Here is a 124,705-nt window from a genome sequence, read left to right as displayed (position 1 = left end):
ATATTTTTTCTTTGTTTGAAAATCATATCCAATATGCTACAAAATATATTGAGCAATAAATCATACTTTAGCCAATGAACTATCAGTGATTTCATAAAGTAAATGAAATATAATCAATGGACATAAGCTCTTTTAAAACATAGTCAATGAACATAAGCTCAGCCGTTTCAAAATCAGATGTACATTTGATAATCTTCTGAAAGTCAGGGAGTTTTGACTCTTGATGCATCTATTAGAACAACCTGAAATCAGTGACTATATGGATATGCAAACTTAAAATGTCATTAATACATAATAACGGGTCTTCTTTATCCTTCAATACCACATCGTTCGAGAATAAACCTCTTAATTAGAGTATAAGTGGGGAATCCGAAATTCGAACTTCGATATTTACATACCGCAATGTTCTTACTAACTAAGTTATGTTATTGGGGACCGTCAATACAACTCTTTAATTTTTCAATTTGGTAATTCTAAGACTCTAAGATATTACCAAGTCACCTCATGTCATATCAATAACCCAATTTATAAATCTAGCTACTTTAGAGTCCAATGTTTATAAAAAAATTATAGTCACTCATGAAACAACTTCTTTCTCATTCCACACGACTTTGTTCAAGGAAAAACCTAGTAGATAATGCATAAGTTCATCACAAATATTACTATATTTTTTGTTCTTGGTCGAAACTACAATCAATTAAGGTTCATCATATATTTTCCATCTTCAAAACAAGCATGTACATGTCTTTTAACTTCATACATCCTCATTTTGAAAACATAAAAGGTTTTAACACTAGTTATTCCATCATTTGAAACATACATTTTTCCCAAACTAAAATTTCAAATATATTTTTAAAAATGTATTTTTCTTTTTTACTCTGAACCGTCTCATTTTTTTAAAAAATAATAAAATAAAATATATTTCAGGTACCGATGAATTTCTTCAATTTCTCTACATGGTAACTTATTCGTGTGTTCGCATTTTTCTGTGGTAACCATTTTTTTCTCTTATCTTATACAACATCCCTATTTTTGGAACCAAAGAAATCGGCACACAATCAACAATCTATCGGAAGATCGTTGTATTTAAATCAAGTTACTTTAAGCTTTATTTGCGAGTTTTGAGAGGAAAGAAAGGAAATGCTAAGGAGGGGAAGGGAAGAAAAGGGAGGGAAGGGAGAAAGGAGGGAAAACCTTCCCCTTGTTTGGGAGTTAAAGAAACCAACAAGGAAAGGAGATGGAGGGCTTATGTTATGATTTTATTATTTTACCATTTTTCTCTTAAAATCAATACATTGTGTTATACTTTGTAATTTATCTTGTGTTAAACTTTGTGGAGTCTGAATGGACGACAAACTCTTCCTAAGAATTTTAACTGTTGCATGTTCAAGGCTGGATTCGAACATAGGACCTTAATTAAATTAGAAGATATTCGTGTCATCTCATCTAAGCACTCTTGAGTTTAGCCTAAACATTAGCTATGGCAGTTGGCACTACTTTTTCTTTTCTAAGTACAGTTGACACTATTGATATATTCAAATCAAGTCACTTTAGTGACCAAATTTTTTTTTCAAAAAAAAAAAATGTAATCAAAATAGGCTTAAGATGGTAGCTCATTAATTCAATTAATCTTTGGCCAAGTTATACGAGTTATCATATGTTCAAAGAACGTTTACCGTAATACTTATAAATCACTTACTAAAGAGATCTTCATATTGACAATAGAAGTTGAATTCATGACTTTATCAATAAGTAAACTTTTTTTTTTACCCAAAGAGAATAGTATATAATATAGAGTTGAATGGTTTACTACTCTACTTTACAAATAATTAATACACAATATAAAACAACATATTTGTTGTACAAGAGAATCAAGTGCATACCCCCTAAATAAACAAGCATAAAATAGCCTAACATCCTTCAAAAATTAAAAATTAAGCTATGGCGGTTGGCATTATATTTTTTTAAGGAACAGTTGGCATTATTTTTTATTTGTTTTGGCAAGTAGCCTAATGGTTAGAATTCACCTTTATCAAGGTGAATAAGTGGGATGTTCGGGTTTCGAATCTCCGCCCATGCATATAATAATACATGTTTCTGCCAACTGAGTTATACTCACGAGGACATTTTTATCAACAAAAATTGATATATCTTGTTCAAAATTCGAACCATAATATATAAATTTTTATTAACCCAAATATTCTTTATAAATAGGACTCAAGGGAGTAAATCTGAATAACGTGGTTGGTTATTTTTGAGATTTATCATATATCCATCTTTTGTTTGGTGAAGGGAATCATATATCCATCAATATCTTTTTTTTTTTTTTTAACGTGACTAATCGTTTATATTTTCCTAAAATAATAACACTTTGGTCAACGGTGATCGATGTTGCATGCTAGTTAATTTTTTTTCGCATATTATTGCTTTGCTAATAAACGAAGGACGGTTGTCTATTATTTTATTTTTTTGAAGAAGACGGTTGTCTATTATTTATTTGTGGCCATTTACTCAAATATAAAATTTGATCATTGGAATCCTTGTTTCTATATACAAAAATAATCCTATATGTGCCTATTAATTTATTGTAACCTATAAACTAAACCCAGTTGCTAGAGCAACGGTTTAGAATGAACTTTGTGAAATTTGACTTGTAATAATATATTGTCATTATTGATTTCACAACTAGGGTAACTATAAGACAAAGTTCCACATGTGTTGATACTTCATACTAGTCTTGATCTTGTAATTCATGCATTATATAACCATTTGTGCTAAGTTATGGCAATACATTCAATCAATATACTAGTCAGAATATAGAAGTAAATCATGAGTTAGAGAGACCATTGATTACCATGGAAATAGAATTACTTTCAAGAGAAACCATCAAACCTTCATCACCAACTCCTTCTTACCTCAAACTTTATCCACTTTCCTTCATAGACAACATTATTTTCCGTAACTATCTGCCATTACTTTACTTTTACAACCCAAACGGAAGTAGAGATCAAAATTCAAAAACATCACAACTTCGAAAATCCTTATCTCAACTTTTATCCAAATACTATCATTTTGCTGGTAGGATTAAAAATAAAATTACCATTGAATGTAATGATCAAGGTGTGTTATTTTTGGTCACAGAGGTAAAAAACAAACTATCAGAGATTCTTCAAAATCCCACTGAAAAATTGTTGAACCCTTTGTTTCCTGATGAATTACAATGGAAAGAAATGGATTGGAGTGCAACTTTTATAGCCATTCAAATAAATTGGTTCACATGTGGAGGAATGGTGATAAGTATTTGCATTAATCACAAAATTGCTGATGCTGCAACCATTTTCAACTTCATGAATGATTGGGCCATTATCAACCAAAAGTTTGAGGAAGATGAAAAAAGGTTATTAGTATCACCCTTGAGTTTACTTGATGCAGGAGCAACAATTTTTCCACAAAGGGATTTGCCTATCTTCCCAGAAATGGTATTAAAGAGAGAAAACAATGTGGAGTTTAAAAGGTTTGTTTTTCAACCTGAAATGATTAAGTATCTTAAGGCAATGGTAACTTCTAGTTCCATGCATTCTCCCACACGTGTACAAGTTGTAATTGCATGGATTTATATGCATGCAGTTTCAATAATGGGGTTAAATTTCCAGACGACATCGTTTAGCATGGTTGTGAATCTTCGCAAAAGAATGGATACTCCATTGTCTGAAAAAAGTGTCGGTAACATACTTTGGTTTTCGTCTATGATGACAAATAAGAAGGAAATGGAATTAGAGGAGTTGGTCTGCAAAATACAAGAAGGGTTATCTGAGTGTTGTGACGTTTATCCTAAAATGTTTAGTGAGATGGGGAAAAACAATTTGTTGATATCTGAGTGCTTGAAGCAAGCTACAGAGGTTCAATCCGAGAATAAAAATGTGTTTGGTTTTAGTAGTTGGTGTAGGTTTCCAATGTATGAAGCAGATTTTGGATGGGGAAAACCAATATGGATCACCACTACTGGTTGTTCTTCAAAGAATAATATTGCTCTAATGGATACAAAAGATGGAGATGGCATTGTAGCTGTTGTGAACATGGAAGAGAAATATATGGCTAAATTTGAACATGATTTTGAGCTTCTTCGATATGCCTCTCTTAATCCAAACAATGTTTGTATTGATGACTGTGTGCTCCGTTTTTGAGCTCTCTCAACTTCTTTAAATGCTGATCCATGTATGTAAAGTGTGTGTGTGAATTAAAGTTCTTCAATAAGCATCGAATTGCGAACGTGTTAAAAGTGATTTCAAATTAAAACATGCAAAGATTTATTCTTATTTCTTAATATTTCTTTTAGTGAAAGTTTGATCAAGATTGATACATGGTTCTTGAGACATTTGTTTCCAATATATTTTAGTCTAATAAATAATTTCGGTCAAGTCATTATATTTTTTGGTCTTTTAGATTTTAATTTATATTTCTCTTTAATTTGTTTTTACTTTCAATGTATTCATTTTTGTTATTTAATTTAATTTGGTTGCCTTTTTTTACGGACAAATTCAATGTGTCCATCAAAAGTAATAGCAAGGCCCCTGCGCCTGATTAGAAAATTACAATCCCTTGCAGTTGCAAGGAACACATGGTTACAAATGCAAAGACAAACAGCTAATGAATATATATTATATATGTATGTTAGAAACCAACTGTTGAATTTATTATCCCTCTTAATCCTTTCTCATTTCTCTTCTGAAGTAAAGAAATAACGAGTGACATTATATTGCAATCATCCTTAACTCGCTAAAAAAAGTGTTATTTCCGAAATTTGAGCTGCAAATGTTTTTATATATCTGGATCTAAAAATAGCCTCACTGGTAGGCATAATATATATAATTTAGATCCTAATATGCTTGCCATTAGTAGATGACAAATTAGCGTGTAGCAGAAACTAAGCTCAAGTATGCCCCAATCCCATCCCCATGTTTGCTCTAAACAGTAAAGGAAAAACAAATAAAAGAGACACTTATGAGCATTGATTTACGACAACAAAATCGTCATGGGGAAGCCTCCATGTCAGAAAATTATCAGCATGATTTTTCTCCAAAAACTAACTTTCCGCTACCTCAAATATTTGGAGAACTAGCTCAAACTAACATGTTTTAGCCTCGGAGGGATCATCATCTAATTTTTTTAATCCCCACCTCGAGTGTTTTAAGATTTATGTATCGTGTAGGAAGTTGGATGTATCCTAAAAGCTCGTATTTTGTATCCTCCGCAAACAATCTTTTCTTAAAGGTGAGTCTGCAAATATAGCTTTTATGAAATCTTCCACCTGCAATGAGATCAAAAAAAGATATGTAAGAAACATATGTGAGGAGAATGCATGTGAAGAAAAGGTTCATTAAGTACGGTTACAATATTTTTTAATCATGCATAACATTTTATCAGAATCATTGGTAATGTGGCTGGAAAAACAATGATTTAAAATCAGAAACCCTCAGTTATAAAGCCATAAAGAAATAAAGCCATTGATAACCAAATGATACCTCCGATATAGTAAAGCCACAACTGATCAACTCCTTATTCTCCCAAGATCCTGTAATGGATTTTAAAGGCATATCTAATAATTCTGCAGCAGAAGGATTAATGACAGGTTAATAGTCAATGTACAAGTAAATAATAATCCGGCCAACAGTGTCTACATAAAAATTGGGTAAATGATAAAACATGCCTGATAGTTTGCGGATTTTACGTAAAGATGGGATAAGATCTTCAAGAGACTCTGCAGGGAACTCACTCAAATTTGGATCACCAGTGACCAAGGACTCAAATAAAGATGATAGGTTTTCCAGCATTAAATAGATTAGTCTTTGTAGCTGGAAATAAGAGTGGAATGCATTAGTGGAAAGTCTTAACTAAAATGGTATTACAAGCATTAATTAGCTAACTTATTGTATAGACTTACCTGTAAAGTCTCTTCTGCAGCTATGTCATCTAGAAGAAGTATATCTCTTGCAATCCTAGAGAAAACTGACTCTAATACTGTACACATGCTCTTCTTGTAAGTTAAAGGAAGCAAAAGTGGCTCCCATATGATATGCACTTTTTCCAGACTGAAGACAACCTGATCAAGTAAATTTTAGCTTATGTCATTCGACAAACTAAAAGGGCGTCAACTACCATTCTGAGTTAGCCAATTGTAAGTTGTAACAAATTCCCCCACATTGTATCTTGCATTCAGAGAAGCAAAAAAAGGAGGAAATAGGAGATAAAGCAAACTATGGGACAACAAATGGTAATGCACACACATTATATTAATCATTAACAAGAAAATAACCTGATCAATGCTGAATTTAGCCGACTCAAATTCTTGCATCTGATGAGTATTCTGAAATCCATCAGCACTATCTATAGCCTATAAAACATGGGGGAATATGGAAATTACCAGGTCAGAAAGGCAAGTGTCAACCAAAACCAAGTCATATCCTACAGGTGCTGCATGCATTTTAACAAAGGCAGTACCTCCTTCAAGTTATAAATAACAAGGTGAACTTGTCTCTGCAATATATCTTCTGCCAAAAGCTGGAATCTTGGAGCCAAATCAGCAAACACAGCATGCTCCTTCATCGAACTTGGAAAATCTGTTCGATACTGAAGCAATGGCATCCAAATGCGTGAGACAAGGGGAAAAAATATAAAACAAACAAGGTTTATATTGAATATTTTCCTTGTAGAAAAATATAAGATTAAATACCCTGCTAAAGAAGATACCAGGTAGGGGAAAAAAACAGAATTTATACCTCAAATGCGAATCCAAGTATCTCTTGGGAAAGATAAAGACAGTCATTATGCATCAGAACAGCTACTTGATTGATGCCGCCAAGCTGCCTTTCTAGCTTCACAAGTCAAAAACAGAAGTAATTACTCTAAGTTGAAAGCATGTACATAGACAAGAATAAACACTCAAATACAGTGTTCACTTTGAGAATAACATCATGATAAGGATAATTTCTCATCTCATCCAGAGATCAGAAAAATTATAAAAAACAGCGACAGGACGTGAATCTAGAATAGATGTTGGTGATAAGCTTGTTTTACTTCATTATATATACCCCCTAAAGTCAATACCAGATTAAAGAAATACTAAAAAGGGTTTTCCAATATGTCACCGTCTTGCATGGACTAACCTTGACAGGGACTACTACTTCATAAAGAAGTATAGCATCTCTAGCAGCATGATAAAATTCCATAGCAACTCTTGTAGATGACAGGCAGATATCCTGCACAATTTATTTATCCATTTATAAAGATCAAATTCACTGTTAAGAAGAAGAAAAAAGGTATTGTATGTCTATTAGAATAACAGTAATATTTGTACATATGTCGGTTTAGTGGCCAATTATATGGTTAGTTGTACATATAGTTGGTAAATGTAATAAGTGACAACGTATTATGCTGACCCAGCACGTTCTGTTAACTGTTATAACAAAATCCACTTTAGCATCTGAACTGTTGATCCCTACATATGCAATCATGTATTTTACCAAATCAATCAATATATCATTTCGTTGTCAAACTCAATGTTGAGATCTCAGATTTTATCTACCCAAACACTTTTTCAGTTTCTTTCAAATCTAGCAAGGTCAATTAACCGAAAATATTTATGTGAATGTAAATTAAAATAATAGTATCAAGCGTATATTCAGGAAGCAAACAGTTACTCTTACAGTATTACTATTAGTGACATAAAAGAAGAGGAAACCCTAAACTTAGACAATGTAACTTCAATCAAGTAAAATCCTAAGCAAAGACAATGCAACTCCAATACCATACAACCAGACAATATCTCACACATTTATTTATTTTCACTTTCTCCTGAACTTCATAAGTAAGCCCAGCTTCCTTTCTACTATATTATTAACTATACTTCATTCAACCATATTTTTTTGTTTGAAAATCATATTCAATTTACTTATATTAAACACTCCTTCCAGAATGAAATATAAGCAAAAATGGATTATATTACGCATATTAAGAAATGTAGTTGAACACAATTAATATGTACAATCTCAATAAAAAAATTGAGTCAATTGTCTAAGTTACCCTCCATGACTAATACTAGATTGGTTCATTGAAAATACAAATAGTTAAATTAAATGAGGAGTACTCTAGAGATACTATCATTAAATCGGAGAGAAGTTGTTGATATTTGCTTATATTTCATTCCAAGAGTATTAAATAAATAATTCATATTTTAGCCAATGAGATAATCGGTCATATCATAAATTAAATAAGGGAAATGTTAACTAGTGCCCCCGGGGCAATGGTTAAAGACCTTAAATGGTAACTTTTTATGAAAGTTTGTGTAATCAGTGCATTGGAAATTGAAAACTTTGACATTTTAAAAAAATAATTACTTAATTTAGTATGCTTAAAGAGTGCCTCGAGGGCACTCCTTAATAAGACCCAATAAATAATATATATAGTAGATGGAAAGAATAGTGAGCTTGTCATGTGAGCTTACAGAAAATGACATCATATATATCATTAAAGAACCTAATCTCAAAATAACTATGTCCAGTATTCATATTTGAAAATGACATCATTACAGGAAATGTCATGTGAGCTTGTAAGGTGAATAATATGGTCCGAGCAGCAGTTTCATGGTAATGTAAAAACAGTATAAATCTCTAATTAAAGGAAATGTTAAATCCAAGTGTAATGATAGTTGGACCGCTATAATTAGAAGCAAGTCACTTAATCATTTTGCCCTTACAGGCCTCGTGCTTGAGGGGCTGTGGACTGTCACAATAAATTTAGCCCAATATTCCAGAGTCACATGAGAGACACGTGACAGCTTGAATGAAGATAGACGAACTGGCCACGTGCTCGGCACGTGGGCGAGCTGAGTATGTTAAAAGGGGATCTCGGTAAAGGGTCATTGGCAGTGGGTTTCAGCTACCCTTATCGGATGAAGAATCATGGTACACGTTGCACTTTGACTAAGTCCCCATAGGAAACACATGTTCTATTGACTAGGTCACAAAGGAGGGGGAGCTCGGATAAAGACAACCTGCCACGATTCCAGGAAAAGGGGGATCTGGCAGCCCACGTCCAAGGTTAATCCCAGAGCCATTGGCACTTCTTACAAGGTCAAAAGTTAGTATAATGAGTTGGATCAAAGTCAGGCTAAAAATCATCACATTCACAAATCACCAAAATTAAGACCTCTGCTTGGTATATCACCGGCAGTGTGTATAATGTTGTACTCACTGCAAGTACAATAGTATTTTTTTCATCATATTGGTGTCTACCATTCATGGATCATTGTCAATGACCGCTGCCTCAAGATTTCGATTTTACAAGTGTTATAACTAATATGTTAAAAAATGCTAATTCTTTCTTCTACTTTCCTTTGAATTTTTCAGTTATATAACAAGTAGAAATATTTAAAGTTAGGCCAAATTGAGAATTTCATCTATAGGAAAAAACTGGATTGCAATTGGGTGTTGTAAATATTCATTATTCTGGATGGTATACCTGCAGTGTTTGATGAATTAGTTCCATCAATTGCTTGGCTGCTTTGGATACCAAACACCTCTCTGATAAGAAAATCAAATCTACCACATGGCTAGATGACAGGATAGAAGTTCCGTCATTCTTCCAAATAGAACCATCCCTTGTATACTCCTGCAGAAAATTCTTCATCAACAACAACAAATACTAACAGCAACAGAAGAATTTTCCCAGTCTGAAAAGTGAAAACTCACTTGGGGAATGGAAAAGTCGCATTGCAGGAGCAGATTTCTAGCTATAGCCAAGATCTCAGTCTTTTTCTTAAATGCAAAGTGAACCTCGACATTTTCAGCAAAATTGCTCAGTCTGTTATCCTTGTCATCTGATGGCGAAATGAACATAAGCTCTTTTAAATCCGTTTCAAAATCAGATGTACATTTGATGATTTTCTGAAAGTCAGGTAGTTTTGATGCATCTGTTGGAACAACCTGAAATCAGACATCTTGAGTGACTATATGGATAGGCAATTTTAAAATACTTAGTTTCTTTCTGGTTTCTAGACAGAGTAACTAACCACCAAGTAATTCTCCTAGATTATAACATTGTCAGGGATTGACTAATCAAACAGGAACTTATTTTGTTGGTTGAGATTGAAGAATACATTTAAGCTTGCATATTATTAGTTACAGAAGCATTTAAATAAAATTCAACTGAAATCAATGAAACATCATTTTTGTGGTTACATATTCTTAGACTTGTTTCGAAGAACAAGATGTAATGCATGAACACGGCCTTTGTATAACCACGTTTGTTATAGCATAAAACTTCAAACAAACCTTTGAAAGAAAGCTTGATATTATTAGCTCTGATATCCTAGGCCATGTCAAACGTCCAAAACATCGGATCCAAGAACTGTTCTGGAAGCAAATACTTTTATAAATAAATTTGATAAAGAGCACAATCCCTGAATACAGAAGCTCCCCATCCAAATGCTCAAGCTTCAAAATGAAAATCAGATATTTAGGAACAAAATAGCAGCAAAATGACAATGATTCCTAGGTGACCTCAGAAAACCTCTCAACAATAAGAACTTATAATAATATCTAAGAGGATTTGACTACTTCAAATGCAACATTCACTTTGGAAGGTAAAGTACAGAGTAATAAACCCAATCAACGGTTGATATTGTAATAAAAATGCATGCATCTATACAACAAATAATGAAACTACTGTAATCTAACTATTAATTTTCAAATCAACATTCATAATTCTGCTCTTTTTATAGAAGCAAAAACCCTAAGAATAAGATCAATAACACATACAAGCAATAAAACCTTCCCTGGGAGTGGTCTGTGTCATAAAACAGTGAAGCATGACAAAATAAATTGATTACAAGACCCTAACACATTACATTCACCTTAATATCTGGTGATGGAACTATCTTCAGTACGGCTGAATCTTGATTTGATTCCTCGAGAAATGAAAGAGGTTGTCCACGATTAATGAAAGGAGTGATTACATACTTGATCATTAAATCAGCAACTTTAGCAAGCCCATACTCTAGAATACCAACCACCTAAAAAGTCAACAATTAGAAGAAATGCAAATAAATACATCTGAATTCACAATTTTCTAAATTTACAACATCACAGTTGTAAAATTGCGATAAACTAACTTACCTCCATTGCTTCCAAAACCATTTGCAACTGAATCCCACTCAAATTATGAACTTCCAATTGATACTTGACTTCTATTTGATTCAAGTCCCCATCAAATCGCACAGCTTTTTCCATAAACTTCACGAGGACCTCTTGAATCTACAAACCCAAATCGAATTCCTCTAAAAACAACCACAAACTCAATAAAAATCACAAATTGTCCCTTCATCATTTCTATGGCACAAATCATATGCATTGATTGTACTGTTACACATATTGGCGAAAATACAATTCAAGAATCATCGCTAAAGCAATTATGGCCAATTATTTGGAAAATACATCACGCCAGAATTTCAGGGGTTGAAGGTAGATTGATGGTTAAGGGGATTCCAGCCCTGCTGGTATTTTTTGCATACCCCCAGACTCATATTTCCTTATGTTACAATTACACATTAATAAAAATGTTTTGTTGATGATGTGTCATATGCTTTGAAGAGGAAGCATAGTGCTGCTGGCCCTACCTTGCACGAGTTCCCTACACAGTTGATTATCATATAACTACTACTTATTAAAATACTAAAGGAATGATTGTGCAGATAAGTTGGCTTGTTTTGGGGTTCAATCCAGTGTTCTCGATGGCGAATGGCGTTCAATTTCGGAGCACCGATATACTGCCATACTGGCCACTTTCTGATGCCATCCTATCGGATTATGGTGGAAATTCTCGCCGCATCGGCTGGTATTGGGTGTGGCAGAGAGCCCAAAAACCGCCACAGATATCCGCCATGGCGGATATTTGACAACACTGCTCAATTCAAGGGTTAAACTTAGCGGGATTCTATTCTTAGATTTATTAGGGAAGATTTCTATCGTGATTGGTAAGGTCATCTGAGCTACCAGTTCAAATATTCTTGGCGTGGGTTTTTGCTAGTCCCCCATGCTTGTTCTTGTTCTTTTTCTATTTTTTCAAATAAAACAGGTAGGCTGCAAATGGTTGGTAGTGATTGAGGTGCCTACTTAGTTGGCTGCTTCTTTTCACCGATACCAAGATGCTTTTTAAGAAAATACTTGGATGAATTCTGACCAAACAAAAGATTCAGAGATCGAAAGAACTCCCAGATCAACAGCAAAGTGAAAGTTCAGCCAACTACACATGATAAAGAAAGAACAGTATCCATGGGGGTATTAGCATTTTGTTTCCAAATAACTCAGTACTTAGCCTCTGTTTGAAGAGGAAACAGACTACAAAATGAAAAATAAAGTCCCAAGCTATTAATCTTTTCTTTGTTCATTGTACCTATTCATACACCAACCCTAAATGCAATTCCTTCCATTTCAAACAAATTCAAAATCTCCTTTAACCATTCCAGTGCATAATTCCAAATCCCAATCGCATAATTTTATTCAATACAAACAAAAAACTCTACAGACAAATTGTCACCAATACCAATTTCAGTTTCATCTATCACATTTAAATCATAAACGCTTCAATTCAATTCCTACATACATTGCAATGAAACTACAAACTAAATGCATTAAATCCTCTGTAGCACCGACACTTCTGATCAAAGGAGTGTCCAGTATCCGACATCAAAACACGTGATTACGTTCAATTATGTCATTTTCTTAAACTACTACCGGTGTCAACGTGCCTGGCAGTGCTTCATGGATTAAAAAAAAAAATAGTACCTCTTCAAAGCACTGAGACCATTCATTTCTCAACAACCCATACACCAACGGCTCTCGATCATCTTCCTCCCCAATTCTCAACGCAACCTTCAACTCCTTCAACCCTTCCGCAGCAACCTTCAACTTCCCACTCTTCAACTCTTTCTTCACACTCTCCAACCTCTCATTCAACCCTACAATCACTCCCACCAACCCTAACAACTCTCTTTTCACCTTCAACTCCTCACTCTTCCCCTTCATCTCCTCCACAACTTCCCTCACCTCCACATCCGCCGGTCGCTCTGATACCTGATAATGTTTTTAGTTGCAGAAATTATATGAGATATATTTTATACAAGTCTCATAATAAACTTACTTTTATTCATGATTTTGTAGAGTTTAATTAGTATGCTCTGTCAATGTATAGTTCTTTTACACATGCATCTAATAATGTGGTAATTAATGAATATGACAAGAACTCATGTGTCATTGTTTGATGTGGCAACACATCATTAGAATGTATGTGTAAAATAATTGGACACACAAACTATATTAATTAAATTCTTCCATATGCAGAGCTAAACTGATATGCGCCGACAGTGTAAACTTTTTTAAACATGCATCCAATCAAATCACTTCATGATGCCACATTTTTAGGTTAGTTGCTAAAATATCTCTACAAAACTCATTTGACATGTTTTTTTATTGTTGCATGTGTAAAATATTTTACACCATCAGTTCATAAAAATTAATCTCATATCTTTGAATCTAAATCCCTACAGAAATTTAGTGATGTTATTCTCAAACAATACCAGCCTTAGGACGGTGTCGAGGTCATCGGAAACTTTAACGGTCTGTGAAACGGCGTCGTTGCAGAGGGAGAAGAGATTTGCGAAATCATCGTGGTGAGAGGCGAGGTAGGATTGGACTTGGGATCGGATCTGGTGAGAATGGGAGTCGACGCGGTCGATGAGAAGGCGGAGATCGGGGGCGGAGAGAGGGGAGTTTTGGTCGGAGAGATCTTGTGCGGAGAGAAGATCGCGAACGTTGAGTGTGTTGAAGAGAGATTCCATGGAGCCACGGTGGAGAGAGTGATCGAGTGTGGTGGTTTTTGTTTGGACTTGATTATGGACTTTTTCAGTTTTTAGAACCCGACACTGATAAAAACTTCGACTTATGGATAAGTCATTCAATATACAATTTTTTTACATGATCATCATTCGTAAGCTCAGTTTGATGATCCTAGAATTTCAACTTATAGCTTATATAAATTTATGTGATAAAAAGAAGAAGATAACATTAATTTCTCACAAGCTTACAGTATTTTTTTCTTTTTTTGATACAAGCTTGTACAGTAGAAACTCTTTAATTTAATACTCAGTAAATTAATAAACTCTCTAAAATAATAAATTTGTCCGGTCCCGACTTGGGCCAATGTAAAAAATTGAAAAACTCAATAAAATAATAAGATAATAATTTTTCGGGAGATCCCTTTATAATTTTCGGTCCCAAGAAAATCATAAATTAATAATTCATAGAAACTGAAAAAAAAATATTAAGAATACATTGAACACATTTGTTCCTCTTGTTTACATTTACTGCACTTCAAAAGTCATTATTGATTTCCAATGCATATGAACACAGTAGTTACTAATTTACGTTGAGTTCCAAGGTTCGCTGCAACGTAATTCTAAGAGGCATAGACTAATTTGCCTTTTTGTTTGGTATGTACAGTATAATTACTTAAAAACTCTTTAAATTAATAATTATTAATTTATCGATAAATTAATAACTCTCTAAATTAATAAATTTCTCCGGTCCTGACATTATTAATTTATAGAGTTTTAACTGTAGTATGTTTTTTTCTCTCAATTTTACAATCGACTCTTACAATTAATCTTAAGTAAAATATATTAACTCTTGAGTATTGATGTGTTCTTTTTTGGATATAGTGCTTCTTTTTTGGATCGATAAAGTATAACAATAACGGATATAGTATAGCACTGATGGTGCCCTTTTTGGGATATATTGTGTACGTAATTAACTAATCATCACTCTCTTTATCGTCGATATTATTTATATTTATGTTGATGTGCTACAAGCCTATGACTGGTTTCTTTTGTTTGTTAATATATTTGCATGTTAAAAAAATGGCTATAATTATATTGTACATTTAATTATATAATTTTTTTATTAACGTATCACAGCCGTATCATAACTTGATTTTTGAAATTTTTCCGTATTGGCGTACCGGTATAGTATCGTATCCGTATCGTATCTCGTATCCGGGCTTCACAGCATATCAATAAACAAGTTTCATCACTAATTTTATCAAACAATACAAATTTTTTCGGTTAGTGTATTTGTTATAAATTATAAACTAGCTTATAAATGATTTGTTGCTAGTCTTTTTGGCAAGATCCAATTTATAGCTTACGTCTTATAAAAATTACTTTCTAACGAGCTTATGGTTTATTTTTACTAATGTAAACTTATTATTTTTTATTTTAATTTTACCCATCTAATCTTATTTGAAAAACAATAAATATTAATTAAATCTATCATTTTGATGTCATTTTAATTTTATAAGATAATAAAACCGTTAATTTTATAAAACTTTACAAATTTAATCAATTATCTTATACGCTATCAGCTATCTATCGTAAACTCTTCCACTCTTAACTAACTTATCAATTATACAGAATTTTTTTATCCTATTCCTAACCACTTTTTTTTATTCTCAAATTTTTTTTTTATCCTAACCACTTTTTCATAATTGAATATAACAATTTCTAAAGTCACATAAATAAATGAATGAACTCTTATTACAAAAAACCCCAATTTCTCACACCAAAACCCTAAAACCCTGCAAAACAAGACAACCTCGTCTTCTTCCAACGTTTGTTCCCAATGGGAACTCTTTCACTTTCTCTGCATAATCTCAACCCATTCTTTCTCTTCAACCCTAATTCCACACCCCAAAACCCCAATTTTTCTCACCAAAACCCCAATTTCTTGCACCAAAACCCATCTTCTTCCATTTCTTTCAAAAATTCAACCTTGAACTGTTCAAAATCCACCCAAATTCCCGCTCTTTCTCCACCAATTTACATCAAACGCGCCACGAAAATTGAAGCACAACGTGCTCTATTTGAATACCTTCACTACACACAAAACTACACTTTCTCAGATGCTGAATTCATCTCCAAAAACTCTCCACATTTCATCAATTTCCTCATCTCCAAAATCAACATCCCTGACGATGGCGACGTTTTTCGTGCTCTCAGCAGGTATCTTATGTATCATCCCATTAACGAATTTGAACCTTTTTTAGAGAGTTTAGGAATTAATCACACGGAATTGGAAAAATTTCTACCTAAAGGTTGTTATTTTCTTTGTGATGATAGTGTTTTAGTTGATAATTTTCATGTATTGTGTTATCATGGGGTTCCGAGGAATCGAATGGCGAAGATTTATACCGAAGCAAGAGAAATTTTTGGGTATGGAAATGGAGTTTTGGAAAAGAAATTTCAAGATTATGAAGATTTGGGTTTGTGTAAATCATCTCTTATCAAGCTTTTTGTTTGTTGTCCTTTGCTTTTGGTTGGTGATGTTGATTCTGAGTTTGTTGTTGTTCTTGATTGGTTGAAAAGAATTGGGATTGAGAGTAAATGGTTTGTGAGTTGTATGTCTAGTTCTAGCACTTATAGCTGGAAAAGAATGATTGAGACTTTAGAGTTTTTTCATCAAGTGGGTTATTCTGAGAAACATATGTATGATTTGTTCAAGGGGGATCCGAATTTGTTGTTGGAAGGTCTAGGGAGGAAGCTGTTCTTGTTTCTAGGTCGGTTTATTAAGTCGGGTGTTGACGTGAATGTTGTCTGTTCTTGTTTCATAGAGCATTCCGATATATTGTCGAGTAAGTGTGTGGAAAATTTGATGAGTGTTATTTCTTTTTTGTATAATATTCGAATGGAACAAGATGATATTGCACATGTTTTGTCTAACTACATGCATATCTTGAGCAAACATTCGATAAAAGGTTATAGAGCGGTTTGTAAGGAGTTAGGAGTTCCAAAAGCTGATTTATGCAGAATCATAAACGATGATCCATTGGAGCTTATTAGTTTGGCTTCTAAACAGAAACATAAGAGGAGTGGAGGGCAAACCTATTGTGACCCGCTTATTAAATTGGAGAAAACGGCTTTCTTGCTGAAACTAGGGTATATGGAAAACTCTGAGGAGATGGAAGAAGCAGTAAAATTGTTTCCAGGGAGAGGTGATCAGTTACAGGAGAGATTGGACTGCCTCGTAGAAGCTGGTTTGGATTGTAGCACTGCGATTAGAATGGTAAAGCGAGTTCCTAAGATTCTAATCCTGAAGAGAAATGTAATTCAAAAGAAGATTGATTTCTTAAAAAACACTTTAGGTTACCCAATAGAATGTCTTGTGAGATACCCAACATACTTTTTACAGGACGTGGACAGAATGAGTGCAAGAGTTTCAATGTATGAGTGGTTGAAGGAAAGGAATGCAGTAAGTCATGCTTTATCCTTGAGTACCATAGTTTCATATAATGAAAAACGGTTTGTAGAAGTCTTTGTGAATATGCATCCTGAAGGTCCAACAATCTGGCAACGTATAAAAAGTTTATCAAACAAAGATAAGAATTAACAGCTCCTTACATGATATCAAATTTTGTTGAGATGTATATACATACACGCCTTGCTAAACCCTGTACTTACTTTTTAAAGGTAAGAAATGCCTTTCAAAGAAATAAGCTGTCTTTGGTGCATGTTTAATTTCTGTTGTTGATATTGTCTCTATTATTATCTGTTCCAAATTCCATTGCTTCCCCTTGGTACATGCTGTCTTAGTTTTTCTTCTTTCAAACTCAGGAGAATAACTAGAAATGCTGTCTTATTGAAATGCTTCCAATAATCAGTAGTAATAGTCAATCCATTGTTATCCTTTATCTATTGAGTGGCTGTTTGATCTGTCGTATGTAAATCTGAGCTCGGATCAATTTAATATTGCACAGTTTTAGTCAAAGATCTGAGTTACTTTGAGTTGATTTTCATTTACATGTTTTTCTCCTAGGAGTTTGACAATATGATAGGTATTTGATTTAACACATAAATAACTTCAACTTATGGGAGAAACACAAAAAAAAAAAAAAAATCTTTTTCGGGTTAGACATCAAAATTTAGATTATATATGCTTAGGCGTCGTGGGGGAAGCGTAATCAAGAGTTTGCAGAAGGAAAGAGAGGTAATGGCTGTGGGTATAATTGGGAAGTGTTTGCTAGTTGAGTCCTTGGTGGTTCGGAAGGAAAGTTAGTATGGGTCGATTGAGTGTCACAGTTTTTGTTTGCAGATTGATCATGTTCAATCCATTTGTACACGAGGCAGGAGTGTAGCTGGTTGCTTGTCATTGCAGGTGCAGATATGCCATTGGATCATCTGTGCAGAAATTGCAGTTGCAGTGTCGACTTTTTTTTGAGTTCGAGGCAGGAGTGCAAGGTTCGTTCGTTGCAATTTCATAGGTGGGCTGAAGGAGAGGGTTTGTTAGAGGCTGGGAGGTTCAGAGAGGGTGGGTAGGAGCAAGTTTTGTTGCAGTACATAGGCAAGGACCGATGAAAGAAGTGCAGTTTGGGTACTAGTGCTAGGTTAGTAGGTTTCGTGCATTTTGTAGGAGGTATGTTAGTGTCGGATGGGGGAGTGTGGCTTGGGGCGTTTTGGAATGTCTATTTTGGCAATGGAGGCTGTAAGGATCAAAGGGGAAGACAGAGAGTCAAATTTGTTGGCAACTTTCTGTGAGGCTGGTTTTTACTTCAGAGTGGTTTGAGCTTCTGCCAGATGCAGGGCGTTTGTTTGTTGTAGTGGCCTTTTCATCAGATTTTTTCAATTAAGAGCAGATGTGTGGTTGGGGAATAGTATTAGTGCAGGCCGGTCTCAAAATGGCTCGGGTTGGTATCGTTTTGTCAGCAGTTTTTGCGGTTTGTCTGTTAATGCATTTCTGCTGTGTTTGTCAGGTGTGTTGCTTTCTGATGCTTGTTTGAAGCATAGTTCTGTGGTTCTGCTGGGTTTTCTCGGCTGTGGTGATTCATGCGGGTTTACTTGATTGGCGGAGCTTTCTATAGAGTTAGATTGGCTCAAAGTTATGAAGTGGTACATATCTTTTTTTATCTGTTTGCTAACTTTGGCATTTGTTTAGCACATCTTGTGCTTCCTCTTTTGGTAATAAAATCTTTTTGCCAGTTAAAAAAAAAAGATTATATACGTATGTAGAAAATGTATAGTAATATTTTCACCCTCCAAAACATGGCCTAGATCTCTATAAACTTGAACACAACATGTTGCTCATATAATAGAACAAATATTTGAAGACGAATACACAAAGGAAAACTTATATATTAGTCCAAACAAAATGACTTATATTCTAAATATCAGCACACTTTATCATAAAAGTGCTGTATTAACATTCTGACATATATAAATATATCTATACACACACATCGACATGCAACCACAGATAGAAAGCCTTTATGGTGAATGTGCAAAAGTGGTGAGATCACAATATATAAAATTCCACAAGTAGTAGTACTATTTATTTATTCTAAAAATTGAGCTAACACATGCTCCACCACATACTTTGCAACAATGTTATTTGTTTTCTCTGTGGGATGGAAAGAGTCCCAAAAGACAAACTTTGAAGCATCTGTGCAACTGAACATGCTGCCCCTGCTGCATGCATAACCCATCTCAAACATTCCAGTAGCACAACATGCCACTGAGGCTGATTCAAACCCTGTTAACAAAAGAAAAATATTTAAATTTATAATGTGCTTCATAATGGTAATTTATATAGAAAAATATTAAATTATATTATCTGTTGCAGTAACATACCATAGAGGTCAGGTTTTTTTATGATGTGCAACATAATGTAATAGGGATTTGAAAACACCAATTTCATATCAGGGAGCTCCTGATTGAGCTTAGTGGTAATATTCTTGAGCTTATCATTGAACTCAAGTGCTATGTTATTAAAGTTGGCAACACAACCATTCTGACCCATAAAATTTGTAGTTCTCTCCAATGGCAAACATCCCATGGGTGGTAACCCTCCCAGGGATATCTTTCTAGCACCAAGAGCATATAGATTCCTTATGAAATTCTCAGCTATTCCAGCAAGAAAAGTTTGGTACTGTTGAGGTGTGTATTGTGATGCCCTTCCTGGCATGGTATAGTAATTCTCTAGGAAATCGTTTGTTCCCATACTCATAAGGTGTACTGATTCGGATATGGTCTCTTTTGCTTTGGTTTCACCAAGATATGAACTTAGATTCTTTTGGTAGTCCTTGTAGTACTCTAATTGCTTCCATAATGGTATCACAGACTGCATCAAATTTCATATATTTTGCATTATTATATATGTTAAATCAGTATAAATCATAAGCTATTTTTTTTTAATCAAACATGTAAATCATTTCAGTTTTCTTATGAAAGACAGAGAAACAGAGAAGAAGCAAAGGAACCACACACATATACTTTTAAAATGCCATAATATTTTTATTTTATTAATTGTTTTAGAGTTTAATAAGTTCTTGGTCTCTAAAAATATAGTAAATTTGGATTTAGTTCCTAAAAACCCAGGATGTTTTCACCTTCGAAAAATTTTTCATTTTGTTTTTGGTCCCTAATGGACATAATTTTTGACATGTCCATGACATTTCTTGAACACAATATGGGCATACGGGGTTAGACATAAAAGATGAACACAACTTAGACACATTTTGAAGATACAAGGGTCGTAACCTTACATTAATATGAACATAAAGTAGGGACAAGAAATTAAAAAAATTTAGAGGGTGAAAACATCCCGTTTTATTTTTAAGAGACTGAAATCAAAATTCACTTTATGGATGAAAATTTTATTTAAGCCATTTATTTATTTTGAATTAACTATACATATATATTTTATACAAATTAATTAAAAGGAAATGGACTGACTAGTAAAATGAAAATTAAGAACGTATAGTAAGATCTAAGCTTTTTGCTATAGTAGAAACATGGTTGAATCCCAAATTAGTTTTCATAAATATTTAAAGACACCGGTGTGATGGATGAAATGTACTTTTATGTCTATTTTATACGTTTCCATATTTGTGGAAAATATAACTAAAAATAGTCTTTAATAAAGCGACACTTGAGATTGTTTGTGAAGTTCTTTTATAAAATAAAGTACAAGAAATAGTTTGACATTTTTTTAAAGATAAAACGTCCCTTCTCATCAATTTTTGTACAAAATTCGAGAATGTTACCATCATAATTTTATGACCAAATTTTTTAATTTTTAAAACTAAAAACTCAATAATTTTATGACCAATTAAAAACAAAACAATTTTTTTTAAACTCATTTGGTGATATTGAAAAATTAAAAATTTACGAACAAGATTAATGCCTAGAGAAACAATAACAAGAGTGATTATTGAAAAAGTAAGAACTTTTGTTTTCTTTTGATATCCCCTTTACATTTCTTGTTTTCAGTTTCACTTGGAAAAATTTCACATATCTTGTAAAGTAAAATTAAAATTTTCCAAAATCTTGCATGAAAAAAAAAAAGTGAAGTAAGTGGAAAATTTTAATTTTACATTACAAATAGAAAGTACAAAGTTTTTAGTATTTCCAAACAAAAAAAGTTCCTAAAACTAAACATGTATTGTATGCACTTGAACTCTCATATATCACTAGTTTGAGTATTAAGAGAAGATGGACTTACAAGTACATCTGAAGTTGCATTATCATAACCAGTAGCAGCAGAAGCAAAACTGACCCCAGTTGCAAAATCTGAAATATTATACTTGGGATCCAAGTAAGCAGGCACAAATTCTTTTATACCAAAAGATTCTGCTATGAAATCAGTTGGTATTCTCCCATTTGAGAATCTTCCGGTCGCTTTTCCGCCTTGAAAGTCACGTCCATACGGCTGAAAATTGCTCCGTGCAACCGTTGGAATGAAGTTGTTGTTCCCGGCATCAACGGAGGAGTCTCCGAACACGATTATTGCTGGAACCTTTGCACTTACCTTGTTCAAATGAAACAAAAAGAGGCACAAAATGTGAAAGGAGCATAATGCAAGTAGCTTTGATTGAAATTCCATGTTGTGTAAATTTTTGAGTGTACGTAAGTGAGTATGGAGTGTGTGTTAAAGAGGTGGACTTGTGAAGAAATAAATATTGGTTAGGAGTATACTTATTTATGGAAGTTTGATCTTTTGAAATTCGGGTGAATAAGTTGTTGGGAACCATAAATTGCATAGATAATACTAGCACAACTATTATTGATGGGACAAGAATTCAACAAACCGTTTTGCGGTGGGAATGGAAGTTTTCTCTTAGCCAAAGGTGACATTAGTTGATTTGAATTAGAGCACCCTTAACTTAATGTGCAATTCGGTTGCTTATTTGAATTTCATCATGTAATTAACACCAATTTTAAACCAACTTAGTTATGCTCTAATTCAAAAAATAGATGAAGCAACTTGTTTAAGACTCTCCTATACAATAAACATGTGAATTCAATTTAAGAGTTTGTTTAAGAGTTTCTAATTTAAGACACATAAAAGTGTAATTGGATACACATAAGGCGGGTTCTGGACAGATATAAGCGTAAATGTTACCCGCCCGTATACCCTTTTGAAATCGGAGTAAACTCAAACTCAATCCTACTTAATTCGAGTTTTCCTTGTTAAAGTTAGGGTGAGTTTGGTCGATTATCCACATGTACCATTTTTGTTATCATGTCTACTCTCAAACCCTAATGTGCAAAAGTATAACTCTAGGTCTTTTATATGTTATTCATAGGCCAATTGAGTTCGGTTCAACCATTATGATCTGCAAAGTGTATTAAAAATATATTCAAGAGAACAAAGTAGAATGTGGTAATTTTATTTCAATTGTATTAGTTTTGTTATATTTCTCTTCAAATTCTCTAGTAGAGTTTACCAAAAACAAAATTTATGTAGTTTCTCTCACTTTGGTAAGTGAGACTACATTTATTAATATCTTTCAAATTTGTAACGATGTTATCATTTGGATTGTTGATCCGGTTGGACCGAAGAAGATCACTTGTTGGATTCAGATCCGCCGTGTAGAGAGATTGAGCTTTTGTCGTGGGTTGCCTTGAGTCCTTCTCCATTGGAGGCGGTGGTGTGCCTACATGTGTCTTGACGTCCAAGTCAGTAAGAGGTTCAAGAGATAGAGTGCGACTTAAAATAGGGTAAGAAAGTGATACCTAACTAAATGTTAAACATGTGTATATATAGTGGATAAGTAAAGTTTTGGTTGTGGTTGCTTTTTTGACAAGGAATACTTCCAATTGACACATGGAAATTACTTTAAAGCCCCTGGCGGTAGTTAACTACCGCTGGGAAACACGCTGGTAGTTAACTACCGCTGAGTGCCAGCGGTTGTTAACAACCGCTGAAAAACACCTTTTTTCTGTCTTCTCCTCTTATTCTTGGTAGTGTGTCTTCTTCCTCACAAACACCTTTTTCTCTCTTCTCCTCTTCTGTCTTCTCCTCTTTCTGTCTTCTCCTCTTATTCTTGTTAACAACCAATCTTATTCTTGTTAACAGCAATGAAAGCAATGACAATTACACATAACAACTTATCAAAATAAATCCTAACTCCCCAATTTATTTCCTTCATAACCAAAATCAAAATAATTATCCTATACAATTTTATTTCTCTTCTTGTTTGTTGTCTTGGCTGATGCAAATTTTAGAAAATACAATGAAGCTTGTTGTGGTGGTTTTCCATATCCCAATTTGTTCTTGTTGTTTTGATGTTCCAGATCTCAACTTTGAGGAAGAAAAAATTGGTGAAGATGAATGATTTGTTTGAAGAACACAAATGAATGAATGAATTAATGAAGATGAATAGTTTGTTTCAGATTAAATTCTTTTATATTCATTTCTCTATTTTAATTCAAGAACATTTTTGAAAGAAAAATGAATTGAGAGCTGAAGATGTTACTTCCATCATGACATGATAAACAAATTGATGCAAAAATAAATTGTAATTGATTAATAGATAAACAAGTGATAACAGAAAATGGTTGGGATGGAAGGGAGAATAGAGATGGAAGGGATGAGAGAGAACAGAGATGGAAGAGAACATAAAATGAATTCAGCGGTAGTTAACTACCGCTGGGTCCTCAACGGTAGTTAACTACCGCCGGGTCCTCAACGGTAGTTAACTACCGCTGGGGGTATTAAGGTCATTTCCATGTGTCAATAGGAAACTTTCATTGTCAGAAAAGCAATTCTCTTGGTTGTCAAGCCTTCATCTGAACAGTTGTCCCTAAGGGACAAGTGCGACCATCTAAGTGGTCCTCTTGCATTGGATATGGACTAGATGGTCAAGATCTTCTAGTCCGGACGATTATCTAATGAAATGTAGGGCGTGCCCATCATGTCGCCTACTCCCGGGTCTTGGATAGGACCCAAGTCCAAATCAGATAGACCTTGACCTAGTTCAAAAACAATTGTGAATTTAACTATTAACGTTATAAAACTAGATATTTAATGTTAAATATAGTGTTTCTATATTTATGATTTTTTTTTTTCAAAAGCAAAAGGTAATGCATTAATAAACCACAACCAAGCACAAGAAAGTTTTTACTGCATAAGGAAAATTCTATGGTGAAGTCATGAGAATGACTTTTCTGGTGAAGTTAACACTTTAACATCAAAAGTTCAGTCCTCATAGTATCATCAATTCATCAGATTAACAAGACTACACTTAATCTAATTTTATCCTACCTTGTTTTAAGCGTAACACCCCACAAGGTGTAACACTTAAGACTATCACATAATATTATCAACTTTGTTTGCATGTTAAAGATTCCAACGATAAAATAGTACCTGTAAGTCCAAGATGTTGCAAGCATTAATTACTAGATGAATTACTTTTGATCATTAATCAGTAATCAACAATTTTAAAAATGAACTTAAAAATGAATCAAACATTAAGATCAAAATTAACTTTTTCAAAAAAGTCAGTTTCATGACTGCACCGTAGAAGCTCCCAAAACATTATTATATAATAATAACACTGAAAGTTTGTATAGCATGCATGAAAAGTTTGTTTCTGAGAGAAAAAGTTTTTGTATAATGATAAATATATTATCTTGTAATTAAAATATGATCCGACTTTTATTCTATATAGTTTTAGATGCATTTTTTTAAAATTCTATTGGATATATCAATTCGGCGAAACATCTAAATCATAATTCAATTGGTTCAGTCGGTTCAAACACACGTGAAACATCCTTATAGTTGAATTAGACGACTAATAAAAAGTGAATCTCCGGAACCAACTCACATAATTTTCTTTTCCATAAAAATAATAATCACTGTTCATTGGTGATACTAAATTACTAATAATCCAAATTAAGACCTAGAGAAATGACCCAAAGCAAGACGTAATAGTTAATTAATCGTAATATACAAAATGTTATCCAATTTAGAAGAGGAATTAATACAAGACGTTTACTGTATTGATCATTTATCGTGGTCCTATATAACTACAACATTAAGTATACAATGTTTAAATAATATCCATACGCAAAAAAGAATGTTTATCATCAAGAGAAAAAAAGAATGTTTATTATTTATTTTTTGGGTACAATTGAATGTTTAAATAATAACTGAATAATTTGTCGTGCATATATTATATGAAATATGTACTTTTCTTTTGAACTCCTTACGTGTAAAGCTTAAGATGACTCACCGTGAAAAGCCATGAATAAATTCGTGAGTAGCCACCTACTTCCATTGCATGAATGGACAAAGTCAAGCTTCTAGATTCACATTAATTCAAACCAAATTCGTACTACATTAATTAATTAGGAGCTGGATATATACATCATCTACAAAGATATAGTAGTATACTAGAGTGTATTGAGATTTTGAGTGCTCAATACAAAATTAATGTAGTTAGTTACCCACATGGAGAGGTTGGGAACTAGTACTACTAAGAAATTTGAGAGGAAAAAAATGTTAACTAAGTTTAATCAAAAAAAGGTTAACTAGTTAATTAATGTGTGTTTATGTACTATGTTTTGGACGTGCGGTTAGATGATATTTCTGAAAATGGAAGCAAACCTAACATAAACTGAGTCATACTGTAATTAAGAATGGTGTTAAGCCTAGTTTTAGGTGCTGATATATCATGAAATATAGACTATGAATTTTTCATATGCTAGCTTAAATGTATATTAATGCTTGCTGAAAAATACTAATCCTGCTAAATGCTTTCTATTTTCAACAAAATTAATAAAAAACGTCCATGTGAGTTTAACTCAGTTGGCAGAAACATTGTATAATATATGCAGGGTTGAAGTTCGAACCCGAGATACTCCACTTATTTACCTGAAAATTAATAGCACAACTCACATACTCAAAATACAAAAAGTGGAGAATTGCATATTTGGAATATTTAATTTTTGATGTTTATAACATTATGTATACTCGGTTTGAACTTTTTTTGGGCTATCGCATATTCAAAGCGCATCAGATACCAAATGTTAGTAATTACTTATGCCGAAATTCAAACTTTAATTCAACATATTGTGGGATTCCCTAAAACTAATAAATTTAATTATAAGAAATAAAATAAGTTATGTATATGAATTATATACAAATTAACTATATACATGTCTTTCAACTAAAATATATACTACAATTTTATTTTATTTTTTCGTCTGAACTTAGTTATTTTAACTTATATTTAATCTGGAGAGACTAAGTGGAATTTTCCACACCAACCAACTAATTAACTACCAGAAAGGATAGGATGAACTGGGTGAAAGAGAGGTGGCACGATGTATATTAATTGGGCAGTCATGCAGTTGCAACCGCCCAAAGAAGGGACAATATCCTTAGCTTATGGTCTAAACCAATGAAGCCATTAAATAATTGTATTGAATGAATGTTTTCTCAACCGAAATGGAGGTGATGTGATTTATGTCTACTACTGTTGCCCAATAAATTATGTGTCACACAAGGACCCAACAAGTTCGTGTGAAACACTACACAACCATATGATCTTTTCCTCAGTTTTTAACTTCTCTCCACGAGTATTTATTCCTCGGTATCAACTCTCATGCATATGGTTTAATTTTTACAAATTTTAGTAGGTGTTATTATAGATATTAAAAGAACCATATTAATATAGAATTGTTAATATAAAATTGTTCCGAACTGAATCGAAATGTTTCGAATCGAACTGAAATGTTTTGAACTGTACCGAACTGTTTCAGTTTCAAAATTGTTAGTAATGGTTCAATTTTTTTTTTTGGTTCGGTTCAATTCAGCGGTTTAGTTTGGTTTGTTGGTTTTTTTGCCCACCCCTAGTATTGTCTACCCTGTTAAAATAGAAGTATTTGATTTCTATTGTTGATGACTCGAGAACTAGTCTTATACCAAATTTAAGAATATAAGTTAAGTGAATATCTTGTAGCGTCTATTTAACGTCAAAGATCCTAATTACAATGTATTAGTATAAAAAATAGAAGTATTTGTAGATGAATTGAATTATAATCGGCTGAGGCATAATCATTTAATGCTGAACTAAATCTATGTATCTGCCTGCCAAGCCAAGCCTATATGAACTCTTAGGTTGCTATTAAAGTATAACATGCCTTTTTGGTCCACAACTTAGTTGTTTCGGTATATATGTGAATTTTAAAAGTTGATCAAGTTAAGAACGTGCATGAAGGTCTATTTCTTAAAAATATAAATATGGATTGGATAACATGGTCATCAATTGATATAGAAGTTTCGTAAAAAAGAAGAAGCTGATAAAGAAGTCAATAGCTCATAGGACCAAGTAATTTTTGGTTACGTTTGATTGAGTAGTTGATTACTTGTACTTTGTTGTTAGCTATGATCTTTATTTTTGGAATTAAAATTCTACTATTTACTATGTTAGTTTTATGTTGTAGGAGATGATAAAATCCCCAACCTCCTTATCACTCTATTCCTTAATTTACTTTTTTTTACCCTAACTATCAATCTAAACACATAGCTATGATCATATATATAAAAAGTGAGTGAGTAGATCGAAAACGTTTCAAAAAGAGTTGGCGTAGGACTTCTAGATAGTCTAATTTTAAAGGATTTTGTTAACGAATGTCTTAAGGACATTGTTTAAGGATAAATAATGTATGAGTATCATGAAATTGAGTTCCCGGTGAAGTGAATTCCTTAAAATTCTACCATGGGAGATGCTCAAAGGCACATGTTATCAATACCAACATTCATGCGTGCAAGACCCTTTTAATTAGGTGCATTTTTGGGAAAAAGTAATTAACACATCTTATAACTTGAAGAGGAACGTATAAAAATGGATGCGAAAATTTTATACGAGGAGTGGATATTTTAAGTAGACAAATAGATATCGGGATTAGGTTTTCCTAGTTAGATTTGCTTGTTGCTTTTTGATCTCCTATTTACTCTTTATTCAGAAAAACAACATTCAGGGTCTTTCAAAACACAAAAAAATGTAATTTGGGAGTTATTTTCCGAATGACTTGCACATTTGTGAGGGGTCAAAAAGGCACCGGTAGTTAGATTTTAAACTTCTTTTTTGAGATAGATTTATGTGTCAAAGCAAACTTTCATTGAGTTTGATTATACTTTGAAGATTTTCCTTTTTTCTTACCTTCATTTCATTCAATAAAAGAGTAAATGTTAGAGAAAATGTCGAAAAAAGGATGTTTGACAATGGGGCGAGGTGGGGATGTGTTTCACCTTTCCAATCCCCGTCATCGATTCCCATATACTTGCATGTTACTCCACCCATATTCAATGGAGATGAGAAATTGAATTTCATCCCCGTCCTCATACTCGCAGGGCTGCGGTGAATAATTTTTTTTTAAAGCAAAAAAAAGTATTTTTTTTCTGCCTCAAAGGCATGTTGTAATGTATAAGAGAGAAACCGAGGGTATGAAATGTGGAAGGAGAATAGAGAACTCAATTGAGTGTAGACACACACTGTCTGAATAAAATGATTTAGGATTTGTGTTATTATTTACTTCTTCCGGTCACATTTATAAGCAAAAAACAACTTTTTAGGTACATTGAATAATTAATGTATCTAACCTATAAATGTGACAGGATACATTAATTATTCAATGCATCTAAAAAGTCATTTTTTGCTTATAAATGTGATCGGAGAGAGTATATAAAAAGAGTAATAAAATTGTACCAAAAAAATAAAATAAAAAGAGTAATAAAGTAATTTTCAACATTTGTGGACTGGTTTGTGTATGAGTTCGAGGTGAGTACCTATATTCCTATCACTTATCCCGTACATGTGTTTTAAAATCAGAGAAAACCTAAACTTACGGATTTTACTGCATGCGTACACTTTTCATGTAGGCTGTGTTTGGTAACGCCGAGAAGATAGTTTATAGCTTGTTGAATTAGCTTATAAGCTTGTTGGATCAAAACATGACATGTTTGGTAACAAGCTTTTCTCACAAGCTTATAGCTTTTTATGAGAAGCTAATTCAAATAGCTTTTGAGCTTAAAGCTTGTAGGTTTTTATATTCTCTTCCAATTTTACCCTTATTAATTTAATTTTATTTATTTTTTAATAAAAAAACTACTCACATTTATATGTAACGACCCACTTTTTCTTTAAAAAAAAACGTAACTACCCACTTTTAATAAAAAAAAAATATAACCAATCATGTCAGTACACTGTACACGGGTACCATTTCTCATGTTGTATTTTTTTATTTTTATTTTGTTTGTTCCCTTTCTTATTACCTTGCTATTAATTCATATAATATAATTATAATTTTAAATAAAATATACAATAAATAGTAAAGCAAATGTTTAGTAAAAAAAAGTTCATTGAATTCATAAAACAAATTTATCATTTTGGAGATGAAAGTAATTTGAATATTTAAAAAGAAATAAATTAAGAAGAAAAAAATTGGTTGTATATAATTTAGGCTTAAATATGAATTTCGTCCCTGTAATATAGGCGTGTTTTGATTTTCGTCCCTGTAAAAAAAAAGTTTGAATTACGTCCCTGTAAAAAAAAATTTGTTTGAAAATGGTCCCTGGGCCCACTGTAGCGCTGATGTGGCATGACATTGGCCACGTGGCAGTTGCTGACTGTGCAACTTTTGCCACGTGGCACTGACGTGGCGTGCCACATAATATTAAATTTTAAAAAATATTTTAAAAATTCTGAAAAATGTTTTTAAAATTAAAAAATATGAAAATAATTTTAAAAATCATAAAAAATTACTGAAAAAATTCTGAAAATTATAAAAAATTTCCGAAAAATCTGAAAATAAATTTAAAAATCATAAAAAGATTTCAAAAATTTTAAAAATTTTAAAATTTATAATTTTTAATTTCGAAAACTTAAAAAAATTCGAACACTTGTGTGTCATGCCAGCAAAGTTGATCTATATATGATTATGATAACATTATACATATATGAATATGACAATTTTTACTTTAAAAGGCTTGTTATTTATTATTTTCCCCGCATATTCAGTTAATTAAACAAGTAGAAGGGGGTTATACGAAAAAAGTTCCCTGTCAGACTTCTGCTACATCTTTCTTGCCCCATTAGTCTTTCTTAATGTTGCGCCTTACCTCATGATTATTTAAAAAAAAATTGAAATTTTCGAAAATTTAAAAAAATTTCGGATTTTTCAGATTTTTAAATTTAAATTTTCGAAAAATTTTCGAAGAATGTGAAAAAAATTTCCGAAAAATTTAAAAAAATGTGAAACTTTTCGAAGAATGTTGTAGCTAAGAATTAATTTTTTTCGAAAAAATTTAAAAATTTTTAAAAATTAAAAATTCCGAAAAAATAAATTATAAATTTTCAAAATTTTTTAAAATTTTCATATAAATTTTTTCCGAAATATTAAAATAAATTTTTTCATAATTTTTTTTCTGAAATATTAAAATAAATTTTTTTTAGGAAATTTTTTCTGAAATTATGAAATATATTTTCTGATTTTTTTCTGAAATTTTTCGAAAAAACTGAATATAATATATTAATTTCAGAATATATATTATATTTTTCTGAAATTATGTTTTTCAAAAAAAATTTAATATATAATTTTCAAATAAAAAAATCTATTTTTCAAAAATTTTTTTATGATTTTTAAATTTATTTTCAGATTTTTGGGAAATTTTTTATAATTTTCAGATTTTTTATGATTTTTAAATTTATTTTGGGATTTTTCGGAAATTTTTTATTATTTTTAGATTTTTTTTGGAAATTTTTTTATGATTTTTAAATTTATTTTCAGATTTTTTAAATTTAAATAAATAATTTTCAGAATTTTATTTTTATTTTTTATTTTGTAATTATGTGGCACGTCACGTGGCAAAAGTTGCACAGTCAGCAACTGCCACGTGGCCAAACCCTTGCCAACTCAGCTGAACAGTGGGCCCAGGGACCATTTTCAAACAATTTTTTTTTACAGGGACGTAATTCAAACTTTTTTTTTTACAGGGACGAAAATCAAAACACGCCTATATTACAGGAACGAAATTCATATTTAAGCCTATAATTTATAAAAAGCAAATAAATAAACATGTTCTTTTATGTCATTTTATATATATCAGTCACTTCAACAACTAATTTTACCAAACACATTATTTTTAATAAGTGAGTTTTTCAGCTATAAACTACCAGCTTTCAGTCATCAGCTATCAGTTAACTTTTCAAATATCAGATAGCTTATAGCTTGTTTTTACCAAACAGAGCCCTAATGAATAATATATATCTAAAGTTATTTAAACTATAAAAACTGAAATTAACACATTTTTTTTTTAGGGAGAAATTAACACATTTTGTCTACAGAACAATCAATGATTGGTCTCCAAAAAAAACTACTACCTATTCTGCACACACAAAAAGTGGAATTGCAACTACAAGTCTGCTATAGTTTATTACCAGGGGCGGAGCTACCTTGCAGCCAGGGGATGCAAGTGAACCCCCTCAACTCTTGAAATTTATACCAATTTCCCTATGTTTTGTTATTTTGAACCCCGTCACAATTCTATCTTACACCTTATTGGCTCATGCACAAACTCTATCTCTTCTCTCAAATATCAATAATAAGTTAAATGAAGTCATTGTGACACTGCATGCTAGGTGTCCAACCTGTAAAGCTTGACTCAACACATGTTTTATATTGTTATGAAAATAGTATACATAAAATCACATGCAATTCTTTGTTTCATAGATTTATCTTACGACCTGGTTCTTTCTAGTGTTTAATGTTATGGCTCCTATGGAAATGAGGACGAAGAAATATTGAGTTCGGTCAAATGATAAGTAAAGTTTGATAAAGAATTGTTTCATTCAAAAATCGAATTTAGGTTTTTCCAAGTTATTTTCTCTTAAGTGATGCTCATCAATCATTTGAGACCAATCAATTTGTTTGTTATGGGTCAGTTCTATACATGAATATATATTTATAGCATTTGAATTGTATTAGGATGTTTAGTATGGTATTTACAAATTATAATTGATATAAGATTTTATAACAGACCGTTATCCTCTCACTCTAAATTTTCTTTTTTAAAGAAAAAGATTATATAACAAAAAAATGTAAAGTATTTAAAGTTTTTAAATATATATTAAAATTTATAATTCTAATATCACCGTCTCTAAATATATGACTCTTAATATTTTTCTTTATCCTTTTTTTATAATCCACATTTTAAATTTTCAACCGCATTAATTATTTTTTGTCGTCTCAATATCAAACACATGTTGAACCTCCTGACTCGGGGTCCTGGCAACACCACTGTTTATTACTGTCAATTGCAGCGCCATCATAAGTATAACTCAAGTCCATAATGCATGAAAAATGTATCAATAAATTAATTACTCCATCACATGGAACTGTAGTTTTGATGAAATGCTATTACACAACCATCATCAAAGTATGGAATTGCATTTGTTTGGCCATAATGAGTGTATTAAGCACTCCTAATTTGATATATGTTAACCAGAACTATATGACATGTTTCTATTGATTAATTTGAATTTATTTTTATACATAAATACTTATGAGATTGTTTGCGAGAGTTATGAAAACAAATTATGATATATCTATTAGTTATTTTCATAAGCTCTTTAAAACAACTTGTATAGACAGCTAGCTTGCAGTTTATACAAAAACAATTTGACTTTATTTTATTTTTTTTATTATAGAAATATCATTACATAAAAACAATACATAGTAAAGGAAATGAATGGATCACCCAAAAACTTCTAGAAGTTTAGGTGTTAAATAATTTGAGATAATGCGATTTGTCTTCTCAGTAGGATGAAATGCATCCCAAAACATATATTTGCTTGCATCTTTGCATGTCATTGGATTCATTTTATTGCATAAGTAGCTCATCTCAATTGTTCCGGTGGAACAACATGCCTTCTCTACCTCCTCAATTCCTACAAATTATATACTCCATATTATCAATGTCATGATTTTTATGAGTTTTTGTACTAATTTATAACAAATGAGCAATGATAGGTAGACACCCTTAATGTGTACACCCCTTTGTACCACTCTGAAAAATTTCAGTTAACCAAATATATGGTATGTGTGACCGCATTTTTTTGGTTGCCTGACCACTAGTTTTCTAGAATTTATTTGGTTAACTAAGTGGAAAAATAGTGGTCACGCGCATTTTAGTTACGTGACCACATTTTTCAGCTTCTAAATAGTGGTCACACAACTGAAAAAATGTTTGTTCTAAAAAAACAACTGAGAAAATGTGGTCACACAGACCATATATTTAGTTAACTAAAAATTTTCAAAGTGATACGAAGGAATGTACAAATTAAGAGTGTCTACCCATCTTTATTCTTTACAAATAAAGAAAACATACCATAAAAGGAAGGTCTTGTAATGATATCATTGAAAAGATCATATACATTTGCTGACAAGGCCTTCAATTGTGGGAGATCTTTATTTAGCTTTGATATCATATTCTCCAATTTGACATTAAATTCCAAAGCCACTATATTGTATTTTTCATAGCAACGATGAAAGCCACCAAAAATATTTATAGCCCTCTCTAATGGGAGACACCCCATAGGAATAAGACCAGTTATGGATAATTTCCTAGCACCAAGTGAGTATAATTGCCTAATGAAATTCTCAGCAATACCAATTAGATAATCTTGATATTCTGATATGGTGTAACGGAATCTTAGTGTTGTGAAACCATAGTAGTTTCCAAGGAAATCATTGGTTCCTAAACTTATTATGTACAATGATTCACTAATGATTTCATTTGCTTTCTCTTCACCTACATGGGTTTTCAATTTGCCTTGATATTCTTTGTAGAATTGTACTTCTTTCCATATTGGTATCACATTCTGTGAGATGTTGTTAACCATGTAATTAGTTTGTTTCATGTTATGAATTTGTATACATGATCATCGATCGAATAATATTACTTTTTTTAGAAGTTAAATTAGCCCATCCAAAACCTGAGATGTCGAGGAGGAGTACACTCCCAGGTCCCAAGCCAATACCACCAGGCCAACCCAAGTGGGTTTCGAATAATATTACTTAACTATTACTGCAAGTAATTTTATCACATTCATTTCAAAACCATTCTCCAGAAATTGCCATATTTTGAAAGACTAAAAAATATACTTCAACACAATTGGTTTGAAAAAAAAAAATAAACACTTACTAGTAAATCAGAAGTTGAATTATCATATCCAGTTCCAGCAGAGGCAAAGCAAACACCAGTGACAAAATCATCAATGGTATAAGCAGGATCCAAATATGCTGGTATAAGACTCTTAATACCAAAAGCCTCGGAAATGAAATCTGGTGGAATACGGCCGTTTGAAAACCGTCCGGTGGGGCGGCCACCATCGATGTCACGGCCGTAAGGTCTAAAATTGCTCTTTAGAAATGTTGATATCATATTGTTGTTTCCAGAATCCACTGAGGAGTCACCAAACACAATTACTGCTGGTACATAATTTCCATTCTTGCAAGTCACCATGATAATTTGAGTTATCAATATTAGCCATAAGATGCATATGTGCCCCATAATAATACGATTATGTAATTATTTGTTTTAATTTTTTTGGAGAAGTATTATATATGTACGGGATCGGCCCAATAATCTTTAAAAGTAAATGAGACCTAAAGCGAAATTCAATATATATGGTCTTTTTTGTCTACATGTGAGACCTTTTTGGTTAAAAAAATCTAATGAAATTTTTTTTTTGTTGGTAGGCCTAAAGCGAGGGCTATGATATCCCCATCTTTAGACTAACTATGAGTTTTTTTTTTTTATGATCATCAGTATGTATATGGCTTTTAACGTTTCTGAGTATACACATACAAATATTTTATTTTCTTGACAATGGTTTCATGGCCCTTGACCAATTTTTTAAGGTGAAATATGTTATTAAATATTAGTTTAAAGGACATACATAAATTAATTTTAAACTATATGTGAGAGATGCATGTTTTTCTATGTTATATCATCAATTTTAAAATATAGTTATAGAAGTAGAACGATCTGAACTCCAAAGATTTGAATTAGTGTTAAAAAGACAAATCTTAAATCAATGTTCTGTATTCAAATCCTACAATAATGACCTCCTGATTAGGAGGCTTAGGATGTGGCTCCGCAACAATCTCCGTTGGATGGCTCATCACTGGATGAGAGACACGGTAGAACCAAGATGCGTACCACAATCTAGTCCGACACGGATCCCTTGCCACCCAACCTCGATCAGCCAACTGTATGACATTGATCATATAATCTTTGAAGGTCTGGACTATCTCCTCTGGGTCAAGAGGTTCCACGTCCGTAGGAGGCCTCAAAATGTTCTGCACACGCCCGTACTACCTCATCACCCGCTCAGACAAGTGACAACACTTTGTCGTAGAGCTGGCCATAATCTAATCGGAGTACCAAAATATATCATGAAAAGGTATGACGTCCCAGTGATCATCGTACACGCTTCACATGACATCCTCCATCGACATCCGATCTAGGAGGCCTCAGTAGTAGTGACTCGTGGAAGCATGACCCCTTGTTGAAACAAAGAGGTTGTCAAAACTACCACATTGTACTCAAACTTACTCTAATCAACGTTAACAATTCAATTTCTAACTAATTTCATCATTAACATGCAAAAAATCTAACAATTTCATCAACCATAAAAACCTACCATTTTCACAACTTTTATCAAAAAATCAAACATTTAAAAAAAAAACAATGCAAAAGGATCATAAACACCTACTTGTAATTGAAGTAGAAGTTGAAGTTGATTTGGTTTGAGTTTGATGAAATTCGTACTTGGAGGGAGAAAATTCGAACTTGGAAGTTGATTTGGAATACAATGGCAGAAGATAGTCCAGGGTACCGAGCGAGAGTTGACTCATGAGTTAACTTACGTTGGTACCGAGCCAGAGTTAACTCATGCTAGGGTTAATTATGAAAATCCAAGGTGAGAATGAGCAATTTTAAAAGGGAGAAGAGTAAAATTCCAAACAATTTGGGTCAATTTATTTTTTCATCCGTGTCTAGGCATATCAATATAAGACAACGAAGGGTTTCAAAAGTTCTTTTTTAACTGTTTTGAAAGGTTTTTTTTTAATGTGTTTTACGTTTTTTAGATTAAATAATCTGGAATTTGTTGGGCGCGCGAAAAACAAATTCGATGAAAAATAAATGGTCTTAATGTAAAGGTCATGCTAACATAATGCCAATTTGATTCAAGCTCTTGGAAATGTTTTTAGCAAACAAAATTGTAAAATAAGAAAAGAATTCGGAAATTTTATCATCTTCTCAATTCTTTTTTGAAATGTGGGCGACTGTGAGAGAAAAGGGAATTTAGAGAGTGAGGGAAAAATTGGGGAAACACCATTGTTGAGAGAAAAGAGCGAGAGGAAATTGAATGCTAAAAGCCACCCAACCATGCATATTAGTGGTAGCAAACTCAAGCACATGCTTATGTTATTAAATACAAAGATCAAATGTAGTCTAAAACTAGATGGTTCACAATTAAGTTGTTTGGTTGTAACAACAATTTAATCATAATATAGATGTCGACCAAATATATATTAACTCAAAGGGAATGGATGGATCATCTAAAAGCTGCAAAAAGTTTAGGGATCAAATAATTTGAAGCTATGCGGTTTGTCTTCTCGGTAGGATGAAAGGCATCCCAAAACACATATTTGCTTGCATCTTTGCATGTTAGTGGATTCTTCTCACTGCATAGGTAGCTCATCTCAAATGTACCGGTGGAACAACATGCCTTCTCTACCTCCTCAAATCCTGTAAAAATATATATTGTCCATTATATAACTTACAATTTAGAGCAACAAGAAAAGTTATATAAAATTACTTTTGGTTTGACAATTAAAAGCTTACTTGAATCGCCATTGGCAAATAATATAGACCGATACATGAAAATTGTTTGAAACTCTAAGGATGACAAACATCAACTGCCAAAAGTAGAAGTACACGCACAACCCTCCTTGTTGTAACATAGCAAGAGAAAATAAATATGGGTGCCTCAAAACTCAACTCATATTTATTTATTTTTATTTGTCAAACCGGTATTGATTAGGTAACTGGCTAGGCTGTGAGATAAATAAGGGTTGAGAACTTTTATTTTGAAAGGCAGTGTTAGACGATGTTCACGTTTTGACCAAATTTTAGATATCAATCCACCACGGATAGGGGTGGAAATGGGCTAGGCCGGGCCTGACTTTGTAAGGCCTAAGCCTGGCCTACTTCAAAAATGCTAGGCTTGAGACTGGCCTATTACCCGTCATAGGCTCATTTTCGAGGCCTGGCCTAGCCTTTTTAAAGGCCTGATGAAGCCTGGAAGCCTATTTAAAAGCCTATTTTATGCTAAGGCCTGACAACACATGTAAGCCTACTCCTATATAGGGCAAAACTTATTAAGGCCTAAAGCACACAAATATGTTTGCTACTAAATAATGAATTCTTACGAAAGTCTAATCACACCAATATATCAGCTACTAAATAACCAATCATATGAAGGCTTGTGTTTATGAGAAAAAAAAACTTCAAAAATATCAATAATGGAAGATATATTATATATGAAAAGCTTATTAGGCCGACCCGATGGGCTTAATAGGCTTTTTCGCAAGCCTTAGCCTGACATGTTTAATTAAATAGGCCTTATAAAAAGCTTGAGCCTGGCCTTGTTAATAAACGAGCTGAGCCTTAAATAGGCTAGGCCGTAGGCCCCTTTCGGACGGCCTGGCCTATTCCCACCCCTAACCACGGACCACCTATCAAGGTGGTCCATTAAGGCGGTCCACCGTAACACTTACTTAATAGCTACTAAACTTTTTTTTTTGACCTGGCTAGTAACCACTTTTTATCATGAGAAAGTAGTTACAAGTTAGAGCATCTTATATGACTATTTTTTAATTAAAAATCCATTTTGGGGTTAATACGCTTCAACTGAATAGTCTCCACAATGTCATGTCATACATACGCTACTCATACATATTTTACTCAAATAGTAAACGATTATGCAACAATATATTAAGCAACTCACACTTTCATTATAAGAATAGAACTAAGAACATTCTTTTTTCAACTTTCTTTTGAACACCCACTCTTTTATTGAGTGAAATCAATGTAGGTTTCACACTTTGAAAATAGATCCTACGTAATATTGTATAACCCACATAATATTAGTTTGAGTGTTGAAAAGAGTGTTTCAAACACTCTTATTCATTATAATATGTTTAAAAATATATTAACCCCCACCTCATAATATATTGGTTGTTGGAGGTTGAGGAAAGGAAACAAATTTTCATCCCATTACCATCATATCTTAATTAAGATATTTCAACAAGTCATGTGCAACACACTTTACCACCTCTTACTCTTAAGGAAATTTAAGGTACAAAGTTCATCATGTTATAGAACTCTCTATAATTCCAAATTGGAGATGCTCTTAGGATTAGGATGCATGCTAAAAGAGTGTTCACCTCATTTTTTTTTCTTTTATTTCTTCTTCTTATAAATGATTAGGATGCTAATAGTTCTTAGATTTTGAACCTTATTCAACTTGAAAAATTTGATGTGATATATGAGTTTTGATATATGTAGCATAAAATTGACTTAGAAGTGAAATTTTTGTTCAATTTATAGTCAATGCTTAGGCAAATTAATCACATACTAGCTAGGCTCTCAATAATAGTAGAAATAATCACACTTTGTATGCATAAACACTTGAGCTTGTCTGCTAGATAGGCGGCCTTGATCAATTTAATTCTATTGATGTCCAAAACTAAAAGCATACCTAATAAAACTTCAGTAGGGTACAACATTTATAAACGTTCCTTGCTGGCCACGTTTATAAATTTCAGCAAGTAGCTCTGAAGCACAGTAAATACAAACAGATCTTTTTCATGTTGATATTCACTGTATTTCAAAGTATGCTAAATCTTTTATTTAAGTCGAATAGTTAATTCATGTCAGAGCAAAACTTCATGTTACATTTATCAACAACTATATATAATCACAAAATAAGATATTTTATAAAGTACTTTGTACTTCATTTTGTAGTTTGTAATACATGTTAAACCTCAAAATATAAAATATATAACACTTGTTTGGATTGAATTATTAAGGTTTACTTACTCACATAAACACTTGTGAGATTGTTTGGGAGAGTTTATGAAAACAATTGCTCTATTTATTTATTTTTAGAATAAGTATTTTCATGTTATTTTCATAAACTCTCCAACATGGTTTATAAATTATAATATTTTTTAGAATAAATATTTTCATGTTATTTTCATCAATTTGACTTTATTTTTTTTAGAAATAACTTTGTACATACACACTTACGGTACATAACAAACGTTTATATTATAAACACTTTAAACTGTTACCAAATAGGATCATATTCTTTATCAGTTTTCAAAAATGTGATAAATCCTAGAAATAAAGCATAAGAGGTCAGCACCAAAAAATAAAAAATAAGAGGACCAACTACAGAGCCAGGGGCTGGTAGTTTTCATGGACCACCATCTTAAGTTTAGGGCAAACCTACCTCGTGAAAAGGACGATAATTTGAAAACCACATGAATTGACAAATCAAAGGACATAAAAAATAACACTCTTATGAATATTATTATGAGTGGATGTTCATTCCCTAACATTTTTTATTTATATGATTCTCACTAGTGGGTCGATATTCATTTATTTATTTTCAAGTAGTTTACTTGTTAGAATTTGACCTCTTAGATGAATAAAAGGGGAATACATGGCTCGAACTTCGACCGATACTTATTAATGTTCTGATCAACTAAGTTATTCATACTAGGACACAATAAGTAGATACTTATTACTAGTGTGGATTTTATTGTGATTGTCCATTTAAGAATATCGCAAAATTATTTTATTTATTTTTTACAAATTAGTGCTCAATTTTTAAAAAAATCATAAAAGTTGTCTGACTAAGTTTAAGAATAATTTTTTATTACTCTATTAAAAAAACAAAGGAAAATCAAATGAAGCATTTTAATTGTTTAAAATGTAACCTTTTTAGAATTATTATTTTTTAGTCTAGAACCCTTTTTGAATTTTATATTACACAGTATAAGAATATCAAGAAATTTGAAATAAAAAAGATGTAAAAAGTAAATATTCAGCAAGTTAAATTTTCTACAGTTTATTTTTGTAAAAAAAGAACGTTTATTTTGGAACATGACCATATGGCCAAAATCAAATTATGTGAAATTTACTCTTGCACACAAATGGGCTTTAAATCAAAGGTCCTACCCCTGATCTACTGGATATCATCTCTGCCGGAATTTCAGGCACTATATGATTAGCTGTGCTACATTGATTGTGCAATTAAATTGGATATGTTTGGTACCATAAGGATGTTGGACGTGTAAAATTGATTTTGAATATTGTACTAAAAGAAAATTGATTATGAATACTATCGCGTATAATTGATCATTTTGTCTTTAAAATTGATTCTACTTGAAGATAAGATTTTGATTCTAGAATTGATTTTAATTTAGTTCAACTTACTTTTACATAATTGTATCCAAGTGTATGTGAATGAAAATTTTTTCGTTTGGGAGGAAACATATACATATCCATGGATGGACTAACATTTGATAAGGAGATTGTTGGTATATATTAAGTGTGAATAAGAGTCTTATGTTAAAAGAAAAAGTGGATGTTGAACAACATAGAAGTGACATGACCAGTATACTTAATACATTTTGGATGAAAATATGGTATCAATTTCACTTATGTAGTTGTTTAAAACCATGTGTGATGACCCCATCCCCATGACCCAACAAGATGAACATCAATTTTATTTTATTTTTGAACCTATGTGTGTGTTTGTATATTTTGTGTTATAGTCATAGCCAGCGAAAGAGAAGTGAAACACATAAAATACCATAATAAGATGAATCACATAAGATATATAGATATGTTGTGCGAACAAATAAAGAAAACTTACCATAGAAGGAAGGTCTTGTAATGATATCATTGACAATCTCATAGGCATTTGCCGACAAAGCCTTCAATTGTGGCAGCTCCTTATTTAGCTTTGATATCATATTCTCCAACTTGGCATTAAATTGCAAAGCCACTCTATTGTATTTTTCATTGCAAGCATGGTCACCAAAAATATTTATAGCCCTTTCTAATGGGAGACAACCCATAGGAATAAGACCAGTTATGGATAATTTCCTAGCACCAAGTGAGTGTAATTTCCTAACGAAATCCTCTGCAATATCCACTAGAAAATTTTGATATTGTGATACGGTGAAATGAAGTCGTCTTGTTGGGAAAATATAGTAGTTTTCAAGGAAATCATTTGTTCCTAAGCTTATTAGGTATAATGCCTCACTTATGATTTCATTTGCCTTCTTTTTACCAACATGGGCTCTCAATTTTTCTTGGTATTCTTTGAAGAACTCTATTTCCTTCCATAGTGGTATCACATTCTGTGAAAAGTTGACATCCAATGTTAATTAATTAATTAGTTTATTATGAAAATAAAATAAGTCACCACTTTAGCAACAACCATCCACAAATTCCTTCAAAAATAAAAAACCATCCACAATTAAAATAAAAGAGAAATATTTTTTTTTAATTATATTATATTTGAAACAAAAAAATATTAACTTACGCTAATTTTAATATGTTGGCATTGAAAAGGAAATTGTCATATCACATACTTCGATGGTTAGAAATCAGCACATATTACACACACACACACACACACACACACACACACACACACACACACACACACATATATATATATATATATATATAATACTTTTCTATAACTTTGTCTCTCTCAACACACTACACATGGTATCACCTTGTCATGTCTAAAGGTGGCACTCCATTAGTTGTCATGAATAACGTCTTAAATTTCCTTCTTAGTTAAACAACCTTGCTTGTCCGTACGTTTCAATGAGTGAATTCTCATCACATATATGATAGAAAGATATTAAAAAATTGGTAGATAGACAGGTAGAGAAACATTAGGAGATAGGTGGATTGCCCAAAAAAAAGGAAACGGAGTAGATGGTCAAATTTGAGAGTGAAAGGAACTTGACAAAGGAACCATATTGGATATTTTATTGAGTTTCAAAATCAAAATGCTAATGATTGGTTTTGGTGGGTTTATTTTCATGGGTGGTTATGGTGTACCGTCTATATGCGGCACCATTTGTATTTTGTTTCGTTCATACCTTGCGTCTTGCAGGGATGACGTTTAATAATATTTGCTGATTCAAAAAAAAATACTAATAATTGTGTCAAACCAAATAGGACATAATATTATGAAACCAAATTTATCTTGTAAAAAAAAAAAAAAAATATACTACTACCTATGTCCTCTTTTTTTTACAATTACTACCCATGTGCTAAAAAATAGGACATATTTATATCCTTTCTTGTACTTTCTATAGGCTCCCTTTATTTATATTTTTAACTACATAAGTTATTTCGTTACAAACATATCTCTAATTAAGTTATATATTTTCATGCAATTTGTAATAAATATCATGAGTAAAACATAAATCTTTATAAGGATAAACTTGTAAAACAATGTCAATTGACAATTAATTTGATATTGTTATCAACTTTTTTTTTTAGTTTTCCATTAATTTGTGTTTGGGCTCTAATAATTCCTTGAATACAGGTAATGACTGATGACAATGTGAAATTTGATTTAAGGGTAGTATTAAATCGAAAATGGACACATTGTACCGGAAAAAAAAAAACAAAAATAGAGAGAACACAACAGAACACAAATAAAGAACTTACTAGTACATCGGAAGTTGCATTATCATATCCAGTTCCAGCAGAAGCAAAGCAAACACCAGTGACAAAATCATCAATGGTATAAGCAGGATCCAAGTATGCCGGTATATTTCGCTTAACGCCGAAAGCCTCAGCAATAAAGTCCGGTGGAGTACGACCGTTACAAAACCGTCCGGTGGGGCGGCCACCTTCGAAGTCACGGCCGTAAGGTTTAAAATTACTCTTGAGAAGTGTAGCTATCTTATTATTGTTTCCAGAATCCACAGAAGAATCACCAAATACAATTACTGCTGGTACATGATTTCTAGTCTTGCAAGTCACAATGATAATTTGGGTTATCAATATTAACCATGCTATGCATATGCATATATGCCTCATGATAATAATGAAGTAATAATAGTATGTACTTTATTTATTTTAACTCTTTTGGAGAAGCTATTCTGGCTTACACAGAAGGTTTAATATATGTATATATAGTAGTTGTTCAAGGTTAGATAAATGTGATTAATGCGCAAGGAAAGTTTGGTTGGGAGTTTTTAATGATCAGTTTGTATGTGGATTTTATCGTTTCTAGGTATGACTATAAACATTTAATTTCTTGTCAATGTCTCATCTCCCTTCACCATTTTTTAAGGTATGAAATGTTATGAAATATTGGTAAATTAGTTATGAATATTCTCACTATAAGAGGACATACTTTTTACATTGAATCTTTTCTCTCACATTCTTAAGCACTTAGCTATTAGACTGAGCTCTAATGTCAATTCAACATGTTGAAAAACACACGAGAGTTTGAATTGGGTTTTCAAAATCTTTTCTTTTTAGAAAATTTAGTTTCATATGTCACTTTTTAAAAATGATATTTGTCTTAAAAACACCTTTGAAAAAGACAAACGTAAGTTTTAAATAAAAGAATTGAGGGAAAGATAACATAAAAAATTTATATTGGTTCATTATCTAACTAATAGGTAGCTCAGTCCCTTTCATCCGAAGCATTTTCACTAATGGTCCAACTAAACAAAGACCCAATAGTTAACTATAAGGGTTGAAAATGAGTCGAATCGAATCGAACCTAACTCAACTCAATTCAACTTGATAAAATTTGATTCGGCTTAAAACTTGACTTGAGTTTGAGACGAACATTTTTTTAAGCTCGAACTCAACTTAATTAAATTTCATAAACAATTCGGTATGATTCCTTACCTCGAATCACATAATTTTAGAATCAAAAGTTTCATAAACAATTCGGTAGCATATGCTCATAAAAATGGACTTAAAGATCCATTCTTTAGACATTTAAAGTTAATTGTATGATTGATACTTACGAGATCATAACTTATAAACACTAGTTTGGTTATGAGACCATGTCTTATAAACTCTATTTTGGGAATCAATAATCTTGTATGTTGAGATATTGATTTGAATCAAGCCAACACATTACTATATATAAGTCTTCCCCTTAATCTATCTTTGGTTTTAGGTTAGCAACCTAATATTTCTCATCTAAATGGATTTTGAATGTGTTGTGTATATCACAATTGCTCCAATATAATGCACTAAGATAAATCTTGAAAGAATATTGGGAAAATATATTTGATATGAATCTTCATCTCTCATTAATTGTTATGAGCCACTTGTTTACAGCCCAGTAGGCTGATTATCAATTGATGAATTAGTTTTCCTAATATTAGAGGGAGATAATAAGTAGCTGAAAATGTGAACCTGAAGTTCATATAAATCATTTGAAAGAAAATATTATTGTCTCGTCTTGATCCTCAAGATATAACTCATTTGCAAAGGTAAATAAATCAGATGTCAGATGCTAATGCTCCAAACGAAATAGATGTCCATGTCGAATAATTTAATATTGCAAATGAGTCTCAATCGTGCCTAGAGCATGATAGATCGATCATTCCAAATATAAAAAGTCTTGAATAAGAAAAGGAACTTAAAGGAAAGATAACCCAACAAGGATATAGAAACTCCAAAAGAGTTTACTGACATAATTGATTTTTCAGTTCCAGAAGAACTAATCAGGTACCTGGAACTTACTAAATATTGATAAATTATATCATGAATGAAAGATCTCAATGGAATGAGATGGAACCGAAATGAAGTCAACGTTGACATATTTTTGCATATAATATAGCGCTACATGTGATAAGTAATAATGAGGATCATGGGTTAACGTCTATTAAACTTATAAATAATGAAAATATTTACAAATGAAAAGAGACAATTCTAGTGAAATCAAACTCGCTTCACAAAGCATACTTTGTTTAAACTTGTAGTCCGCGCACTTGAAGGTGCGAAGTTAAATGGATATGTATGATTTTTCGCGTGAAAAGGGAATTAGATTGGTAAAATACATATATAGAGAGTTTGATATGTTCACCTAAAGTGAATTGGTAAATGTCTACCATTTATTTTTAAGAGACATATATTCTTTAAAGTCCTATTCACCTGAAGTGAATTCAAGAACTTTTTCATACTTGCTTAAGTTCAGTAGCACATGAAAGACTCAAATTATATGAAAGATGTGTTACAATTTATTTATATGACTCACTTGATAGTGTTATATGAAACTCCCTGAAGGATTTTATTTGTGTAAGACATACTATCAAAATTATTATGAAGATGACATCATTTGTCCATTTTAAGGATTTGGAAATGAATTTGTTATAATCGATTTTATGATAATGGTATTAAATATTATTAAAAATCATGGAGAGATTCTAAAATTTGTTATATAAATGTTGATATGGACAAATCTAATTGATTGTGTACTAGAATGATTGTGATGTCACTTGATGTGAGTAAAGATCATGCCCTCAAGAAAGCTACGAACAACTTGAATTGGTTAAGTGAGCACACTAATGTATTTTGCTTATTATATGTTTGTGGTATTTTATTTTTGTCAATATTAGTAAATACAAATTTTGTAGCAAAGTCAAGCATACAATTTGTAGCTTAGAGAAAAACAATATCACCAATAGTTTGAAAATGCTAACACCACATTAAGGAAGTGGAAAATGCTCTTTATTTAGGATTATGATTTTACACATACAAGAAATTTGCGGTTCTCTAATTTTAAAAGGAGGTTCTTTCAACAACTCAATATGAAGATATCTCAAGAGCCGCTAATTTGAAGAAGAGTATGGAGATAAATCATATCTTTCTACAAAGTCGCCGCCAAGCAAAGATTTTGAGTAACTGGTATAAAAGATTATTTAAACTTCTTCGTCTCATGTATAATTATCTTTATGAGGGAGAGACAAAAATGTGTTTTGCACTCTTTTTTCCTTAACCATTGTTTTCTCCTACTCGGTTTTCCTGGTAAGGTTTTTAATGAGGTGGATTATGACACAGAAGGATGTTGTACTCTTTTTCCTTCACTAGAACTTTATTCCATTGAGTTTTTCTCTAGTAAGGTTTTAATAAGGCATATCTTCGATGGACATCCAAGGGAAGTGTTATGAATATTATAAGTGGATGTCCAAAAACCCTTGTGCTTATCTCTTAAGTGACATCATATTATTTATCTTCTAAGTCACACCTATTTGTACTTATCCCTTAAGTATTTAACTCTTAAGTCATATAATTGTACTTCTCTATAAATAGGGATCACATGTAACAGAATTGTAGATCACAAGAGAATAATAGAATCATCTTTCTTCTCTCTTTTCTCTCTGCTTCTCTTTTATTCTTGTTCTTATTCTAATAGTTTCATAACATGTATAAAGTTTATGTTAGTTTGTTGCAATTATTTTTAATTTATAGGTGACATTTTCTAGCGACCCAATAACTGGTTCTATCCGATTTAATCCAATTTAAGATCTTTAGAAATTAATTTATTTTAAAGTTCGGGTTATCCACAAAGTCAAACAACTTAATTTGATTCAGTCAGTTTAACTAGTGACTCAATGGTTGACTTAATACCTTGTTGAGTTGATGATCGAATCAGATTTTAATACATTTATTACTATTATTATGTTTATTTATTTTTTTGGTTTTAATCTTTTATATTTTAATACAAATTTTAGTATTTTCATAATGACTTAGAGGAATAAGAGACTTCAAAGGAATGCCTCAGTCAATATTGAAACACTTGATGATCATTCTACTTGCGTGGAAGATTCACACCACTATTTTTTTTTTTTTTGAAGAAGTTAAATTAGCCCACCCAAATTGACACCGATGAGAATCGAACCTGAAACCTCGAGGAAGAGCACACTCTCAGGTCCCAAGTCAATATCATTAGGCCAACCCAAGTGGGTTTCACACCACCATTCTTAACTAGTGAGAAGGTAAACTTATTTCACAACAATCTTGCCAATACGACCATCCAACCTATTTCAAGTAATATTGGTATTTGTTCCTTTACTTAAAAAGTATTTAAAAATTTAAATTTTCATTCTTTACTTTATGACTACATATCAATTGCAAATCTTGATTTATATTGATGTTATTATAGATGGAATAAATTTGGATGAGGATGATGATGCTCAACACAATAATGCTGAAAACATGGATCATAGTAACGATGTTTTTTATGGAGAAACTTCAGGGGCATATGCTGAGTTCTTTGATGGAGAAAGAGAGCCGGAAATTCAAACAACATTAACTAAATAGACCATGTTCTAGTGTTGATTTGAGTTTGTGTGGCAATTAGAATTTATCTGGATTTACTAATGAGTTATATTTTGACTATGATTTTAGATTTGAATTTGAGGTATGAAATCAAGTTAGTTTGTTGGATTGTTTTTCATTTTGTAGATGTCATATTTTAGTGACCAAGTCACATATCCTATCCAATTTATTCGGTTTACAATTCATACAAATTTAATCTACATACTCAATTATCTAATAGTGTCATCCAATTTAATTTGATTCAGTCGTGTAATTCAATAAATAACCCAATGCTCTAACCATTGAGATCCAATACTTGTGTTGAATTACACGACTGAATCAAATTAAATTTAGTTATTATACTAAATAAACAGTCGTGTAATTCAATGTATTTTGCATGATCGAGTTGGGTTTTATAACCTTGTTTTCTATAAATGGATAACATGGGAATGGATCCCCGGTTATTGTTGGTTCAAGAGATTAAGCATTAATAGTTTTTAACTCCTTAAATATTATTTTTTTAAGCAAAAAATGGGGTGCAGAGGGGATTCCCGCCGCAACACTCAAATCATATAAAAAAAGTACAAAATAGGAGGGATATAAACCAAAATCCTCAAGAAAGATAGATAAAAACATCAAATCTTTAGTTGTAAATTTTTGGGAGCACCTACCCTACACCTGGTAGCATAATTCCCGTGTTTAACTTCAGCCTGGAGCTTTTGCCTGTTCTTCTTTTTCCTCAGAACCACTAGTTGAAATTGATGGTTATCATTTGCTTCATTCAATTTATGATTATGATTCGTGCTAGCCCATGTTCCATAAGCACTATTAAGCTATAGTAACAAATAGCTAACATAAAACAGAGACATCAATCCTAATCCTAATAAATTGAAATCTACTTATTTGTAAGGGAGACGAGAAACTAGTTCCAGAAGCCATGCAAGCAAACACATCCACGTAGACAATGTGACAGCCTGATAAATTTCGGATTTTTGACATTTTAAAAAAAAAAATCATTAATTTTAAGATGTATTAATTCTAAACTATTTTTATATATGTATGCCATTATAAATGCATTTATATAGTGTGTACAAATATTTAATGCCATTTATATTTGATAAGACTTTTAAAATAAAATATTCAACGAGTCTTATAAGTCTTGATAATTTTTATTTTTCTTCTTATAATACAACTCACTATTTATAAATTGAAATGGAGAATAGGATGACGGAGGCAAGGAATAAACCATCAATTTAGTTATTATACTATCACGTTCTCACTAATTTTGTCCAAAAACTAAACAAATATCCTAAGTAGTCCCCTAAACTATATAAAATATACACATTTAGCCCTTAAAGTTTATAAAAACTGGTCAATTTAGATGCCCTAACATCTTAATAGCAGATATTAATTAAATTGATAAATTTCATATACTTTTTGGACTCAATTAGAGAGAGTGATGGTTTTTTTTTTTTTTTTGGTTACAAGACTCAATTAGAGAGTGATGGTTTCAAGACTAAGTTGATGGTTTATTTAATTCTTCTCTATCTGTATTTTTTTAGTGTATAAATGAATCATTGTTGTCATCAATAAACATGTGCTTTATACACTTAAAAATACCAAAACATCTAATTTACTGTAAAAAAAAAAAAAAAGAAACCTCTAATTCATTTTGAGAGGGACTAAGGGAAGAGAATTCATACTCAATTTTTGAATGCAACTTGAATCGAAGTTAATTAATTATTCCTAACTCTATGTCTATAAACCACATGCATAATTTAGGGACTAGATTGTGAAATCAAACAACCCGCATTCAAGACCTATAATGAGATGAGATGCAATACACATGTGTGTGCATACATGTGCCCTCTAATAATATAGGACTTCTTACTTTCCCCTTTAAAATTGATGTTTTGAACTGGGACGAATTGAATTAGGTATAGAAAATTAACATAGCAAAATATGAAAAGTTATCACTCTTTTTTTTTTTTATATAAAATTTGGGGGAGGAGAAATTATTATTAAAAACAACGGTATTATTAACCATTTTACTTTTGGTTGAGATTTGACATTTGTAGTTACAAAGTCAAGTTTTTACATCAAACTGTATTTTACGATTACAAAATTATCTTAAAACATTATAGGAAATAAGCCCTTGCTTGAGCCAACTCAAAATATCCAGGTTAGACAAAAACTCAACAAAGGTTAGGCCAAAAGCTTGCCAAAGGTAAGTTGGGGATGATCGGTCAAGAGATGGTGGCGGCATTTGCCCCTTGCTGTTTCAAGAGCCAAGAAAAATCAGCCTTAGTTCTTGCAACTCTTTCAATTACAAGTGAAATCTATTGTTATATTTCCTTATACAAATTCAATTCATTTTTATTTTTTTCAGATTTATTTTTCTATCTTTAATTTTGAAATAAGACAGCAATGACAATGATGTATATATGATTATCAATCAAATGCTAACTGTCCGACTGCTATGTTCATTCATTTATAAAGGGGTACAAATTATGACATTTGTGATTATTGTTGTTATACTTATACCAATTATTGCGTTGTTGCTTTACTAGATGTCTAGATGTAACAATAATGAGACCAATATTAGAGACTCATTAAGATGCTATAACTTCATAAATTAATTTTAGATAACGACTGAGTTTGGACAAACTGTAGAGACTAGAGAGTGATTCTAGTGATTGAATTTAGATGTCATATGTTTTTGTTTTGTTAGGGTAATTTCTACGACCAACCGTGGAGATTGATTTCTTGAGAATTTAAAACACATTAATTTAATAGTATTCTCTTATAGATGGTGGATTTCTATACGTATGAACCGTTAATATTGAATAAATTAGTTCAGAAGTTCTAGTTCAATTGACAAAAATACCAAAATTGTAAGGTTGAATGTTGTGACCTAAGTTCAAATTCTGACCTCCATATGTAAGTTTCAATATTTAATTTGTCTATCTATCAAAAAAAATATTGAATAAGCTATTATTAAAAGAAAGATAGGATGCATGGCCATATGGAATAAAGACGTAGTCATAAGACTAAATTTAAAGCATTTAGGAACACTTATATAAAGTTTTTTTTTTTAAAAAAAAGGTAAAATGAGAATACTCAATTTCTTTTTTCTTTTTATTGAAGTGTTTAAAGCATTTATGTGTGTAAACCAAAGTAATTTATATTTGTATTTATGATCAACTAAAAACTATCCAACCATATATTTAAGGAACCCAAATTTCTTACCACGCAGACCACACTATTTTTTGTTTGGGTCATGTTAACTTGTGCCCTTAAGGCACATGTTAAGCAACCTAAATAGAGCAATTTTGCATTGGAAAACACAATATAACAACTTTTAAGAAGTTGAATGCACGCCTTTTGATATGTGTATTTCTATAATGAGTATCTTAACATATGCCTTGAGGGCACAAGTTAACTTTAGCCTTTTTATTTACCTACTAGTTAGTTTTTATATCAAATTTCTCGCACACAACACAATACATTAAATATTTTCTGTAAAAAAACACAATACATTAAATATGTCAAAATGCATTAAAAAAACATAATTACTAATTCAAATAGACTACTACTACCCACACACATTATATAATAATTTGAAAGTGACCTCCTTCGTTTGAATTTGAACTCGGAACCTATAATTTTTTTTAAATTTTTTTAGCTAAAACAAATTAAGTTACCAACCTCAGTCTTGCACATTTAATATACTCATCACAAAAAGTTATCGATCATAATAAAATTTTGCCAAAGAGAAACTAATTATAAATTTTAATTTCTGGCAGGACACCTACTATATGTTAGTCAAAAGAGTAACAAGTGGCACCCTTCTACATGATTTGAATTCTTTTAGGATCCAATTTTTCTGCACTCGAGTAATTTTTACTAGAGTTGCAAATAACTAGTTATAGTTATCATTACACGTGTAACTAAAAATAGCCAATTTTCACATCTTAGTCCTTAACCAAATTCCTACATTATAGTCAAAATCTTATATACACATAATTTCTTTTAATTATTATTACAAGTGATATTACCTTAAGACTAGTTCTAATTAGTCTAACAAGCAAACACGTTCCTAACCATAACTTTAATTTCTCTAAAAATAGTAAACAAAACACTCTTTAAATTCTCAACATTCACTCTTCTAACAAGCTAGCATATTCTCTAACATTAATTCACAACAAAAGTAGTGAAAAACAAAAAGTAGCAAATAGCAATATCAATATGGCAATGAATGCAAAGACAATGATTGTGTTTGGTTTTGGAATGCTTCTTGTAACATTTTGGTGCATGAAAGTAACTGAAGCACATGAAGAAGCACCTGCAGGATGTAACAGCAAACATTCAGATGCAGGTGAAGAATGCGTAGATGAAGATGATTCTCTTGGATTGTATTCTGATGTTGATGACACTTTTAGATCTGCAAAGAAACATATTAAAGCTCATATTCATGAAGGAATGGTTGGTGATCATGATGATTCTCCTGATGTTGCACACAACAATGTTAATGTTTTGGGACATTGATTTGTTTGGATGATGATGTTTGAAGATTCAAGAGAGGTTTTTATCTGCAAGTGATGAGTTGGGTTTAGTTAGAATAATCAGTTGCATTTAGTTGCAAATCTTAGATTTCCATTTTTGTTATGTTTTTTTGTTTTGTTTTTTGTTTCCCATCTTTATTGTTATGCAGAATTCATTTTAATTTAGTTAAATTCCATTTATTTTTGTCTAAGAAGTTTATATATTCACCAAAAAAAGTTGTGATCATAACAAGTATGGTTAATTACATATGTTTTCCCAACTTTATAAGTATACATTCATATACTTTGAATTTCTCACAAAAACATATAATTTTGTGTCTTATAATTAATAAGACCTATCAAACATGTATCATATCTGGATAAGATTTGAGTCTTTCTTATTTGGTAGTGATTTGAAAAGCATGTTATAAAGGTAATTTAAATCGTTACGGAATATATGATCCGGGTATATGTCGGGAACTATCCAACACGAATTGGTATCAGATGCATATCGGACACCGGTACTCATCCATTTTAAAGAATATATGTATGCATTGAGTAAAGTATGATCTGCAGAAAATAATTAGTGGAGCAAGACATACTAATAAATTTTGTTAAATGGAAAATTATCACTTCTTCTCTTATATACAATTCAGTTGGTCTGTTCATGATCTTGTGTCATAGTTTAACTTGGCTAAGAATATTATTTATTACTTCAGCTGGGTAGGGTTTGTCCCAAATAGAGCTCCATGGCCAATCTTTTCAGCTGGTTTGTTTGATTTATGCGATGTTATTTCTAATAATCTTACTTTCACTTAATACTTTAATTTTAGATCCAAACAAATTGATAGAATTGGATCTGCTCACCTTCTTTTGTTTGAGGAAAATGTTGTGTACACCCTATTGTGATGTATACATCATGAGATAAAAAGAAATAAAAAATAAAAACGTGATAAATGTAATAGATTGATAATGTGATAGGATGAGAAATAAAGATGAAATATGATATGGAATGGATGTAGGAAAATTATAGTGTTTAAATATCAATGTTGTTTATTTGACTTCAAGCATTTTAGTAATAAACTATTCAATTTCGGTTCATTAAATTAATAGCTAATCAAATACTTTCATTTTGCAAAGAAAGTAAATTAAAGCAAATTAAAACTATTTATGTTTCATTCAGTGGTGGAGCTAGACTAAAAAACTCGAGTGAGCCACTCTAATAAACTATAGCATATAAAATTAAATACGCATATTATATTGTGTAATAAACACAAAATTGATCGTCAAACAATTAAACTACATATCTTAAAAGAAGAGTGCTATACATAGCGAGCAATTGTCTCACGACTGCATAGCGAATTCAGTTCAACCAATAAAAATTTTTGCTGGCCGGAATAAAGGGGGGTGGGGTAAATGGTTAGCCAATCAAAACACTTGAAAGTCGTAATCCATGGGCTCGGGAAGATTTCGCTTGATTTTTTTTTCGCTCAATATATCATTTTCCATCAGGATGATTTTGCTTGATTTTTTCCGCTCAATATATCATTTTCCATCTTAAAATAATGCTAAGCTCACCGAGTGATTTGTAATAATTAACAATAGGCAAAAAAATTCTTGTATTTTCAGAAAATTGATGTTGCAAGTGAGTAAGTTGTTAAATGCAAGATGATTATACGATATTAACTGTTAGATATTTTAGGTTCCTTCAATATAATCTGTCAAAAAAAAAGGTTCCTTCAATATAAGACTATTATTAATTGAATATTCAGGGTTGATTGTAACCCACCTATGTCCATGAGAAGATCCACCCTAGTATTCATTCATAAATTTAATTAAATAAAATTTACTACTAAAACTGATTTATTTCTCTTTCTTGCCCTTCATTTTGTAAAATAAAGCTATTTTAAATACTAAAGTTGTTGCCCTTCATTTTTTAGAATAAAGCTCTTTTAAATATAAATAAAGTAATAAAAAAAACAATTATTTGTCCAACCGATAAGGAGTTGATTATCTTAACCAGATTATCTGACTAAATATAAACAAAGAGTACTTTGAGAAGTGTAAAAAAAAAAATCCTTGAAATTATGAGTTCTTTTCCTCATCAAGCATTACACATATTTTTAAAAGTTAAGATCTGACCAAGTCAAGATTAAAAAACGTTGACATCTTTTGGTCGTTTAATAAAGTACATTGATTAGTCATTTTCGAGGGATAGAAGTTGTACTTTTTCCTCTATTGTACCAAAAAATTACTCCATAAGGCTAAAAATTCAATCAAAATCGAATTGAATAATTGATCAGTGAAACTTTTTATCCTAATCAATGTACTTGATTCAAAAAAATAATGATCAGTATTTTTTTTTTTTTGGTGGAATTTACCTTGTGTGCTACTGTGGAAAATAATGATCAGTATGCAAATAGAGGAGTAATTTTTTAATTTACCATACAAACTTCATTATATCTCTTTTTAACATCATTAAAGGTGTGTTTGGAACAAGAGAGATTGCTGCGAGAGAAATAGCTGAGAGAGAAATAAGGGAGAGAGAGACCATTTCTCATGTTTGGGACAGCAGAGAAGTAGCAAAGAGAGACCAAATTCCTATGGGGACCCACACTTTTTCTAGTTCTCTCCCAGATGCGAAGAAATGTGATGGAGGAAGCAATGTTCCATTTCTACCCTTTAAAATTGATATTGTATTTCACAAAATAGAACATAGATCTAAGCTAAAGTAAAGATCCATGGAGGTTTTTACAAGCACGCAGGAAAGAACATAATGACGTTATCTAGAGAAATCAATTGTTGCTGGATTTTTTGGGGTGAAATTTGTGAGTGAGAGTAGATCTATTGTCTATTAGATGGATGAAACAAAAGCTTTCTTTTTGGTGGCAATGGTTGATGATGAGATTTTAGGAAAGGAAAAGGGATTGAGTTGAGAGTGGGACGGTGGGTGACTGAGATTTGAGGAGAGGTGGTTTTTTTTCCTTTCTTCCCTGTACGATGATGTAAGGCAATGTTTTAATGAAATAAAAAAATAGTTAGCTGATTGATATAAAACTAGAATTATAGACAAGTTAATTCATTAATTAATAGTTAAAGCTATTATTTTAAATCATTTAAATTAGTAATTAGTGAGATTAATTTAGTTAACTAAATCAAGTATTAAGTAATTTAATGAATTATTTATTTTATTTAAGTTTTTTTTTGGTAGTGCATTTATTTTATTTAAGCTAAACAGGATTAACTTAATTTTAGTCTATTCTTAAAAAATAGCAGGGGCATTATTGTACTTTTAGACATAATCAACACTTCTCTCTCTTCTATTTCTCTCTTCTTTCTCTTATATCAAACAACACATCAAATCTACTCTATTTCTCATCTATTTCTCTCTTTTCACACTCTCTCACCTTTTTCTATCTTCTCATTTTCTTCACACAACCAAACACACCCTGAACTTGGGAGATAATGTCACTACCAAAATAAATAAAAAAAATAAACACATTTTTTTCTTCTAAAACTTTGACAAGGGAATCAATTCTGAAGAAGTGTCCAGAAAAAACTCATATGGTCAGCCGACGCACTTCTCCACCACCGCAGAAATCAATGTTTTAAAACAAACGCTTAAAATGTGGCAGTCGCTTGCCGCGGCCAAATTTCGCAAAAGAAATAAACGATCTAAATTTGTATACTTTTATAATAGAATTTGTAGCATAAAAGAACTGGATAATGTTTAGTGCACAATGCCACTAAAACATGCTGTACTCAATACTACAACCATAGTGATTGATAACTAAGAAAATATTTGAAATGAAAATGAGAAAAAAGAACTATAGAATTGACAAGTTCCACTTATGATTATAGCACCTTGACATGAAACATGGCAAACTTGGTGTACCTTAACACAGCCAAAAATCGTCAAGTAGCTTAATCACACATAGGTGCTGCTGCTGGTCAGAGAATCAAGATCCATCCATCTGAATATCGGTAACATTAGGATTAGATGGATTTGTATTAAAAGGACTACTTCCAGTGACATTCTGACCGGCTCCGAATGTGAAATTGGTTGGAGCTATGTCGGAGGGTGCTCGAGAGAAAATTGAAGGAGTTGTAGTGCAGCCGAAGGCAGGAAGTGGAGCTATATCATTTGTCTTTGGGAAGCCAAAGCTAAGATGTGGCCCTTCTGCAGGTGAGAAAACAACAGGCAGCTGCAGACTGCTTCCCACTGATCCAAATAGCTTTTTTTCGTACTCCTGTAGTTGCTGGTGGGCACCTACATTAATAAAATATGGATGGATTCAGAAAGATGGAGTTTAATAATCACAGCTAAAACACAAATTTTAACTGGTTTGGCTCGTCTAAAGTGAGGGTAATGTTAATTGACAAATCATAGATGTGCTGAAGAAATATTAATCCTTGATGATTTTTACTACACACTTTAAAGGAATCAAACCCTTTCAACAACTAGGCCAGTAAAAATCTGTAATCAACTAACACCGAAATCTGACGAGTTAACTTGAGATCTGAAGCAAAACTGAAAACAGTGAAACAAACATACCTTCAGACAATTCAACCGCAGGTCTACGTTCCTTTACCCACTGATAACTCTGTGGTAGTCTCCATCCTCTAGACTTCATCAGGTAGCCAATCACGACAGCTGGGGACCTACCAGAGATATATACATGTAACTCAGAGAGAACTATAATATATACATGTAACTCTAATATTGCCACTGCATCCCAATTTGCAAGACTGGTGTCAACTATAATAATTATTCTTTTAATGTTGTTTGCACCATCACTAACTAATTCAATCTAATTAGTGTCAAATGTCACTGCCATGCTTACAGTTATATATATTGGAGCAATATCTTACCTACTCTTTCCTGACATGCAATGAACCAGAACACGCTCCTTATCCCTCTCACATTGCTCTGCAAAATAATAATGCAGCGTTGGTTTTGATTTCATTATCATGTGTAAATAGAAGAAACATGTTGGACAAAAATTAGAGAAGTCAACAATGAAATAATTAATTTAATTAGTACTTTTAATTAGCGAAGTCAGTGAAAGAACAGTGTAGAAAAGAGACACTTAGTTTCTAAATCATGAACAAGAAAATCGTGAACGATAAGATACATTATTAAAGATCAATGCTATCAATTATGGATGACGGTAGCCTAAAATCTGCCAAAACAATGTCTCGTATGGCTGCAATTGTAGCTAAATAAAATTGAAAGCATATAAAAAAACTAATGAAGATACTAACTGATGTTTCAGCAGCATGTCTTATTTAAAAATTGTAAAACAACTACAAGTTATAAAAGCACTTTTAGCATTGATCAAGACATGTAAATTTTGAGCAGAGAAGAAGGAACATACCCAGAAACTGGTTTGCTTCCTCAAACTGGAAACTTTTGTCATCTGGGAGGCAGTGATAGGTAAATGAGTTCTTGTAGAGATTTTGACAAGAAGGGACAGTCTGCACAAACAGGAAATGCAAAGGTATATCAAAATAAACACTCAAGAAAATGCAAAGGTATATCAAAATAAACACTCAAGAAGTTTGTATGAGCAGATTCCAAGTACAATTTCCAAGGAACAAAAGAAATAAGGCGGCCATTATCATTCAAATTCCACAAAGAACAATAATGTTAGAGCTTTTCAAACACAGAGTTTCTATAACATGCAGAGTGGAAAGAACACCACACCAAAACGCCATTATAGAATTTAACTTATTTGTTCTATTTTTTATACCACCACCCATCCAAAATAACTCTCTTCCCACAAACAAACACAGACAGAAATTAAGTTATAAGTTCCATTTCTTTTTTCACTCAAAATACCTAAACCAGTCCAGCCACTTCAGTGTTGTCAATCGCAGAACACAAAAAAATAGAGGTTTGTTTAAATTTTGCTAAGCTAGATTGCGATAGCGCTGTTATAGCCATTAGTTAATAATAAATTGTCCTAAATAGTATATTGTGGAACAAAAGCGACTGTTCAAATTCAGCTGCACAGTAAGGCCGCTATTTGACAACACAGAAATCGATTCACCAAAGATACAATATCAATCCCATTTGTACTTGATCCTTGTATATACATTTAGTAGGCCAAATTAACCTCACAATGTGCCTTTTGTGAGAAAAATTAGTTTACAAGATCCCTAGCATAGGAGATAATATGACTGACAAAATCCACATTGTAGGACCTCACTCCGAACAAATTTGTGTCAATTAGAGGTTTGATATGATCAATGTGGTCAAATAGCGGCCTTTTGTTGCTAAATAGCGTCTATAGCAGAATTTAATCAAACCCTATTTCGCAAACAATTTAATACAGAATGTTGTCAAGTAGCGGCTATAGCATAATTTGATTAAACTCTATTTTCCGCAATCCACGGTTAACAACATTAAATATAGCAGAATTTGATCAAACTCGATTTTCCGGGATCCACCGTTGACAACACTAAATTTAAAACAATCCACAACAATCCAAATGCATAAACGCAATCTCACCACATTAGACCAATCAAGAAACCCATAAATTCACTACAAAATATCAAAAAACATGCTAGCAGAATTTGATCGAACTATATTTTCCACTACCGACAATTCACGACACTAAATCTAAAACAATGCACAACAATCCAAATACACACACAATCCCACCACATTACACCAATCAAAAACCCATAATTTCATAAAAAAAAATCAAAAATCAAAAATCAAAAAACAAACATCATCATCATAAAAAGGCCATTGAATAAACACAATCTGAATTATCAATTCAATCATTCAAAGAAATATAATATAAAAAACCAAAACAAAACACTCCTTAGTGTAGCGGAATTTACAACAACAACCAAGCCTTATCCCACTAAGTGAGATCGGCTATATGGATCATGTTACGTCATAATGTCTATTACAAACCATATTTGGTTGCAACTCATTATGTAGCGGAATTTGAACAAATTAATATTTTCAAATAGCAATTATGGCACGGTGGCATAGCAAAATTTGATAAAACCATATTTTCCATGATGCATAATTGACAACCCTAAATCTAAAACAATACACAACAAACCAAATGCACAAACACAATCACACCACATTAAACCAATCAACACACGCATGATTTCACAACTAAACATCAAAAAACAATCATAAACATCACAAAAAAGCAATCATTAAATAAACAGAATCTAAATCATCAATCCAATCAATCAAAGAAACATAAATATAAAAACCATCATCCTTACATTGAGAATACGTGAAATCCCTTGAGTTTTGAGAAGCTCAGACCGTGAAGCATTATCATAGCTTCCCAAGTAAAGAAACTCCGGCAAGATCACAGAAGGAAAAGCACTAACTTGCAACGAAGTTTTCTCCGATCCAATCGGAACACTATGACCACAAATCCCACACACTTCACCTTCTTCAACTTTGTGATAGTGCCCACATACCCCACAAGGGTTTTCCCTCTCTCTTTTCCTCATTATCAAACCGACCCAGATCAAGAAACAACGATTTTGAATCAAATCAACGCTAAAAATAAAATCTTTTCACGATTTAAGAACGACCCAGATGAAAAAAAATTAGATTTTTAGAAGATTAAAGTAAAGGGTTTTGAAGAGGATCAAGAAAGAGGTTTGTTTTGTTGTTTTACGAGGTAGTGAGAAATAAGGTTTGTGTCGTCAATCGTCAATGAAATTATAATTGATTGATTGATTGTGATTGTAATTTATAGAGATAGAGATAAAGATGAATGAAAGAAGTGAAAAAACGGTGAAACCTAGTTTTTTGGGTTTTTTGTTATTGTGAGTAAAAAAAAGATTGAATATTTGAAGGGATTGAAGATTCTAGGTTATGCACGTGAGAGGTGAATGAGTGAATGATCTATGGTTTTTTATATTCCTAGATCTAGTGTTGTACTTTGTACCAAAACTAGTGTAACACTCAATGTGCTTTTAAATTTGAAACAAATAAAGTTTGATATCATTTTAATTTAAAGTTTAAATCAAATCTAATATAATTCTTAAGTCAAATCAATTTTGATTAATTTTATTTTTATTTCGTGGAAATTACACATGAATATTTATGGTATTGGAGACATTACGTTGTGTCGTTAAATTTTTTTAGATGACAAAATTAATCATCGTAAACACAATATTCATGGACTTTGAGACATTTTGTTATGCACGACCTTTTGAATTCTATGTAGAGGGTCAACAACCTTTGGTTTTAGGAAGTTAAAAGTGTCAAATGCAATGTTATAAAAATATGTTGATCGTTAGAACATGCTTGCTCATGTTTGACCAATTTGTTTGACACGGCTATGAGGGTTGTTTATCCCACCATAAAAGCTCATGTTCCTAATTCCACAAGTGGTGAAACACTAGTAAAATGTTGACATAAGTGTCGATCTTCTATCAATACATGATAGAATTTTATTCGCATTTTAAGTTTAATGTTCATTATGATAAAGATAGATTGTGGTCTTTATTCAAGAAAGCAAACACATGTTAGTAGACAATAAAGTAAGGTCATCATATGGGTTTTCCTCATTTGTTAAAGCACGTGCTTAGGTAATTTGGACAATGATTATTTATTTATTTATTTATTTGGTGGATGGAAAAACTAATGAACAAGGTCTGGCGACATACTCTCGAGCGATTAGAATATGCTAAAAGACTAATATGGGCTAAATCAAAAACTTGCCAAACAGAATGACCTCTCAGAGCCAAAACGCATCCATACAAGTGTTAGTTTCACGATAAATATGTGACACAAATATTCCATCCAAAAAGATGAAGAGAAATGGCCTCATTAGCAAAAGACCTAAGACCGGAAGAAGTGGATCTTTTTTGAATCATACAGACAATGTGACTGAAATCAATTTCTAACATAATATTCTCAACTAATTTGAGCTAAGGGATAAAGATTAGAGGTCCTGTATGTTGGAACAAAATGTGTTTAACAATGAACCTTAAAGAGTTTTGATGATAACAAGGTATTAAAAATTGTAAATTGGACTAGCTAATATTTGTTCAAGTGTACAGGACCATAACTATAAAGTTACATCATCATTGGTTCTGAATGAGCAAATAAAGAGCAAAGGAAACAACAAAAATTTGAAGCTTGGACGCTCCTGAAGGCAACTTGTTACTGAAGAGAAAAAGCGCTCCTGAAGTTAAGTCGCTTCTGAAGTAAGGATAGTGCTCCTGAAGACAAGAAGTCCAGAAGTCATATCATCAGAAGCTGCATCATCAGAAGCTGCAGAAGTCATATCATCAGAAGCTGCCTCATCAGAAGCTATTTCACCAGAAGCTGAATCTCAACTGGATTTGCAAAAGATTCAAGAATTGAAGAATTATCAATGCAAAAGCTGTCTATTGGATTCGAAAACACAAACAAAGGATTAGTGGAATTTTGCAACGGTCATTTCAAAGGTGTTTGAAGGCTTGTGCTTGCAATTTGGACGAAAGCGTTGACATTGTACTTTGTACGAATTGTACAACCACGTTCTCCACTACTCTGTTTTGTGTCCACGCTACAAGACAAGAAAACAGCTCCAGAATACGGTTACGCCTGCATAGATGTTTCCTTGGATAAGGAATGGATTTCAAATTTGTTCTTCATAGGACAACAACCAAATCAAGCAAAAGATCATTGGTGAAAGATCAAGCTTCAACAACGACTCTTTGGTGTGCTGGCAATTTCACAACGTCTCTTTCACACCTCTATATAAAGGAGTGAAGACCTAGAGATTTGGTAATGCATGAACGCTGAACGAAAGACTCATAACATTTTTACAAGTATCAAACCTCTGCTGAAATTGTTCTGCATTCACTTAGAATTTCTTTGTCTTATAGTCATATCTTAGAAATTCTTAAGTCCATTGAGTTTGTATCTGATTTGTATTGTGAGCACCTCTGATTGTATATCAAGTGTTCAACCTTAAACAATTTTCTGTGTAATTTTGTTTAGTTAGGAAGTCTCTTGCTTGTGTGCTTGAGCAAAGGAAGTCTCTTGCTTGTGTGCTTGAGCAAAGGAAGTCTCTTGCTTGTGTGCTTGAGCAATTGTAATCAGATATTACTCTTAGTGAAATCTCCTTGGAAGTGCAAGGGGGACTGGACTACTTCCGGATTGTGGAAGGAACCAGTATAATTGCTTTGTGTCGTTCTTCTTCTCTCTCTCTGTTTTTTCCGCTGCATTTAGATTCTGATCATCACTTCAGAAACTGTCTCACTTAGCTTCTGATCAGTGTATTCAGTTGTTTAGGAGAAACGAAGAATTTTTCAAAACACAATTCAACCCCCCCTTCTTGTGTTTTTTCACCTTCAATTGGTATCTAGAGCCTTGGTCTGTTGTGTAACACTTAACCGTGCAACAGTCAAAGATCTGAGAAAAACATGACTACTCCTCCTCCTAATGGTTCTGGTTCTAGTGATACTAGCTATAAAAATGTCTCACATGATTATAGTGATAGTAAGAAAACCAGTGTTGGAAAAGTTCCAAAGTTCAATGGAGATGCTGAAGAGTTCTCTTGGTGGAAGACCAATTTTTACAGTTACATCATGAGCCTAGATGAAGAATTATGGGATATTCTGGAAGATGGTGTTGGTGATTTAGTCCTTGATGAAGAAGGAGCTGCTGTGGATAGAAAGAAACATACTCCAGAACTGAGGAAACTCTACAAGAAGCATCATATTATCAGAGGAGCTCTTGTCACTGCCATACCCAAAGCGGAGTACATGAAAATGAGTGACAAATCCACTGCTAAAGCTATGTTTGCTTCTCTCTGTTCAAATTATGAAGGGAGCAAGAAGGTCAAAGAAGCAAAGGCTCTTCTGCTTGTACATCAGTATGAGTTATTCAAGATGAAAGATGATGAAACTATTGAGGAGATGTACTCAAGGTTTCAAACCTTAGTTTCTGGGCTACATATTCTAAAGAAGAGCTATGTTGCTTCTGATCATGTAAGCAAGATTCTCAGAAGCTTACCTGCCAGATGGAGACCGAAGGTGACTGCCATTAAGGAAGCTAAAGATTTAAACACTTTAAGTGTCGAAGATCTTGTTAGTTCTCTCAAAGTTCATGAGTTAAGTCTTAATGAACATGAGTCTACTAAGAAGAGTAAATCAATAGCTCTTCCATCCAAAGGCAAGTCATCAAAAGCTCTCAGAGTGGTTGAATCTGAAGAGGAAGAACAGTCAAGTTCAGATTCTGAATCAGATGCTGCTGAAATGGCCATGCTCTCAAACAGACTTCAATATCTGGCCAAGAAGAACAGAAAGTTTCTCGCCAAAAGGGGTAACTCCAGAAGCTCAAGGAAAGAAGATCAGAAGGGATGCTTCAACTGTAAGAAGCCTGGACACTTCATTGCTGAATGCCCTGATCTTCAAAGAGAAAAGTCAAAGGACAAATCAAAGAGGTCTACATTCAAACCAAGCAAATTCAAGAAGCAGATTAAGCAGAGTTTAATGGCAACCTGGGATGATTTGGGTAGTGAATCTGGATCTGATAAAGAGGAAGCTGATGAAGATGCAAAGGTAGCTGTTGGGTTGGTAGCAACAGCAACTTCAGAAGCTGGATCAGATTCAGACTCAGAAGATGAAAACGAGGTATATTCCAAAATTCCCAGAGATGAACTTGTTGAGTCACTTAAAGAACTTCTTACACATTTTGAAGTAAGAACCAATGAGTTGAAGGATTTAAAAGAAAAATATGCTGATTTGGTACAACAGCAAAAATCAACTTTATTGGATCTGAAAGCTTCTGAACAAGGACTTAGGGGTTTTGACTTCATGTGTAAAACATATGTAGATCAGCTCAGGTTCTTATGTCAGAAGCTACAAGAAAAGTGTAATGAAAAACCTTTAAGTAATCATGAAATTGCTCTTGAAGATTTCATTATATCTGGCATTGACAGAAGCAGAGTAGCTTCTATGATTTATAGCATTTACAAGAACAATGGCAGAGGAATTGGTTTTCCAGAGGTGAAACTTGAGAAAACCAATCTAAAGTCTTGTTGTGAATGCATCAAGGAAGGTCTGAAAACATTCTTTGTACCAGAAGGGGCTGAGTTGGAAACTGTTGTTCAATCAGAACCTGAAGCTTCTAGTTCTAAGGCTAAGGTTATTTCAAAGCCAAAGAACTCTAAGTCAAAGGCTATGATCAAATCTGATTCCAAGACTTCAAAGGTGAGGATCCTGAAAAGATCAGAACCTATTCCTCAGAGTCTGGTGAAACCAAAATCTGGGGTTCTGAAGTCTAAGTTTCAGAAGAAGACAGTTACTGCTTCTGAAGTACCAAAACCTAAGGTGATGATTAATCAGAAGCAACCCAACTCACAGCACAAGGTACAAGAAGTGAAGAGTAAAGCCTTAAGTACTAACCTTCCAGGACCCATAGAACAATGGGTACCTAAAACTAAAAATGTCAATGATGCAGGTATGTCTAAGAGCAGTGCCAAAGCAAAGATCATGGTACCTAGACAGCGGTTGCTCAAGACACATGACAGGAGACAAGTCCATGTTCCTCAGCCTAACAATGAAAGAGGGAGGAAATGTGAAATTTGGAGGCAACCAGTCATGCAAGATCATAGGTACAGGAACTATTGGTAATTCCTCTACCTCAATTAATAATGTATGGTTGGTAGATGGTCTTGAACATAACCTTTTGAGCATTAGTCAATTTTGTGATAATGGTTATGATGTGCTTTTTGAAAAATCCAACTGTACAGTAATCAACAAGGAAGACAAATCCATTGTGTTCAAGGGAAAGAGAGTTGACAATGTCTATAAAATCAATTTTTCTGAACTGGCTGATCAGAAGGTGATTTGCCTACTATCAGTGAATGATAAGAAATGGATGTGGCACAGAAGGTTGGGACATGCTAACTGGAGGTTAATCTCTAAGCTTAGTAAGTTACAACTTGTGAAAGAGCTACCAGACATTGACTATCATTCAGATGCACTCTGTGGTGCATGTCAGAGAGGGAAAATTGTGAAATCATCTTTTAAAACCAAAGACATTGTTTCAACCTCAAGACCTTTAGAATTACTCCATATTGATTTATTTGGACCAGTGAGTACTGCATGCTTATATGGAAGTAGATATGGATTAGTCATTGTTGATGATTACAGCAGATGGGCTTGGGTGAAATTCATAAAGAGTAAAGATGTTGCGTGTGATGTATTCAGTAGCTTCTGCACTCAAATTCAATCTGAAAAAGAATCAAAAATTTTGAAAATCAGAAGTGATCATGGTGGAGAATTTGAAAATGAGCCATTTGAAGCTTTTTGTGAAAAACATGGAATTTTCCATGAATTCTCTTCTCCTAGAACACCACAACAAAATGGGGTTGTAGAGAGAAAGAATAGAACATTACAAGAAATGGCCAGAACCATGATTCATGAAAACAATTTACCAAAACATTTTTGGGCAGAAGCAGTGAATACAACATGCTATGTTCAAAACAGGATCTATATTAGACCTATTTTGGAGAAAACAGCATATGAACTCTTTAAAGGAAGAAAACCCAATATCTCTTACTTTCATCAATTTGGATGTACATGTTACATTCTGAACAACAAGCTCTACCTAAAGAAATTTGATGCCAATGCCCAAAGAGGAATCTTTTTAGGTTACTCTGAAAGGTCAAAGGCATACAGAGTGTATAATTCAGAAACACTTTGTGTTGAAGAATCTATGCACGTTAAATTTGATGACAAGGAGCTTGAAGTTAAAACTTCAAAGCAAGGTGGAAGTTCGGCAGAGATACAGGTTCCTGAAGCTACTCCAGAACCTGATCAGATAGCTGAATCTGAAGATAGTCCAGAAGCTGAACCCACATCAGAAGCGCAAGATGAAACAGCTTCTGATGAGCACAAGATGGCTCACATCAAGAAGATCCTCCCAGAAACACTTTCAAACACAAGTCTTCACATCCTGAGGAGCTAATCATTGGAAACAAAGATAGTCCAAGAAGAACAAGATCACATTTCAGACAAGAAGAGTCAATGATTGGACTAATCTCAATGATTGAACCTACAACAGTTGATGAAGCACTTTCAGATGATGGATGGATCCTAGCTATGCAAGAAGAGTTGAATCAATTTCAAAGAAATGATGTGTGGGATCTGGTACCCAAACCTCAGCACAAGAACATTATTGGAACAAAATGGGTATTCAGAAACAAGCTGAATGAGCAAGGTGAAGTAACAAGAAACAAAGCCAGGCTTGTTGCACAAGGGTATAGTCAACAAGAAGGCATTGATTACACTGAAACGTTTGCTCCAGTTGCAAGGTTGGAAGCAATCAGGTTACTTCTTTCCTATGCAGTTAATCATGGCATAATATTATATCAAATGGATGTCAAGAGTGCATTTCTAAATGGTGTCATAGAAGAAGAAGTGTATGTCAAACAACCTCCTGGATTTGAGGATATTAAATATCCTGACCATGTTTTTAAACTGAAGAAATCACTATATGGCTTGAAACAAGCTCCCAGAGCTTGGTATGATAGACTAAGTAATTTCTTAATCAAAAATGATTTTAAAAGAGGACAGGTTGATACTACACTCTTCAGAAGGACCCTTGAGAAAGATATTCTTGTTGTGCAAATATATGTTGATGATATAATATTTGGTTCTACTAATGCATCTCTTTGCAAGGAATTTTCTGAGTTAATTCAGGATGAATTTGAAATGAGCATGATGGGAGAGCTGAAGTTCTTCTTGGGCATTCAAATCAATCAATGCAAAGATGGAGTCTATGTTCATCAATCAAAGTACACAAAGGAGCTTCTGAAGAAGTTCAAACTTGAAGATTGTAAAGTGATGAACACTCCAATGCACCCTACGTGCAACTTAAGCAAAGAAGATGAAGGAGCTAAAGTAGATCAGAAGCTGTATAGAGGTATGATTGGTTCTTTGTTATACCTCACTGCATCTAGGCCAGATATTTTATTCAGTGTATGCTTGTGTGCAAGATTCCAATCAGATCCTAGAGAATCTCATATGACTGCTGTCAAGAGAATCTTCAGGTATTTGAAGGGAATAACTAATCTTGGACTCGTTTATAGGAAATCCTTAGATTATAAGCTAATTGGATTCTGTGATGCTGATTATGCTGGTGATAGGATTGAAAGAAAGTCAACCAGTGGCAACTGTCAATTTCTGGGTGATAATCTTATATCCTGGGCTAGCAAAAGACAAACAACTATTGCTATGTCTACAGCAGAAGCAGAATACATTTCAGCTGCAAGTTGTTGTACACAACTACTTTGGATGAAACATCAGTTGGAAGATTATCAGATAACTGCTAACAGTATTCCCATTTATTGTGATAATACTGCTGCTATTTGTTTGTCTAAAAATCCAATTTTGCATTCAAGAGCTAAGCACATTGAAATCAAACACCATTTTATCAGAGATTATGTTCAAAAAGGAATTTTAGATATACAATTCATTGATACTGAAAATCAATGGGCTGATATATTTACTAAGCCTTTAACTGTTGAAAGATTTGATTTTATAAAGAAAAATTTGAACATGCACTTTGTATCTGATTAAATGCTTGCTTGATCCTGAATAGGGTTTTAGGTTCTGAAGTTAGTTCAGAAGCGGTAGTCCATCAGAAGCTCTTTATTGAGGTTCTGAGGAAAACTCGCTTCTGATGATGACGTCAGCATCTGAAGTCCAGAAGCTGGATTTGTTGCTTCTGAATAGTTGAATTAGTGGAAACGTTGGAAGTTACCTTTTAAAAAGTAACTTCTGGCCCACTAACTTGGTAGTTACTCTGTGAACTTCTTACGTGGCCTGTATGTGTTGGTGTATAACTAAAAGGGCAATGATGATTTAATAGCTTTGAAAGTACTTTTCACGCGCCCCCAATTTTGTCATTAATGTTATGTTTGTTTGTCTCTTTTGAATTGCAATCGTTTTACTTTTAACACTTTGACAATTCACACACTACTCACTCACAACAAACACATTTGCTCTCAAACCTCTTGCGAAGTAAGCGCATTCTCTCAACCTTAGAACCCTAAAAAGTTTCAGAATCTACATCAAACAAGCAAAGCGTATCAGAATCTGGGTCCATCTACAAAGAAACGACTATGGATATTCCATGGAAATCCTTAATCGTCCAAGTAGAATCGCCAATGGACTTCACTTCACTCAAGAAGTACGAAGTGGACATGGAAGGCTATGTAGAAACTCAGAAACTGTCTGGATACTTCAACATGCTAAATGGGCCAACGTATGTGAACTTGGTCAAAGATTTCTGGTTAAGGGCTGAAATCGTCAATAGAAAGCCTGTGAAGACAGCAGATAAACCAGCTGGGTCGAAGAAAGGAAAGAAGGAGATTGAGTTGAATCCCACTTCCTTCAGTAGCCTTGAGATAAGGTCTGAAGTGATGGGTATTCCCGTAATCATCACAGAGGAGATAATTGCTAAAGCTTGTAGAATGGATGCAAAAGGAAGATTTCAAGAAATAGTTAAAAAGGATGATGTCCTGCTGCAAAACTACTACAACACTCTTCTGGGTGGTAACAAAGATGCTAAGCCTTCTGAAATGGAGATTCACAACAGAATGTTGGTGAAATTCAGTAACGATTGCTTCTTTCAAAGAGCAGGTGGGTCTGATCAACCCAACAACCAACAGAAGCTAGCAATCTATTTCATGACCAATCTGGAAAAGATAAACTTCCCAAGATATGTATTGGATCATCTCTGCTGGGCTATTAATGAAGGCACAGTCAAAGGAAGGAAACAAGTGCCCTATGGAAGATTGCTCTCTGAGATCTTTTATCAAGGGAGAGTGCTGGATTTATTGAGAAGAACAAGGGATGCTTCTGATAAATGCTTCGAAGTTTCTACTGCAGAAAAGACTATCAGTAGCAAGACTTTGCATTCAATGCACTTTTTCAAGACAGCTCCTAAAGATGAAAAGTGGTTGGAGATGACCACAGAAGAATCTGAGATTATCAGGGACTTTCCTTCCTTAGTTAAGGAAAGTAATCCTGAACACTTAGCTAGATTAGTAGCTGAGTACGTCTTGGAGGATGATGCAAGTTCTCAGGAGGAAGCTGCTCTTGCTAAAGGGAAAGGCAAGAAGGCCAAGGCAGTTGCTGTGTCAGAAGCTGCTGTTTCTGATGCACCTAAAGGGAAGAGGGCCAGAACTAGTTCAGAATCTGATGCTGCTCCTACTAAAGGAAAGAGGGCCAGAACTAGTACTGAGTCAGAAGCTGCTATTGCTAAATCTGAAAAGCAAAAAGTTGCTAAGTCTGAAGCTAAACCTGTTTCTATCAAGGATAAAGGAAAGATGCAGAAGGTTGGTGCTGCTTCTATTCCTCAGAAAAGAAGAAAAGGTAAGGCAGATTTAGTAATCACTGAAGAGCAGCTGCAAGAAGCTCTTGAAGAAATAGAGAAAGAAGAGGCTGATCCCAAGCTAAAGAAGAAGAAGGCTCCCCTTCAACTTGTGAGTCCTATGGTTGAGATGACTCCAATAAGGAAAAGGATGGCAGATGAATGTGCTTCTGATCTTATATCAGATAAAAAGGAACTAAAAGCACAATACATTCATCAAAGAGATGAAAAGCTCAAGGCTCTGGGTATGGAAGATTGTGATAGGTACTTCAAAGAGAAATTGGCTGAAGTAAGAGCCATTGCTGGTAAGTCTACTGAAGACAACGAGGAAGAAGAAATGATGATTATGATGGAGGATGCTCCAGAAGATGGAACTTCAGAAGTAGTTCCTCAAGCTGCTGGTCCACAGAAGATCACTTCTGAAGCTGACCCTGCAGTTGAGGTAATCCAGATTCCAGTCACCTCTACCCCCATTTCACCCCTTTCACCACAAGCAACTGAGCAAGAAGAAGACACTTCTGTCTTAGACAATCTTGCTCTCCACTACTCAGGTGAGTTACCTATAGACAAATCTACCTCAGAAAAAGCCTCTGAAACAACTCCAGAAGCAGCTGCTTCTGAAAATGTTGTTTCAGAAAACCCCCATCAACACACACCTGAACCACATAAACCCACAACACCCCCACAATCACCAATAGCTACCATTGACCCCCAACTCAACACTCAAACATCAACTTCACCACAACAACCACCAACTGAAATTGAACACTCCCCAGAACCAACTCCTATGGATGTTGACATCTCTCAAGTCAATGTTCAAGCCTCAACCTCTACCACACACATTGCTTCTGACCAGCCTTCATCTTCAAACATACAAACACACTTTACCATTCCAGTTCCTAACCCTGTTCAAGATTTGGAAATCAGTGATTCTGATCTTGAAACCCTTGAACAACCACCCACAAACATCCTGGAATCTGGATATATTAATTCTGAGCTTCTGACAATCCTTAGTCAATTGCATAATCTGGTGGATCAAAGAAGGACAATTGATCTCACAAGTGCATATGAAGACTCCTGGGCATCTCTTCAGAACCGGGCAGCTGAGCTTATTGAAGATATCAAGGCTAAATGCATCAGAGTCAAGCAGGCTTCAGTCAGAAGGCTAATGGAGCATTTGAATCAGAGTCTCAGAGTAAGAAGTTCTACACTGCTCCTGGCAAACCAGCCTTTCTTCTTAGAAACAGATTACTTAACCAGAGAAGCAAGGTTGTGTAAGCTTCTGAAGAAACAAATGGCACAGCAGCAACAAGAAGCTAGAGAAAGGGAACAAGCTCTTCTCCAGAGGCAACAACAGCTTGAAGAACTGTTGCAAAAGAAAATTGAAGAAATGGAGGAGATGAAGAAACAACAACAAACCAATCCTTAGTTGCACACCTTTGTGTTATTTTTGTTTGTTGTTTGTTTTCAAATTCTTAGTCCTTGCTTCTGAAACCATCTTGTTTTATTTTTATGCTTCTGAATGCTTACTGCTTCTGACTGCTTAGCTGCTTCTGATAATTGGATATTCATGTTCATATATTTTGGTCTGTTTTATTTAATTAATTTCTTGTATACTCTCTTTTGTTTGAGTTTTTCTCAAATCTTTTTGTCTTTTATGTTTTTTTATCTTTTTTTGATAATGACAAAAGGGGGAGTATATGTGACAAGTATTTAAAGGCTCTGAGCCCCATTAATGACATTTGAAATTTTTGAAAAACTTCTATCATTTTTTTTACCTTATTGGTATAAGCTATGAACGAACGAAGAAGTATCAAAATTCAAGTAAAATTAATTGAACCATTCTTCTTATCTATAAGTTAATTCTTTCAATGATTCATTTTTTTTTAAAAGCTCTGATAATTTTTTTTTGTGCGAAAAATGAATTTAATTAACCTGGATAGAAATTAGGGGGAGCTTACAAACCTCACCTTAAAGACTATCAGACTCAGGGGGAGTTTGAGCTTACAAACCTCAGACTCTGAGCTTACAAACCTCAGAACCCCAAAGTCAACTTGTTAATTAGATTAACAACAATTGATCAATTTTAAATACTTTTGTTTGTCATCATCAAAAAGGGGGAGATTGTTGGAACAAAATGTGTTTAACAATGAACCTTAAAGAGTTTTGATGATAACAAGGTATTAAAAATTGTAAATTGGACTAGCTAATATTTGTTCAAGTGTACAGGACCATAACTATAAAGTTACATCATCATTGGTTCTGAATGAGCAAATAAAGAGCAAAGGAAACAACAAAAATTTGAAGCTTGGACGCTCCTGAAGGCAACTTGTTACTGAAGAGAAAAAGCGCTCCTGAAGTTAAGTCGCTTCTGAAGTAAGGATAGTGCTCCTGAAGACAAGAAGTCCAGAAGTCATATCATCAGAAGCTGCATCATCAGAAGCTGCAGAAGTCATATCATCAGAAGCTGCATCATCAGAAGCTGCCTCATCAGAAGCTATTTCACCAGAAGCTGAATCTCAACTGGATTTGCAAAAGATTCAAGAATTGAAGAATTATCAATGCAAAAGCTGTCTATTGGATTCGAAAACACAAACAAAGGATTAGTGGAATTTTGCAACGGTCATTTCAAAGGTGTTTGAAGGCTTGTGCTTGCAATTTGGACGAAAGCGTTGACATTGTACTTTGTACGAATTGTACAACCACGTTCTCCACTACTCTGTTTTGTGTCCACGCTACAAGAAAAGAAAACAGCTCCAGAATACGGTTACGCCTGCATAGATGTTTCCTTGGATAAGGAATGGATTTCAAATTTGTTCTTCATAGGACAACAACCAAATCAAGCAAAAGATCATTGGTGAAAGATCAAGCTTCAACAACGACTCTTTGGTGTGCTGGCAATTTCACAACGTCTCTTTCACACCTCTATATAAAGGAGTGAAGACCTAGAGATTTGGTAATGCATGAACGCTGAACGAAAGACTCATAACATTTTTACAAGTACCAAACCTCTGCTGAAATTGTTCTGCATTCACTTAGAATTTCTTTGTCTTATAGTCATATCTTAGAAATTCTTAAGTCCATTGAGTCTGTATCTGATTTGTATTGTGAGCACCTCTGATTGTATATCAAGTGTTCAACCTTAAACAATTTTCTGTGTAATTTTGTTTAGTTAGGAAGTCTCTTGCTTGTGTGCTTGAGCAAAGGAAGTCTCTTGCTTGTGTGCTTGAGCAAAGGAAGTCTCTTGCTTGTGTGCTTGAGCAATTGTAATCAGATATTACTCTTAGTGAAATCTCCTTGGAAGTGCAAGGGGGACTGAACTACTTCCGGATTGTGGAAGGAACCAGTATAATTGCTTTGTGTCGTTCTTCTTCTCTCTCTCTGTTTTTTCCGCTGCATTTAGATTCTGATCATCACTTCAGAAGCTGTCTCACTTAGCTTCTGATCAGTGTATTCAGTTGTTTAGGAGAAACGAAGAATTTTTCAAAACACAATTCAACCCCCCTTTCTTGTGTTTTTCTCACCTTCACTGTATTTAAACCCGAGGCGAAGGAGAAACAAATTAATCACTATTAACATTTACCATTAAAAAAAATCTCTAACATAATGTTTAATTTAGCTACAAATAATATCTTGAGGAATATAACCTATTTAGATATTAGCAAATGTTGTGGATCGAGCACACCACCTTATAACAATATGCTAATATCTCTCAAAGCGGTAACACCCAACAGCATGCTCCTCCGGGCCTGCAAGCAGGGAGCACGATTCCATTGTCTTCCTCCTCAGGTGCAGCAGTTGGTGCACATTGACAGCGACCACAACAAGGTAGAATGAAATGCAATATAGATGCTTCTTTTTCACATGTTTAGAATTGTACATGTATTGGTATGTGTGTGCATGATGATGGAGCTTTTGTGCTGGCCAAAACTATGAGCCTATCAACCTTATGTCCCATCTCTATGGGGGAAGCTTTGGGGTTGTTCTACGGGCTAGAGTGGTTAAGCGACATGCATATGGATAATGTCAAGCGACAGGCAGATGGATAATGTCGATTTCATGGTGGACTCCAAAACAAAAAATGATGCTTTTCACTCCAACTTGTTCGATGTTTCAGAGTTCGAACATATTACTACAGAGTGCAAAAGGCTTTTTAATTCCAAGTTTACAAACTCTCGGGTCAAATTCAACATGCAACAAGCAAATGAAGTAGTTCATGCTCTAGCAAGAGTGGCTGCATTATCAGCTAGTCGCATTATTTATTTTAATATACCCCATTGTATTAACGATATTATTATAAATGAAATGATATAAACATCTTTTCTTAAAAATAAAATAAAAAAACCTATTTAGGTCTAAATCATTGTTTTGGACCAAATTCATCTAAATTTAGATAACATCTCTAGCGCTGAACTAATTGTAATTACATTACAGTTACAATTCACTAGTTTACAAGAAACAATGAAATTAGTAACATTCTTTTTCATAAACTGGTTACATTCTTTCTCTAGGTGCTCATTGAACACGGATAATGGTGCAACTTGTGTCGACTTTGAAAACCTATGTGTACTGTGATTTGAAGCCTTCTGTAAGTGGAACCACTTTTGCTGAAGTCTTAGACTGCAATTCTGATGCAGCTTGACGAATATCCTGCAGTTAAAGTGCTTATTTTATTCACTGATTTGTTAAAAAAGCACTTAACATCATTGCAAAATGCAAAATTAGTGTGGTGCTACTAGAGGTTAATGGTTATGCCCAATGTCAATCGTGGAACGAAAAAAAATAACAATTTGTTCAAATTCTGCTATACTATGGTGTTATAATAGCAATTTGTTCAAAATAGTGCATTGCGGAACAATAACAATTTGTTCAAAATCCATTGCGCAATAGCAATACAGCTTCCCTATAGCCGCTGTTTGACAACATTGGTTATGCCCCCGCCAAGAGTTTTACATCTAAATAGTATCATGCACATATGACCCATTTGAGGGATGCAAGTCTATAGAATTACTATTGAAAGAAAACTATAACAGTACCTCTATATTGTATCTTGATGAAAAATGAGTCAGCAGAACTGTTTTGTTGCGAATCCACTGAGCATTTTCAATGAGCTACATAATTAAACATGTTTACAACATCAGGAAGCGTGAAATTGTTAGAGTGTGCATGAAGTTCTAGGTTTTTTATCTTGAAATGGCATGAGATCAATTCATACACAGTATGTCATAATCATAATAACGATAATCAGCTATATACTTAGTTACTATAATGTAAAAACTTTAGGTGGCAACAAAAAGCTGTTGATAATAAGATATAGCTTTAAATTGAATATAGACACTTGAGTAAAACGAGGAAGGGCGTGCATGAGAGAGGCAAAAGTTCATCCTCGTGCGCCTTGATTTTGTCTACAAAGTTGCCATAAAATAATGAAAGACGTCATGTTACCTCAGATATATGGGTATGACCATGTTGGCGTGCATGCTCTACTGTGGTTGAATCATCTAGGAAAGTTGCCTGTTATAATAGTTTCAACAATTGAATCAATCAAACAATGATAGAAATAGAGAGGAATAGGGAGGAAGTAAGAAATCATGGTCATAACATTTTAGTCACACGACAACAACTCCAACAACGTCAACTGGTATACATGAGCTGCTTAAAAGACAAGTCTCCAACTTGAGAGAAAATGTTAAATTATAAATATGTTTAATTTGTCAAATGAGAAAAACTTGAAGGCTGTTTTCTATAACTTCTTACATTGTGATATATTTTAAGATGTTTCCCCATACTTGATTTCTTAACATCTATTTCTATGGATTTCAGGTGATCATGTTGCGACTCTAAGTACGCTAAACTCAGTCAATATTGTAACAATTCTATTAAAAGATGTGTTGTACCTCGGTTATAAGAACTTTTGCTCTCAATGCATCGGCATTAAGTGGGTCAAGCATAAAATCTGATGTTGTATCCCCAGTGAAGGCTACCTCAGGAGATAATATAGTGTCTGTAATCTAGAAACAAGAGTTCATTAAAAATAAAGATAACAAATTCAAATCAGAATTGAGTTTGCGATATTACAGACCTGAACACCTGACTTTTTTAGTTTCTCAATTTGTTTCCCGTTCAGGTGACTGTATTGTTTCCTCAGCTTTTTCCTGATTGAGTAGACTATATAACCCTGCAAAACATAACCAGGTTTGCATTATGATTCATGTAGCCAAGAGATCTGCAAAGCACTATGTTGTTGTCAATGGCAGAAGGCCAAAAATCCGCTGTATAACACACACCCAGTCTATGGCGCTGGTATGGTGGGCATCTCTTCACAAATTGCCAATGGTGGTTATAAATTAGAAATATCTGCCGCAGCACCCATTTGACAACATATCCATTGTCACATACATGGCTCAAAGTTTTAACATTACACATACATCCAAAGTTTTACCATTTCTCATGCATCCAAATCCCAAACGGAAAAGATAGGTTTTAGGAGGTCACTAACTCTCTTTATTTTTGTCATATATATTTTAAAAAATTCAAAAATATATCAGATTATATAAGTAAAGAGTACAGAAAAGTATACCAAATACACAACTTAAATTTAAAAGAAAAACAAAAAACAAGCATATGTTTCATGGCCAAAACACGAGGATGAAATTTCTTAACAAAATTTCTGACTGAAAGTATCTAGCATCACAAGAAAATACTAAAGATGAAAATACAATTGTAGCCCAAAACCGCTAATTTGGGCCATGAACTTTGTTTGAAAATGTTTTTGCACGAGAAGGTATGTTCAAATATTGATACCTGGCTTGGTATAACATGTTGTGTTCTGAATGGTCGAACAACAAGGTCATTCCGTATTTCATATGTCTCCCCTGAAATGAAAATTGACAAATCATTTCCTCAAAGATAACCCCTGACCACCAAAGAAAGACAACTGACACATACCGACATCCAAAGCAACCAATTCACAATTTAGTTCAACTTGGCCCAATGTCTTGTGAACGTCAAGCAGTTTCTCAACATCGTCTTTGATGCAAGGAGGTACAAATACTGTGGGAGGCTTCAAATTATATAAACCACGACTTCCTATATACATTGGCAGCCCTCCCTAAATCATTCAAAATCATCACGAGCTTATATTAAATTTACACTCATCAGTCATACAAAGAGACATAGAATGCTAAAACTCACGGAAAAAAAAAGTACTAAGATGGCAAACAACATTTACAACAATACACTGAGATTAAGAATTTGAAAACTGAAAAGAAAGGCCAGCATTAGATTATCTGAGTTGTACTTGATATGATAAGCTATCAATGTTGAATCTTTTTACAACTACAAAATATAGTAGAAATAGTTACTTTCTTTACCAAGATCGATAAGAATCTATTATGAATTTGACATTTCAATCAATAAAAATAGAGAAATCTGCTGCTATAGAGTTCTCGCTGTAGCAGGATTCATACACTGTGGGTCTACTATAGGCCTTTCCACACGAATTTTCATCAATAATCAACATAGAGACAGTTTGGATAAACTTCCCTAGAAAAACTTCTGAAACTAAGTGTTAAAAGAATTATCCAATAAATGATAACTACAAAATTTCTTGCATAAGTTGAAGTTAGCTTCTACACCTTAATTTCTTCAGAACCTCTAACATCTACGCATATTTCAACAAGATGTACTACATATAAGCTACATTTCCCTCCTTTATTCATCTAAGTCAAAATTAGCTTCAATGACTTAAGTTTTTCACTCTTATTATTTAATCTAAAACTTAAGATTTGTATCCAAGTCTTAGTTTTTTTCACTCTCAGTATGTTTTTGATAAAGCATGGCATATGCAACTAACCTTTTCCCCTAATATTAACACAATTATAATAAAGTTAACTTCTCTATCATAATCTTTTGAGAAGCTATCTCACTTAAATATATTCAGATAGCATGCTATCACAGAGAATCCTGGTCAAATGCAACTGAGGATGCAGCACTTGACGTCGCATTGCAGTTTCAACAACATAAAAAATTGTTCTCACTGACCTTTATTTAAAATCCTACTAGTACATGTTATATTTAAAAATTGTCAATTACAAAATACAAATCCCAGAAAGAAAAAAATAGTTTTTTTTTCATATTCCTCTATGCTACAATGCTATAACACTCCTATAGCCGCTATTTGACAACACTTTGTACTAATTCACATATCAAGGAACAATAGTAGTATATTAATTAAAATCCTGCTACCCTATTTGACAATACTGAATACCCCCTCCAGTCTCAAATATAAGCAAAATTATTTTTCTAGATTCATATAATAACTAATATGCATGGTTTATAACATAGACTAGATACAACAATTATTCAACGAGTCTGGACAAAAAACACAAACACTCGTCAGATTAGCTGTGTCTCAATGTCCGACACTCGTACAACACTAGATAACTCAAATTAGTCAAAAATATAATCACAAATGAAAACATTATTGGTAGTTACAAAAAGTTGGGAAATTAAACTTACAATGTGATCAAGATGAGCATGAGTAATAAAAACAAAATTCTGATGAATAGCTCTAGTGGGACATCTTCCAATATCAAAAGCACATTTAAACTCAGGAATAATAATACAAGTCTCATGTCCGCCAATTGAAACTCCTTCAATTGAATATCCTTCCAAGTCCAAACCTTTACGTTGAACCTGTGATTTTGCAACACGGTACTGTTCTTCATAATCGATTGCTTTGCTTATTTCCGATAAATAACCTGATCCTTTAATGGAATTGGTGATGTGGGTTGGGATGGAAAGTTGTTGTTTTGGAGAGGGAATTGTGTGGTGAAATGGGAAAATTTGTGGGGGTTTGAAGGTGGGGTTTGTGAGAGGGATTTGCATTTGTGTGGTGAAATGGCGAGGTGGAAGAGTTGCCATGGATTTGAGAGGATGAAGGAAAGGGTTTAGAGTGGGTTTTGCGAACTGTCCTGAGACAGTGATGAATGATGATGGTTGTGTTGTGTTGTGGGGGAAGATAAGGTTAACTCTAGTCCAACGTAGTTTTGTCTTGTCTTTTTAAATTGTTTTTTTAAACAAAATATTTCTTTTTTAATGAAATAATGTTTTTGACTCTAAAAATATTTATGACATTATGGCTGTAAATTATTTTTTTTTTAAATAAGAAGGTAACACATGAAAACGTTCATTTTGCTAATCAATTAGCATATGAAAAGTGTTCATGGCAACCCATGGGACACGACTTTCATGGTCTCCTGATTTAGTTTTGAAGGTTTGTTCAAGATCACTTTCTTCTGTCAGACTTGCAGAGGATAAATTTGGTACAATTAAGCTGAATATCAATTATATTAGTACCATTTGACAGTTTTTTGTTTTTAAGAAAGTATTATTTGACAGTGTTGTAACAACAAATGTGAGCATTTGAAAGACATGTTCATCCAAATAAAGTGTGTGTACTTTACAACAAGTTGAGTGTTGTGATGATTGCGCAATATTTGTGCAATGGAAGCTTCCTCCTAAGAAATGGGTAAAACTCAACTATAGTGGAACTAGCAAACTAGACATGAAGAATGCTAATTGTGGAGGCTATTATGTGATCCTGATGGTTGATGGGTTAAGGGGGTATTCACCGTATAAGTGATCTGTCCACTGAAGATTGATCTGTTGCGGTGGATGTTGATCCTTCGGTGGTCTTCATGGCGAAGGAGGCTTGTGTCTGCAAGCACGTTAGCACTATGACGATCAAGTCAGCATGAGAATGAAGTGAATATGTGCAAAATGAGGTAAAAATGAATCATACCTTAGGGTGACACTATGTCGCCCTTGTATAGACGTGTACGAGAATAACCGTCTCCGTAAAATGTGGCACCTCTGCAAGAGGCGGTTAGAGATTGCCTCAACGGCTTAGATGGGCTGAGGCATGCTCCAGTGCGGTGTTCCACATGGAGTTGAACCTGCTCCATCACCGTTGTGTGCTAGTCTTATTTAGGCTTTGTAGCCGATTCAAAACAGTAAGTGTGATGTCATTCATGTAAAAATGTGGGGAATGTTGCTGGTATTGATGACGACTAAGCTTGTGTTTGGATTCACATCCATTTTTACAATAATAACAAGAAGCTACAAAGTGTAGTTCGCACCTTTGCAATTGCCTCAACGTGGAAAATCAAATTCATTTTAAGGTAAACTCATTTTAGACTTTAGAGAAATCAAATTATAAAAATGTTTAATGCACTTGTTTAAGTTTTTAAAGAAAGAAACCAATATCCAAACCAAAGTTTTTTTTAGACAATAACCACAGTCTAGTTTTTTTTTTATTTTTTTTTATTTTTTAGTATCTTGAATATTGAATGTAAACCAAAATTTAAACCAATTCAGATGTGCGACTAAGGTATATTGTTCATGACTAAACTCTCCAATTACATGAGAATTCATGGCAGCAAGTAATTGTATTAATGCCTGTATTTTATACATCTAGATCTAGGCATGATGGTTGCCCCTCATTCCCTAAAAAAATTAACAAATAACAGAAAATAGCACAAGGAGACATATCATCTTGATTTCTTTCTTTTTTTTGGTCAAGATATGATCTTGATTTCTATCTTCAAATATTTACAAATGCATCAAAAAACACATTTTATCTACTCAATGAGATTGTAAGAAATGCTTGTTTGAATCTGCAAATGATACATCACTACAAACTGCGACTCTTGACGATGACAAGATTATCTCTGCGTCTTGTAAGGTGAAACCGTGGATAATGGGCAAGGGTAAACCTTTACTTAGATGTGCATTTGCATATGGCAAGAAGACTGTTTCAATAATTGTCCACATAACTGGCTGCAGGAAAAAAAGAATAAAACACCCTTCATCAATGAGACATCTTAAAATTAATAAGTTTATTCACAATAGTCATGTTTGGATAAAAAACTTATTTAAACGTTTGTAACATAAGTACTTATCATATAAGTGTTTATATATAAGCTATTTCTATAACAAAAGATATTAAAAAATCAAACTGTTCTCATATAAGCTATAATCTGATTCCATAATCTATCTTAAAGAGCTTATTGAAATAAGTTTAAAACAGCTCCTGGACATGTCATAAGATGTTTCCATAAAATCTCTCAATCACACAAGTGCTTATGTTGGTAGATAAGCTCAAATAAGCCAATTCAAACATACCATATGTGTCTTAGGATTCAACAACTATCCACTGAAAGCATAAAGAAGTTTTACACAGAAATTCACATATCTCACCGTATTGAGATTTAAACACAGGTTATAAGAAGTAACATTAAAACGTGAACTTATGATGATTTATGATTGGACGACTTAATATTTTTTTACATATTATTATACTCTATGTGTTACATGTAACAACATAAACCTACCTGAATAAGGAACATTCGCAGATTGCCAATGTTGCTCCATTTCAATGACATTCCAAAGTCACCCAATCTGATGGTACCTACGAGGTTATTTCCATTTATTTTGACCAAACCCGAAGCTTGAATCATCTGAGGAAACAGGATGGAATATAGCAATAGTGATTAATGTAAAAGATGAACAAGAAATGACAATTTATCATAAGGTGTACAGAGATGGGAATAAAGATATGATACAATGAATTTTGCAGACTTTGCATTTTGAATAAACATATAGTGTTTGGATAAAATATATTCCATGTAGAAAAACATGAAATCAAAGTAAACTTATATAATGATGACATAAAATATATTCCATGTAGAAAAACATGAAATCAAAGTAAACTTATATAATGATGACATGTTAGTAAGTCTTTTGAATAACAATTAGAAGCACTAAATTCAAAAACTAACTAATCATATAATCTTTAAACCCAGTCTTCTTGAGCAAGTCTTGTCAACCGCCAGAGAATAGCGGTTTGTGCTATCTCCGCTATTATAGCCACTAATTCACAACATTTTGTACTAAATAGCATACTGTAAAACAATAGCAATTTGTTTGAATTCTGGTAGGTTATAACGCTATAGCCGCTATTTGACAACACTGTCTTGAATCAAGCTTCATCTCGCATCCACCACACTAGCCCATATAATTAATCATAATTAAAATAGCATTAACGTATAGTAACACCAAAGTAATATATTCAGAGAATCAGAATGGTGAAGGAAAAAACATACACATAGATTATGGCAAAAAGTGAAGTTCATTAAATATCAAAGATCCTACCAATGAGATGCATGCTACTGGTATTACTTTATCTTCTTCTAAAACATCAATTGTTAAATCTGCAAATATTTCAACACCAGCTTTCTGATCTGAAATCTCCACAACTGGAGGAGAAGACAAAGATATATTCAAGTTCATTTCATGATTTGGGTATTTCCTGTACAACTGAGGAATAATAAATCTCCATCCTGCAGTGTTCAATAGAGATTGATCTGGTATTTTGTCCACAATCCAATGCATAAATTTTGCCTGAACATCGAAACAATTTCTCATTTAACACTAATACAATCCAATGACATAGTAAATAAAATTATGCTGAGAAAATTCATGCTTTATGACATGTTTTAAAATCTGAACCAGACATCAAACAGACAAGAGCTCTGGATCATGGTTCAGTTCAGTTTTTGACACTGTTTAAGATCATGACCAAACATCAAAACTTACATCATAATACAAGGATGATGCAGAGTTGAAAACAGCCTCGTCTAAAGAGATGGCTAGCATTTTCGATGAATTTGTGCATAAAATTGGAAGTTTTGAGTTCTTGTGGCAGAGGTTAGGAATAGGTAGGGAATCATTTCTTTTTATAAATAACCCATTCGTTTCAAACCCAATCGACGACTCACTCAGTAAAACATTATTGACAAAAGTTACATTCAATGAAGAGTGATCATTGACCGGAACCTCCTTCGGAAGACTTTTCAAATATGAGTCGAGCCTTGTAATGCCTTCTCCAAGATTCTTGGTGATAGCATTTTCTACTGCTGATCCAATATTCCCTTCAAAAGCATCAAGAATCCTGTTAGATATGAATCAAAACTAAATGTCACAACACCGTAAAATTGTTTTCTGCCACGTAAAAGTGACACATGAAATATGAAATGAGCTAGAATCTGATATGGTTATTGCTGCCATACCCTTGATAAAGCCAAGATGCACCACCATCCAATTTTATTGAAATATCTTTAACAGAAGAACCACAGTCCTTAAGTTTGAGATCCAAATATCCTTCCTGGTTCTCCAATCCCAATTTAAGTTCAACTTCCATGCCTTCAACCTTTCCAAAATCAGCACTTATCAAATTCCCTTTTCATTACATTTTTATGAAGAAAATGAAGAAATATTGAAACAAAATTAATATTAACAAGAAACATGTATCGTTAGTCTCAGCCATCTATAAGTTACATTATCCATATTTAGTGCAGCAATACAATTTATCATTAAATAAGTTGACATTGGTAGGGATCCAGATTCCCGGTATCTAAAAAAACATGCAGATACACACATCAGTTAATCTCGGCCATTGATTGATATTGCTCGGCTCACTTTACACGTTTACCAAATCATCTTTAAATCGTCTTCATCACTGATTTAAGATCGGACGGCCAATATCAATAAATGTGTCACATATTTACTGCTTATTACATGTCCATAAGCACTTTTCAATTTATCTCCACGAGTTCTGTATGATAGCTTATGAAACCAGCTTATAGCTTATACAAAAACAGTTCGACCCTGCTTATCTTTTGTTAAAAAGATAGCTTATACATAGGCACTTATATGATAACACTTACAATTATACTATAATAAGCACTTAATTAAGTTTATTCTCTCAAGGCCTAAACCACAATCATAAATAGATTATATTTCTATTCGCAACACAAATTTTCTACATATCTAAACACCATTCTACACATATACATACAAATCCAAAATAAAAAACACAAAAACAAAGGATCATTTTTTTCATACCTGAACTTGTGCTGAACCTTGATCAGAAACCTTAACAGGACCAAACCAAATACTACTATACTCATAAGACCAATCCAAACTCAAATTACAACTAACCCCAGAAGCAACAATCTCAATTCCACTCTCACCAGGCTTAACAATAGAAGAATCAACATCAATTTCATATATTGTGATATTAGAAAGCACAAAGTAAACACTACCCAACATTGGAATTCTTGTACCCTTTTCAATATTGGGTAATTGGAGTGAAACTATGGAAGAAATTGCGTTTTGAATGAGTATGTTTTTCACGAAATTAAGGCCGTTTTGGGTGATTAATAGGGATATGAAAGCTTGGTTTTTGGGTTGAGGTTGAGATTGTGATTGCGTGGGAATGAAGGAAGAGGTGAATAGTAGGAGAAGGAAGAAGAAAGGTTGCATTTTGATTTGTGGGTTGTGGAAATTGAGGTTGTTGGTTGTTCATTTGGTTGCAAAGACAACAACGTAGGGAAGTTGTACGAGGAAACTTGCCAAATACTCGGAACATTCGAAGATGGTGATGTAAAAAGTCCAAATTGCCCATCCTTCTCTATGTCAATTGTCACCATTTGCTTTTACTTAGATTACAAGGCAAAAGGTTGAAAATTTATGGAGGATTATGATTATCCTAACTAGTGCAGTGCATATGGGGTAAAAATTCAAAATAAATAAATAAATTTGTATTAAAAATAACATTTTGTTCTAAAGAGGTTGACTGTACATATTTCAAAATTATTTTATTATGTTTGGTTATTTAACAAGTGTCATTGTCCTTAGGACTCTTGTTACAAAACCTATGTTTAATATCACAATGAGTTTTTCGGCATCTCTTTGAGTCGTCGTGATTTCCATAATGCCACACTTGGTAGATTTAGTAAATTATGATTGTAGCTTTAAGTTTTTCGGCATCGCTTTGAGTCGTCGTGATTTCCATAATGCCACACTTTGTAGATTTAGTAAATTATGATTGTAGCTTTAACAAAACACAGTGATTCTAACAAGATAATTTTTAGTCACATCTCAAAATATTTTAGTTACACTTAATTTTAATTAAAATTTATTGATAATATCGAATTGTTGTTGTTCATGTACCTTAATTTTATGTATCCTTTGTCCATAATATGAGTTCGCCTAAGCTACATAAATTCAGTCTACATACAAAGAAATGTAAACTCGGTTTATATAGGTTATGTAAACTCGCTTAAGCTAACGTTATGTATCCTTTAGGCTGTGTAATGGTTTGAATCTTTTAAGCAATTTGAGGTGCTCAAAGTTTCAAATGACATAAGAAGCTTTCTTTTATCCTCTATAAGCTAGCTTTTTTTTCCTTTCTAGTTCATTAATTCCTAAGGAAATCGAAGGAATCTATTGGGAAGAAGAAATTTTGGCGAAGATTGTTGAAGGATCTCATAGGATTGAAGATTTAAATGATTAAGATGTCGAGTTCATGTATTTCAGACTTAGATCAAGTTCGAGGTGATCTTGTTGCAAGTAGTTTAGGGTCTTGGTGATCTTTTGTGTTAAATAATCTCAAGCTTTGTTAGTTACTTGTAATCAAACCTTTTAGCACACTGTGCAAACATTCAATCACAGTGGAAGACCGTAGTTATTCAATCAATGAACTAAGTTTTGTGATTTGAATTTATAGTAATTTTTTGCTTAAGTTTTAGGTTTGATTTAGGAATGTTTGAGGTTTGTAATCGGGTAATTTATATTTGATCGTCTAACATTAAATCAATTGTGAATCTCTTGTTCAAAATTGATTTTATTGTGTACATTGTTTTAGTTCGGTAATCTTAGTATTCTTCTTAATCATATTTCCAATAGTCATATCAATTTGCAAAAGTATTTTTGAAAAACTGTTTCCATGCGCAATTTTTTTAGAGGGAATCTATTCACCCTCTTTAGGCGTTATTTGCAAGTTCGGAGAGGAATGGAAGGAAATGCTTGAAAAAAAGTAAGGAGTAAGTGGAAGAAATAGATGACATTGGAAGGAGGGGCTTTGGGGGACTTATTTTTCTTCAAAATATAAAACCCTCCTCATTTGGGGAACTAAAAAATTGTATTGGAGGAGGGTTTTAGAGGGTTTGAGAGGGTTTATATGAATTCTTCAAATTTAATATATGCTGTTATAATATTCTTAAACTTAAAAATATATTAATCATTAATATTAATTTATCACTCTCTAAAAAAAATACTCCTTCAAAAAATGTGAAAGATTTCTCAAATTTCCTCTATATTTCTCTCCCCCCAAAGCCTTTAGTTCACCTCCCCTCCAAACTCGTAAACAAAGCCTTTAGATTCATATCACTATTTCATATCGAACAACACCTTTGATTTCTCAATAACAAAAAGTACATGACTAAAAGTGTAGTTTCTCACAAGTGTTTGCAAAAATTCAATTTTCATGTTACTGGAGTTTCATTCTCCTCAAGATTTGGTGTGGTCTTTGTCGGGATAGTGTTGTTAATCATTCATCTTTGGTAGGCGACCTAAGCTCTATAGGTGATGCTTCAGGAGAAATGAAATAGTTTATTAGTCTATTCTAAGCAAAGTTTGATATTGATATTCAGCATTATCTCTCACTTATGCAGCTAATTGTGAATATATTCTTATTATGGCTGAAGAAAAAAAATAGTATTTGAAAAGTAAATTATTAGAACAACCATCTCGTTCCAAAGCACGTAATATTATGTACTTACAAATAGAATAATGGAATTACAATCTACAAGAAAATCCAACCATTATAATTACATCTTAATATTAGACACACAAGTTGAACTTATTTGACATATTAATGTAAGAACTTTGAAGTCACTCATTACTAGAAGCTCTGAGGGTGCTAAATGTCATTTTTGCTCTGCTTCCCACTCAATACTAGTAGACACACATAATTAGTTGACTTATTTGGTAGATTAATTACAAAAGTCGAGAAATCACTCATTAGAAGTTTTGAGATTGCTTATTGTCATTTGACTCATTTCTGTCTTGCTTACATCTTGCTTTGGTTTTTGCTTGGTTGAGCCATCTTTCATGCTTACCTGCAACAACATAAAAATGATATTTATAATATGGTAGTGGTTGACATATACTAGCACATGGACTTTGATTTTGTGCAATAACTACGTCATTCGGTTTCTCATCTCAACCGTCTGATTTCAAATCAACAATCGAATTACTTTAAAACTAATTTTGTTATGGTATAATTTGAGTCGTATGATCTTGTAATGATGACCGATATCATTTAATGTGTCAAACTACGTAGAGTTCTAATTATAGGTGATCCGGGTCCATAACATCAAGATTTTTTATGTCTTCACATCAATATTAGAGATCACGAGACAACCAAAACCACAATCGTGGTTTAAAACCTTGTTTATGATATACTATGAAGCATGAACACAAATATCAACGCTTAACAAGACACTAACACAATAATTTAAGAAAATTAAAGTGATTGAATATGTGTTGGTGGCACATGTAGTTACATTCACGTGGTCACGTTTGACATTACCATATGTACTAAACACGTTTTCAATCTAAAGTATCGTGTTTTATAGATGATACATAACTTAAATAGTTAGACTATGATCTATTTAAAAGTAATTGAGGGAGCAATTTTCAATTCCACAAACATATATAATGTACTATGTTTAAGCCTTGACTTAGATGATTTATGAAACTAATAAAGAAATTCTAACCTTTGGATGTTCATCATGAAATTGATAACTTGGCACAGTTTTCCTCCTAGACACAGTTCTCCTAGCTTTAAAATTAGTCTTCATTGTTGGTGATTTGAAGCTGCTAACTTTATCTTCTTGTGAAATTACTGAATAGTTATCAAAATGAAGTGGCACTTCATTTGATCCACAACTCTCTTTTTCTTCACCACCAGAAGCATCTAAAAATCTTGTCTTTATAGTGAGTTTGTGATGATCAGTGTTGAAATTTTCATACTGCTTCATCGCATGGCTTTCGACTGATGAAGTGTCTTGAAGCCGAGTTGCCATCCACCTTTCGAGCCAACTCCAGCTCATATTTTGTTCCATGTTGTTATGTTTTGCTAGTTTTCTCTTTGAACATATTCGCAGCTGCAACAACGAGGATTAGTATTTTACAACCGTTCTCGAGGGAATTTGAATTCCATCCCTTGAATTTACTATGTCAAACTCTTACGACTAAGTTAACACCTCATGAACCGTTTTAGAGACTAAATCAATGATTCGCTTTATTATTTTGTGTATTGAAATAGTTTTTGCTGTTTACCTGTTGTGAGAAAGCATAAGCCAGTGCTCTTTCTCTCCTTGTTGCTGCTTCCATTCTGTCTTGCATCCTCATTTTTGAAACATTGCTACTCAAAGTGCTGTCATCCCAATCATCCTGAAAAATTTCAATGTTATTAGATATCAAATTACCTTATGTCACACTCCCTCCGTCATATATTATACTTCGTCCAAGTTTTGACACATAAATTAAGAAATATAATTAATATGTACATCGTCTATATTGTATAATTTCTCGAACGACTCTACAATAATTTTAAACTTCCAACATCATCATCACACTTGAATTTTAAAACACTGCTGGCAGAACCAAGCATCTTCTTTACATATTTTAAACCACTCTTCTATTATTTTCTGATAAAATGTTAACCACTCTCTTATTTAATAATAATATATAAAGTTTAAAGTATGTTCTGGAAAATGCCTTAACTGATAATTCTTTCTGATTGCTTTGTCATTGTCTTTTGAATTTATTCACTTGAGCATATTCCAAGTTTTATTTTATAATAATTTTCTCTTTAATCAAAATCATGTTCTAGTTCAGAAAGTAACAATGTGTTATGTTATACCTTTTGCTTTATTGCTCTAGTTCTATTCCTGTGCTGAAAACTGTTGTAAATGCTCATTTTTTCTCCTTTAAATGAGAAAACTTCAGTGGAATTCCCTGTTTGTACTTCAACTGATGTAGCCATAGATTTTCTATCTGGACTTTCTGTTACTATATTGAGCTTTTCTTCACCATTTTCTGAGCTTATGATCTCTTCATTTTTACACCTCAACTGAAATATTTAGCATGTATATGCTAGTTATGTAAATAAGCAACAAATACTATTTTTTTATGCATGGCTTAAATATACTATGAATCACATGAATGTAAAGACATCTTTTATTTTCTAAAATTTTCTAGCTAGTAGCTATTGACATTTTTGCAACTTAATATTGAAAAAGATTGAAGGATGGAAATGGAAAAAATAAAGGGGAAGAGTAAAAATTGACATTGTTTTGCTTAAATTGTCATTTTTGTGTATTCTTTATTCAATTTTTACTCATACCACACACACATTGATCTCCATAAAAAGGTTTTAAACTGTGGTCGCGCCGTGATATTACAAAAAATTATGGTCAAACACTGTTGACAACTTGACATGGCACGACTTCAACTATAATCACAAAGCAGTTGCGTAAACATAAGAAACCCTGATGTCGCAGTTATAATCTTTTTAAAGAATTTAATTGATGCACAACAATGTGAAGATTTTTTACATTGTCAATCAATCATAACCATTGGATCTTTAAAAATATTTGACTTCAATCATATTTACCATAAAAGTCATATAAATGATAGTAATTTGTGATGGATTGACAATGTAAAATGTTTTAAGGTGCATGGTCAAAATTAATCTATTTTTGAAACCTTTTGGCATCACAAGCAAACTTTCAAGGTAAACTCATGGAAATTTGAACCAACTTTTTCTTGGAATGAGGTATATCTTTTGATGTGAATAATCCAATTGAAGTAATCAATTAATAATTAGTGAACTAACCTTGAAACTTCTATATGCTGATTGAATAATAATAGCTGCTGCTTCTTCATTCAATGATTTGGAGTTTGAATTTGGTCTATTGTCTATTACATTCTCAACAGTTTCTTCACTCTTGGTTTCTCCTTTATCACTCAACAAATCTTCTTGTATGGACTGTGTAACAGTGACATCTGAGCTCTTAAATGAAGCTGAATCTTCTTCTGCAAGGACTGAATTGAACTCATTGCCACACAAGTATGATTTAACTGATATCCATCTTCTATTTTCGGATGAATTTCGTCTCATTATCTGCTAGCATGAGATAATTCAAAACTTGTTTAGAATTCTTGAACTCTACACAATTAACAAAGAATGAGAACATAATTGGAACTATTAAGTTTAGCAAACAACGACCGCAATTTTAGCTATAACATCAAAATATCTCATGTCTCAGTGACCTCAACGCTAATGCTTTGAGGTTACGTCTGTCACATTTGACTGCGATTCTCAGCAAAATCAAAGACTGTTGCGATTTAAGACAAATGCTTCTTGTAGAGAAGAAGCAAAGAGAGAAGCAATACAAATTGAGGACTTACTTTTCTTTCATGAGAACCAACATGATTTCTTGAGAAGACATTTCTTACCAACCCAACAGTGAAACCCATCAAAGCTTAACAATTTCAAAAGAGAAAAAAGTTTCACAATGACATTGCCCTCAACTATATAATATATATGTCAATGCACGTATGATATAATGGTTGTTATATTTTTAGAATTGGATAAAGTATAAAAGTCAAGTAACATTCTTACTTGAACTAACAATAATTGACATTAAAATAAAGTTAGTTGTTTTAAAAATTACACTAAACTAATTACTTTATGTCTCCACGAGGTGTCAGCTAAGCGGTAAAAATTGAATCTTGTAACCTCGAGGAACGAAGTTTAAATCCCATTCAAGACGATTGTAAATTGATCAATTGTGTCACTTTTTTTTTGTCAGTCTAATGACTAAAAATTCACCTTTTTAAAGCGAATAAGTGGGGTTCCTGGGTTCGAACCTCGACCCCTGCATATATTATGCAATGTTCATACCATCTGAGTTAAGCTCACTGGGACGTGTCACTTTAATTAAGAAACATTTTTCTTACCCAATTTTTTAAAAATGAACTTTACTTTATACTAAAAATAAAATTAATCACATGTGCTCACAAGAAATAAGTATTGATCATGATCTGTATGCAGGGGAGTGCAAAGCTGGAATGGTACCACTTAATCAGAAAATAATAGAAAGAAAAAAGGGAATGGATTTGAGTGCTATGTTTTTATTGCTTTTGCATCATATAAATACTTTTTGCACATGGTTTGTAGTGGATAGGCTTTCATAAAGTTTGCTTGTTATTAGGGTTATGTCTATTCCTTTTTAGTTACTATGTCTTTTCTCAGTGTGGTATCTTTTTCTATTTTCTTATGCTACTTTAGTTTGATCTCAATAGCTTTGGGGACAGGTAAGGAAGCTATAAAAAAAATTATAAGGATTCTTCATTATCAATTTTCAAATGCTTTTGCAGGTTGTGTATTTTATCTTTCATTATTATTTGAGATGAATTTATATAAAGTGTTAAGGTACAATGTGTAAAACGCTCATGAGTGAAGTGAAGAACTTGTTGGTATTTTTCCATAAAAAATTTCACTCGCCAGGTTTATTTTTTCATGTGGTGGGGCGTTTGATATGTGGGACTGCGTGTTCGAAGATGCAACTTCCCACTTTTTATCATATAATGTGTGTGACTTTTGCCGCTAAATCTTTTTGAACAAAAAAAAGTGGATAAATAAATGCTCGAAATTATAAGCATCAATCAAAAGAATATCTCATTTTTTAAAATTAGCAATTATATCACCGAAATTGTAAAATGTCATTTGAAAGGATCCTTGAAGCTCAATAAAATGACTAATCGTTCATTAGAATTCAAGTTCGATTTTTAAGTTGAACAGATTTTTTGTCAGACTTAACTTACCTTGCGGTCAAACTCAGGATTACTAGGCTTCGTTCTTTTAGAAATTGAAGAGTTAAAAAAAAAAAAATGATCCCTTCATAACTTCTTCCATTGGATGTTATAGTGTATTAGTGTGGTGCCATAATTAAACATGTCACATTGCACATTTATCCCACATCAATGCTAGTTCACTAGACAAGAATTTGTATATGAAATTTAAACTACCCCAAGGATAAATTGGTTGCTAACGGTTAAAATGAGATAATATTATTTGTCTCTAATATATGCAGAGATCGGAGTTTGAACATCACCAACGTATTCACCTTAAAAGTGAATTATATCCATCAAACTACTTAAAAAAATATATTAATTTGATCTATATTAAGCGACGCTTTACAATTTCGATGATGCATTTGCAAATTCGTAAAAAAGAAAAACTATTTTATGCTTACAATTTCAATAACCAATTTGCATACACAATTTCTTAAAAAAGATATGTGTCCCTTCAACATACCTAATTTTTTAGTTATAATTTTTTATTTGAAATCGTCTGCATAATAATAACTCACCTTTTTAGTTTGCATCTAAGTGGCACAAATATATATTATAGAAAATAAACCTCTTCATGCTCTCGATTCAGGTTCTTCAAATATTTGGATCCTGGATAAACATCTACTTTAGTTCTTGAATGTGTGAGATATTGTCACTATAATCTATGCCACGTATCAAAATTATTTGTCCTTTTACATATACCAAAGAACCAATAAATTTTATTACTTTTGAAACAATTATTATCTTTTACCTATAATATCCTTAATAAATTATTATCTCGTTTGGGCCTTTGGCCCTCTTTTGTACCAAAAAAAATAAAATAAATTATTATCTCGTTTATCCATTTCATCTCTGCAATAAATACTTAAGAGTATTGATAAAACAATAATATATGTTGCATTGAAATTTGATATTGATAAGTAAATAGAAACTTTTCTATAAAAGCTACAAATAATAAGGAAAAGAGGGACTAGGACATAGTTATTACATTGTCATTGGCCTTCCTGTGCATCGGTAAAATGAGATCCATTGGGCCTCAATCACATGGGAAGTGAAAATTGCTCTTTAGACACCTATGGTTTGCGCACATGAATCTCAAGAATATGAATTTCATCATTTGGAGGGTTTGTTTTGTTCCAAGTACACATATGTTGTTTGCAGTTTTGTTTGTGCAATTTCTTGATTTGGATTAAGGTTGTTTAGTTGCTGGTTTACGCAATGAATGGTTTTCGAGAGTTGTAAACTTGTAATTCCTAACTCCAAAGTAGTTAACTACAATAACAAACAATATATAATCATGGAAGTATAGTTAACTAACAATCACGACAAATCTTGTATTTACACACTTAAATATAGGTCTATTCTTGGGAAGACAATTAACTATTATTTAGAAGCAAACAATAGTTAATTGTCGTTGGAGTATTTTCATCAGTTCGAGGTGCCTATGATGCCTAAAGAGCAATTTTCAATGGAAGTTAACACCAAAACGTACAATTGCCTCAACGCGGAGAGGTAAGCCTTCTTTTCATGCATTATCTTTGATTTGATTTTTTAGATTAACCTCAATATTTATCGATCACTCATCAAAATTACATTGCTAGTTTAAATTTAGTCGAGGATTGTAGAAAACAATTATTTTCTTGAGGTTAACGTAATTGTTTTATCTTTTGAAAAAGGAAAATTTGGTTGTTAAGAAGAGTGAAAGGACTTAAACTTAATTACGAAATAATTTGATTAATTGGTTTCATAATATTTATCCACTATATTTCTCAAAGGTTATGATCAACATTTTCTTGTTTGTGAAAACATTCGTGAACTTTTTTTAATCGTGAGAAATACCATTTCTCACCATGTTTTCCTCAAATGCTGACATAACCTTTTGGAAATATTAAGAGAAAGTAGTTTTAGATTTTTAGAAATAACATTAAGAACTACAATTTCTATAAACTCAAACTTTATCCAATGATTGTTATCATTTTTCTTCAAAAATTAAGAACTACAATTTTTATTAAATTTATCAAATATCTTAGTTACTTTTCTACAGTTGCCATTGTCTGAAAATCTTTCTTACCTCAATTGGCAATCATGCTCTAATTTAACCTTTCAATGGCTCAATACATAATGACTCATTATCATTGCAATCAGCTAGCCAAACATTATATTTTGTGTTTGTTTTGCCGTGCAATTTATGTTATCTTTTTTATGGTACAACATATTATTTTTAATCAAGCTATTTTTGTTATTGGAGTAAAAAAAGCTCTTTTGTTCTTCTTATATTTTATCTTGTCCCATGATAATTATAATAAATAGCTACCAATTGTATTCATATTTCACAAGAAACTCTTAATTATAGCTAGGATGAAAATCAAGATGTTTATGTCTTCGTGCTTTTGTGCACTGTTTCTTATCTCCGTTGTTGCAATTGAGCTTTCTAAAAATGAGAAACAATGTATGTGTGTCTATAATTATATCTATGTCAAGTATGCACAATTGCTTTCTTCTTTTAAATTTAACAAAAACAATTGTTTATTAATTTGCAGTTGGTGAAGCAAGAGAATCAAAGACAAACATCAGGGTAGATGGAGATGGCAATATACGTTGGTCAGGCGGAAGAGCAACATGGCGAAGCAGCAGTGGAAATAAAAACGAGGGTCACAATTCTATCCCAAACTATCATGGCAATGGAAAAGCGGCCAACGATGAAAATCGGGGCAGCGGTGGAAGCGGGGATAGCGGTGGAAATAGAAATTTGGGATGCATGTCAAACGTACATGGGGGAAAACTATAAGAAAATGCAGTGTGTTCTTAAAATAGCCTAAAAATGAATCCTCACCTTTTACATGAAGTTATTGTTTGGAATGATTATTAGTATTAGTTAGGTTAGTAAGTTGGCTAGAAAGTAGTAGAAAGTTAACAAGTTTGTTAGTATAATAAACTATATAAACATGATCATTTATTGTGTAATTTACAACATACTCTCTTCTTTAAATTCAGAATGTCGTTAATGAAGGATAATTTTGTAAAATCACTCATAATTTATCTTCTTATTTCATCCAAATACATCGTACACTTTTGTGCTAATTCCTATTCATGTAATGATCTCTTCGTAGCATAAAAACCCATAGCAAATTAAGAAACTTAAATTATTTAAATTTAAACATTAAAAGGTTGATCATGGTAACACATTATATTTTCATTGGATAGAGCAACTACTAGGGTATGGATCATGATCAACTATGTAATACAAGGGACAAGGTGGAGGATAATTTTTCTCACAGTTACAAACAACCGATAAATTTTCTGTTGAATTTGTGGTTTCTTCAACATCTTTTTGTTCCTCTTTAGCTTCATCACCTTCATTGCTAGCAGAAACGTTTGCATCTTCAACACTTAAAAGCTTAGCATAACAAAATTTCTTTCTCAACTTTTTAGTCAAACAAACACAATCTATTTGATAATCTCCAATTACTACTACTTGGTCTCTGCTTTCTCCTTCTAATGACACTGAAACCACGCCTATAGGATCATACATAACAATGTAACTATTGTGTTAATTTAAAATTTATTTTGAAATGAAGATATAAAGAATATTAAATATATTTCAAAAAATAAAAAAAATTACTTAAAAATATGACACTCTATCTTTAGTTTAATTGATATGCACGTTAAATTATTTTATTTTATTTTGAAATGTGAATATTATTTTTTTCTATAATATGAAGTTACAAATAAAATTGATTATTGGAAGTGAATGTTACATGTACCTTGAAAGGCTGCAGCAATTGTCAAAGCTTTGCTTCTAAATTTGTCACTCTCCATTTGCATCTGGATAACTATTTTCTGTGGCAATTAATTGAAGATATTATTATTGAAAGACAATGTATAGATATACAATATATGTAAATGCTACTAATTATTAAATCATATAGTTCTCACCTTCATATCAGCACTGGTCACCTACGTTTTAAATTTTTCTATGCTTTGAAGTTAAGGTGCAATTCATATGAACATTGAGTGCTATAATACATATATAAATACCAATGTAAATCAACTAATAAGTGATTTTTTTTTTTGCGAGCTATCAAAAAAATAAGTGATTGTCTATATTATATTTGTTGACCAAGGTAAACATCTTGCGCGTATGCACACAAATGGTTGGTTTTGGAATTTCAAATTTCACTTTTTTTCTTTCTCTTATTCCATTTTTACACTAATGGTGGGAAATTAGGTGTTGTTTATAGTGTTAAAATATTGTGTGTTTGGTAGGAAATACACTGTTTTCCTTATATGTCCCATTCCCGGTAATTGTTTGGTAATAGAAGCATTTTGTCCCGTAAGAATATCCTAAATAGGGGTTTCATTGTGAGTTTCAAACACCATGCAACCGTTATAGAATTTTTGTTATCATCTAAGCACATCTTTCTTGAATAATTTCTCATGAGTACATAGGTATATTTGATTTTTCAATTTTAGATCAAAACTAATCATGTTATGAATGTAATGTCATGGAACGGAAATAAGGTCAATGTTGCCAATATTTTTGAATATAGTATAACGCTTTGTGGTAAGTAACAATGAAGAACATGATCTGAAGTTTGATAATGATATATCTACTTATATATGTAAGAAAGGAAATGTCCATTGAATTTACCAATTTGCCCCTATGAGGGGCATTTTGGTAATTCAATTATTGGAGGGTTTTTTTTTTTTTTAAGGTTTGACCTATGAATTTCCATTTTTGCCCCTAACCAATTTTTTTAATTATTTTCTTATTTTTATATTTTTAATAACATTTAATTATTTTCCAATTTTTATATTTTTAACTATTTTTTCAGTTTTTCCTCCCAAATTCAATTGCTTCTACATTACCGTCGTGGGAGATTAAGGTATCGTTTGACCCGACTTTTTTTCAAACTTCTCTACATTTTTAAGGAGAAGTTAGGCCGAATACAATATCAATTAAGTACTTACTAAAAAAAGTACTTTTTTTGAACGCATAAAATTGAATGGAATGAGCTTTGACCAAAAGCTGTTGAATGTTACTTTAAAAAACTACTTCTCGACAATTTATTTCACAAGCACCTCTTTTCAACTCACGCCGGAAACTTTTTCTTTATTTTTTAATATTATATTTCAATATGTTTTTTTCTTCCATTTAACTTTATTTTTTTTAACCGTTCCATTAATTTTTTAAGGAGATTCCATTTAATTTTATTACCTTTTTTCAAAGGAATTTTATTATCTTTTTATCACTTATATATTTAATTTCAATATCGTTTAATCATCACAATGTCACAAATATTTTTATTCACGCTGTCATTTAATGATCCCAAATATTTTTATCTCCTTTCTTCAACCTCGCGAATATATACACACATTAACGTTTAGAGTAATATTTTATGTCCGTCTGTCTTTTTTTTGTTACGCTAATGCATATAATTTTTTTAGTGTTGCTTGGTTGAGTGCTACCTCACCAATTTTTTTAAATATTTTAAAATTTTTATATTTTTAAAAACTTTTAACTATTTTACAATTTTTTTATTTTTAACTATTTAAAACTAAGTTGATGGTTCATGGTTTTTAAGGTTTATATTTTGACATATTACAATGATTCACAATTATCCGTCATTTTACCATCTATCCTTTCAATGTAATCTTCCAGACTGAATATTACTAAGCATATGTGAAGAGACTGAATATTGCTCTGTTGATATTACTTTTTTGACGTCAAAGAGATTTTTTATTTTTTAATGGTCAAAATATTGATAACAAGTTCCTACACAAGACGCTAAAGAGTTTAATGTGTTTCTTTCGTTCATTTTGTGTCATATAAATATTGGTGTTAATCCCTTTTTGGTAACTCTATGACAGTAGCGCTCACTTTTATAATTTTAACTATTATGTAATTTATGATGTTTTCCTGCTCTTGATAAAGCTTTCATAAATATTTTGATAAAGTTTCTTAATTTTTGTGCAATATTCATTAATTTGTTCATTTTTCCTTCGGAACAATTTTTTTACAAAATACGTTACTGAACCCCATGCCTTAAACCATGCATCACAAATATTTGGATTATGCGAACTTCATTCTCAAATTTACTAAGAATGGTAATATTCCGTAATTTGAACATCTCTCCTTTAAAACAAGTTTTTAAAAGTGCGTATAATTCACATGAAAGGACTCGATACTAAATTGCAGTTAATATCTGCGTTTGCTGTAGATCATGTGAAATGATTTATATACGTTGAAACTGAAAGGCAAAATGATATAAATCAAGTAGAGAGGCATTCAACTATCTGTCTGATTCAGAAGTTTGTTCACCTGAAAGGAATGGATACTAAATTACAGTTACTATCTACCTTTGTTGTAGATCATGTGAAATGATTTATATACGTGGTACTAAATTGCATTTAATATCTGCCTTTGCTAGGGGTGGCAAAAATACCCATGCCCACGGGTACCCGTGGGTAAAATCCGTCACGGGTATGGAGCGGGTAGCTAAACTGGTATCCACGGGTATAATAAACGGGTATTTGACTACCCATTATTATCTGGACACAGACACGGATTGGATTGTATCCATACCTATGGGTACCCATACCCGATAATAAATTAAGTAAATTACTAATATATCTTTATATATCATATCTTATTACTTAAAGTTGGTACCTTATTGAAGAAAATTTTACCCCCCGCCTAAAAATCCTCAATAATAACCTATTTTTATTTTAATTTTTTTTAATTCATCTTATTAAGTTCACCGTTTCCACTTCATTCACATCATAAAACATATAGATTATATAAGAATCATGAATTTTCTATGAATTATGTATGATTTATGAAATTTTGAGTGGATTATGTATGGATGTTTAAAAGTTGAAGTTTTTTGGTAATTAAAAAAAGTTATTATTTGTACCAAAAAATAAATAAATTCAAAACTCCATGGGTACCCATGGATACCTCAATACCCACGGGTACCCGTATAGTGAGTACCCACGAGGATACGGGGCGGGCACGGGTATCATACTTATCCAACGGGGCGGGGACGGGTATCATATTATCCGTACCCATGAGTATCCATTGACATCCCTAGCCTTTGCTGTAGATAATGTGAAAAGATTTATATACGTTGAAGCTAAAAACACAAAATGATATAAATTAGGTAGAGAGGCTTTCAGCTATCTATCTGATGCAGAAGTTTGTTCGCCTGAAAGAACTAGATACTAAATTGCAGTTAATATCTGTCTTTGCTGTAGATCATGTGAAATGATTTATATATGTTGAAGCTGAAAGTCAAAATGATATAAATCAGGCAGCTTTGGTAATAGGGTTTTCATTGGTTTATAGATAGATATCAATTATTACTGGAAAAGTGTTTCTACAGCTGACAAAATATGTTTTCATTTGTTACTTGTGATCAAACCATTTTAAAGATTTAATTTTGTAATCCGTAATGTAAGAGTACTCTAAATATTGTATTATGGTTTATAATTATCTGTCATTTCACAATCTATCCTTCCAATATAATATTTTGTCAAATACGTTACTGAACCCCCGTGCGAAGCACGGGTTTGTAACTAGTTATAGACATGAAAAAATTGGCAAATAGAATAAGTATTTGAAGCAAACTTAAACTTGCTTTGTAAAGCAAAAAAAATTTGGGCATGTATTATGTACATCTGACAATATCAATATATATATATATATATATATATATATATATATATATATATATATATATATATAATTTATAAAAGGTTAGTTACATATTGGCCACAAAAAATGGTGTTACATTATATATCACAGAAAATACGTCGATGTAATATTGACCAAAAAAAGGATGAACACCGACAAAAAAATGTCATATTTCATCTAATAATTGAATCATCTTCATCTTCCGCAATAACTTCAAATTCTACATTTGCTTCTTTAGGAGTGTCACACAAAATTGGATTGACTCGGTTTTATTCTTTTTTGGGTGATGACGGTTTGTCTCCTTTTTCAATTTTCATGAGGTCTCGAAACCAAGTGCGTTGATCCAAAAATTCAAATTTCCATGACGATGTCTCTTCCCTCTTGCGTAGCTTCCACTCCGTAGATGCTGGAGGTAGTGGACAGCCGTCTTTCCAAAAAAAAAATGATTTGGGATTATTCAAGACACATGATATGGCTTTTGGGGTTAATCGAAGGCCAACCACTAATTGGGAAAAAGTCTCCAAAATTCCAATTTCATGATTAGTTAACTCCACCACAACCCTATTGTAATAAGTTGCAATGATGTGACTCATATTCGACAATGTCAACCATTTATCTGGAGGTGCAATACCACTACTATTTTTAGGAGGATGCAACTCATTCAAGATACAGTTATAACATTCCTAACTCTCATATATCCGCATATAGTCGTTCATATAATATTTCACCTCTCGAATAAGTGTTTTGTGAACCATAACATGACTTTCTTTAATGAAACACATGTACTCAGCTATAGCCCTAAACCCACAATTCACACCACCTTTAACATCCACAATTTTCTTAATAAATGGTCTCATGAATTTTGACATATAATGAATAGGACTCGAGGGATCATAAGGAGTTGGAACCCGAGTAGACGTTGGAACCGAGGAACGTGAAGAGTTGTCAATACGAGCACCTTTTCTTTTAGGTAATGATGACTTTGTTGGTAATGATTAACTATCCGAAAATTGGGAATCAACACGCTCCCACAAAGATGGGATCCAACTAGTCGATGCCTCATTTGGTTTAGATTTGACTTTTTTCTTGGCTCCTTTGGTTGGTACCTTTCTTGGAGGTGGAGACAACATTGTGGCCTCAGAAAGTGCTAACAGTCGGGAAATTGTTAAACAGCTTAACCAATTGGAGATGAGCCCAAAATATTTCTTGAATAGTTTCACTATCACTTTTTGTTCTTGTGAAATAAACATATTTGTACTCTTTCAACTTTGACACTAGATATTGCATCTCCGTCTTGTCACCTCTGATTTCTTTGTTGAATTTATGACATTCATTGTATACTTATTTTATATTTGTCATGCACTCTTGTCTTTTTCCCATAAAATTCGTCAAAATATTTTTTGGTTGCACAAAACTCTTTGTCAAGTCACGTACAATCTTTTTGTCATCTTTCATTAATCTTCCCGCAAGAAGGTGTCCTTCTAAATATGGCAAAATCTCATGGTTGTGAATTCCATTAAGAATAGCCAACTTCCAAGCATTTAATTCTTTACTAACATATCCACGCACCTTGAACAAACACCCATATTTTCTTGATCCCGTTGGTTCATGCTTCAATTTTTTCTTCGGTACCTTGTGATCGCCACTCCTTTCACAAACCAACTCCAACATTGGATTCCTTATTGCACTAGACATTTTTATGACAGTTGTAAATCCATCCCTATTTTCTTGTCGGCGTATCCAACCAAGAAATTAATCTTTATCTTTCCATGTATCTTGGCTTGAAAAGAATTGAGCCATGTCTACTTCATTGACACCAAGTTCGGACACACCGGAATTAACATGTAAAGCCTCAACTTTCACGGAAGCTTCGTCCACATTTGGTTTCACATCAACCGAAGCTTCAACCTTAGACGGTTTGATCTCGACGGAATGGCTTAAATATGCAAACCGTCCCTGTAATTTGGGTGAGTTTTGATTTTCGGCCCTGTAAAAAAAAAAATTAAAAACATCCCTGTAAAAAAAAAATTTGTTTTAAAAAGGTCCCTGGCCCCACTTTTTTGCTGACATGGGATGGTTTTGGCCACGTGGCAGTTGCTGACTGTGCAACTTTTGCCACGTGGCACTGACGTGACAGTCCACGTCATTAAAAAATTTAATTTTTTTTTAAATTTCTAAAAATCATTTTCAAAAATTTAAAAAAACTGAAAATAAATTTTAAAAATCATAAAAAATTCCAATTTTTTTTTTAAAATGAAGAAAAAATCGGAAAATACTTTTTCGAAAAAATTTAATATATCATTTTCAAATTAAAAAAATTAATTTTCGAAAATTTAATTTTCACTTTTTTTCAAAATTTTTAATTTTAACAGTTTTTTCCAAAAAAAATTCCAGATTTTTTTTTCGAATTTTTATATGATTTTAAAATTTATTTTCAGATTTTTTTAATTTAAAAAAGAATTTTCGAAATTTTGGAAAAAATAATTTTTTTAATATATATATTCAGATTTTTTAAACGCATCATGATTTGTTATGAAAATATATAATCAGTCTATTTTCACATAATTTTAAAAAATATATAATTAGATTTTTTTGGAATTAATATTATGATTTTAAAAAAAAAATCAGTTTTTTAATAATTTTCGAAATTATATATTATGATTTTAAAAAAATTATATAATTTTCCATTTTTTTCATATTTCAAAAAATTATATTTTTTAAAATTATAGAATCGGAAATTTTTTTAAAATATTTTTAGGAATTTTTTTTTTAAAATTATTTTCAGATTTTTTAATTTAAAAAAACAATTTCCAGAATTTTAAAAATATTTTTTAAAATTTAATATTATATGGCAAGCCACGTCAGCGCCACGTGGCAAAAGTTGCACAGTCAGCAACTGCCACGTGGCCAAAACCATGCCACTTCAACGTTTGGGTGGGGCCAGGGACCTTTTTAAAACAAAAAAAAAAAATTACAGGGATGTTTTTAAATTTTTTTTTTACAGGGACGAAAATCAAAACTCGCCCAAATTACAGGGACGGTTTGCATATTTAAGCCCGACGGAATAATCGAAAAAACTAGGTTTGTCTCAACCGGATCATCATCCGGATTCTCAACCATAACTATAAATAATCAACATATGATTGCAAAAACATTTAATTAATATCTATCTAATCTAAAAAGAAAAGAAAAAAATGAAGGAAAAAAATAGGCAATGGCTAATCAAATTTTCAAAATTTGAAGGCCACATCGATAGCTAACTACTGTTCTACCAGCAGTAGTTAACTACATCTGAATTCTAATCGCAAAGAACTAAAAATATGGTAGAGATATGAACAACGGGTTAAAAGATGCATTAGATGTTTCTTGACGTCAAATGTTTGTAGAAACCTTTTAACAATCCTTCTCTGATGATTTGAAACAAAGATTTGGGGGAGAAAAAATGTTTCGGTTTTTTTTTTAATGTATGATGATGGAAGGGGAAGGATGAATAGGAGGTAGGGGTTTGGATCTGTACTGAAATTAGGGAAATATCGCAACGGTAGTTAACTACTGCTGGAATTTATCGAAACGGTAGTTAACTACCGCCAATATTTTTTCAAGGTATTTAAGTATTTTTCATGTGTTTTTAAGAAAAAACATATGTTAGAAAAGTAATTTAAAGAAAAAAAGTCTTTTGGGCCTTTAGAACCCAATCAAATGATCCAAATTAATTTTTATGTAACATTCATTTTTTTAGCACCTTCTTTTCCTACCCTATTGAGTTTCTTGTGCGGCTTATGTAGTTTGAATTACAAAATCCAAACAACATAAACACCTTATAATTTCCTTCAAAACACGTTGAAATATTCCAAATTTTAAAATTTGAACCGAGCGCGTGAGAAACTCATAGAGTGAGAAAAGTAACTCCCTTATTTTTATCTTTTTTTTTTGGTACAACTCCCTTATTTTTATCTAATTAAACCTTATACTAGCATTTACAAGAAAAATTTGTCACATAATAATTGTCATTTTTAATATTTATGTAACATTTATTATTTTTATATAATTAAATCTTTTAACTAAAATTATATGTATCACTCTCAGTTTTGATTTTACACATTTTATTTATGATAATGAGAACCAACCAATAGTTAATGAAGTTTTTTTGTTTGAATGAATCGAGTATCCTTTGACACAACTCTGAAAATTAATTTCTCGAACTTTGCTGGATTTAATTTAAATGAGCGACAAAATTTCCTAAGAGATTTACGATGTGTGTTCCCAAACTCTTAGCCATGCATAGGCCATACAAATCTTAAGAATACTTGATCGATCATTTTGATCCCACAAGATTTAAGGATTTTTTTTGTACGGATGCTCTTGCACATGGAGAATAACTTCTGTATACAAAAAAAAACTTCATTATTTAATAAGGAAAATGATTCATAAACACCCTTTTCTCATACCACTTTGTACACGCCCTTATGTGGCAGGGTATTTTAGTAATTTCGCAAACCCTTTTTTCCAATCCTTTCACTCTCTCCAATCCTCCTCTGCAAAAACACACCCTAACACTTTAACAGATCTCTCTCACTTCTCTCTATCTCATCACCACATCATCCACACTCCTTCACCACACCACTGCAGCCGCCGCCTCATCCTTGTCCTTAGCCCCACCCCTCCCTTTGATGGCCGGCCGTTGGTGCTCCTCTCTTTCTCGTCAGCCGCCACCACCACGACCTTCATCACCGGTCACCACCATAACGGTGACCCAGAACCAGAAAAGGAGAGACGCCGGCAAGAAAGCTTGGAGGAAGAGAAACGCCGGTGAAATGAGGAAGACAACGGTGGTGGTGGTCGGAGATGGAGGAGGAGGATGATTGGTGGTCAGTGGTGGGGGTTGTCGTCGCCAGTTCGGTGGTCTGGGTTGAAGGTGGTGGTCGGAGATGGAGAGTATGAAGAGAAGGTGAGGGAAGGACAAAGTCACATAGAAGAGAGAGAACTGAGACTGGATTGAAACTCAATTTTTTTTTTTTAAGTTGCCACTTTGCAGGAATATTTTATAATTTTTTTTACATGTTGGAAGGTGTATAAAGATGTTGGATATCATTGGAAAATTCCAAAGTGCTTTCGTGCCGGGACGTTTAATTACTGATAATGCCTTACTAGCTTTTGAATCTTTTCATTATATGAGAAAAAAAAAAGGCAAGAAGGGTTGTGTGGCGTTAAAGCTAGATATGTCAAAAACATATGATCGTATCGAGTGGAATTTTTTGATCGAGGTGCTTCAGTCTATGGGTTTTTCTCAGAAATGGCAGAACTTGATTTTCAATTGTATTTCCACTGTTTCTTTCTCTGTTTTGTTGAATGGAAGTCCTTGTCAGAAGTTTTATCCTCAACGAGGCCTCTGTCAAGGGGACCTTTTATCTCCTTACCTATTTATCTTATGTGCTGAGGTTTTTTCTGGGCTTCTAATTAAGGCACAAGCATAAAAAGGCCTTCATGGAATTCAAATTACTAGAGGAGCGCCAAAAATTAATCATTTATTTTTTGCAGATGATAGCCTCATTTTCTGTAAGGATTCTTTTGAAGATTCTCAGACCATTCAGGAAATTCTTAATACTTACCAATCTGCTTCTGGTCAACTTATTAATTTGGACAAATCTGAAATCTCTTTTAGCTGAAATGTACCTGATGATCGTAAAATCTTGTTCCAAGGTTGGATGCAAATTAAGGCTGTTGAATGTCATTCAAAGTATCTAGGGCTGCCTGCTTTTGTTGGTAGGTCTAAGAAACAAGTTTTCAATTTTGTCTAAGATAGGGTGTGGAAGAAGCTAAAAGGTTGGAAAGAAAAATTTCTATCAACTGCTGGGAGAGAAGTTTTGATCAAATCAGTGTTTCAAGCTATTCCTACGTATGTGATGAATTGTTTTCTACTTCCGATGGGTTTATGTGAGCATATTGAAAGTATGATTAGTAAGTTCTGGTGGGGTAGCAAACAAGGTGAGCGTAAAATTCATTGGATTAAATGGGAGACATTATGTAAAGAAAAAAGGAAAGGTGGAATAGGTTTTCAAACATTTCATGAGTTTAACCTTGCAATGTTGTCCAAACAAGGTTGGGGTATTATGCACAACGACGACTTATTGATCTCGCAATTTTTGAAAGCAAGGTATTTCCCTATAAGCAATTTCTTGAAAGCTTCAACTGGTTACTGTCCAAGTTATACATGGAGAAGTATTTTGCAAGCACGAATGGATGTTATTGAGAAAGCTGGTATTTGGAGAGTAGGAGATGGTCGTCTAATTAATGTATGGGAGGATAATTTGCTTCCTTATCAAAATGGGCACAAGATTTGGTCTCCTAAACCCCCTAATTGTGATATTATGTTTGTCTCAGATCTCATTCACCATGACATTCGATGTTGAAATGTTCCTTTAATTAATGAAATTTTTCTCCCTTTTGAGGCTCAACAAATTCTTCAATTGCGAATTTCTTTTTCTCAATTGCAAGATAAATTTGTGTGGGGTGTTTCACGGTCAGCTACTTTTTCTGTGAAGAGTGCATACCATTTCTTAAAGGCAAGGCGTGAAGCAGATGACTCACATAGCTCAATGCAGGATAATAATCACCAAGTGTGGAAAAAATTATGGAAAATAAAAAGTATTCCAAGACACATCCACTTTTCTTGTAGGATTTTACATGAAAAACTACCAGTAAAAAATGATCTTTTTAAAAAAGGAATAAGTAGTGATCCATTGTGTGTTCTTTGTGGGGAACATAATGAGACAATTTCACACCTCTTTATGGAGTGTCATTGGTTAAAGCAAATATGGTTTGCTTCCTCTTTAGGTGTGGTATTTAATTCGCATGATTCCAGGTACGTTCCTTTTCATAAATGGTTGGAGGAAAATTTTATTGATGTCGATGAGGATATTGATAGACGTTTGGCAAGTGCACCAAATACTATCGAAGTAGTAAAAATATCGATCCCACAAGGACTGTGTTAATCTCAATTCAGCAATAAGGTAAAATATTTAGGATGCGTAAAAGTTATTTTTGGTTTGCCACTAGGCAGTAGATTTGATTGCATAAAATTAAATAACATAAAATAAAGATTTGGTTAGAAAATAATAGAGAGATGAGGTCAGGTCTTTCGAATCATCTATGTTCCCCTAATTGGTATACTGCACCTATTCTTATGACAGATTTCCTAGTCCCACGATAGTTAACAAAATAGTCCTAATCAATCCCTTGAGTTAGGACCCTCTTCTCAAACTACAGCCCCTAATCCCTTAGGTGGTCTAATAATCTTTGAAGGTTTAAAGCACGTTAACCTAATATCACTAATAAACGATTATCCATTCCTAGACTAACCAAGTTTACTAGAACAATTCAATAGGTCTAAGTCGAAAGCTATGGTCAGTAGTCATTCGTTCTCACAAAATCATGTTTATATTTGATCAGGATATAAAAAGCATTAAGAACAATTGAATTGAATAAAGACTAAATAATTATTCACAATAAATAGAGTTTCACAGCATCATGTATCAATTAGGGTTACAAAGAATCATCTCAGACCTAATCTCTAAGAGCTTTAGCTACTCATAATTGAGTTTACAAATAGCATAATCAATGAAAGAATTAAAACATACATAAACTGGTAAAGAGTGGAGGAAATTGCCCCGTTCTTCAGTCTTCAGGTCTGCAAATGGCACTTTCTCTCTCCAGAATTCGTAACCCTTGTTTTTGGAATAGACTTCAGCTTAAATAGGCACAGAAATTCGCCTAAAATCGTGTCACGTTTTAAGTAAATCGTGACACGTTTTTACAAACAGCTGAAGAAATCGTGTCACGTTTTTGCAATCGTGACACGTTTTACCCCAACGCCGAGAGCATGTTTTTTTGGTATGGTAAAATCGTGTCACGTTTTGGCAAATCGTGACACGTTTTTGGCGTTTTTCCAGCATCTTCAATTTTTCCTCTTTTTCGCACTTTATCATGCTCAAAATAACTATGAACGCCAATATTCTTCAGAAAATTACTTTCTTCAAAATCTTCAACTTTTCATGCTTTTCTTGCTTTTCTTGTTGCTTAATCTTGCTTGTGAACTCCAAAATATGATGAAAATGACACTAAAAATAGCGAATAATTGACTGTCATCACAGCCCCAAACTTGAACCATTCCTTGTCCTCAAGGAATCTACTTGCAATATTGACAATTGACAGTAAAATAACAATTACCTGATCAAGCGATAGTACCCAAAAGTTCAACACCTTACTAGCTAAAGATGAGCTAGTTTGACTTGTACGCATCCACCAATTCACAACTCCACGCAAAAATATGAAAGGGTTCACACACAGTTGACATGCAATCTATATATTACCATACGCTTGAAAAGTTTCTAAACGTCAATCAAAATCCATGTCAATGCACACTTTGAGGTCTTTAAGGGTTATAACGGGGCTTAGGTGAAGGTGGGATAATATTTGGATAAGTAGGCTACACAAAATTTGAGTTAGGCATTCCTACAGAAGTTAAGCACAAAATTAAATTCATCATTCATTCACCTTATGGAACAACAATTGTTGCAAAGGTACTAGAGAACACTTGTAACTATTGGGACAATCGAGTTTAAATTTACTCGGATTTTCAATGTTTTGTCCCTTTTTTCATTCTATTCTTTTCTTCCTTTTTTTTTTGATACACCATTTTTGTGTGTATTTTTCATGATAATGTTCTTTGTTCTCTAGTACCCCCAGCCCCAAACTTAATTGGTTGCAAATTCCAATAGCAACCCCAAACTTAATTATTTAACAACATTCTACAATGCCTAACTCAGAAAAGCAATATGGGACAAGTCCTAAAAGTCTCTAAGCTTGTAATGTAGTTTGTCACCGAACAAAAAGTTCTAATCCTACCGGCTCAAATTGGTTAAGAAAAGGATAGAATATAACAATTAAAATCAGGGTAGGCTTCAAAAGGCTCACAGGACCAAGCACTTTTGCCTCAGTGTGCTAATGACAAAGATCAATCAACAATAGAGAAAAATCGCAAGTTCTAGAAATGTAAATGCATGGAACACTCTATATAAGTAAATTGGAAAAATAAAATTTGGCCATGAATCCTTACAGTTTAGATATCTGGGAGTTGTGACTACCTATCTTTAACGCCGTACACTTCGCCTTTGAAACACAAGTCACTCCTCCTTTTGAACTTTTGGAATACCACTTGAACAAATATTTGTTACTAAACTGTAAAAAGTCAATAAAACAAGCAAACTCGTCAATAATAAACAAGTTCAAGAACAATTACATCAACGGGGGGCATAACCGAGTTAAACCAAAATGAAAATTAAAGACAAATTGTTTGACTCAACAATAGAAATAAAATACTGAAAACAAAAACATAATAAAAAAGGATGGGTTGCCTCCCACAAAGCGCTTTCTTTTACGTCATTGAGCTTGACGCTTCAACCATTGTTAGGGTGGCAAATATGATAGAAAGAATATATCATCTTTCTTCTTCCTCTTGTTTGGTAGGAATTCCATGAATTTGTAGCAAAGAAGTAGATGCTCCCATGCTCTCACCGTTAAACCTTTGGAATTTAAGCTCTCCCACCGTAGAGAAGGATGTGCATCCATCTGCACACGAGTGATTTCCTTAACCTCCGTTGGTCCAGACTTTGGGAAAATATCAACACTCATTACTTTGGGTTTTTCTTCCACCACAACCTTGTGACACTCACTCTTCATCTGAACCAATTTCCTATGAGACTCATGTGCTTTCTCAACAAGATCACCACACTTAAGATCAAACTTCTCAAATGAAACTTGATTTGACACCAAGAAATCATCTAAAATATTCAGAAGTTGAGTATTGTAATCGATGTTGATCACCTCTTTCTTCCCTTCACCATCACTACCTGGTTGATTCGCCTCATAATGACCACAACTCGAGATTTTGTTGTCCAAAATTTTGATCTTAAAAGATAACATATATTTTTCATACTGCAACTTAGCAATCTCTTCTGTGTCATAGAGGAGTACCCTGTCTATCATAGCTGCAAAACTTGGATAAACTTTTCAGTAGCACAGTACAATGAGAAGAAAACAAAGAGCATAATATTTTATTTTTTATTTTTTTAATATATATATACAAAAATATAAAAGACAGAAATCCTAAATAATAACGTAATTACCAAATTGAAATGACTCAACAGTCCCCGGCAACGGCGCCAAAACCTTGATAGACGTTTGGCAAGTGCACCAAATACTATCGAAGTAGTAAAAATATCGATCCCACGAGGACTGTGTTAATCTCAATTCAGCAATAAGGTAAAATATTTAGGATGCGTAAAAGTTATTTTTGGTTTGCCACTAGGAAGTAGATTTGATTGCATAAAATTAAATAACATAAAATAAAGATTTGGTTAGAAAATAATAGAGAGATGAGGTCAGGTCTTTCGAATCATCTATGTTCCCCTAATTGGTATACTGCACCTATTCTTATGACTGATTTCCTAGTCCCACGATAGTTAACAAAATAGTCCTAATCAATCCCTTGAGTTAGGACCCTCTTCTCAAACTACAGCCCCTAATCCCTTAGGTGGTCTAATAATCTTTGAAGGTTTAAAGCACGTTAACCTAATATCACTAATAAACGATTATCCATTCCTAGACTAACCATGTTTACTAGAACAATTCAATAGGTCTAAGTCGAAAGCTATGGTCAGTAGTCATTCGTTCTCACAAAATCATGTTTATATTTGATCAGGATATAAAAAGCATTAAGAACAATTGAATTGAATAAAGACTAAATAATTATTCACAATAAATAGAGTTTCACAGCATCATGTATCAATTAGGGTTACAAAGAATCATCTCAGACCTAATCTCTAAGAGATTTAGCTACTCATAATTGAGTTTACAAATAGCATAATCAATGAAAGAATTAAAACATACATAAACTGGTAAAGAGTGGAGGAAATCGCCCCGTTCTTCAGTCTCCAGGTCTGCAAATCGCACTTTCTCTCTCCAGAATTCGTAACCCTTGTTTTTGGAATAGACTTCAGCTTAAATAGGCACAGAAATTCGCCTAAAATCGTGTCACGTTTTAAGTAAATCGTGACACGTTTTTACAAACAGCTGAAGAAATCGTGTCACGTTTTTGCAATCGTGACACGTTTTACCCCAACGCCGAGAGCATGTTTTTCTGGTCTGGTAAAATCGTGTCACGTTTTGGCAAATCGTGACACGTTTTTGGCGTTTTTCCAGCATCTTCAATTTTTCCTCTTTTTCGCACTTTATCATGCTCAAAATAACTATGAACTCCAATATTCTTCAGAAAATTAATTTCTTCAAAATCTTCAACTTTTCATGCTTTTCTTGCTGCTTAATCTTGCTTGTGAACTCCAAAATGTGATGAAAATGACACTAAAAATAGCGAATAATTGACTGTCATCAGATATTATAGTCCATGTTTTGGCCTTGTGTTATGAGATATGGTGTGCTAGAAATAAGAAATGTTTTGAGGGGACTGAGGGTGATGTGGCTGTCTCTATTCAAAAGGCACAAAGATCTATTGGAAATTTTAAGAGCGCTAGTACGGTGTTGGTGGAGACACTAAGTGGAGGTCCAATTTTGCCAATATCTGATGTTCATTGGACACCTCCTTTTAGTGGTTTCTATAAGCTTAATGTTCATGCAGCAGGTCCAGTAAAGGGTGATAAGTGGGGTATTGGTGTTGTGGTGAGAGATGATGAAGGTATTGTCGTTGGTGCTAGTTCCTCGCAAGTCTTTTCATTACCAGATTCAGAGGTTGCAGAAGTTTTAGCTATGCGGAAGGGTCTGGAATTTACAAAAGACATGTCTTTTCTTAATCTTATAGCAGAATCAGATGCTTCTAATGTGGTTTTAGCGTTGAATGCTCACCAACAATCTCCCAACTATGTTGGCTCTATTATTCGAGATTGTATTAGTTTTAAGGGTAGTTTTCGTAGTTTAAATTTTTTGCATTTTAGGCGTGAAGCCAACCAAGCTGCTCATTATTTAGCTAAATATGCTCTTAAGAATTCAGATTGCATATGGATCGAAGAAACTCCGCCTTATATTTCTGCAGTCTTGACATTTGATTTGTTGCCAGACTTTCATTAATGAAATTGTCTTTAACAAAAAAAAGATGGTTTGCCACCTAAGGTGGTCCATCTATAACCACTCATTTAATAAATGGTTACTCTTTTTCTTTCATTTATAATTTCTTTCTAATTTATGTGAAATGGTTTTTTTTAAAGATATGTGAAATAATTTATTGTAATTGTTTTTGTGTGATGGCGATACTAAGTTATTTATGGGGAGACATAAAACAGTGAGTCAGTTCTAGTTGCCTTCATTGACTGATTTAGATGGACCATGACATGTGTACTTAGGCTCTGGTAGCTTCCGTCCTCGAGTCATTACAATTTATTCATTGCCAACTTTGCCCCTTATGCATACTTTCTTCTTTTTTTTTTTTGAAAGAACACTTTCTTTGATCTTTGGTTCTTTATACATATGTATTCATTTGAGAAATGATATTTTGACAACCACTTTTTGACAATTTTTAGACAACTTTCTCTCTCATACTCATATGATGTTGTTATTCTCTCTCTTCCTTTTTCTCTCTCCATTGTTTTTGACCAATAAGAAGTGAGAAAAACAAGGTTGTCAACAAAGTTGTCATCAAATGGATGTCAAAATATCATTACTCTATTCATTTTACTCAAAATCTATCCTTAAATATAAATCTATTTTTATATTACTAGATATTTTATAGCTTCTTTTCCAAATAAACCCATTTTCCTATTCCAAAAAACTATTGCTTTAAATAAACCCTTACACATTTATTAGATGTCTGAATATACTTAATGAGTATAAAGCAAAAAAAAAAAAATCTAACAAGTGTGCTAATAACATTATTTAAAAAAGGGAAATGTTAACTGATGCATCCGGGACACTAGTTAAGGATGCTAAAAAAGGAAATTATATAGTAGTTATTGAAAACTATATAATTAATACTAAAAAGTCAAATATTTATTTTTATGGTAATAATTTCCTTTTTTGGCATCCTTAATCAATGCCCCGAGAGCACCGATTAGCATAACCTTTTAAAAAAAACAAGAGTAGAGCCAACCCAACACATATAAAGTTGAGGACGAATTTTTAAATAAGGCATATTAAAGTAGTAAATATCTATACTTTTCTTTAAATTTTATTTTTTGCAATACAAAGTTGGTTATTAAAATTTAGATATTCATAAACAAATACAATTTATGGTATATAAAAGGAATGAGAATTCACATTTTCATCAAGGATACAAAATGGTTGCATAATAAAAAATACTAAAAGAGACATTTTTTTTTTTACTCTTCGTCTCCAATTATAATTCAATTTGATAATTTTACATAAATTAAAAATATAATTAATTTTGTATGTGAAACAGAAATATTGATTTTATAAAAATATCCTTCACACATGATATTGAAAAAGGAAATGGAAAGAATGAAACAAGTGAGAGTAATAAATAGTAAAAAAGCCATGATAAAAAAATTATTAATGTTTTATTAATATTGTCAAATGACATATATTTTATAATTTTTTGCAAAAAAAATTATAATTTGGAGTCGGAGTAACTTACATTAAACATCATATTTCTTCATCCCAAATGAACTGATCTACTTGGTCATTTCATACATATTTAGAAAAGGGAAATACTGGAGATTGTTCTTAGGGCATTGGTTAAAAAGATAAAAATATAAATATTGCATTAAAAATGGTAAAAAGAGATGAATTTAACTTTTTAAAAATTTAAATATTGTTAAATTCAATGCAAACTGATTACTTTTGATTTTTAACAAGTGACTTTGTAAACATATCCCTAAAAATATTGTATAAATGAAAGAGAGATAATAATATTTTTTTTAAATAACCTTTTTAAGATACTCCCTCTAATCCTTAAAAACAAAAAACAAAAAAAGAAATTATCAAAACCAATACAATATTGATTATTGTAATTTTTGAACATTTTTCGAATATACCCTTATAAAAAATTGTGAAACATTAAATACAGACACTATTAAAAGATAAGCATAATAAAGGATAAAAAGTTTTTTAAGCAATTACTATACCTTAAAAATTAAGAAAATTTTTCATATATAAGACCATATACCTTTTTTAAAAAATATTTTTATAATAAAGACCAGATGAAATCCCCTAAAAAAAAGACTGGACGAAGTATTAATTAGAGAGTACTCCCTCTGTTGCATAATACTTGTCGCTTTTAGAGAATAATTTTGTTTCATAGTTTGTCAATAATACCCTTACATGTTTTTCTTAAAAAAATACACTTATTTGTTTATTATTATTATTATTATTATTATTATTATTATTATTATTATTATTATTATTATTATTATTATTATAGAGAGAGAGAGAGAGAGAGATAGAGAGAGAGAGAGATGATAAAATAAAATAATAAATGGTTAAAAGTATTATAGAAAACACATGCAAAATTTCATCAAAAAATAACAAAATTTATTTGATTTTTTGATATGTGTAAATTCTTCAAAAACGACAAGTATGTGAAACGGACGGAGTAGAATATAATAAAGGAAAGTAACCAACGATTTATTGAAAATCTTCTTTACAAAAAGTGAATCATTTTGAGACTAATGGAGTAGGATCTAGTCTTAATCCTAATCTAAGACTGATAACAATGTTTGTTAAAGTCAAATGCATGGGTAACTTTGTACCTTCCGCGGCGTGCCACTTGCGAATTTGATCACCACAAAACAACGTCGATTTTATTCAAGAAAAGTAAAATAAAAATTCGATTTCATTTGATGCCTCAAAATATTGTCAAAGTTTCAGTGTGAAATGAATTAATTGGTGCACCTAATCTGTCCTGTATTTTGAATTCTTCTCCCTTCTTTGTTGTCACACTTGAATGGTCTATTAGTTGCAGTCGCAAGTGGCAAGACCATTGTTGTCACACTTGAATGGTCTATTAGTTGCAGTCGCAAGTGGCAAGACCATAGAGTCAATCGATTATCTTTGTAAAAAGAAATCTTATCTCATCCTACAAAACAAGTGTAAGACATGTTTTTGGGTCATCATCATCCTCAAATTGTTAAGGGAAATACCTTACGGATCTATAGTTTATTAGTAAAGTCTAATTAAAATTGTTAAAGTTTTTTTTTAGGGTAAAAGTTGTTAAGTTATGATTCAAAGTCGAGTACTCCAGATAATTTGTCCTTATTAAGTGTAAGATGTTTGCTATTGCTATACATACCATTGACACTAGTTCAGTGTATATGTGAATTGAAAAATTCGTAGAAGTCTTGCATATGAGAGTTTTTTTTTGTTCCTTTTTATAAGATCTTTTTGAGATTTTTTTTTCCATTTTTATAAGATCTCTTTGTTATTTTCAACTACATTAATTATTTTTTTACTTAAACATCCCTATTTATTATACATCTTTTTTTTCAATCAGCAGTAAATAGCATGTTGAAAACATAAATGAACTCTCTCTTAAAGAATAAAATTGTAAAAACAATAGTGATTACAAATAATATTAATACAAATGTCAACTTTTTTAATTCCCATGGTTAATGAATCAAAAGGGTTATCATTTATTACCCTCTCTTCTTTCTATTATTTTAATAGAGTTTTTCTGATTACACCCATGGTACTTTTGGTTACACCCCATGATGACCAAAACACCCTTATTTACTTTCTAAATTTCCAACAATTACTTTTAACTTTCTTCCCCTCTTCTTCTTCTTCTCCTTGTTCTTTTTCCTTAACATGACTTTTTCCATTTCATTTTCCTCCTCCTCTTCTTCGTGAAGGTTTCATAAAGTTCAAAAATTATACACTCATTCTCATGCTAATCATCTTCAATTCAACTGCGAATGTCCTCCTTCTCCCTTCCCAATCATTCCCCACTTCAATTCACCCTTTCCTCTTTTCTTTTTTTAAGAAACAAAAAGACAATTTATTAAGAATCAACCCAGTTACAAGATGTGACTGAGAATCCTATAACTAATACCAATCCAAGACAAGATCTTAAAGAACGAAACTTAATCATACAATTGGTTACAAATTCAAAACTAACAGATCCAAAAATTATACAGTTGCAGCAAGCCTTCTATGTTTCAGCAAAATTTACAATGCCTATTACTTGAAAGGAGACCTCCATTGAACGGACAATGACCAAACAACATACAAATTACCAATTAAGAAAAGACTAGCAAATGAAGGTCCGTGAATTCAATTTCAGTGCGTGCATATAGAGTTAAAACTACACCAACGTAAATTAATTTTACGCACACCTTCACGTAAATTAATTTTACGTACACCTTCATAATTTACAATTTACAAGGTTTTAGTTAACTGAGTTCACGTATGGGACAAAGGCTATTTTTGTAATATGATAAAATATGAATGGAATTTTGGGTGTAACTAGATATTTTAAGGGTGTAACTAGAAAGAGTCATTTTAATATCCTTTTCCCATATCATTAGTAAAAAATAGTTTTGTAAAATCATTCATAATTTCTCTTTCCAATACCAAATTATCTACATTTCTTAATATATGTATCAAAATGACTTGTATTAAAATACGAGGGAGTATTTTATAGTTCTTTACGCTCGCCTCACTTAACACTATTTAGATTAATTAAAAATCTAAAGTTAAGGAAAAAAATATTCTTTCTTAATTTGCATATTCGTTTGAAGCAAATAGAATTACGGTTAAAAGTTAATTAATACTTCATCTAGTCTTAAATATATGCAAATACTTTTTTATTTTAGATTCATTAAATAATTGAGGTATATATTGGTGGAGCCTGGAAAAAAAAAATCGGGTGGGCTACTAAAAAAATGTAAACTATAATATATAAACCAAAAATTTAGGTTGTAATAAAAATTAAACACAAAGTTTTTTGATGGCAAATAAGCACAAATTTTATCATTGAAAAATAAACTACATGACTTAAAATAATTCTCCACGCATTTTGAGTAACTTGAAATTATCAATAATAAACTTAAAACAATTTACAATGTAAAAAGTATACATACTTTTTTTAAGAAACTAAAATGAAATATATTGAGTCAAAAGTCTGAAAATTCCACCACAAGGAGTGCTGGAAAACCAGCAAAGCAAGTATCAAATTACATCAAATCACCAAAAGAAATGTGAAACCAGAAAAAGGCTAAAGCGCCATGATTACAAAATGATTCCCAAACAAGCTTAAGGATTAAGTCACCACATGTGATAAGTAGAAGCAAAATTAATTCGATTCGCTTTCAGCCACCAGTAAGATTGAAGCTTGATTTTGTCAAGAATAGTTTGTAAAGAGTCCTCATTTTGACGAAACACCCGAGCATTTCTTTCACTCCAAACCACCCACAGACTAGCCATCCAAAATAGATCGAATACTAAACATATATTTTTTAGGAAAACCGCCTTAATTTTCAAAATGAAGAAAATGATCTGACACATGTTCAGGAGGTACCATGATGAAACCAAGCAAGTTAGAAATACCATGCCATAGGTGCCCAACAGCCGCACAAAGCTGAACATTAGGCAGAATAATATTTCTCCAAATTAAGTTGTTTGCTGTAGGCAAACGATTACGCAACATACACCAGGCTAATAAACTGACCTTAAGAGGAACGTCCTTATTCCAAAATGCCTTAGAGTGCTCAGTTGCCAAGACGTTAACTGACGACATCATGTAGTTATAAGTACTTGTAAAATTGTATTTTTTTTTTTGGAAACATGTAAATTTTAAAGCCACCTGTCAGGAATATTAAACTGCAAAACAATATTTGTTAAAATATCACTACACTCCCTTACATAATCCTCTTTTCATGCTAACAATTGACGTCTCCACTTCCACGCTTCACCTTCCCGCCCCTATCAAAGCGAATACATTTTAACCACTGTTGCCATTTTATTAACAGCTAAGTAAAAAATGTGACTAAATCTAATCTTCAACACCACGCCATCAATCCACTAATCCCACCAAAATAAAGTTTGTGAACCATCTCCTACCTCCTACCCAATATTATTTTCAAACCAACGACCTACTCCGATACCTACCCCTTCTTTAACACTAGTCAAATTATTCCACCAACCTAAATTTAATCTGCCCCTATCCGCGAGATACCCTCCTAACTCGCCACATCTAACGACTGAAACTTTATACCACAAACTACTAGTCTCAACCTTCATCCTCCAGCACCATCTATCAAGTAACGCCAAATTAAATTTCCTAATCCTCTGAACCCCAAACCCTCCTTTCGCCTTATTAGAAATTAGACCGAAAGAGAGAACAATACATAGTTAGAAAAACGAAAAAGGCCACCTGATGAGATATTTCTACTCTTCCAACCCGTTAACCTTGATTTAATACGATCAAGCAAAGGACACTAAAAATTCAACTTGCGAGAGTCACCACCAATTGATAGTCCCAACTAAATAAAGCGAAGACGACACATTATACAATTTAGGACAGAAGTTGTCTTAACTGGCCAAGAATAATAAATTATAATATATATAAGAAAATATTTTTACCCTTAAAAAATTTAATTTAATAAAATGTAGGATATACTTCCTCCGGTCACATTTATAAGCAACAAATCACATTTTAGATTCATTGACTACCTAATGTATTTGATATATATTATAGACCAAATATATTAAGTGTTGAATGAACCTAAAAAATGGTTTTTTACTTATAAATGTGACCGGAGGAAGTATATGTAACAAAAAGCAAAGCATTTGGTACGGTGACTAAATACATTTTTTGAGACCACCTAGTTGAACCACACCAGCACGCGAATCAATTCTAGTTTGTATTGTTTTAAGAGTAGTGGAACACTCTTTATTCAACACTTTTGTGCACATTTACTTTTTTCTCCCTATTGTTTAAATTTTATCGGATGTCCCCGAAGGGACACATATTTACTTTTTTATTAGTTTTTTTGGTTACAGACTTTTTTATTAGTTTAAATTAAGGTGGATTTCACTTAAAGTAGTGGAAAATACATTAATTTCTTCTAATAAGAGAGTGAATATCAGAGAGTGTTACATTCCTCTTGTTTTAAACTATAGGTATATATCTATTAAAAATGTTTTTTTTTTTTTTTTAGTTTGGGTGGACCATGACTCATCCATGACTATGAGAATATCCTCCATTGCTGGTATATAGTTTATAAGATACTCATATACAGTACATATCAATTTTTCAATAAAAAATAAAAAAAATAATCTTTACGGTTACTTACAGATGAATAAAGTATTCAACAATAATACTCTTTTTTGTTTGAAAGAACAATAATACTCTTTTAAATATCCTATAATGCTCTCTTGCTAATTTTTTGTATAGAAAAAAAATATTATGAATGTGTGTGGATTAGTTAGAACGTGTACATCTCCGTGAGGTGAGATGTGAGATGAGATAGCTAGTAATTGGGACGGACCCACATAGACAGCTATGTGGGCCAAGGCCCTCACACCAATTTTAATTTTTTCATTCATATATATGTTACTTGGTTGGTTTAGCTTGCAGTTTGACTCTTAGTTATGGTCTCTTCCTCTTTAATATCATATATTTATAAGTATAATAAAATATAATAATAGGGTAATGATCATTTTGGTTTCTAAATGTGTAACAAATAGTCACAATAGTCCCTAAATGCAGGGACGGACCAACATAGAGAACTATGTGGGCCAATGCCCTCACACCAATTTTAATTTTTTCATTCATATATGTTACTTGGTTGCTTTAGCTTGCAGTTTGACTTAGTTATGGTCTCTTCCTCTTTAATGCCATATATTTATAAGTATAATAAAATATAATAATAGGGTAATGATCATTTTGGTTTCTAAATGTGTAACAAATAATCACAATAGTCCCTAAATATATCAAAATTTCAAAATAGTCATTGATTGTGCACTTTGTTAGTCAAAAATAGTCTTCTTTGTAGCATCATGTTATTGGATGTATGTGTAAAATAATTATACACCGATAGAGTACGCTAATTAAATTCATTCCAATTTTATTCTTCTTTTACTTGGTTTGATTTTTTAAAACATACTTAGTTTAATATTTTAAACCTAAATTGAATTTACTTATTCATTATTTTAAATACTGCCCTCACTATTCAAATTTTCTGGATCCGTCACTAGTATGAACCAATAGCTAGTATAGTATGCCTTGGGTGCTCTCACTTTCAACCAATAGCAAGTAGACACCTGCATCATTTTAATAGCATGTGGTCTTTACTACTCAATGAATAGTAATATCTAAATGTCATGTTAACTTGTATCTTTTCAGCCGTGACTGAAATTTGAATCCCGAACCTTATATATTTTATGCATTGTTCATATCAACTGAGCTAAGCTCACGAGGACGCTAATTTGTATCTTTACAACACATGTTAAGGATTCTATAAATGATAAATATTTATTACAAAACATTAATTTTCGATTTCTAGAAGAATAAATTGACATAGTTATATATAAAAAAAAGAATAAATTGACATAATCTTCTAGACAACATTTTCACTTTAAATTTCTTAACATGTACCCTAAAGTTACATGTTACTCCCTCCGTCCCATATTACTTGACCTATTTAGAATATTTGCACTATTCATGTAACATGCTTTGACTCTATTTTTCTACTAATATATAAAAACGAAATATAGCATATAAGATGTTGTTAGATTCGTCTCGATTAATATTTTCAAAATATCAAATTTTCGTAATTTTTTCTACTAGATTATTAAAGAAATTTAAGTTTAAAATTGTGCATTGGCATACGTGACGGAGTCAACTAGGTCAAGTAATATGGGACGGAGGGAGTAACATTTCTCATATTTAAATCATTGAACTATTTCCTCAGTTCATTTTTAAATGTCTATTGTAAAGATTTCTTTTGTTGCTTTAACTGTCTCGCAATTTATAGATAGATAAGATTGCATTAATTGATTCAACAAATTTATATAAAAAAAATTACTCACTTTCCTAGCCTCCAATCTTTACTAGTCACAAGCTTTGTACGATCATTTCGTTTATTTTTTTTATTGTGTTGATGCGTATAAATGAACAACATTTTTAATAAAATTTTGATTAAAATTAAAGTATATATATTTTTCATTTTAATTAATATTGTAAGATTTATATTTATATTTTTCAGTGACACCAAAAGTATAATACATAGAATATAAATTCTTATATTTTTTATTGACACCAACAATAAAACATTCTTATAAACAAATTTATTTAAGAATGTAATTTTTTACGGTTAAATTTATTTAAGATTTTAATTAAAACTGAAAAAATTACCCCAAAACTTTTTTTTTAGAACTAAAATTACCCCAAACCCATGTATTTCAAAACCACGCATTCTCTTACATTTAATATAGATTATGATTAGTATCAAAAATATCAACCAATACTTCAAAATTTATAGATAAGATTGAATTTATACACACTAGCTACTTTCTGAACTACCAAGTAAAGGTCCCTACATATCACTCTTTCCCTCCATTATATATAGAGCACACTTCTTACTAGTTTTTATCATAGTTCACTACCAAATATCACATTTGAAAAGATATTGAACAATGGATTCAAAAAAGGCAATCCTCATCCTAGGCCTCTTGGCAATGGTTCTTCTTGTGTCAGCTAGGGACTTAACTGAAACTTCCTCTGATGCCAAAAAGGGTGAGTTCCACTCTCTCTCTCTCTCTCTCTCTCTCTCTCTCTCTCTCTCTCTCTCTCTATATATATATATATATATATATTATTAATTCTTTTCAACTTAATTCTATTTAAACGTTAATCTTGATATATACATCTTAATATCATATCAAATAATTTTAGATCTGCTTTATAATTTATAGAGATGATCTATATCATATAATTATGCATCTAACTGCTAGCTTTATAAAATAAGGATCAAATAAAGAAGTTTTTGAGCATATTGTAAAAATATTCTAACATTACAACGATGTGATTTGATCATTCTCGTATGTATATAAAATGTAATGGTTCATATATATTATGTTTGCAGAGGTTGTTGAAAAGACTAATGAAGTAAACGATGCCAAATATGGCGGTTACCACAATGGTGGTGGTAATTACCACAATGGTGGTGGACATTACTATGGAGGTGGTTCTCACGGTGGAGGTGGTTCTCACCACGGTGGAGGTGGTTGCCATCACTATTGCCACGGCCATTGCTGCTCATATGCCGAGTTTGTTGCCGTGCAAGCTGAGGAAAAGACTAATGAAGTAAACGATGCCAAATATGGTGGTGGTGGACATTACTATGGAGGTGGTTCTCACCACGGTGGAGGTGGTTCTCACCATGGTGGAGGTGGTTGCCATTACTATTGCCACGGCCATTGCTGCTCACATGCTGAATTTGTTGCCGTGCAAGCTGAGGACAAAACTCAGAACTGATCATAATGCTATGATCATGTATGATGCACTCTTTCTTAGTAATATATTTCATGAATAAATAATGTTTGTGAGTTGATAAAAAAAGGCATACATAGATAGACAACAATCTCAGTTGATGTGTATCTATCTTGTCACTACATAGTATGAAATCATGTATAAATTTGTATCACACTATGTATGTGTGATGGTGATGAGCTTTTGCAAAAGTGGTGAATGTGTATTATATCATCGTTCTTATTACTTTCTCTCCTTTAAAATATATGAATTAGGTTTTTAAGAAAATTCACCGATTATAAAATGGGAAAATTATAGTGACCTCCCCTGAGATTTCTTTAAACAACACAAACACCCCCTCAAGTTCTATAATAGACAATAACCTCCCTTAAGGTCTCTTAAAATAGATAAACAAATCCCTTCTCGATTAACACCGTTAATTACTCAGTTTGTTAAAACTAAACTGCTACTTTATCCTTCTCAATAAACAGACCTCTTATTCTCATGTTTCTAATAACACATACTGCATAAAAAAATGAATACTTTTTTATCCTTTTGAGCATTTATGCCAACAAGGTCTTTGTTCTTTCTGTATGAAATGTGAAATCTTTATTGTTTTGTAGCATACAATGTCTTTGTAAGTACGAAAATGAATTGGGAATTGAAATTGGCAATAACAATTTTTCATATAAAATAGAATCCAAAGGCACTACCCAGTGAACAAAAATAAACCCAAATATGTATCAAAATCGGCGATTCCAACTTGGAGATGACATTCGGCAGATAAACCATATCCCAAAAGTTGAAAAATTAGAATATCCCCAACAATTGATTCCCAAAAAATACTTCAAGGTTTTCCGCTCCTTCAAAACCATTGATGAACGGTCTCACTTGGAGAATGAAAAATAATCCAGCTAACTAGAACAAAAGAGATGTTGCAAGATCAACCCAAGCAAACAACGCAAACGGAATTAATCCAACAAGCAATAACAAAAGAGACACTTTGTGCTTCATGTCTTTTCTGTTGCTTCCTTAGAGTAAGGGAAAATGTGGCCGCTCATTGAATGGAGGAAATGAAAAGGCAATGACAAAATTCAGAATTAGGCGGTGTTATATGTTTCAGGAAATTAATTTGACAGAAGTTTAACGGTGTCAAGGGCAAGGGAGGTTAGTGCTAATTAAGAAAATAGAGGGGGTGTTGGATACATTTAGAATAACCTTAGGGGAGGTGAGTGTAATTTCCCCTTATAAAATTCATATAGCATAAAACTTCTTAATACATATTTGTAAAATATTGTAATTTTTTAGATAAAATTCACTATAATTCCTAAAAATATGCTTATACAAAATATATTTTTTTTATAAATTATAAGCATATATCTATAAAATAGAAACAATAAACCTATACACCCTCCGATCACTATTATAAGCAAAAATCCACATTCTATATTCATTCAATTAATGATGCATATAGTCTTTATTATAGACCACATACATCATTTAATGAATGAATCTAAAATGAAGATTTTTGCTTATAATAGTGACCGGATGATGTATATGACTAAACCTATACTTTGAGGGAGGCGAATGGTTCAGACTTCATGGCGAAGCTAGGCGCTGAGTTCTTGGAGCCACCATGGATTGTTACCTCTGTTGTAAGCTGATGTCCAACGGGATTGGTTTCATAGAGCCTAACTTTTAGTTTGTCTTCTTTTTATGTTTTTTTTTATTCCTTTGTTTAGCATCTGTTACCAAAAAAAACTATATTAAAAAAACAAATCATATGCGATAAAGTAAACACAATATAAACGCGGAAAGACAAACACACCAAATGCATACATGTCTTAACACTAGTAATATACTCACATTAAAATGGGGCTTCTTATTCTTTCCACCTAAAAACATGAAAAGGTAAGTTAGCATTGCCTCTTCCACATTTTTTTATCAAAAAAACATTTTACTATTTTAAAGTAGGGTTATCTAAATGTTAATTTTGTAAATATATTTTTAAACACAAATCTAGGTTTCAACAAAATTCCTCAACCTTATTTCTACTTCTATCATTGTTGTAGTAACTAGTACAACCTCTGATACTTGTGTTCTTAATTTTAAATAAGTAAATAGTCCCTTTAAATATACTAACATTTGATTTTAGTCCCTCTAAAATATTTCTTAGGTTTTTTGTCCCTCTAAAATTTTTCATCTATAAAATTAGTCTCTGCTCTACATTGAGTATTACACTAGAGCAGGGACTAAATTCATAAATGAAAAATTTTACAGGGACCAAAAACCTAAAGAATATTTTAGGAGGACTAAAATAAAATGTTGGTATATTTAAGGGGACTATTTACTTAACCCGAATTTTAATATATGTTGAAAAAAGTCCGAGAAGCATTTACATTAAAACAAATAAATTTTTAGAAAATATATTGATAGAAACGATTCTCATCGTGGTGATACCTGAATGTTAGTTGAAAATTTGAACAAGTGGGATGAATTGGCAGCCATGAGTAATTGGACTCTCATTCATTCATTTCTCGAAGAGAGGAAAAAATAAAGACATTACTCTAACTCATTCCCACCAATTCCCAATTATAATATGCATAAAATAAACATTGAAAACTTAACTGAAAATGCCGAAATTATTAGACTGATATTGTGGTCGGCGATCGAACGGTAACTCTTCTATTTATGTATGTGAGCTTCAATAACTATTTGTCATTTTGTCTATCTAACCAAATAGACATTAAAACCTATACCTAGAAATATAGACACTAGTGATGATTAATGGAAATGATGAAACAAAGCAAGAAAGGCAAGCATTATTTATTTATTTTTTTAAACAAAGGTAAAATATATTAAACCAAAAGAAGCCCCTCTAGCCAAAGGTGTATTAGAGGAAAC

General features: G+C 32.5%; 12 protein-coding genes across 15 annotated transcripts; 3 read left to right on the top strand and 9 right to left on the bottom strand.

Annotated features, from left to right (window-relative positions):
• Positions 1-2,784: 2,784 nt before the first annotated feature.
• Positions 2,785-4,418, top strand: LOC146924325 (17,18-epoxy-17-hydroxycur-19-ene N-malonyltransferase-like). Of its 2 annotated transcripts, XM_085709363.1 has the most exons (2): positions 2,787-4,124; positions 4,201-4,418. In XM_085709363.1, the coding sequence occupies exons 1-2, from the start codon at positions 2,856-2,858 to the stop codon at positions 4,201-4,203; spliced, it is 1,272 nt and encodes a 423-aa protein (XP_085565489.1). In that variant the 5' UTR covers positions 2,787-2,855; the 3' UTR covers positions 4,204-4,418. The 2 variants fall into 2 exon arrangements, with proteins under 2 accessions (XP_085565491.1, XP_085565489.1); XM_085709365.1 differs by having other exon boundaries at positions 2,785-4,418.
• Positions 4,419-4,768: 350 nt separating this feature from the next.
• On the bottom strand, positions 4,769-13,980 carry ATZW10 (centromere/kinetochore protein, putative (ZW10)). Of its 2 annotated transcripts, none has more exons than XM_085709361.1 (15): positions 13,631-13,980; positions 12,840-13,127; positions 11,172-11,309; positions 10,910-11,068; positions 10,329-10,490; positions 9,747-9,980; positions 9,517-9,666; positions 7,164-7,256; positions 6,777-6,872; positions 6,499-6,627; positions 6,314-6,391; positions 5,942-6,100; positions 5,708-5,852; positions 5,523-5,605; positions 4,769-5,308 (listed from the first exon to the last, which is right to left on the bottom strand). In XM_085709361.1, the coding sequence occupies exons 1-15, from the start codon at positions 13,889-13,891 to the stop codon at positions 5,225-5,227; spliced, it is 2,259 nt and encodes a 752-aa protein (XP_085565487.1). In that variant the 5' UTR covers positions 13,892-13,980; the 3' UTR covers positions 4,769-5,224. The 2 variants fall into 2 exon arrangements, with proteins under 2 accessions (XP_085565487.1, XP_085565488.1); XM_085709362.1 differs by having other exon boundaries at positions 13,635-13,980.
• Positions 13,981-15,637: 1,657 nt separating this feature from the next.
• On the top strand, positions 15,638-17,502 carry LOC146924323 (transcription termination factor MTEF18, mitochondrial-like). The gene has a single exon (XM_085709359.1). The coding sequence runs from the start codon at positions 15,729-15,731 to the stop codon at positions 17,490-17,492; it is 1,764 nt and encodes a 587-aa protein (XP_085565485.1). The 5' UTR covers positions 15,638-15,728; the 3' UTR covers positions 17,493-17,502.
• A 1,697-nt stretch (positions 17,503-19,199) lies between these two features.
• LOC146924322 (GDSL esterase/lipase At2g04570-like) lies at positions 19,200-22,041 on the bottom strand. The gene is made up of 3 exons (XM_085709360.1): positions 21,600-22,041; positions 19,727-20,216; positions 19,200-19,628 (listed from the first exon to the last, which is right to left on the bottom strand). The coding sequence occupies exons 1-3, from the start codon at positions 21,978-21,980 to the stop codon at positions 19,432-19,434; spliced, it is 1,068 nt and encodes a 355-aa protein (XP_085565486.1). The 5' UTR covers positions 21,981-22,041; the 3' UTR covers positions 19,200-19,431.
• Positions 22,042-33,048: 11,007 nt separating this feature from the next.
• On the bottom strand, positions 33,049-35,221 carry LOC146924321 (GDSL esterase/lipase At4g26790-like). Its single transcript, XM_085709341.1, has 3 exons — positions 34,590-35,221; positions 33,774-34,266; positions 33,049-33,333 (listed from the first exon to the last, which is right to left on the bottom strand). The coding sequence occupies exons 1-3, from the start codon at positions 34,956-34,958 to the stop codon at positions 33,140-33,142; spliced, it is 1,056 nt and encodes a 351-aa protein (XP_085565467.1). The 5' UTR covers positions 34,959-35,221; the 3' UTR covers positions 33,049-33,139.
• A 1,597-nt stretch (positions 35,222-36,818) lies between these two features.
• Positions 36,819-43,671, bottom strand: LOC146924320 (GDSL esterase/lipase At4g26790-like). Its single transcript, XM_085709340.1, has 3 exons — positions 43,233-43,671; positions 41,407-41,896; positions 36,819-37,205 (listed from the first exon to the last, which is right to left on the bottom strand). Exons 1-3 carry the CDS (start codon positions 43,605-43,607, stop codon positions 37,012-37,014), a joined length of 1,059 nt encoding a protein of 352 aa, XP_085565466.1. The 5' UTR covers positions 43,608-43,671; the 3' UTR covers positions 36,819-37,011.
• Positions 43,672-56,069: 12,398 nt separating this feature from the next.
• Positions 56,070-60,114, bottom strand: IBR5 (indole-3-butyric acid response 5). Its single transcript, XM_085709358.1, has 5 exons — positions 59,660-60,114; positions 57,781-57,880; positions 57,275-57,332; positions 56,958-57,064; positions 56,070-56,672 (listed from the first exon to the last, which is right to left on the bottom strand). The coding sequence occupies exons 1-5, from the start codon at positions 59,894-59,896 to the stop codon at positions 56,362-56,364; spliced, it is 813 nt and encodes a 270-aa protein (XP_085565484.1). The 5' UTR covers positions 59,897-60,114; the 3' UTR covers positions 56,070-56,361.
• A 13,920-nt stretch (positions 60,115-74,034) lies between these two features.
• CPZ (Metallo-hydrolase/oxidoreductase superfamily protein) lies at positions 74,035-78,800 on the bottom strand. The gene is made up of 8 exons (XM_085709357.1): positions 78,297-78,800; positions 76,725-76,887; positions 76,581-76,651; positions 75,859-75,954; positions 75,674-75,787; positions 75,222-75,290; positions 74,813-74,887; positions 74,035-74,426 (listed from the first exon to the last, which is right to left on the bottom strand). The coding sequence occupies exons 1-8, from the start codon at positions 78,699-78,701 to the stop codon at positions 74,337-74,339; spliced, it is 1,083 nt and encodes a 360-aa protein (XP_085565483.1). The 5' UTR covers positions 78,702-78,800; the 3' UTR covers positions 74,035-74,336.
• A 1,341-nt stretch (positions 78,801-80,141) lies between these two features.
• Positions 80,142-84,229, bottom strand: LOC146924317 (lipid-binding serum glycoprotein family protein). 2 transcript variants are annotated; one of them, XM_085709354.1, is made up of 6 exons: positions 83,745-84,229; positions 82,910-83,049; positions 82,437-82,791; positions 81,993-82,241; positions 81,173-81,298; positions 80,142-80,618 (listed from the first exon to the last, which is right to left on the bottom strand). In XM_085709354.1, the coding sequence occupies exons 1-6, from the start codon at positions 84,162-84,164 to the stop codon at positions 80,424-80,426; spliced, it is 1,485 nt and encodes a 494-aa protein (XP_085565480.1). In that variant the 5' UTR covers positions 84,165-84,229; the 3' UTR covers positions 80,142-80,423. The 2 variants fall into 2 exon arrangements, with proteins under 2 accessions (XP_085565480.1, XP_085565481.1); XM_085709355.1 differs by having other exon boundaries at positions 82,647-82,791.
• A 2,193-nt stretch (positions 84,230-86,422) lies between these two features.
• On the bottom strand, positions 86,423-90,272 carry IQD33 (IQ-domain 33). Its single transcript, XM_085709352.1, has 6 exons — positions 90,165-90,272; positions 89,590-89,877; positions 88,615-88,824; positions 88,029-88,142; positions 87,464-87,853; positions 86,423-86,803 (listed from the first exon to the last, which is right to left on the bottom strand). The coding sequence occupies exons 1-6, from the start codon at positions 90,231-90,233 to the stop codon at positions 86,699-86,701; spliced, it is 1,176 nt and encodes a 391-aa protein (XP_085565478.1). The 5' UTR covers positions 90,234-90,272; the 3' UTR covers positions 86,423-86,698.
• A 4,470-nt stretch (positions 90,273-94,742) lies between these two features.
• Positions 94,743-95,720, bottom strand: LOC146924315 (heavy metal-associated isoprenylated plant protein 47-like). Its single transcript, XM_085709353.1, has 3 exons — positions 95,550-95,720; positions 95,378-95,453; positions 94,743-95,129 (listed from the first exon to the last, which is right to left on the bottom strand). The coding sequence occupies exons 1-3, from the start codon at positions 95,553-95,555 to the stop codon at positions 94,807-94,809; spliced, it is 405 nt and encodes a 134-aa protein (XP_085565479.1). The 5' UTR covers positions 95,556-95,720; the 3' UTR covers positions 94,743-94,806.
• A 25,201-nt stretch (positions 95,721-120,921) lies between these two features.
• Positions 120,922-122,047, top strand: LOC146924314 (abscisic acid and environmental stress-inducible protein-like). The gene is made up of 2 exons (XM_085709351.1): positions 120,922-121,066; positions 121,416-122,047. Exons 1-2 carry the CDS (start codon positions 120,967-120,969, stop codon positions 121,805-121,807), a joined length of 492 nt encoding a protein of 163 aa, XP_085565477.1. The 5' UTR covers positions 120,922-120,966; the 3' UTR covers positions 121,808-122,047.
• Positions 122,048-124,705: the final 2,658 nt, after the last annotated feature.

The sequence above is a fragment of the Medicago sativa genome, chromosome 5, assembly GCF_051527215.1.
Source record: "Medicago sativa cultivar Bolivia chromosome 5, Bolivia_mono, whole genome shotgun sequence".
NCBI lineage: Eukaryota > Viridiplantae > Streptophyta > Magnoliopsida > Fabales > Fabaceae > Medicago > Medicago sativa.
Note: the sequence above shows the minus strand (reverse complement) of the source record. Positions and strands in the feature narration are given on the sequence as shown.

Bases quoted from the DNA above. Each gene is read 5' to 3' on its own strand.
- IQD33 (XM_085709352.1), bottom strand. From the start codon at position 90,233: ATGGGTTTCACTGTTGGGTTGGTAAGAAATGTCTTCTCAAGAAATCAT. The intron at 89,878-90,164 runs GTAAGTCCTCAA...TCATGCTAGCAG, and splicing joins TTGGTTCTCATGAAAGAAAA to ATAATGAGACGAAATTCATC. The intron at 87,854-88,028 runs GTAAACAGCAAA...TCGTTGTTGCAG, and splicing joins CTTATGCTTTCTCACAACAG to CTGCGAATATGTTCAAAGAG.
- LOC146924320 (XM_085709340.1), bottom strand. From the start codon at position 43,607: ATGAGGCATATATGCATATGCATAGCATGGTTAATATTGATAACCCAA. The intron at 41,897-43,232 runs GTAAGTTCTTTA...AACTTTTCACAG, and splicing joins ATGCAACTTCCGATGTACTA to AATGTGATACCACTATGGAA. The intron at 37,206-41,406 runs GTAAGTTTTCTT...ATATTTTTACAG, and splicing joins TACAAGACCTTCCTTCTATG to GATTTGAGGAGGTAGAGAAG.
- LOC146924325 (XM_085709365.1), top strand. From the start codon at position 2,856: ATGGAAATAGAATTACTTTCAAGAGAAACCATCAAACCTTCATCACCA.
- ATZW10 (XM_085709361.1), bottom strand. From the start codon at position 13,891: ATGGAATCTCTCTTCAACACACTCAACGTTCGCGATCTTCTCTCCGCA. The intron at 13,128-13,630 runs GTATTGTTTGAG...AAACATTATCAG, and splicing joins TCGACACCGTCCTAAGGCTG to GTATCAGAGCGACCGGCGGA. The intron at 6,101-6,313 runs GTTATTTTCTTG...TTACTTGATCAG, and splicing joins CTAAATTCAGCATTGATCAG to GTTGTCTTCAGTCTGGAAAA.
- LOC146924317 (XM_085709354.1), bottom strand. From the start codon at position 84,164: ATGCAACCTTTCTTCTTCCTTCTCCTACTATTCACCTCTTCCTTCATT. The intron at 81,299-81,992 runs GTAGGATCTTTG...CTGTTTCCTCAG, and splicing joins CAGTAGCATGCATCTCATTG to ATGATTCAAGCTTCGGGTTT. The intron at 80,619-81,172 runs GTAGGTTTATGT...TTTTTCCTGCAG, and splicing joins TGCGAATGTTCCTTATTCAG to CCAGTTATGTGGACAATTAT.
- LOC146924315 (XM_085709353.1), bottom strand. The intron at 95,130-95,377 runs GTACATGTAACA...ATGATCCTATAG, and splicing joins AATTGCTGCAGCCTTTCAAG to GCGTGGTTTCAGTGTCATTA.
- IBR5 (XM_085709358.1), bottom strand. From the start codon at position 59,896: ATGAGGAAAAGAGAGAGGGAAAACCCTTGTGGGGTATGTGGGCACTAT. The intron at 57,881-59,659 runs GTAAGGATGATG...CTGTTTGTGCAG, and splicing joins GGATTTCACGTATTCTCAAT to ACTGTCCCTTCTTGTCAAAA. The intron at 57,333-57,780 runs GTATGTTCCTTC...ATTATTTTGCAG, and splicing joins GGAAGCAAACCAGTTTCTGG to AGCAATGTGAGAGGGATAAG.
- LOC146924323 (XM_085709359.1), top strand. From the start codon at position 15,729: ATGGGAACTCTTTCACTTTCTCTGCATAATCTCAACCCATTCTTTCTC.
- LOC146924314 (XM_085709351.1), top strand. From the start codon at position 120,967: ATGGATTCAAAAAAGGCAATCCTCATCCTAGGCCTCTTGGCAATGGTT. The intron at 121,067-121,415 runs GTGAGTTCCACT...TTATGTTTGCAG, and splicing joins TTCCTCTGATGCCAAAAAGG to AGGTTGTTGAAAAGACTAAT.
- CPZ (XM_085709357.1), bottom strand. From the start codon at position 78,701: ATGGCAACTCTTCCACCTCGCCATTTCACCACACAAATGCAAATCCCT. The intron at 76,652-76,724 runs GTATGTGTCAGT...TTTTCATTTCAG, and splicing joins ATTGGTTGCTTTGGATGTCG to GGGAGACATATGAAATACGG. The intron at 75,788-75,858 runs GTCTGTAATATC...TCTTGTTTCTAG, and splicing joins TAAAAAAGTCAGGTGTTCAG to ATTACAGACACTATATTATC.
- LOC146924321 (XM_085709341.1), bottom strand. From the start codon at position 34,958: ATGGGGCACATATGCATCTTATGGCTAATATTGATAACTCAAATTATC. The intron at 34,267-34,589 runs GTAAGTGTTTAT...AACATCTCACAG, and splicing joins ATTCAACTTCTGATTTACTA to AATGTGATACCAATATGGAA. The intron at 33,334-33,773 runs GTATGTTTTCTT...TATAATTTGTAG, and splicing joins TACAAGACCTTCCTTTTATG to GAATTGAGGAGGTAGAGAAG.
- LOC146924322 (XM_085709360.1), bottom strand. From the start codon at position 21,980: ATGGAATTTCAATCAAAGCTACTTGCATTATGCTCCTTTCACATTTTG. The intron at 20,217-21,599 runs GTAAGTCCATCT...AATTTGATGCAG, and splicing joins ATGCAACTTCAGATGTACTT to TCTGTGATACCATTATGGAA. The intron at 19,629-19,726 runs GTATGTTACTGC...TTTTGTTAACAG, and splicing joins AAAAAAACCTGACCTCTATG to GGTTTGAATCAGCCTCAGTG.